General features: G+C 36.9%; 10 protein-coding genes, 7 long non-coding RNA genes and 1 other non-coding gene across 25 annotated transcripts in view; 12 read left to right on the plus strand and 6 right to left on the minus strand.

Annotated features, from left to right (window-relative positions):
- LOC124433557 (histone acetyltransferase KAT8-like) overlaps positions 1 to 10,454 on the plus strand; it is a 10,509-nt gene extending 55 nt beyond the window's left edge. Inside the window, exons 1-10 of the mRNA XM_046983348.1 lie at positions 1 to 183; positions 379 to 453; positions 4,772 to 4,935; positions 5,757 to 5,810; positions 6,264 to 6,428; positions 6,986 to 7,075; positions 7,154 to 7,294; positions 7,384 to 7,477; positions 8,462 to 8,612; positions 9,709 to 10,454. The exon at positions 1 to 183 is cut by the window's left edge and continues 55 nt beyond it. Of these exons, the coding sequence (XP_046839304.1) occupies positions 15 to 183; positions 379 to 453; positions 4,772 to 4,935; positions 5,757 to 5,810; positions 6,264 to 6,428; positions 6,986 to 7,075; positions 7,154 to 7,294; positions 7,384 to 7,477; positions 8,462 to 8,612; positions 9,709 to 9,922 (1,317 nt within the window). The 5' untranslated portion in view covers positions 1 to 14 and the 3' untranslated portion in view covers positions 9,923 to 10,454. The remainder of the gene's footprint in view (positions 184 to 378; positions 454 to 4,771; positions 4,936 to 5,756; positions 5,811 to 6,263; positions 6,429 to 6,985; positions 7,076 to 7,153; positions 7,295 to 7,383; positions 7,478 to 8,461; positions 8,613 to 9,708) is intronic.
- On the plus strand, positions 3,600 to 4,376 carry LOC124433641. The gene is made up of 2 exons (XR_006944548.1): positions 3,600 to 4,209; positions 4,341 to 4,376. It is a non-coding gene; the product is annotated as an uncharacterized LOC124433641 (long non-coding RNA).
- Positions 10,455 to 14,468: 4,014 nt separating the features above from the next.
- LOC124439579 (eukaryotic translation initiation factor 2 subunit 1-like) lies at positions 14,469 to 17,803 on the plus strand. 2 transcript variants are annotated; one of them, XM_046989853.1, is made up of 6 exons: positions 14,469 to 14,803; positions 14,928 to 15,007; positions 15,082 to 15,230; positions 15,874 to 16,078; positions 16,557 to 16,677; positions 17,287 to 17,803. In XM_046989853.1, exons 1-6 carry the CDS (start codon positions 14,566 to 14,568, stop codon positions 17,310 to 17,312), a joined length of 819 nt encoding a protein of 272 aa, XP_046845809.1. In that variant the 5' UTR covers positions 14,469 to 14,565; the 3' UTR covers positions 17,313 to 17,803. The 2 variants fall into 2 exon arrangements, with proteins under 2 accessions (XP_046845809.1, XP_046845800.1); XM_046989844.1 differs by having other exon boundaries at positions 14,478 to 14,803; positions 16,557 to 16,700.
- A 3,714-nt stretch (positions 17,804 to 21,517) lies between these two features.
- Positions 21,518 to 23,649, plus strand: LOC124439593. Its single transcript, XR_006946368.1, has 2 exons — positions 21,518 to 21,760; positions 23,270 to 23,649. It is a non-coding gene; the product is annotated as an uncharacterized LOC124439593 (long non-coding RNA).
- A 7,723-nt stretch (positions 23,650 to 31,372) lies between these two features.
- On the plus strand, positions 31,373 to 35,141 carry LOC124442864 (eukaryotic translation initiation factor 2 subunit 1-like). Its single transcript, XM_046993375.1, has 3 exons — positions 31,373 to 31,398; positions 31,713 to 31,856; positions 34,644 to 35,141. The coding sequence occupies exons 1-3, from the start codon at positions 31,387 to 31,389 to the stop codon at positions 34,770 to 34,772; spliced, it is 285 nt and encodes a 94-aa protein (XP_046849331.1). The 5' UTR covers positions 31,373 to 31,386; the 3' UTR covers positions 34,773 to 35,141.
- Positions 35,142 to 36,580: 1,439 nt separating this feature from the next.
- LOC124442852 lies at positions 36,581 to 37,561 on the plus strand. Its single transcript, XR_006947377.1, has 2 exons — positions 36,581 to 36,975; positions 37,130 to 37,561. It is a non-coding gene; the product is annotated as an uncharacterized LOC124442852 (long non-coding RNA).
- A 1,291-nt stretch (positions 37,562 to 38,852) lies between these two features.
- LOC124440206 lies at positions 38,853 to 40,171 on the minus strand. Its single transcript, XR_006946609.1, has 3 exons — positions 39,620 to 40,171; positions 38,992 to 39,375; positions 38,853 to 38,912 (listed from the first exon to the last, which is right to left on the minus strand). It is a non-coding gene; the product is annotated as an uncharacterized LOC124440206 (long non-coding RNA).
- A 2,704-nt stretch (positions 40,172 to 42,875) lies between these two features.
- LOC124443077 lies at positions 42,876 to 44,360 on the plus strand. Its single transcript, XM_046993605.1, has 2 exons — positions 42,876 to 43,503; positions 44,241 to 44,360. Exons 1-2 carry the CDS (start codon positions 43,033 to 43,035, stop codon positions 44,283 to 44,285), a joined length of 516 nt encoding a protein of 171 aa, XP_046849561.1. The 5' UTR covers positions 42,876 to 43,032; the 3' UTR covers positions 44,286 to 44,360.
- LOC124435823 lies at positions 43,828 to 45,958 on the minus strand. Of its 4 annotated transcripts, none has more exons than XM_046985791.1 (3): positions 45,702 to 45,958; positions 45,443 to 45,611; positions 43,828 to 44,562 (listed from the first exon to the last, which is right to left on the minus strand). In XM_046985791.1, the coding sequence occupies exons 1-3, from the start codon at positions 45,809 to 45,811 to the stop codon at positions 44,161 to 44,163; spliced, it is 681 nt and encodes a 226-aa protein (XP_046841747.1). In that variant the 5' UTR covers positions 45,812 to 45,958; the 3' UTR covers positions 43,828 to 44,160. The 4 variants fall into 4 exon arrangements, with proteins under 4 accessions (XP_046841747.1, XP_046841742.1, XP_046841748.1 ...); XM_046985786.1 differs by having other exon boundaries at positions 45,443 to 45,594; positions 45,658 to 45,958; XM_046985792.1 differs by having other exon boundaries at positions 43,828 to 45,156; positions 45,443 to 45,594; positions 45,658 to 45,958.
- Positions 45,959 to 46,697: 739 nt separating this feature from the next.
- Positions 46,698 to 48,943, plus strand: LOC124443689. Its single transcript, XM_046994221.1, has 3 exons — positions 46,698 to 46,967; positions 47,488 to 47,940; positions 48,174 to 48,943. The coding sequence occupies exons 1-3, from the start codon at positions 46,698 to 46,700 to the stop codon at positions 48,555 to 48,557; spliced, it is 1,107 nt and encodes a 368-aa protein (XP_046850177.1). The 3' UTR covers positions 48,558 to 48,943.
- An 8,027-nt stretch (positions 48,944 to 56,970) lies between these two features.
- LOC124443776 (uncharacterized protein K02A2.6-like) lies at positions 56,971 to 57,699 on the minus strand. The gene has a single exon (XM_046994333.1). The coding sequence runs from the start codon at positions 57,697 to 57,699 to the stop codon at positions 56,971 to 56,973; it is 729 nt and encodes a 242-aa protein (XP_046850289.1).
- A 102-nt stretch (positions 57,700 to 57,801) lies between these two features.
- On the minus strand, positions 57,802 to 58,610 carry LOC124443862 (the record flags this gene model as incomplete). The annotated part of the gene is made up of 1 exon (XM_046994442.1): positions 57,802 to 58,610. A coding segment is annotated over one exon (798 nt), but the record flags the coding sequence as incomplete, so codon positions are not given.
- Positions 58,611 to 60,495: 1,885 nt separating this feature from the next.
- Positions 60,496 to 66,442, minus strand: LOC124456507. 2 transcript variants are annotated; one of them, XR_006952538.1, is made up of 3 exons: positions 66,222 to 66,442; positions 65,852 to 65,992; positions 60,496 to 60,697 (listed from the first exon to the last, which is right to left on the minus strand). It is a non-coding gene; the product is annotated as an uncharacterized LOC124456507 (long non-coding RNA). The 2 variants fall into 2 exon arrangements; XR_006952504.1 differs by having other exon boundaries at positions 65,665 to 65,992.
- Positions 66,443 to 67,941: 1,499 nt separating this feature from the next.
- Positions 67,942 to 83,403, plus strand: LOC124453832. 2 transcript variants are annotated; one of them, XR_006951609.1, is made up of 7 exons: positions 67,954 to 68,137; positions 68,813 to 68,956; positions 70,483 to 70,600; positions 71,180 to 71,226; positions 71,347 to 71,463; positions 75,529 to 76,569; positions 80,900 to 81,457. XR_006951609.1 is itself a non-coding variant. In XM_047004958.1 (4 exons), the coding sequence occupies exons 2-4, from the start codon at positions 68,846 to 68,848 to the stop codon at positions 83,165 to 83,167; spliced, it is 561 nt and encodes a 186-aa protein (XP_046860914.1). In that variant the 5' UTR covers positions 67,942 to 68,137; positions 68,813 to 68,845; the 3' UTR covers positions 83,168 to 83,403. The 2 variants fall into 2 exon arrangements, 1 of the variants encoding a protein (XP_046860914.1); XM_047004958.1 differs by lacking the exons at positions 70,483 to 70,600; positions 71,180 to 71,226; positions 71,347 to 71,463; positions 75,529 to 76,569 and adding an exon at positions 82,862 to 83,403 and having other exon boundaries at positions 67,942 to 68,137; positions 80,900 to 81,043.
- Positions 83,404 to 101,595: 18,192 nt separating this feature from the next.
- On the plus strand, positions 101,596 to 104,228 carry LOC124457499. The gene is made up of 3 exons (XR_006952818.1): positions 101,596 to 101,700; positions 102,185 to 102,369; positions 104,145 to 104,228. It is a non-coding gene; the product is annotated as an uncharacterized LOC124457499 (long non-coding RNA).
- Positions 104,229 to 107,788: 3,560 nt separating this feature from the next.
- Trnat-ggu lies at positions 107,789 to 107,863 on the minus strand. Its single transcript has one exon. It is a non-coding gene; the product is annotated as a tRNA-Thr (tRNA).
- Positions 107,864 to 111,481: 3,618 nt separating this feature from the next.
- LOC124455140 (eukaryotic translation initiation factor 2 subunit 1-like) lies at positions 111,482 to 121,475 on the plus strand. 2 transcript variants are annotated; one of them, XR_006952141.1, is made up of 5 exons: positions 111,482 to 111,620; positions 114,714 to 114,831; positions 115,410 to 115,687; positions 120,912 to 121,004; positions 121,210 to 121,475. XR_006952141.1 is itself a non-coding variant. In XM_047006125.1 (2 exons), the coding sequence occupies exons 1-2, from the start codon at positions 111,510 to 111,512 to the stop codon at positions 114,825 to 114,827; spliced, it is 225 nt and encodes a 74-aa protein (XP_046862081.1). In that variant the 5' UTR covers positions 111,482 to 111,509; the 3' UTR covers positions 114,828 to 114,857. The 2 variants fall into 2 exon arrangements, 1 of the variants encoding a protein (XP_046862081.1); XM_047006125.1 differs by lacking the exons at positions 115,410 to 115,687; positions 120,912 to 121,004; positions 121,210 to 121,475 and having other exon boundaries at positions 114,714 to 114,857.
- Positions 121,476 to 125,852: 4,377 nt separating this feature from the next.
- Positions 125,853 to 126,673, plus strand: LOC124441815. The gene is made up of 3 exons (XR_006947001.1): positions 125,853 to 125,914; positions 125,981 to 126,509; positions 126,637 to 126,673. It is a non-coding gene; the product is annotated as an uncharacterized LOC124441815 (long non-coding RNA).
- The last annotated feature ends 4,524 nt before the right edge of the window (positions 126,674 to 131,197 follow it).

The raw sequence follows: 131,197 nt of genomic DNA on the forward strand, positions 1-131,197 counted from the left end.
TCGGCGATTTTAACATGAAAATTCAAACAGACTCCGTGGATAAATCCACGGAAAAGATTGAAGATGAAGTTAAAAAAGAAGATAAGTTGATAAAAAGCGAGGACGTGTCTCAAAAATCGTCAGAAATCTCATTCGAAGTTGGCGACTTTTGTTTAGTCAAGCGACCCGCTGACAATAATTGGCGTACGTATTGAATTATGTTCCTTTTTTATATAGATTTTGAGCAAACAGAGCTCCTAATGTATTCCTCTGAATATGTGTACATGCAAACTTCTGTCAATTTGTTCAATTTCTTTTAAATAGCTTAATATCTTGAAAAGACTTGTTATTTTTCATAAATCATGTGAAATTAATCATGCAGTATGCATAAATTATCAGATCCTGCCGAAATTATTCAGAAGAGAAACAGCGTCGAGGAAGGATCTAAGGAGTATTACGTGCATTACAAGGGATGTAAGTTGAACTCACATAATATCATAGGGTATCCCTATGTGTCCCTTGTGGAAAAGAGATATTTTGTGTTTGAGAAAGAGCTGACGTGCCAGACAGTGTTTTAACCTGCCAAATTTTGTTGTGCTATGTAAATTTTTAATAATTAGCATTGATTATTTCTTCAGCACTTGCTTTTACTGTGAGTTAACATCCGAATATTTTCACAGCGTGAACAAACTTGCGGACTGGCTGTGTTGCTGAGAGCAGCCATATTTCTTTGCCATGTTTAATTACTTAGACCAAAACACTTGAAGATGCGGCGTTTCTCAATTGCAGAGGCAAAGAAAAAATATATCAGAATTACAAGCTTAGTGGCTTATTATTGTTTCAAGCAATAAATTTAAAAAAGGATAACGTGGAAATTTTTATATTAACATATGAAAGTTCATGTGGCACTCTGGCTGTAAAGTTTGGAGATGATTAGACAGTAGATTTCTAAAGAAAAACTAATGTTTGCCATCTGAACTTTACATAGGTATGATAAAACTTTCACAATGTATGAGTATTCAAATTATCTGGTTTAGAATTTTAGTTTGAATTATGTCAATAAGCAGGGCTTACTTCATCACTTGTAAATTATAGTGTAGTAGAGGTTTTATCTTGGGTACATTATTGTAGTTTTGTTGGATTTGGGTACATTATAGTGTAGGGTAGAGAGTTTTGTTGAATCACATTATAGTGTAGGGTAGATTTGTTGAATCAGGGGTAGAGAGGTTTTGTTGAATCACTTGGGTACATTATAGTGTAGGGTGAGAGGTTTTGTTGAATCACTTGTACATTATAGTGTAGGGTAGAGAGTTTTGTTGAATCACTTGGGTACATTATAGTGTAGGGAAGAGGTTTGTTGAATCACTTGGGTACATTATAGTGTAGGGTAGAGAGGTTTTGTTGAATCACTTGGGTACATTATAGTGTAGGGTAGAGAGGTTTTGTTGAATCACTTGGGTACATTATAGTGTAGGGTAGAGAGGTTTTGTTAGATCACTTGGGTACATTATATTGTAGGGAAGAGTTTTGTTGAATCACTTGGGTACATTATAGTGTAGGGAAGAGAGGTTTGTTGAATCACTTGTGTACATTATAGTGTAGGGAAGAGAGGTTTGTTGAATCACTTGGGTACATTATAGTGTAGTAGAGGTTTTGTTGGATCACTTGACATTATAGTGTAGGAAGTTTTGTTGAATTACATTATAGTGTAGGGTGAGTTTTGTTGGATCACTTGGGTACATTATAGTGTAGGGTAGTTTGTTGGATCACTTGGGTACATTATAGTGTAGGGAAGAGTTTTGTTGAATCACTTGGGTACATTATAGTGTAGGGTAGTTTTGTTGGATCACTTGGGTACATTATAGTGTAGGGTAGATTTTGTTGTTGTACATTATAGTGTAGTAGAGTTTTGTTGAATCACTTGTGTACATTATAGTGTAGGGTAGAGATTTTGTTGAATCACTTGGGTACATTATAGTGTAGGGTTTTTGTTGAATCACTTGTGTACATTATATGTAGGGTGAGAGGTTTGTTGAATCACTTGGGTACATTATAGTGTAGGGTAGAGTTTTGTTGAATCACTTGTGTACATTATAGTGTAGGGTAAGAGGTTTTGTTGAATCACTTGGGTACATTATAGTGTAGGGTAGAGGTTTTGTTGAATCACTTGTGTACATTATAGTGTAGGGTAGAGTTTTGTTGAATCACTTGGGTACATTATAGTGTAGGGTGAGAGGTTTTGTTGGATCATGGGATTATAGTGTAGGGTAGAGAGGTTTGTTGGATCACTTGGGTACATTATAGTGTAGGGTAGAGAGGTTTGTTGGATCACTTGGGTACATTATAGTGTAGGGAAGAGAGTTTTGTTGAATCACTTGGGTACATTATAGTGTAGGGTAGAGAGTTTTGTTGGATCACTTGGGTACATTATAGTGTAGGGTAGAGTTTTGTTGAATCACTTGGGTACATTATAGTGTAGGGTAGAGAGGTTTTGTTGAATCACTTTTACATTATAGTGTAGAGAGGTTTTGTTGAATCACTTGGGTACATTATAGTGTAGGGAAGAGTTTTGTTGAATCACTTGGGTACATTATAGTGTAGGGTAGAGAGGTTTGTTGAATCACTTGGGTACATTATAGTGTAGGGTAGAGAGGTTTTGTTGAATCACTTGGGTACATTATAGTGTAGGGTAGAGATCACTTGGGTACATTATATTGTAGTTTGTTGAATCACTTGGGTACATTATAGTGTAGGGAAGATTTTGTTGAATCACTTGTGTACATTATAGTGTAGGGAAGATTTTGTTGAATCACTTGGGTACATTATAGTGTAGGGTAGAGAGGTTTTGTTGGATCACTTGGGTACATTATAGTGTAGGGAAGTTTTGTTGAATCACTTTACATTATAGTGTAGGGTAGAGTTTTGTTGGATCACTTGGGTACATTATAGTGTTAGTTTTGTTGATCACTTGGGTACATTATAGTGTTTTTGTTGAATCACTTGGGTACATTATAGTGTAGGGTAGAGAGGTTTTGTTGGATCACTTGGGTACATTATAGTGTAGGGTAGATTTTGTTGAATCTTGGTACATTATAGTGTAGGGTAGAGAGGTTTTGTTGAATCACTTGTGTACATTATAGTGTAGGGTATTTGTTGAATCACTTTACATTATAGTGTAGGGTAAGAGGTTTTGTTGAATCACTTGTGTACATTAGTGTAGGGTAGATTTTTGAATCACTTGGGTACATTATAGTGTAGGGTAGATTTTGTTGAATCACTTGTGTACATTATAGTGTAGAGAGGTTTTGTTGAATCACTTGCATTATAGTGTAGGGTTTTGTTGAATCACTTGTGTACATTATAGTGTAGGGTAGTTTGTTGAATCACTTGGGTACATTATAGTGTAGGGTAGAGAGGTTTTGTTGGATCACTTTACATTATAGTGTAGGGTAGAGAGGTTTTGTTGGATCACTTGGGTACATTATAGTGTAGGGTAGAGTTTGTTGGATCACTTTACATTATAGTGTAGTTTGTTGAATCACTTGGGTACATTATAGTGTAGGGTAGAGAGGTTTTGTTGGATCACTTGGGTACATTATAGTGTAGGGTAGAGAGTTTTGTTGAATCACTTGGGTACATTATAGTGTAGGGTAGAGAGGTTTTGTTGAATCACTTGGGTACATTATAGTGTAGGGTAGAGAGGTTTTGTTGAATCACTTGGGTACATTATAGTGTAGGGTAGAGAGGTTTTGTTGAATCACTTGGGTACATTATAGTGTAGGGTAGAGAGGTTTTGTTGGATCACTTGGGTACATTATAGTGTAGGGTAGAGAGGTTTTGTTGAATCACTTGGGTACATTATAGTGTAGGGTAGAGAGGTTTTGTTGAATCACTTGGGTACATTATAGTGTAGGGTAGAGAGGTTTTGTTGAATCACTTGGGTACATTATAGTGTAGGGTAGAGAGGTTTTGTTGAATCACTTGGGTACATTATAGTGTAGGGTAGAGAGGTTTTGTTGAATCACTTGTGTACATTATAGTGTAGGGTAGAGAGGTTTTGTTGAATCACTTGGGTACATTATAGTGTAGGGTAGAGAGGTTTTGTTGAATCACTTGGGTACATTATAGTGTAGGGTAGAGAGGTTTTGTTGAATCACTTGTGTACATTATAGTGTAGGGTAGAGAGGTTTTGTTGGATCGCTTGGGTACATTATAGTGTAGGGTAGAGAGGTTTTGTTGGATCACTTGGTACATTATAGTGTAGGGAAGAGAGGTTTTGTTGAATCACTTGGGTACATTATAGTGTAGGGTAGAGAGGTTTTGTTGAATCACTTGGGTACATTATAGTGTAGGGTAGAGAGGTTTTGTTGGATCGCTTGGGTACATTATAGTGTAGGGTAGAGAGGTTTTGTTGGATCACTTGGGTACATTATAGTGTAGGGTAGAGAGGTTTTGTTGGATCACTTGGGTACATTATAGTGTAGGGTAGAGAGGTTTTGTTTGATCGTTTGGGTACATTATAGTGTAGGGTAGAGAGGTTTTGTTGGATCGCTTGGGTACATTATAGTGTAGGGTTGAGAGGTTTTGTTGGATCACTTGGGTACATTATAGTGTAGGGTAGAGAGGTTTTGTTGGATCACTTGGGTACATTATAGTGTAATTTTCAATTGAATTGATGCACCACCCATGACTATTATAAAATGTACACCCCCCTGAACACTGTAGTCAAGGGGGGAGAATGTTTTTAATAATGGTTTGTTTTTGGTCAAAATTCTTATCCCTTGTGTTTCAGTCAATCGTCGCCTGGACGAGTGGGTCTCAGATGTTAGGGTTGACCTGTTTAAAGCAAGCATTCCTGAAGAGAAATCTGAAGAAAAATCAGATAATGAAGGACCAGAGCGAAAATTGACGAGAAACCAGAAACGGAAACATGATGAAATCAATCATGTTCAGAAGGTGATTTTTTCATTCTTTGATTTGCCTTTAGTTTGATTTATGACAAATAAAATCTTTTTTAAAATGAATTGAACCTTTCTGTCTGCATATGAATTATCATTTCCACCGTGTTTGTATACGGAAACTCACTTATGAAAAGTTCTGGTGTCGTGTATTTTTGTCCGTGAATTGATCTGCAACTCTCTTTCGCTTTTTCATATTTATACTGTTAAAAAAATGTTTGTATGTAGATTAAGCAGTCTGTAAAATTTGAAACACATTGCCATTTGGCTTTTGTTGGTGTACTTTTAATGGCGAGCTTTTCAGTAGCGAAAATGACAATGCTCTTTTATGACGTTAATTCTGTTGATCACAATGTTAAATAGTTAGAATGTTATTAAACAAAAGGAATGACGGCATGATGCTTTATCAAACAACTACAAACAATAGCGGCCTTATCTAAGAACATTTGAGAAAATAACCTTCCACTCCTCTTCCTTGTAAACGAGACAAGTCGATTCAAAAGCAGAGAGCCTTATACGCTACAAGTCCCGGGCTTGTGACCTGTATAGAAGAGTTAAAAAGGTGAAAGGTTTATCATAGATTAATCAACTGAATTTTATTTATTGAATTCTGCTGACTCATTACGTCAAGTTAATGATTTCTATTGTTTCTATAATAAACTTACAACTTTGACTTTCGTTAACTTTGTCTGAACATTTACAACTACGCACTAAGTACGTTTTGCGCTTTGATCTTTGAGCAGACTAGTTTTCTGTGCTAGACGAAAGACTATCGCTTTCGTTCAACGCACTTTTCTAAATCTATCATCTAAATTTTAGACGTACGCTGAAATGGATCCAACAACTGCCGCTCTTGAGAAAGAACACGAGGCTGTATGTTCACTAACGTTTTTTGAAATTTTTATTGAGAGTTGAAGTTCTTGTTGGTTTGGCTACTGTCATTAGCGCTTAGTCAACGCGCAAGTTTGAGTCTTACTATGCAAATTTCAAAGTATAATCGTTATTCATGCAGAGGCATTTGACTTTGAAGATGACTACCGCTAAGGTTGTCGAAACGTCAGTCAACAACAACAAAAACAGTCCTTCTCAGGACTATATACCAACCTAGACGATCTACATTTACAAACATGTAACCATACTCCCGGGTTCAAACCATTTACTTTATACAAGCCTCAATAATCATTTTTGACGTCAATGAAGATCGTCAAAAAAAAAGTTTGCACAGCGCGCGTGTCTTTGGGAACGACATTTATGACCGAGTTTAGTTCCACGTTTCATGTCGTAATGAGAATTTTTAATTCATGTTGTTGTTTTTGATGTTTGTAGATAACGAAAGTGAAATATGTCGACAAGATACAAATAGGAAAGTACGAAATCGACGCGTGGTACTTCTCACCGTTTCCCGACGAATACGGTAAACAAACGAAGTTGTGGATCTGTGAATATTGCCTAAAATATATGAAGTATAAACACACCTTCTGTGATCACTTGGTAAGTTTACGTCAGCGTTTTGAGACATTCATTTCCGTAGTGTGCGCATCTTTTCTGCGCATATCAAAACTTGAAAATTACAAACTTAATGTTTCAAATTCAAAATAAACGACACAGCGTTCCTTCATTTCTATAAAATTTGTGGGGGAGGGGGTCAGGGCAACCACTTCTCAACTACTGCTCAAAATAATGCGCAATCGACAATGACTGACTAAAAATACTTGTTGACCCGTCAATTTTTTGTCTTGTCAGCCATTTCGACCGATCAATTTTTGTTGTATTTTCTATTGTCTGATTTTGGTGGCGGAGGGGCACCTCATACTTGAAGGACCACGGGCTCAAACTTACGCGACAGTCTGGACGGCTTAGAATGTCAAACACTAGAATCTGTTGTCTCAAGAAATATTTTTTCTAGGTTATTGGTGCAAACTATGTGTTCTAATTACCGGTGAACAACCGACTTTGCTAAAATAAAGTCGGCTGGTCGTCTTGAGCTAACAAATTTTCGGCTGATATTTTCAGCTTTTGTCTGAAGTCAATAATTGTGAATTTTTTAGACAAAATGTACGTTTCGTCAGCCACCGGGAAGGGAAATTTATCGAAAGGGATCGATATCTGTGTACGAAGTGGACGGTAAAGATCACAAGGTTTAGTATGAACTATTGATAGAAAATATGGCTGACAGCAAAGCGTAGTTCGTTTCAAATGCTTTTATATATTTCTAGATTTATTGTCAAAATTTGTGTCTCACTGCGAAACTTTTCCTGGATCATAAAACGTTATATTTCGACGTGGAACCGTTCGTTTTCAACATCTTGACTGAAGTCGATAGAGACGGAGCACATTTAGTCGGTTATTTCTCAAAGGTTGAACTTTATTTTGTGTATTTTAGCGACGTCTTTCAATGGTTTTTCTCTACTCTCTTTTCTAGAATTTTTTTGTTTTTTATCATTAGGAGAAAGAATCTCCAGATGGAAATAACCTCGCCTGTATTTTAACCTTACCACCGTATCAGCGAAAAGGATATGGAAAATTCCTCATCGCTTTTAGTAAGTTTGCTTTTGTTTTATAAAACTCTCTTTTTTCCTGAGTACAACACCGAGGTTCTGCTTCCACGGAGTAGTGCTTCCACTTTGTATAGTGTTTTTCCTAATGGTGGAAATTGTATAAATGTAACCGTACCGGAATCAATAAACATTTTACTTAAATCAGGGGGGTAAATTGACTTAGTTCATTCATTTACCTGGAGGCGCAGCTTAGCCTAATAAATCAAATGCTCTCAAAATTACCTGTGCCTGTCCACGATGTTCATGACAATTGACGATAGTGCTGTGCACCGAGTAGCACCGGAGTGTGTTCATCACCGGCAACAAAATTACCTGTGTCTGTCCACGATGTTCATGACAATTGACGATAGTGCTGTGCACCGAGTACCGGAGCTCCGGCTATTTTTGCCTGCCGGAGTTTGTTCATCACCGGCAAAACTTCGGCAGCAGTCGTTTGTGCTGCAAAATATTGTCAAACTTTGGTCAACGTGTCTGATCAAAACATTTTTTTATCAACAAACGATAACTATCGGCGAAAATTGAAAAACTTGCATGAAAATAAAGCATTTTATGCATGAAACAACATGACGCTAGATTGCGTTCACACATGCTAATTTGTGATTCAAAGTCAGAGTGCGGAAATTTAACTTTACATATATAAATTCTACTAATAATACACCTTAACATGTTTATAAACATTTCTAACATGTTTGTAACATTTTACTAATAATACACCTTAACATACAAACCTGGACGATCGACATTTACAAACATGTAACGATACTCTCGGGTTCAAACCATTTACTTTAATACACCTTAAACTGTTGAACAGTGAATTGCAAAATTAACCAGCCACAACCAGTGATTCGAGTTATAAAATAGCCGAAGCCGGAGATGAAAAACCGGAGTTTGCACAGTCCTACTTTTAATTGTGTTTGTTGGATTGTGTTTTATGTTTTTGAAGTATTGTTTTGTGTCTTATCCTAGGTTATGAGCTGTCCAAACTTGAGTCTACTGTGGGCTCACCTGAAAAGCCTTTATCAGACCTTGGAAAGTTGAGTTACCGCAGCTACTGGTCCTGGGTTCTACTTGATATATTACGTAATCTTAGAGGAACCCTGTCCATAAAAGATCTGAGGTAGTTTTGTAAACCTATTTCTTAAATTCTTGCAATAACACTGGATCAGTAAGAGATGATCTTTACTGTATCTTTAGGAAGAACAGTTTAGAACTGATAGAGATATCTAGTATAAATAAAGTTAGTTTAGTTTAGGTTTCCTTCTGTAGTAACACTGGATCAATAAGAGACGATCTTTACTGGATCTTTAGAAAGAACAGTTTAGAACTGATAGAGATATCTAGTATAAATAAAGTTAGTTTAGTTTAGGTTTCCTTCTGTAGTAACACTGGATCAATAAGAGACGATCTTTACTGGATCTTTAGAAAGAACAGTTTAGAACTGATAGACATATCTAGTATAAATAAAGTTAGTTTAGTTTAGGTTTCTTTCTGTAGTAACACTGGATCAATAAGAGATGATCTTTACTGTATCTTTAGAAAGAACAGTTTAGAACTGATAGAGATATCTAGTATAAATAGAGTTAGTTTAGTTTAGGTTTCTTTCTGTAGTAACACTGGATCAATAAGAGATGATCTTTACTGTATCTTTAGAAAGAACAGTTTAGAACGGATAGAGATATCTAGTATAAATAAAGTTAGTTTAGCTTAGGTTTCTTTCTGTAGTAACACTGGATCAATAAGAGATGATCTTTACTAAATCTTTAGAAAGAACAGTTTAGAACTGATAGACATATCTAGTATAAATAAAGTTAGTTTAGTTTAGGTTTCTTTCTGTAGTAACATTGGATCAATAAGAGATGATCTTTACTAAATCTTTAGAAAGAACAATTTAGAACTGATAGAGATATCTAGTATAAATAAAGTTAGTTTAGTTTAGGTTTCTTTCTGTAGTAACACTGGATCAATAAGAGATGATCTTTACTGTATCTTTAGAAAGGACAGTTTAGAACTGATAGAGATATCTAGTATAAATAGAGTTAGCTTAGTTTAGGTTTCTTTCTGTAGTAACAGTGGATCAATAAGAGATGATCTTTACTCAATCTTTAAGAACAGTATTGAAGTTGACGGATCTAGCTAATATTTGAAATACTCGCGGTCTATTTGTCATGTTAGTTACCTCTCATTCAATCGCTTTAAATATCTTTTCATTTCAGTACAATGACGAGTATCACTCAGGAAGACATTATAAGCACCTTGCAGTCATTAAATATGATCAAATATTGGAAGGGCCAACACGTCATATGTGTGACGCCAAAGCTTGTCGAGGAGCATGTCAAGAGCTCGCAATACCGCAGACCAGTACTTATTGTAGACACTTCTTGTTTAAGATGGACACCTACGAAAAAAGTGAAGAAAGTAAAGCATTGATGTCTCTGAAGGAGTCGTTGAACTGAAATAGATGGAACGCTACCGGAAGCAAATAATTGAAGCGAAATCTTACACCCAAACACGCGAGATAACACCCAGACACGCTTTGTGCTAAAAATTTACTATGCTTTTCTATGACAGGTAGCTTTCCATGTATTATAGTTGAATGAAAGGAGTATTTTAGAAACAAAACAATGGCTTCTTGTGTTCAAGGGGGGTGGAGTGGGGAGGATGATTTGTGCGAAAGTTGACTATCGCTTCTGTTCAATGATCGACGCTTCTAAAACCTTCACCAATCACTCGACGTTTACAGACGTAGACGTTGTAAGTTTGTGTTAATAAATCTATGGATGTTTTCGGAAAAGTTTTATACAACGATTAGTTTCACTTGCATATTCACATCCGTTGTTATTTGAAGCATTAAAAACTGTAAATTTCAACATATAAAAGTAGTGTAATGGACCTGATTCTATTTATGTTTGGATTACATATCAAAGTTGTATATGAATACATTCTTTTGCTTTTCGTTTCATCATTTTTCATAAAGAACTATAGTCTGTGAAAACATTCGCTATGGCATGTTTTTCTTGTCCGTAAGATTTTGCATTTGCCTATCTTTTACGTATCTTCTGTGTGTGTTTATTTCCAGTAGCGAATTCAGCATTTATCCTAAGAAAAATTTGTCCTGCTTAATTTTAAAATATCTTCGTGTAATAAGTGATGAATTTCCAACGATTAAATTCAAATGCCTTCGACGTATTTTCTCTTGTAAATACATCTAAAAAAAGCTGGTGTAAATTTTTTGGCTTTACCCTAAACTGACCGCCAGTTTTGTTCAGTTGAAATATACACAACATAACGAAAAGTCTCCACCTTAAAACGGGATTATTTTATGAATCTTTACTCTTAAATATTTTCTACAGGATTTCTTAATTTTGAATTATCAGTAATTTAGATATTCCTTTGACTTAGAGGAAATTTTTTTGTACAAAAAGTATAAGAGTGTAAGAGTATAAAATTTCAACAAATAACCAAAAATCTTGTATAATAATTGAGTATTGTGCTTTCTTTTGATTGCTATAGTTACTTAAGTAATTACGATATTCAAATACTTGTTGTAATTGGCTGCTTTTTTATCAAAGTTCAATATATCTGATGATAAATTGCGAAATGTTCACTAATTCTTGAGCATTTGAAAGCGAAACCCAGAAAAGTGCGTGCAGTCTTAGAAAATGGAGCTTCTTATATACATTGGAATGTTTGTTTGTTTCGTTGCTGTGAACTCAGGTATGTTGGTGGAGTTTCTGTTCAAACATTTGGAAAGTAACTTATTTTTCTGTGATTTTTAGCTTCGATGAAAACTTCTACAAATGTGTCGGCGGAACAAAATCATACTGTTGAAAAACGATCCTTAAGTAAGAACTATTGTTTATACGAAGTTATGTCAAAAATATCTCAAATTTCTGGGCTTCTTGTTCCCTCGGGGGTGAAAAAAAGATTGTGACTTTTCCTTTGTGTAGAAGCCGACTGCAAAGGATGTGTGGATTTATGTTTTTGGAGGTTACATTGTGAAATGTGTTGGAATGCAAATTGTGATCAGTTTGGATGTAGCTGCAAACCTGTCAGTGGAGGCGTGAGTACATTTAGGATCATTCCTGGATCACATTTGACAATGTTTTACGCTAAACCTATCTTCGTTTGTATAGTGTCATATGGTAAACGGATGTCGGAAAGCTGTGATTCGTCAAAATGTCACCATGTCATCTTGAAAGATACTCCACTTTTTAACTTTTCATTTCATTTTCATGTTGTAAACAGAAGGAAAATTGACTATATTTGAAAAGAAATGTGTATCTTGTTACTTTAGACTTTAGAGTATAAAAATAAGACAATATGACAATAAAAGATCATTCTTATTCAAACCTACATTTCACAGGATTGGATTTGTGATTTTGAGATAAATCCCCGCTTTCCTTGATTTCTTGCTTTCTTGCTTTCTTTCTTGCGGAGTGAAAATTGATTGATTGGCTTTAAAAAATTACTATGCGTTTCTATGACAGGTAGTGTTCCAAGGTATTATAGTTGAATGAAAGGAGTATTTTAGAAACAAAAAAATGGCTTCTTGTGTTCAATGGGGGTGGGGTGGGGAGGATGATTTGTGCCAAAGTTGACTATCGCTGCTGTTCAATGATCGACGCTTCTAAAACCTTCACCAATCACTCGACGTTTACAGACGTAGACGTTGTAAGTTTGTGTTAATAAATCTATAGATGGTTTCGGAAAAGTTTTATACAACGATTAGTTTCACTTGCATATTCACATCCGTTGTTATTTGAAGCATTAAAAACTGTTAATTTCAATATATAAAAGTAGTGTAATGGATCTGATTCTATTTATGTTTGGATTACACATCAAAGTTATATATGAATACATTCTTTTGCTTTTTTTTTCATCATTTTTCATAAAGAACTATAGCCTGTGAAAACATTTGCTATGGCATGTTTTTCGTGTCCATAGGATTTTTTTTTGCCTATCTTTTACGTATCTTCTGTGTGTGTTTATTTCCAGTGGCGAATTCAGCGTTTGTCTTAAGAAATGTTTGTCCTGCTCAATTTTAGAATATCTTAGTGTAATAAGTGATGAATTTCCAACGATTAACTTCAAATGCTTTCGACGTATTTTCTCTTCTAAATTCATCTTAAATAAGCTAGTGTAAATTTTTTGGCTTTACCCTAAACTGACCGCTTGTTTTTTACAGTTGAAATATACACAACATAACGAAAAGTCTCCACCTAAAACGGGATTATTTTTTGAATCTTTACTCTTAAATATTTTCTACAGGAATACTTAATTTTGAATTATCAGTAATTTAGATATTCCTTTGACTTAGAGGAAATTTTTTTGTACAAAAAGTTGGAGTATAAAATTTCAACAAAGAACCAAAAATCTTGTATAATACTTGAGTATTGTGCTTTCTTTTGATTGCTATAGTTACTTAAGTAATTACGATATTCAAATACTTGTTGTAATTGGCTGCTTTTTGATCAAAGTTCAATATATCTGATGATAAATTGCGAAATGTTCACTAATTCTTGAGCATTTGAAAGCGAAACCCAGAAAAGTGCGTGCAATCTCTTAGAAAATGGAGCTTCTTATATACATTGGAATGTTGGTTTGTTTCATTGCTGTGAACTCAGGTATGTTGGTGGAGTTTCTGTTCAAACATTTGGAAAGTAAATTATTTTTCTGTGATTTTTAGCTTCGATGAAAACTTCTACAAATGTGTCGGCGGAACAAAATCATACTGTTGAAAAACGATCCTTAAGTAAGAACTATTTTTTATACGAAGTTGTGTCAAAAATATCTCAAATTTCTGGGCTTCTTGTTCCCTCGGGGGTGAAAAAAAAATTGTGACTTTTCCTTTGTGTAGAAGCCGACTGCAAAGGATGTGTGGATTTATGTTTTTGGAGGTTACATTGTGAAATGTGTTGGAATGCAAATTGTGATCAGTTTGGATGTCGCTGCAAACCTGTCAGTGGAGGCGTGAGTACATTTAGGATCATTCCTGGATCACATTTGACAATGTTTTACGCCAAACCTATCTTCGTTTGTATAGTGTCATTTCGTAAACGGATGTCGTAAAACTGGGATTCATCAAAACGTCACCATGTCATCTTGAAAGATACTCCACTTTTTAAACGTGTTGTAAACAGAAGGAAAATTGACTATATTTGAAAAGAAATGTGTATCTTGTTACTTAAAACTTTAGAGTATAGAAATAAGACAATATGACAATATAAGTCTTTCAAACCTACATTTCACAGGATTGAATTCGTGATTTTGAGATAAATCCCCGCCTTCCTTGATTTCTTGCTCCTCAAACATTCATACTTTTGTCCGTTTATCGTCTGTGAAGATCATATAGCAAAGCCAATATATAAAGCCTTATGAGTTATTAGAGAAGATGAAAAATAGAAACATACTATCGCTACCATCGTTACAATTATTCAAATATGGAACAATGAGTAGAATTTCGTATCTTCAACTGCTATGACTAAGGTAAACACAAAGGTAGACATAAAGGTAGACAAAAAGATGGACATAAAGGTAGACATAAAGGTAGACAAAAAGATAGACATAAAGGTAGACATAAAGGTAGACATAAAGGCAGACATAAAGGTAGACATAAAGGTGGACATAAAGGTGGACATAAAGGTAGACACAAAAGTAGACATAAATGTGGACATAAAAATAGACATAAAGGTAGACATAAAGGTAAACATAAAGGTAGACACAAAAGTAGACATAAAGGTAGACGCAAAAGTAGACATAAAGGCATACATAAAGTAGACATAAAGGTAGACATAAAGGTAGACATAAATGTAGACATAAAGGTTGACATAAAGGTAGACATAAAGGTAGACATGAAGGTAGACATAAAGATAGACATAAAGGTAATCAAAATTTCAAGTTTAATCAAGATTAAAGATTTCAGATTAAGGCTAGGTTACAAATGTAGTTACTTCTGTTTTTGGCCAGGTCATATAGCTATCCTCAGTCTTCCCAGGTGCATCCTCGGCTCCGACTGTTGCATCATCTTTGTAAATTTCTTCATGGCACATGTTTGAAAAAATGCAGTAAAAATGCCTTTGTCTTGTCGTTTTTATCATCACAAGTATCCTGAGGTAGACGATGTTGTCATGGTCAACGTCAGAACCATCGCTGAGATGGGAGCCTACGTTAATTTATTGGAATACAATAATATCGAAGGGATGATCTTGCTTAGCGAGTTATCAAGAAGGAGAATTAGGTCTATTAATAAACTGATCAGAGTTGGAAAAAACGAATGTGTTGTTGTAATACGTGTGGACAAGGAAAAAGGTTTGTTTTGTTATTGAACTCTGCCTTTTTGCTTTAGTTTTGCTTCAGACAAGAGACGTGTATAGAATGGGGCAAATTTTATGAATAATCGTTCATCTTTGGGGGTCAATATGTTTCATTTAAGGCTACATCGATCTGTCCAAGAGACGTGTGTCGCCAGAAGAGGTCAAAAAATGCGAATCAAAATACTCCAATGCAAAAACTGTAGGTTGGCCAAGAATTTCAAAACATTTCCAGTCCAATATGTTTGTATTTTGAATTATGTAACTTGTTTTCAGGTACATAGTATTCTCAGACACACGGCAGAATTACTAAAATTCTCAACAGATGAACAACTGGAGGACTTATACACAAAAACTGCATGGACATTAGATACAAATCTCAAAGGAGTGGGGAAAGCTTTTGATGCATTCAAGAAAGCTGTGACGTATGTTTGATTATTGATTCTTTCCGTTGGCTATTTTTAACAATTTCTGTCTTTGAATAACACATGAAAATATCGTATATTTACCTTCATAATTTTAATGGCTTCTATTGAATTCACTCTCTATGTCACATTTCAAAACATACCATAATCTCATAAACAGATTTTGATGGTCAGAGTAATGGGTCATTTTCACCTTACTCTTAAACAGATTGCTTGCCCCTGCAAAAATCCCCCCCTCCCTCTCACAAATATCTTACCTCACCCCACAAATTTTTTACTTTGATGGTGCGATGTGTTGTGTCATTTTCTTACTTGTTAAACCACACTTTCGAATAGTACAAAATAAAACAAATTCCGAAGAGGGACATCTCGTTTTCTTGATATTCAAGATATTACAAGAGTTTGAAACAAAATATTACACGTTATTTTGTTTCAAACTCAATAATATCTTGAATTTGTTTTATTTTAAACCACGCTTTAAAAATAAGAAATCTCCTTCCCTTCCCTCGCTGTACTAAACATAAAAGCTCATCTTTACATGCTCTACACTTCATTTTGTCCTATTTACTCAACACAATCATGCATGTTTCTTGTCATCCTCTTCTCCACCTGATGTATCTAAATAAGTCCTTTCATTTCGCAGTGATCCCAATGTGTTAGATGAGCTTAATCTTGATGACGAGACCAAGAAGGTTTTGTTACAAAATATCACACAAAGATTGATGCCACAAGCAGTCAAATGTCGAGCAGATATACAAGTATCTTGTTTCACACAAGAAGGCATTGATGCTGTAAAAGAAGCATTGCTTAAAGGTTTGGATAATCAAACTGAAGATATGCCGATTAAGGTGAATAGCATATTGGTTATGATTATATTTTATGAAATAAACACATTGAAGCAAGTGCGCTGATTGGTCTAGAGCTGTGTTTGCATTAGCCTGTGCAAAACACATCTGAGCTCAACCAATCAAATCGATCATAACATTAACAATCAATCAGTCAAAGAGAATTTGCAAATCAATCATGAATACATTTTAGAGGAAAAGTTAGGGTGTTTGTTTGTTTCGCATTATTGTTATTTTATAAAGGAAATAAAAGATGCTTTTTGTGTTTGCACTGGCTTATGTAAACTGAGGAGATCTTTGGGAAAACTTGAGAGCAGATAAGTGCAAGCCCTAGACCGGTGGGGCTTGCACTGATCTGCTCTTGAATTCTCCCAAAGGTCTCCTCAGTTTGCATAAGCCTGTGCAAGCATAGTAAACATCTTATTTCTTGAATAATCTTTGTTTACACTCTTTGTAACTGTAAACTGTCTTGTTCTTTAAGATCAATCTTATTTCACCACCTACCTATGTTGTCACGACAACAACAATGAATCGAGAAGAAGGTTTAAAAGCTTTGGAAACATCTATCAAAGCCATTGAAGAAGTCATTATGAACAAGAAAGGAACATTTGTTTTACAACAAGCTGTAAGTGTCTACTGTCGCATGAGAGATATATTGTATCAATGAAAAGTGATGACCCCTACCAACCCATTACCAATCCTTTCAAACCCTGTATCAACCCCATGCTATATCTTTACCATCCCCATTCTATTTCTTTAATTCTTTACCATCCCTGTACCATCCCCAAGCTATATCTTTACCATCCCTACACCATCCCCAGGCTATATCTTTACCATCCCTGTACCATCCCCAAGCTATATCTTTACCATCCCTACACCATCCCCAAGCTATATCTTTACCATCTCTATAACATCCCCAAGCTGTATCTTTACAATCCCTATACCATTCCCAAGCTATATCTTTACAATCTCTATACCATCCCCAAGCTATATCTTTACAATCCCTATACCATCCCCAGCTATATCTTTACCATCCCTATACCATCTCCATATTATCTTAAAAATCATTATGTAATTTGCATATTACAAGTTGTTACTTTAAATTTTCCTCACGTTACCACACATTTGTGCCCTTGTATTTTCTTCCTGATCTCAAATGATCAATTTGAAATACAAATTTCCACCATTGATTGTCATTTTTGTCTATTCAGCCAAAGGTTGTCACAGATATGGATGAAGCAGACTTTGCAAAGGAACTGGAAAAACTTGAACGTCAAAATGCAGAAGTTGATGGTGATGATGATAATCCTGATGATGAAGAAGAACAAGATGAAGCATAAATGATTGTGGTTTGTGTTAAAACATTTTCAGAGAGAATGATAGATTGGATGACAAGTGCTAATTTAATAGCAAAGAAGTTAAACTTTAACATCTATTGAAACACCATTATGACATCAATTTTTTCTTGTGACTATTCAAAATAATATTTCACGCCCATGTTCAATGTGTTGTGTGAAAATTTTCATAGGTTTGCTTAGGTTAAAATGAAGTCTATAAGAGAAATTAAAATGGACAGTAGTTTGAACCTCTATGATTGAGTATATCTTACTTGTGTATCCAATATTTAACTAAGTATAGTTAGTAGTGTACTGTGTTACACAGTGGAGTGTCTAGCCTCTAAAATTGGAAGAGTAATATTTATATTATGAATACTATGATTATATGAAAGAATGTTGTATGCAGTGCGGTGTTTGAAATTAAATGAAGATATGATCTTTGCACTTTTGCTGGACAATTTAAGCAATTGTCTCATGAACCTGAAAAATTCAGGTGACTCAACGGCATTCGAACCCATGAACTCTGCGATGCCGGTGCAGTGCTCTGACCAACTGAGCTATGAAGTCACACAGTGGTGAGCAGGTCAATTTTGTTGGGCTCATGTTTTCCCGTGAAAAGAATGTCATATGAAAGAATGTTACTGTACCGGAATGTTACTGTAAGAGCACTGTACCGGCATCGCAGAGGTCATGGGTTCGAATCCCGTTGAGTCACCTGAATTTTTTAGGTTCATGAGACAATTGCTTAAATTGTCCAGCAAAGTGCGAAGATCATATCTTCATTTAATTCTATGATTCATAGAAAACAATTGATTGCAAAGGAACTTAAAATATAACTGAGCACAAGAACATGAACATTTCATACTCCCCTACATTGAACTATCTATGTTACTGACGGAGACAATTAGTGAGAATGTTATAGTGCTGAACTAGTTGAAGCTCTGAACACAAACATTACTTGATGTGGGATTTGAATAACACGAGTTTTATTCTTTCCATCTCCACGATGTTCGTACTGTGGAACAGTGAAACAGTGAAGTAAAAAAATCCGCACAATGATACCTCTCGAGCAATTTCAAAGCCTCTTTTTTTGTATACTCAAAAGTTTTTTATTATATTCCTACCAAATTACATTCAATCCACGTTAGCACATTTGTGGTATATCTTAACTTAGACAGTCGTTTACAGTGAAGTTTGTTCAAAAGTATAGTCGTTTCTAATTTTGCTATCTTATAAAAACGAGATGATTGAACATTGATGGTAGGATAGCATGAATTTTGGCTTTCGACATTTTAGCATGAACATTTTAGTCGCAGGGCGAAAGGTCCTACGATTACAGTTGTCAAATTTTTGTCGTTGTCACCTATTGCGCTAATTTTGGTTCAGGTTCTCGTTGTTGCAGGAATATATATCGTTTAATCTTCTCCCCAATGCTAACATTCATGACTTTAATTCAATTACAATTCAATTCAGCCATATTTATTGTTCGTACCAGCGGGGTCTACGAGCCAATATTGTTTCGTAAATGTCAAGAGTTTTAACATTATGAATGTTTTATGCAGTGCGGTGTTTGAAATTAAATGAAGATATGATCTTCGCACTTTGCTGGACAATTTAAGCAATCGTCTCAGGAACCTGAAAAAATCAGGTGACTCAACGGGATTCGAACCCATGACCTCTGCGTTGCCGGTGCAGTGCTCTGACCAACTGAGCTATGATGAAGTCACACAGGGTTGAGCAGGTCAATATTGTTGGGCTCATGTTTTCTCGTGAAAGGAAACGACATACGACATTCATATGACATTCCTTTCACGAGAAAACATGAGCCCAACAAAATTGACCTGCTCACCACTGTGACTTCATAGCTCAGTTGGTCAGAGCACTTCAATCTGATTTCAGGTTCCTGAGACGATTGCTTAAATTGTCCAGCAAAGTGCGAAGATCATATCTTCATTTAATTTTAGTTTTAACATTGTCAAAAAATAGCGCGACACGCCACGCTACGCATCTATTCTGTGTTGTAAGTTTCAAGAGCGCATTCTGTTTATCAACGTTCGCAGTGCCATTTCTTAGCAGCGCATTTTGATTGGTTAAACCGGATGACGTAATAATCGGACAGACCGAACTCATATAATAGAGATGATTTCTGATCTCAGTGCGCGGGATTTAAATTGTGACTAAAAGGTGGTAATTGCTTGACTTCGCTCGATATACTCAACAAATTAAAACAATTTTCAATTCCTATTTTTTCCTATTTTCGGTTAACTGGATTTCCCGATAGCAGGTAAGTCTGACTTTTTTATTACATTTAGAACATTATGCTTTGACAACACATTATGTTATACGTTCACGTTTTACTCGAGCTGAATTTTTTGTCCTCATTTAGCTAAAGCTGTGATATAAGTTTTGATTTATTGTTATTATACTTAGTGAATTTGTACAAAATTGCTGGGATTTGATTTCCATTGCGTAGTACTAGCTAGTTTTCGCTAATTTTAGTACGAGGGAAATTACATTCTTTACATTCACAAAAAAAAGTTTATGCACTGGTGGCCCTGCCGCATAATGCTAATGCACCCTACCGTCTGCCCTAGTGGATAAAACAAGGAGTTCACTCCGTTAGTATTCCGAAAATTGACCTCCGTCCCAATGTATTCGGAACACGAAGAATAATCACAATCACAACTTGGTTTCATAAACAATTTTTATTATTACTTCTTAAAGTATCCCTTCTCGCTTCTCTCGCTTGTCTCTTTTCGTCTCGCTTGTATCGCATGTCTCATCTCTCACTTCCGTTCTCTGTTCTCTCTACTTCCGTTCCACTCATGTTTTCTATATTGTTCTTTATCGTCCCCAACGTACCCGAATGTACAATTAAACCTAACACAACTTTAACATAATTTGCAACATTAGAACAATGTTTGATTATGTAGTGCAAATACCAAGGAATTTGCAACAATGCAACGAATTTAAAGCATAGTAATATTCAATTGTCTATTTAAATCCATTCTCACTTCTGTTGGGGGCTATTTTCATACTTGCATGCAATTTTCTACGCTGCTTTATTTATTTTGCGATTCTTGGGAATGTTGCAAAAATACTTATTTCATATAACAAGGCGCTCACTCGGCCAGAAAAATGTTTGATTATATTTTCGTCTCAGAATTCCTCTTTCCTATACTTGTTACACGATCGTGTATGAAATACTTTGGTTGTCTGTAAGATTAAAATCAAATTTTAAACATTATCAATTAACTTTTAAACTCTTGCATGGAAAAGTTCCGTGAATAAAGACTTCTTATCTTCATTTTATACAAACACAGCCATGGATAAGAAGCCTGATGAAACTTTGAACAACACGAGACGTTCAGAAAATGAGCAAAATAACCAAAGCAATGGTGAGGAAAATATTCAAGATCGTCTTGGAGAAGTGACAGCGGAAATGGGAAATGGTACTAGAGGTTGTGCCTTACAAGAGAGAGTTGTTGAAGAATTTAATTTTTCGCCTTACATACCAGAGGAACTTTAAATGGACTTTAGATCAACCTTAATATTTAGAAATAACCACTCATCTTATATGCTTTATTTATTTGTACGTTAAACGTAAACATTTCATTATACATTCTGTTTCAAAAACAAAAACTTTCAAGGACATGTATGCTAACACCTTGACCGCCTTGTGTAATTAATTGACAAACAATTTATGTAGCTATTTTAAAAACTTTGTACGTAAACTTTTGTACCTATATATTCATTGTTGATTTGCGCCATTGTTGTCTTTGAATGGAATGATCATTTTCGATGTAATCAGTTTTAACAGTCGTTTTAATAACGAACTCAATTACCAAGAAGGTATTTCTTGGTAATTGATTTTAAGACAAGCCAAATGATTATGGTAAATGTTTTTAGAGGAAAAAGACATTTTTGGGTATAACAAGACAGTAACTTTAAACACCATAATTTTGATTAATTGTGGTTAATTTTTGATTGATTATCATATTGAATTTCATAAATAATTTGTAATGATAATTATTCATTGCGCTCGGCCAGGGGACTGTGAAAATTGTGAATTGGTTTTGTATTTATGAAAACTGACTTGGTAACATTGAAAATGAACTGAAATTTTTTTTTCTTTGCTTTTCTCTCATTATGGTAAAACAAACGTTATCCTCTCTGTGGCATTTCGTTATTTGTGTCTTAATTTACGACCACAATGGCTGACAATGTTTGCTGGCGTTTTGGGGAGTAGTTTAGTTATTTGCATTTAACCTGGAAATGTTAACGTGAAAGAACCAGAACCGAACAAAGAAAAAGTTGAACCAATACATTCTGTGCTTGACCTTACAAGGTTTGTGTCAAATATCGATAAGTATATAAATGTTTACTTTATGTATGTATTTGTTTGTCTGTTAAGTTGACTTTGTAAAATCAAAGTTTAGATTGTAATGCAATCATTTACAAATAAATTGTCTTAATTTCTCTTACTCTTGCATGAAGAATTTCGTGTTAAGAAAAAGTACCGATCCTCAACCTTTTTGTAATAAATCTGTGTATCACTTTAATTCATGTGCATACACTACGCCCCTAACACCTTGTTATCATCCTTATACCATATCAAATCATCTACATACATGTTTGTAAATGTAGATCGTCCTGGTTGGTATAGTCCTGAGAAGGACTGTTTTTGTTGTTGTTGACTGACATTTCGACAACCTTAGCGGTAGTCATCTTCAGAGTCATCTTCTTTGACAAACGATTGAATTTTAAAACTGCTTTATATTTATGGCAAAAGTTTGCTGAGATTTTGTTTACGATTGTAACATGTGACAGCCTGGGTTATGTGTTTATTAACATAATTATCAGTCAGCCAAGCTTTTTTGAAACCATTATGAATCAAAATTAACATCATCTGACCTCGTACATGAACTGTTCTTAACCAATAGAGCTATACCTCATATTCATCATGTCATTTTAACTTTTAAATATGTTTATGTCAAGATTTCAATTGTAGAATGATTATTATATATACTACTGAACATTGTGTACAACAAGACAACTGTCAATAAATGAGTTGTCAAGGAAAACAAACCTTAAGAACCAAGAAAAGCACGAAGCTTTGGTTCACACCACTGTATATGACAGATCATTCTCATTGAAATGCATCAAATTGCAATATTGCTACATAAACACAATGAGGATGAACATTTTGATGTTCACGAAAACAAGATTTAATTATTTATAGATGTCCCAAATGTGCACAGCAATGTAAATATATCTTACAATAGCTACAAGGTCCGAGGTAGTCATCTTCTTTGACTCTGAAGATGACTACCGCTAAGGTTGTCGAAACGTCAGTCAACAACAACAAAAACAGTCCTTCTCAGGACTATACCAACCTGGAAGATTTACATCTACAAACATGTAGCGATACTCCCGGGTTCAAACCATTTACTTTATCTACATACCATCACCAAATAATCTTACCATCACCTAATATCCTTATTCAAACCCCCTATCAAGCTCATACCTTCCCTAATTCATTTTTATACCATCTTTATACCATCTTCATACCATCATTGTTTATTTTACATATTACAAGTAAATTGCTCATTCAAACCTTCACAACACCACATATTTTTAACCTTGATCATTCATCAACAAGAGCTTAGCAAACTACCTTGTGTTTATTTTGTCAGTTCTTCTCATTATGCTGGCAAGCCAACAAAGGTCAGAGGGTTGAAATGTACTTGTAAATCCTATTGCCATGCCTTTGCATTCATACAAGAAATTTGTTGATTTCAAATGATAAATTTAAGCTATAAATTTTTATCATTGATTATCATTGTTATCTGTTTAGCCAAAGGTTGTCACAGATATGGATGAAGCAGACTTTGCAAAGGAACTGGAAAAACTTGAACGTCAAAATGGAGAAGTTGATGGTGATGATGATAATTCTGATGACGAAGAAGAACAAGATGAAGCATAAATAATTGTGGTTTGTTTTAAAACATTTTCAGAGAGAATGATAGATTGGCTGACAAGTGCTAATTTAATAACAAAGAAGTTAAACTTTAACCTCTATTCAAACACCATTCGGACACCAATTTTTTCTTGTGACTATTCAAAATAATATTTCACGCCCATGTTCAATGTGTTGTGTGAAAATTTTCGTAGGTTTGCTTAGGTTAAAATGAAGTCTATAAGAGAAATTAAAATTGACAGTAGTTTGAACCTCTATGATTGAGAATATCTTACTTGTGTATCAAATATTTAACTAAGTATAGTTAGTAGTGTACTGTGTTACATAGTGGAGTGTCTAGCCTCTAAAATTGGAAGAGTAATATTTATATTATGAATACTATGATTATATGAAAGAATGTTGTATGCAGTGCGGTGTTTGAAATTAAATGAAGATATGATCTTTGCACTTTGCTGGACAATTTAAGCAATTGTCTCATGAACCTGAAAAGTTCAGGTGACTCAACGGGATTCGATCCCATGACCTCTGCGATGCCAGTACAGTTCTCTAACCAACTGAGCTATGAAGTCACACAGTGGAGAGCAGGTCAATTTGTTGGGCTAATGTTTTCCCGTGAAAGGAATGTCATATGAAAGAATGTTACTGTACCGGAATGTTACTGTACCGGAATGTTACTGTAAGAGCACTGTACCGGCATCGCAGAGGTCATGGGTTCGAATCCCGTTGAGTCACCTGAATTTTTCAGGTTCATGAGACAATTGCTTAAATTGTCCAGCAAAGTGCGAAGATCATATCTTCATTTAATTCTATGATTCATAGAAAACAATTGATTGCGAAGGAACTTAAAATATAACTGAGCACAAGAACATGAACATTTCATACTCCCCTACATTGAACTATCTATGTCACTGATGGAGACAATTAGTGAGAATGATATAGTGCTGAACTAGTTGAAGCTCTGAACACAAACATTACTTGATGTGGGATTTGAATAACACAAGTTTGTTGTTTTTATTCTTTCCATCTCCATGATGTTCGTACTGTGGAACAGTGAAGTAAAAAAATCTGCACAATGATATCTCTCAAGCAATTTCCAAAGCCTCTTTTTTTGTATACTCAAAGATTTATTATTACATTCCTACCAAATTACATTCAAGCCACGTTAGCACATTTGTGGTATATCTTAACTTAGACAGTCGTTTACAGTGAGGTTTGTTCAAAATTATAGTCGTTTCTAATTTTGCTATCTTATAAAAACGAGATGATTGAACATTGATTGTAGGATAGCATGAATTTTGGCTTTCGACATTTTAACATAAACATTTTAGTCGCAGGGCGAAAGGTCCTACGACTACAGTTGTCAGATTTTTGTCGATGTCACCTACTGCGCTAATTTTGGTTCAGGTTCTCGCTGTTGCAGGAAGATCTGACAATGAATACGAGCTAAAATTACGAAAGCAGTGTATTATTAATATAAGTATAATTATTAGTATTTTTTTAAATTGTCGGCTGATCATGGTTTTTAGTAGCGAGAGACTTGCCGAGCGGCAAGTGTAATATAATTTCAAATGAATTATATGATAAGGAAGTTAGGAAGTAAAATAAATTGAAATTAAAAGAGGTTAAGTGGAATGGAACTTCCTTGCACTTTAAGTGAAGGCTTGTATTTATTGATTAGAAGGCACAAAGGCTATTGATTTGTGTGCGAATTTGAAGGGAGTGTATGCCGGTGAAAGGAAGACAGAAATAGATGGGCATTTTGTGAGCAGTCAAGACAGGTGGTTTGGGGGCAACGGTGTTGTTAAGGAAAAAAGGTGTTAAGATGTTCCAGTGAAATAGTTCAATGATTTCTCGCCTTCTCCCCAATGCTAACATTCATGACTTCAATTCAATTACAATTCAATTCAGCCATATTGGTGGTTTCATACAAAAGAATATTACATCACCGTTGTTGTTGGCACTGGCGGGGTGTGCGAGCCATTGTTTCGTATACGTCAACATTATTGGCTCGTAAAAAGTAGCGTGTCGCATTCTGAATGGTTAACCGGATGACGTGTGAGAATAAACCTCACTCACGAGAGCTCATTGCGCGAGATTTAAATCGTTTAATTCACTTATACATAGACCTCGCTTAAGTGAATTATAATACTCGACGAATTATAGCAATTTTCAATTCGTTTTTTTTCCTATTTTCGGTTAACTTGGTTTCCCGACAGCAGGTAAGTCTGACTTTTTTATTACAGTTAGAACATGTTCCACAACATTATGTTATATGTAAACATTTTACTTGAGCTGAATTTTTTGTCCTCATTTAGCTAAAGCTATTATATAAGTTTTGATTTATCATTATTAAACATTATTTTATAATTAGTGAATTTGTACAAAATTGCGGGGATTTGATTTCCATTGCGTAGTACTAACTAGTTTTGGCTTTTCTGACGCCTTGATGCGGTTTATCAATTTCGGCAGCGCGAAATCGTTATAGTCGCTTCCCCGCGGCTTTGATAAAAGTTTTGATATATTATTATTAACTTAGTGAATTTGTACAAAATTGTTTTTACGGTGAGTGAACACAAAACAATTAAACGTCCTTTTGCGAGATTGTGTATTAAATTACACTGGTCAACAGCAAATTTGGTGTCTCAGTTTTGTAAACTGATTTTGGACAATTTTGATGTGCTGAGTCCAAAAATAACTCTATTTTTGCTGGGTCAGGTCGAGATTTTAAGCTATCGTTAATTTTGTATTTTTTAACTTTTAAATACCCGAGAAAGGTACAACAGAAGTATTAACCATTTACCTTTTAATGTTCTATTATCTGAACAAATTTAAATTTTTTAGCACTAGCAATACAAAGAAGAAAGCATTTGAATAAGCAATTATTGATTGAATTTCAATTAGGGAGTTAAGGTTTTGCGATTATTATGGAATATTTAAAGATAAAATAAGGCTTTATTTAGCCCATACTGGAATTCAATGGTAAAACTTGTTAAAACACACCAACATATTAATGTAAGTAAAAACTAATAAAAAGTAGAAATAATAAAAATAAGCCAGATGTTTTTTGCTATGTTTGTGGTGAATACACACTTGCACCAAATCGCAATACTGTCACCACCTTTATCAAGCGCGTTTACTATGCATATTTTGGCATGAAGCTCGGCGATCAAGACAAACGTTGGGCACTTCACATGGCTTGCAAAAGATGCACAGAGCATCTCCGTCAATGGAGCAAAGGCACGCAAAAGTCCATGAACTTTGGCATCCCCATGATTTGGCGAGAGCCTTAAATCATGCAACCGATTGCTACTTTTGTGCTATCAATGTCATGTGAATTAACAGAAAAAATCGCACAACACTGGAGTATCCCAATCTACCGTCAGCTATGCGCCCTACTCCTTATAGTGAAGAAATTCCCGTACTTGTATTTGAAGATACAAGTATTGAAGAAAGCAGTAGTAGCCAGGATGAAACTCAAAGCATTGCCACTACCGATGATGCATCCTTTCCCGATGACAATGATGAGCAGCCAAAATTGTTTTCCAAAAACGAACTAAACGATCTTGTTCGCGATTTAAATTTGCCAAAAGACTCTGCCGAACTTCTTGCATCTCGTTTAAAGGACAAGAACATGCTAAATGGTAAAGTTAAGGTAAGTTTCTTCCGTACCAGGCACCAGGATTTTTAAGATATTTTGCTCAAGAAAAGAACTAGTCTATCGCAATGACATAGTAGAGCTACTGAAACATCTCGGAGTACCTGAATACAAATCAGAGGACTGGCGACTTTTTATTGACAGCAGCAAAAGGTCCTTGAAATGTGTGTTGTTACACAATGGAAATCAATTTGCATCTGTGCCATTGGCACATTCCACAACATTAAAAGAACAGCATGAAGCAATTAAGTACGTCCTAGAAAAATTTCTTATGACCAACATAAATGGCTGATTTGCGTTGACTTAAAATGGTCAACTTCTTGCTTGGTCAACAGTCTGGATTTACCAAATACCCATACTTTTATGCCTCTGGGATAGTAGGGATCGTACTCATCATTACGTGAAAAAGAATGGCCAGTACGTGAAGAGCTTGCTAGTTGTAGAGCAAAAATGTGATAAACAAGCCTCTAGTTGACAGGGACGTATTTTATTTCCTCCACTGCACATAAAGTTCGGTTTGATAAGGCAATTCACTAAAACTTTGGATAAAGATGGACGGTGTTTTCAGTTTCGTTGTAAAACCTTCCCAATTTGTCAACTGAAAAATTAAAAGCTGGTATTGATCCCGAAAATCTTGGCTCTTTAAGCGACGAGCAAGGAGAGCGCTTTCACCATGACTTAAGAGAAAGGTGGGACATGGTGATGATGGCGGACTACTGTTGGAATTTAAAAAGAGATGTGCCAGCAACAAAACATTCGCGACAATCAAAAAAAAACGAAAATTTAGACCGTAATAATGCAAACATTAAGTTTTCATTTTTAGTTACATGTACTGTACATGAAGTGTACATGATTCTTTCTTGGAATACTGCAATTTTATCATAAAAACTGACATTTTGTTTTGAAACATCTTGAAAACATGTAAATCTTGAAAACATGTAAATCTTGAAAACATTGTTTTAAAAAAATATAACTAAAGTCGCATAATTTTAAATTCAAATTTGCAAAAAAATTTGACCTCCGAGAGCAAAATGAATGTTATTTCTAGATTTAGCATAGCAAAAATATAGTAAATCAGTCAAAAAATATCAGACACCTTTTAAAAAGTTTCTTTTTGTTGACCAGTGTTATCATTCTTCAAGCGTGAAAAACAATGTCCTACGCGAGGCCCAACGCCATTATGGAACAATCTGCCTGAAGCATTGCGACACGAAACTAAACTGGAACCTTTTAAAAAGAATCTAAAGACTTATTTGTTTTAAATTTATTCAATTATTTATTTTCTTATTTTCGTTGGTTCTGTACATATTTTTAATTAGTATATTTTTTATTATTATACTGCGGATTAAATGTGAAGCGCCACTGAACTTTTGGATTTTGGCCGCTATATAAATTATTTATTACTATTATTTCATCATCATCACCACTGATCTGATAAAAGTCTGGATATAGTTTCTATAGTTAGCAAACAAGTGGGTTAGCACTATTTTCCACCCAGCAAACCGCCCTTTACTTTGAAATATAATATTTTACACAATATAATATTTTACACAATCTAATATTTTACACAATATAATATTTTATATAATATTTTACACAATCGTCGAAAAACGACATTTTCCAGCCTGGATTATAAGTTTATAACTTAAGGTGGTTGCATGAAAATTTATACTGCAACATTTATCTCTAAATATTTTCATATGTTGATATTAAAAACTGTATTATAAAAATATAAAATTACTCGCCATCTCAAAACGACCTAGCACCAGTGCATGCATGGTTTCCTTTTAGCTTTTGGTTCTTTCCCATTAACCGCCATCTTTAATTTATTTCCGATTGTGTAAAGTAAAGGGCGGTTTGCTGGGTGGAAAATAGTGCTAACCAAACAAGTGAAGCCTAATTATATATGCAAACTTCATTTCCGGTTACCACAGGAGATAGAAACAAATGTTGCAAATCATTGTTGCCAAGGCAAGATAATTCACAGCTCACTTTCCAAGTTCAGAGACAGTTATGATCTAGAATAAGTTTCAATGCCAGCAAAATGCGGTAAGTCCCTTTATTTTATCATTCTTTATGCTCTAGAGATTGCTGTATGTTTTTTTTGCTGTGACTTTATGAGCCAGTGAGCTAGGTACTGTTGATGTAGGAATAAGACAAATTCACAAAGTATTTTTCCTTACTTTTTTATTAGTTTTATTTTATAAAGATAATTTAATCACCACGCTTTGCTATGGCATTTGGATATGGCCTTCATCAATGAGTAAGAATGCTGTATAGTTGTTATTGACAAAAGTATCCAGCATATGTATGAATTGCAGTCTATGCAACTAACACTGCAGTACTGCAATATGATTGCAACTCCATAAATGGCTCATTATATTGCCGAATGCTACAAAACAAAATATTACTTGTTAAGAAGTTGTTTGTTCAAAAAATTACAAAAGTGAATTTGCTTTCCTGTCTTTAAAAGACAGGAGTATTTTCTTTCAAACCAACAGCTATTGTTTTATCAGTATGCAAGAAAACAGAAAGGTGTTTATAACTTCTAATGGCAGTTTACTACAAGGGAATACAATTCCTGATGCTATGGCTTTGCATAGACTGCAATTCATACATATGCTGGATACTTTTGTCAATAACAACCATTCTTACTCATTGATGAAGGCCATATCCAAATGCCATAGCAAAGCGTGGTGATTAAATTATCTTTATAAAATAAAACTAATAAAAAAGTAAGGAAAAATACTTTGTGAATTTGTCTTATTCCTACATCAACAGTACCTAGCTCACTGGCTCATTAAGTCACAGCAAACAAAAACATACAGCAATCTCTAGAGCATAAAGAATGATAAAATAAAGGTACTTACCGCATTTTGCTGGCATTGAAACTTATTCTAGATCATAACTGCCTCTGAACTTGGAAAGCGAGCTGTGAATTATCTTGCCTTGGCAACAATGGGGCCTATTCTTAGTATTCTTGCACAGAAAATTTTCAAATTAGCACGAACGCCGATATTATACAGCTATTGAGACCATTCTGATGTCAAATTGTTTTACAAAACTCGTTTTATCAAATTACGGATATTTGAGATTAGTAAAAGGTCGTAAAATGCCTTAAATATTCAAAAACCAAGTTTGTCATTTGTTTCTATCTCCTGTGGTACCCGGAAATGAAGTTTGCATATATAATTAGGCTTCACTTATTTGCTAACTATAGAAACTATATCCAGACTTTTATCAGATCAGTGGTGATAGCGCTGAGCCACGCCTAGGAAAGTGCTTTTTAAATTTCATTTACGCTTGAAGAATGAAAATAAATGAAATACGTAATTAAATAATAAAATTAATTTTAAATTTACATTGTAAAGTAAAGTTTCATGTGAAATTTGTTTTTGAAATGAAAATTCAGCTGAAAATAATATTGACACACGAAAATAGTGATGGTAGCGATGGGCCACTATAGTTGTCTTTTATAATTGTTATAATGATTGTTACATTAAAATCAAATTTTAAATTATATTCATTAACTTTTAAATTCTCGCATGGAAAAGCTCCGTGAATAAAGACTTTTTATCTTCATTTTATAGCAGCATAGACATGGGTTGCAAGCTTTGCAAAAAATTCTACAACAACAGAAGGTTGAAACATGGGGAGCGTGACGTAAGCAATGGTGAACAAAATGGTAAAGATCGTCTTGGTGAAGTGGCAGAAATACATCCCATACATCCCATACATCCCATACATCCCATACAAGAGACTCTTTTTGAGGAATATGAGGCGCCAAATTGGACTTTATTCTAAACTTACAACACAACATACTAAAACTATTCATGGCAAACTTTATATACTTAGAGATAAATCTAAAAAATATATGCCAAACTTGATGTAGGACATTGTAAACTTTTCATATACGTTCGAAACTTCTTGTATCGTATCGTCAAAATTTATAGCCTATTCCGAAGTTTCATGCAGCGTTCCAATCCTTTTTATAACATGACAATCGTCGTATTTTTTATATAGTCTGTGAGAAATTTTCATATACGGTATGGCGAACTTTTTACATCGTGTTGCATAATGCTTGCGATCCCACTCTGGATTTTATATGGATTTAATTTTATGACTAGCAGCCATTGAGTTCTATAACAACTGGAGCGGCTATCTCAAGCGCGGCCTTAGATATCTGATGACGCCAAAAAAATGGCGGATTTCGTCCATTGCCGCTGAGATTTACCGAAATTGACCGCTTTTCCGAAAATTTCACAATTGCCCACTCCCTCCTGAGGAAAGAGTGAGGAAAATGTATGTGTGTATTTGGGATTCGGCAAGCAATTTTTTGATGAAAATCAAGGTAAAAACCTTAAATTCATAACTGCGAGTCAACTGTGGTTGTCAGTTATCTGCTCCTACGAGGATGCATTTATAACTATCGACGAAAGACCTATATGTCGGCTACACATGTATGAATGCAGATGTGCGTCGTTTTCTTACCAGCGTCAAACTTGTTTGATCGATTAAACTCTTTAGTCTATACAAAAAAGTATATCACAGTTCATCTCCACGGTTCACGAGAGAGAAGTCAGCTTATTTGTTATCATTGCTATTTTGCTTCTTTTCATGCAATGGGCAATGGCTGTGTAACTGTAAACTTTCTTGCTCTTTTAGATAAATCTTATTTCACCACCAACTTATGTTGTCACGACAACAACAATGAATCGAGAAGAAGGTTTAAAAGCTTTGGAAACATCTATTAAAGCCATTGAAGAAGTCATTATGAACAAGAAAGGAACATTTGTTTTACAACAAGCTGTAAGTGTATACTGTCGCATGAGAGATATATTGTATCAATAAAAAGTGATGACCCCGACCAACCCATTAACAATCCTTTCAAACCCGGTATCAACCCCATGCTATATCTTTACCATCCCCATTCTATATCTTTAATTCTTTACCATCCCTATACCATTCCCAAGGTATATCTTTACCATCCCCAAGCTATATCTTTACATTCCCTATCCCATCCCAAAGCTATATCTTTACAATCCCTATACCATCCCCAAGCTATATCTTTACCATCCCTATACCATCCCCAAGCTATATCTTTACATTCCCTATACCATCCCCAAGCTATATCTTTACATTCCTATACCATCCCCAAGCTATATCTTTACACTCCCTATACCATCACCAAGCTATATCTTTACACTCCTATACCATCCTATCCATCCATCCCTATACCATCCATCTCAAAGCTATATCTTTACCATCCCATTCCCTATACCATCCATTATATCTTTTACATTCCCTATACCATCCATTATATCTTTACACTCTATCCATCCCCAAGCTATATCTTTACCTCCCTATACCATCACCAGGCTAATATCTTTGCTCCCTCTTCTTTCATCCCACAGGCTAATATCTTTTGCCATCCTATGCCATCCCCAGGCTGTCTTTGCATCCCTATGCCATCCCAGCTATATCTTTGTTCTAATCCCCGTCCCAGAGGCTATATCTTCACTCCCTGTCCCTCCTTCTCTTTTCCATCCCTTTCATCCATTTCTCCACCATCCGACTATATCTTCCTCCCTTTCTTTTCATCCATAATCTATATCTTTACCTCCTATACCATCCTAGGCTATATTTTACCTCCATACTGCCATCTAGGCTATATCTTTACCATCCTCTTCACCATCCCAAAGCTATCTTTTACCTCCTATGCATCATAGGCTATAATCTTTGCATTCCTATGCCGCATCATAGGCTTATGTCTTTGCCGATTTCCTGCCATTGCCCAGGCTATATCTTTTATCCTATTAATCCCTAGGCTATCTCTTTCCACTTTAATATAATCATGGCTAATATCTTTTACGTTCACTATGCAAATCCCAGGCTATGTCTTTTACATTTCTATGCCATCCTCCAGGCTATATCTTTTACATTCCTATGCCATCATGAGCTATGCTGATCCACTGTATTCAATTATATCTTTGCCATCCTATACTGCATCCCCCATTTCCATTCCCCTACCATCCCATTTCTTTCCATTTATCTTTTCATCCTTTATATCTTACCATCCATTATATCTTTCACCATCCCTATACCATCCCTCATATCTTTGTCCCTATACCATCCCAGGCTATCTTTTCATCCCTATACCATCCCCTGACAATATCTTTCACTCCTATTCCATCCCATTTATCTTTTACACTCCTATACCAATCACCAGGCCATCTTTACTCCTATGCCGTCCTTGTGTATCTTTACCTCCTATGTCTGGCTATCTTTGTCCCTATACCGTCCCATTGTCTTTGCTCACTGTCATCCCAAGGCTATGTCTTTTACGTTCCATCTAGGCTGTAATCTTTGCATCCTATTTCCCGTCCCCATACCACCATGTCTCCACTGTCCATAGCTATATCTTTGCATCCCTATACCATCCCCTATATCTTTCCATCCCTATACATCCATTATCTTTTCCATGCCATCCTCCATCCTTACATCCATTCCATCCCTCCTTTCATCCCTTATATCTTTCCTGTCCATTCCATCTTTCACTCCATCCCCATTTATATCTTTCCATTCCCATCCATTTATCTTTGTTCCATGCTGTAATATTTCATTTCCTATGCCGTCCCAAATTTCTCATTTGTTCCTAATCCATCCATTCTTCTTTCCCACTCCTATACCATCTGAGTATCTTTCCATCCTATTCCATCCTTAGGCCTATATCTTTTAGTTCCTATGCGTCTGGCTATATTTACCATTCCTATACCATTTGCCCATTTATCCACTCCAATACCATCCGGCTATATCTTTACATCCTATACCATCCCACTATATCTTCACTCCCTGTCTGTTATATCTTTACACTCCCTATACCATCCCCATTATATCTTCCTCCTATTCCATCTAGGCTATATCTTTACCTCCTACCATCCTTAGGCTGTAATGTTTTGTCCATATGCCATCCCCATTATGTCTTTTTGCCGTCCTATGCCGTCCCAGGCTGTCTTTACGTTCCATGCCGTCCCAAGGCTATATCTTTTACGTTCCTTTAAATCCCAAGCTATCTTTTACCATTCCTATACCATCCCTAAGCTATATCTTTTACATTCCCTATACCATCCCAAGCTATATCTTTATACATCCTATACCATCCCCAAGCTATATCTTTACCATCCCTATACCATCACCAAGCTATATCTTTCCATATACCATCCAAGCTATATCTTTACCATTCCTATACCATTACCCAAGCTATATCTTTACACTCCCTATACCATCCCCAAGCTATATCTTTACACTCCCTATACAATCACCAAGCTATATCTTTACATTCCCTATACCATCACCAAGCTATATCTTTACCATCCCTATACCATTACCCAAGCTATACCTTTACATTCCCTATACCATCCCTGTACCATCTCCATATCATCTTAAAAATCATTATGTAATTTGCGAGTTACAAGTTGATACTTTAAATTTTCCTCATGTTGCCACACCTTTGTGCCCTTGTATTTTCTTCCCAATCTCAAATGATCAATTTGAAATACAAATTTCCTCCATTGATTGTCATTTTTGTCTATTCAGCCAAAGGTTGTCACAGATATGGATGAAGCAGACTTTGCAAAGGAACTGGAAAAACTTGAACGTGAAAATGCAGAAGTTGATGGTGATGATGATAATCCTGATGACGAAGAAGAACAAGATGAAGCATAAATGATTGTGGTTTGTGTTAAAACATTTTCAGAGAGAATGATAGATTGGCTGACAAGTGCTAATTTAATAGGAAAGAAGTTAAACTTTAACCTCTATTGAAACACCATTCGGACATCAATTTTTTCTTGTGACTATTCAAAATAATATTTCACGCCCATGTTCAACGTGTTGTGTGAAAATTTTCATAGGTTTGCTTAGGTTAAAATGAAGTCTATAAGAGAAATTCAAATTGACAGTAGTTTGAACCTCTATGATTGAGTATATCTTACTTGTGTATCCAATATTTATCCAAGTATAGTTAGTAGTGTACTGTGTTACACAGTGGAGTGTCTAGCCTCTAAAATTGGAAGAGTAATATTTATACATGAATACTATGATTGTAATAAAGTAAATGTTTTTGTTGTTGTTGACTGACGTTTCAAGAACCTTAGCGGTAGTTATCTTCAGAGTCAAAATGACGTCAGTCAACAACAACAAAAACAGTCCATCTCAGGACTATACCAACCTGGACGATCTACATTTACAAACATATAATTCTATGATTCATAGAAAACAGTTGATTGCAAAGGAACTTAAAATATAACTGAGCATAAGAACATGAACATTTCATACTCCCCTACATTGAACTATCTATGTCACTGATGGAGGGAATTAGTGAGGATGATATAGTGCTGAACTAGTTGAAGCTCTGAACACAAACATTACTTGATGTGGGATTTGAATAACATGGGTTTCTTGTTTTTATTCTTTCCATCTCCTTGATGTTCGTACTGTGGAACAGTGAAGTAAAAAATCCGCACAATGATACCTCTCGAGCAATTTCCTAAGCTTCTTTTTTGTATACCCAAAGGTTTATCATTATATTCCTACCAAATTACATTCAAGCAACGTTAGCACGTTTGCAAAATTTTACTTATCAACATGCACTTCATCATTCTTGTATTAACAACATCAGATGTTGAATATTCACATGACAACTGGTATTTAATTTGGTTATAAGATTTATTATTTAGATGAAAGCTGTGCACTTATATTGAAAATTGTGCACTTATATTGCCAATTGAAAAGACATAAAACAGAGAAAAAGAAAAGAAGAAATATTAAAAACACAATTTTGTATTCACTGACTTCAAATATAATTTTTAATTCCATTGTAGTACAAGTCACAAGTTTTTTTATGATTATTTGCTTTTTGCCCATTTCATATATGAAAACAACAAAATCAAAATGTTCAACAATTTTACAAGTTTTTGAGGCATTTCCAGTTCAGAAGACCATAAAAGGTTACTAGGCGATTTGTACACAATGTTTATTTATTTTCATATGCCCATAGTCTCTTATGCTAACTTGAGTTTTTTTGAAATTTAAATGAAATTTGAATGACTCAGAATACATGATCTAGACTTTTCACGACAACCGTATAGATAAACCATGATAAATTTTTTCTTTGTATAAACCGTAAAGTTTAACCGGGCAAACAAGTCTGAATGTTTACTTCGCTGTGTCGCGCGTCTGCATTGATTTGTAGCCAACAAAAAGGTCCTTCGTCGTTAGTTATAAACATATCCTCGTAGAAGCCGACAACTAGCAACCACAGTTGACTCGCTGTCATGAATTTCAGTTTTTTACCTTGATTTTCATCATAAATTTGCTGTTCAAATGCGAAAATACATTTTTCTCACTCTTTCTTCGGGGGGGAATGTAAAATTGCAAAATTTTCTGCAAAGCAGTCAATCTCGGTAAATCTCAGCGGAAATAGATCAATTATGTAAAACTCGTACTGTCTTTCGTTTTTACAATCTGTCAAATCGTAGGTATTCCGTGCCCTATCCAAATGCACTTTAGCACATAGACGGTAATCATAAATTAATTTCATGGAGAATGGTAATTCATGCATGTATAGATGGCTACAGTCGCTTAATTGTTTACTTGCATTGTTCAAACAACAACTTAGCTGCCACAGTGAAAGAACAATTTCTAGTAGGAGTGCAGAAATGGGGGCTTCTATCTCGGGTGAGGTGTGATCATGGTCTAGAGAATGTGGAGGTTGCACGCTTTATGTTGCATAACAGAGGATTGAATAGAGGAAGTATTCTTACTGGGAAATCAGTCCATAATGTTCGTGTGGAGCGATTACATCGTGATGTCTATGAAGGGGTGTTGTCATACTATGTAAAACTTTTCACGGAAGTGGAGAATGAAGGTATATTAGATGCTATAAATGATTTTCATTTGTTTTGCCTTCATTGTGTCTACATACCTAAAATTCAAAGAGCACTTGATGAGTTTATTGCCCAATGGAACTCACATCCTGTGAGCACAGAGTCAAACCTAAGTCTTGACCAACTTTTGTTCAGGGAACTTTTTCAAGTGGAGCATACATTGCAGATACCAGCATGGTTGGGAAGAATGATGAAAATCTGGGGAGTGGGATTGACATGGATTTAGATGCTCCATTGCAAATTAAGGACAGTGATTATCAGGTAGCTGTTCCAGAAATTTTATTTACTTCTTCAGCTGAAGTTTGGGCTGTGTTAAAACAACATATCAATGAATCAGCAAATGATGAAAGTGATGGAACATTTCTTTATTTGTCATGCATTCAACTTTTAGAGAATATTTAATCAAAACTTTGTCAAACTGCATTTAAAGGAAAAAAACTATGTTGATTATATTTGTAATGAGAACACCTTCCTATTTTTTTTGAATACTTGTTCGTTTTAGAGTTTCATTAGTAAGTGGATGACATACTGATGATTTTTACAAAAAATATTTTGTTTCCTTCAAAACTATTTTGACTTTGTTGCTGTCAAAAATATTTGTAAAAATGCTCTTTGATGTTCATTTCATGTAACAAAACAGTAACAGTTTAATTTCTTCAAACAAAACATGAACATAACAGAAAATAAAGTATTACAAAGTATTCAAAAGCACAATATATACATAACAAAGTAGCTATCAAGTAGCTTTGACAGAGTTAAACAATATGAAAGGACCACGATTCTTTCTCCTTCCTGATATTGGTGAACTCTTCTGAGAGTTCATTGAATGATTGGTAGGTAGATGGTAGTTCCAACATAGGTCCGCATGTATGAGCAATTGGTACTCGAAGTGCATTATCTACAGCTGTAAAAGCCACTTCAGTTGATGGTACAATTAGCATATTACTTCCTGTTGTGAATTGCAAGAACAATTCTAAAGAACTTTCTGAAAGTGTTTTGATAAACTTCTTTAAATATTCAAATGCTTGGACTTCAGAGTCTGATGATGGGGATGCAATTAGTATTTTTACAACATCTTTAGGTGAGGGTTTTTTCTTATCATACAATTGTTTTATAATCTCAATGTTACTGAACTGACTTGTATTTTTCAATGGCTGTAATATGGGACCCCAACAATTGGAAATGTAACGTGGCTTCTGTATTAACTCCTGATGAGCAAGTTGACTGACAATCATTGAAATATTTTCTTTAGTGGGGTTCTTGTAACACTTGTAGCTGGATAAAATGTCTAATAGATCTTCATCTTGGGGATCAAAATCATTACTTGTACTTTTCTTCAATGTTTCAGCTTCATCAATTGGTATAAATTTGTAAAATGATTCAAGAAGCAAATCATGTGTGATTGCCTCTTCCCCAAACAAACATGACACAAGGAAAATGCATGACAGTGAAACAGGGAAATACTTAATGGTATAATAACCAAATACCATAAATCTACCCACTGCTTCCCATTCTTGACGTTGGTAATCATGCCTGATTGACGGAATTTTTTCCGTGGCACCCATTGTTAATGCAGGGAAAAACTGTTGCCAAAACAGGCTAACAACCTCACATGTAACCCCAGAACCTCTACCATCTTCAATATTACCCCTTTCATCTACAATGGCAATACTTAATGTTCAGCCAACAATAGTAGGATCCTTGAATTCATTTATGATATCCTTAAGAACATGGCTTCTGTGAATTAGAACTTCTCTGACTGGTAGTTTACTTGGTAGGTCTACCAAAATACACAATAACTTAAGTCTAAACATAAAAAATATAAGGAAAATGTTGATTTAAAAACATTGCAATTTACCTTGAATTTCTAAAGGTCCCTGAATATCAGAATATTCAACATTCTGGAATGGTTCTCGATCTAAAAAATAGAATGCTCCTGTTCAATTTAAAAAAAAATAAAAGTATGCTGATTGAATTTAATTTCAACATTTCCTGACCTTGTGTTTCAAGAGGTAAGGAATCGTTGCCATACTCGGGATTTACAATGGCATCCATTTCATCAGAGATAGTAATGTTGTAAGCAACATCAACAGATAAATTGGTTGACAGATTTGACTGACCGCCAACCTCAGAAATCTGCTGGTGAGCATCATCGTCAACTATGTTTGTTGCTCAATGATGTCTAAAGTCTCACCATGAGTAGGACTAGACTTATCAGCCTTCTGTGAATCCACCAGAGCACTCTCATAATCACTATCTTCATCCAGGCACTCATAGGAACGAATGTAGACTGATCCTTGACCAGAAAGTTTAAGCAAAAGGTTACCAGTCATTTCCACTCCTGGTGCAAGGTTTGGTTTGATGAGTTTGCCATAAGATGCCTAATGTAAATTTACAATACTGTCAGTAAAGATTCAGTCAAACAAATGGAGAAGTTCATGATCCATTCCGAATTTGCTTTCACACAAATGCTACTCAACTGAAATGTCCGTAGAGATATTGATCCAAAAAATTTTTTAGTTCTATAGTTATAATTAAAAGAAACAGGCATTTTTCTGATAATTTGATGTACAGATAACCATTTCATTGCAGTCATATGGTAGATTCAAAGCATTTTCAACTTACTTTAATGTACTCAAAGCATAACAGCATACTTTGGAAATGCCTCCGCAAGTTTACGTGTTAGTAATTGTGTATCCCACTCACGTTGAAAAGGAAAGCTGTGCACCACAAAGCCTTTACTATCCAACATAACTCTTGTGGAACGCGTGGGCACAGCTTCTTCTGGATTGGGGATAAGAACCAAGTCTCTCAGTACAGGCTTTGAATATTTATTGTTTCTACGAGCACTGGTGCTTGACTTTTTTCTACCAGTGGCGGCCTGTTAAAAATGCTGTTCTCTTCGTCCTGTGCGGGACACTGATGTTTCAGGGGATGCTTGAGGCCTACGTAGGCTTGGAAACCGTCGAGAAATTTCCTCTGGGACGCTCGTTCTTGTAGTTGCATTAGCCGTTGAACTACTATTTGTTGACATTGCAACGCTTTCCCTTCCAAATTGAGATATACTAGGAGTCCTAGCTATACTTTCTAGGTCAGAAATTCTTTGTAACGCCTTATTTAACGCATCTTCCATGACTTTCTCCACACAGCACACGTGAAAACAACACAGATATCAGTATCAAGTTATCAACTACATCGCGTAAATTATCATGCATACATTTGCATTAATTAGAACCAATTTTTTAAGTTTAGCATATATTTTTTAAGTTTAGCATAAGTTTTTCAAGTTTAGCATATATTTTTTAAGTTTAGCATATATTTTTTAAGTTTAGCATAAGTTTTTCAAGTTTAGCATATAAATAAAACGAGTTCGAATATTGTCCCGTTTCGCGCATTGAGTTCTATAATAACTGGAGCGGCTATCTTTACTGGGGCGAGGTCGCCAAAAAAATGGCGGCCAACGGACGTATTTCCGCTGAAATGATCGCTTTGCAGAAAAATAATATTCTCGACCTCCCCCTGGTGTCTATAGTAAATTATAAAGAATTTTTCAAAAACAAACACGATATCGTTAGTTCCATATTCTGTGACGATTCTTTTTTGGCATTTCTTTTATAATGCCAACACTTCAATCGTTCAATTGTTGGATGTCGTAGTTTCCACAAAAAGGTACATATCGCTTCCCACAGGTGAGGTAGTTGTTTGTTTTGTTAGTCCGTCAACGATTGAAAAGCAATTATACATGCACTTGAAAAGCCATAAAATACATATTAAAGATCGTATTTTTAAGACTGACTTGAACGCCAAATATACTGATGTTTTCCTGTTTTGTCTATAAATTTCTGCATACTTTTCTGTCATTTGTTAATGCATGAAATCGTAAATTTACCTATCTATTTGCAAAATAGTTTCCCTAAAGCAAAAAGACCCTGCACACATTTTGCTCTGTGAAAAGTATCAAGAAGAAATGATCAGCCCCAACAGTACCCATGATTTGGAGCAGAGCTTGTTATGTTGTATTTGCTGACAACATGCAGGGAAGACCAAGAAGTAAAGATGACTGGAAGATGTTATTGATCAGGCAGAGTCTTAAAAATGATAATGCTGTAAAGATAATTGATTTATTGTCTGCCTTATCCAGAGTTATTTAATTTGATCATGGTCAAATTCTATGGATGGAGACAATGGATTCACTAATGATGCCTTGAATGCTTTGAAGTTGAAGTTCATGAACCAAAAAGATGGCAAGAAGGTTGTGTGTTTTGATGCTTAATTAAATGTCAATTCACAACATATAAAATGGAAGGCCATAAAGTTTGTGTCTATGTAAACATTTGTACTGAGATTGATGATGACTTGATGCAGATGTGAAGCATTAAACTGAATAAGCCATTGGGTTTTATATAACATAATGTTTAAATCATGGCATATCTTTATCAAAATATTTTAGTTGAGTGTTGTTTAAATGTTACTAATATCTAATGCACTATACTGAAGCATTAAAGATTCAGTGATGAAACCTTTAAATTTACTGTACTGTATATTTCTTATATATTTCTTATATTTCTTTAAGAAACAGTTTGAGCTTATTTACCTATTAGAGTACAGAATGGGGATTTATCATATGCATCATTGCTGCTTTTTAAATAAATGTTTTCACTTTTCAAAGCTTTTCTACAAATATTTTGCTTCTTATTTCTTTTCATGAGATTGATGATATAGAGGTAATATAATCCAATAACTTTATAATTTCTAGAAAGCTGTTAAGCTTCTAGCATAAAAGTACACTATAGGTATTTAATTCATTTGGTTTTATTGCCTTGTTATGACATATCCATATGCATTTCATCATTCATGTATGAAGAAAACACCAAATGTGGATACTCAGAGAACAAAATGCACTACCAACTGCTTATGAAATTTATTATTGAAGTGAAAACTGTTTTAATCATTCAAATTGTGCACTTATATTGAAAATATAGGAAAAACAAAACAAAGTGAAAAAGAAAGGTAGGAGTATTAAAACTAAAAATGAATTATAAACACCATTGGAAGCATAAGTGTTTTGATGATTATTTGCATTTTGCCCAATTTATATATCAATACAACAAAATCAAAATGTGCTACAACTTTACAAGTATTTGATGCAGTTGCACTTCAGAACATCACAAAAGGTTACTTAAAGTAATTTCTATACAATATTGTTTGTTTTCATTTACCAAACCTATGCAGACTTGAGTCTTTTGAAATTTAATATGAAACTCAATTACAGAAAATACGTAAATATCCAGAGATTTAATATTTACTTTTTAAAGAAACAAGTAAAAGAAGCAAAATAGCAATGATAAAAATAAGCTAACTTCTCTCTCGTGAACCACTGTGGAGATGAACTATGATATACTTTTTGTATAGACTAAAGAGTTTAATCGATCAAACAAGTTTGACGCTGGTAAGAAAACGACGCATATCTGCATTCATAGATGTGTAGCCGACATATAGCTCTTTCATCGATAGTTATAAATACATCCTCGTAGGAGCCGATAACTGGAAAGCTATGTTGACTCGCTGTTACGAATTGTAGGTTTTTATCGTGATTTTCATTGCTTGCCGAATCCCAAATACACACATACATTTTCTTCACTCTTTCCTCAGGAGGGAGTGGGAAATTGTGAAATTTTCGGAAAAGCGGTCAATTTCGGTAAATCTCAGCGGCAACGGACGAAATCCGCCATTTTTTTGGCGTCACCAGATATCTAAGGCCGCGCTTGAGATAGCCGCTCCAGTTATTATAGAACTCAATGGTTTCGCGCCTCATAATTTTTCATTTGTAAGTCATTGTGTCCAGCGGTTTTTGCACAAAATACTTGATTAAAATAATTAATTAATGAAGATGGCGGCTGTTTCTAATGTGCGATTTTCAGCAGAAGAAAAATTACATCAAGAAGACATATACAACAGCGCCGTTCAACAGCCACCTTCCTCCTTAACAAAAGTTGAAGAGGCAATTTTCGCAGTAGCAAGTGACATGCAATGCGAAAATGTGGAAATTGTCTCAAAGCGGTGTGTTGGGCAAGTGCAAGCTATGCGTCAACTTGCAGAGGTCAACTTCGACACACAACAATAGTTCGCTGAGATTGATGGGACTTTCTATCAATCCAGCTAAGCTCTTAAAGGAGGAGTCACGAATTTGGCTAATGGGGATTCGTCCACGACTTGGTGGCAAAAAAAGAATCAGAAACCCATATTATGGGGAAATTACGAGGGTTACTCCGCATGCTTTTTTTGCTACCATGATGCGTACTGTTCGCACTTTGGATAGTTTTGTGGCTCCTTTCTGTTACCAGGTTAAAAACAAGAAGGCTGAGGTGATATCCTTCACCTCCATGCGCCTTTTGAATGAGTTGCTTGTTTTGTTGTCTGGCTTGTCCAAGGAAGATGTTGCTGCTTACCTAAGGCGAAGTTTTAGCGGACGTCGCAAGGGTCAAACAGCAGCAGTTATTGTAAACGAGGTGAAAGACTTTGTTTATTCAATGATGAGCCTTCCAGTTTCTTATTTTGTACATAAAGACAAACAAACATAAAATTTTCCAAACAGCAAAAGAAGCAACTCATTCAAAAATTAAGAAAAAATATGAAAAAATTCAACCTAATTCATGCCATCACTCTAAAAACAAAGAGATCTACAAATACCTTTTAAATTTATTTCAAATAAAAAAGTTGAAACCTGACTAACAACTGAGCCATTTATTCGCTCTTGGTAATTGTTGCATTGCCTGCTTTAAAATCAAAAATAGGGCAAACTAGCACATTGCCTGCAAATACTAGACAGTAAATTTTTCAATGAGGACACCACCCTCTGGCTTCTTCGAGTTTTTATTAAAGTTGACAAAGGTTTAAAAAATTAGTTAAACTACACAAATATCAGTCAATGTAAAATTCAGATAAGTATAATATATGCAAATTTGATTGTATGCACATGTAAAGATTGCATGCTCTAACATGTACATATTCTGGTAAGATTAAATTTCACAGATTATACTTGTCCTAATGTGATAAAAGACTAAATAGTTTTGTTACATTGTATATATACAATTACAATATTACAACTTAACCAAACAAAAAACTAATTTTAAAAATCTTTGTCTTCATTCAGCTTGTACATAAAATTACTTTGCTTTGTAACAAATCACAAAAAAAAGCAAATGCCAAATCAAAAAGCAATTGTTAAATAATTGTTTTTTTGTAGAATGATTGCTATAAGCAATTACAGGGAGACAGTTCTCTGTACTGAGCAGGAAATTTTCATTGCGGCTCGACACGCCATGTCCAATGTATAGAAAACTTACCAGCCAAGAGCATGCTGAATCATCTCTTCCAAAAGGGGCCTCATCTCCACCAATAGCAACATGAAATGAGTTTGGCTGATTAAAGTTGAAAAGTTTATACTTACCAATGTTCAAATAAAATTCTGCAAGCTTAACAAGAATATCTTCTATATCTCTGTAAAAACCATTGACTTTCTCACACTCATCCAACCCATTGCACAGATGTTCACGAACACTAAATAACTTACCAATATCAATAGATTTAATGTATTGCATTAATCTATCATAGGGAACCAGCCGAGGGGTGGGACATTTAGCAACACTAACACGTTTAGCCCTCTTACTACCACATATCTGCTCATATGAGCTAGCCTTATAAACTCTTCTATACTTTTCTTTGCCCATAACTCCTTTGCTATAATACACAGCAATCGATCTTAACATATTCTCATCTGATCTTTCGAACTCCTTCAAATCTTCTTTGTAAATTTTTGGAAAAACCTTGCTCTTAAACTTACTGCACTTTTCTAATCCTTTTACTATATCACCCACTTTGCACTTTTTTTCTAATATCTCCAACATTCCAATGGTACCAGGCTTTGTATCATCTTTATTACCTCCGTGAATGGCATTAGCCGCCAACATTGTCTCCATCCTGCGTGTTCGACCAGTTTACTCCACACAACTTTGCCCAGTTGGTTTGTTTCTTCACCTAACAACTGCCTTCCTGCCTATGCTAAAACCTTTCTCCTCTTGTTCCTCCTGCCTACTTCCACCTTCAATGAACTCTGTCCTGATGCTATCTAACTCTTCTACTTCATTCACCAATTTCTTTACCTGTAAAATTTATGAATACAGTTCCAGCACAAAAATGGCATACATATTCTGATATAAAATACAAGCACAAACAGTTCAAACTAAAAATACAATTAAACTGAAATAGTACGCCTTGGCGCTAAATATGTCGATTCTGTATAAAACAATCTTTCATTAAAAAATAAGCCTATCATTACAAAATTCGACACATCATGTCAAAATATTGCATATGTTATTGACTTATTGACATAAGACAAGATCGAGTAAGCAAAGATCATTTCAAATCAAACTACTAAACATTTTTTACCTTATCATCAAGACGTTTAAGCTTCTTAGACACACATTTTGCTTTCTTTTGCTTGCTCATATCTCCTTCCCTTGCCAATCTTTTGTTGAGCATGTATTCCCAAACATTGAATCGTTTGTAATTCGTTGCCTTGCGGAACGGCATGATTGACGCTAAATTATCCCATTTTCTTCAAAACAAAAAACATACGATTGTAGGAAGATTATTTATCTTACCAAATATCCAAAATTTAAGGAAAAGAATGATCGGATAAAGAAACCTATACAAGGCGAAGTTAGAGTAAATTATCAAATTTCGCCAACCGACGCCATTTCGCCAAAAACCCTCGAGCAAGAAGCTCGTCTGTTGAAAAACTATATGTGTAACCATAGCAATTGAGATATCAAAATGATCCTCTAGTTATCCTCTATAACACTCTTGTGTTCCCAAGTAGCTCAAGGAAAACGTTTGCTGGAAAATCATCGACAAAAATAAGGAATTTGCTGTTCGATAAATTCGTTACCAAGCTTCGAAAAATGTCGCGCGCCGGCAATAAAATTTGGCACATTCTAATTCTCTAATTTTGCGCACAAAAATGCCAAGCGTGTATTGAATTTTTCATCAATTTTTTCTGGAGGTGTGCCGAGGGAGTGAAAAAGCTTAATGCTGTTAGCAACGCATTCTGATTGGTTAACAGGAAACGTAAGTACAGACGGATATATAACTATAAAATCCACGATAACTTTAACATTTATGACAGCGACAAAGTACGGACGGACTGAAGTTTGTATGGTAAACTCAACAAATTAAAAAAATTTTCAATTTTTATTTTTTTTCCTATTTTCGGTTAACTTGATTTCCCGACAGCAGGTAAGTCTGACTTTTTTATTACATTTAAAACATTATGTTCCACCACATTATGTTATAACGTACGTACGGTAATAGCTGAGATTTGATTGACATTGCGTGAAATAGCTTGTTTTAGCGTTTGCAAGGTTTTTTGTTGATTTATGTTGTGAATGGTGATAATAACAATGTAATAGTTCTTAAAAGAACTGTTTTAACCAGAACACTAACCCAACAATTCAAAGGAATCGCTGTTTATAGCTAGAAAGGAGCCGGTTGACGGGACGAGTGACAAATTTACATTGTGTTTGAAATACTTTGTTGCCTTTAAGAATAAAATCAAATTTTAAATTTTATTAACTTTTAAAGTCTTGCAGGGAAAAGTTTCGTGAATAAAGACTTTTTATCTTCATTTTATACCAGCACAGACATGGGTTGCAAGCTTTGCAAAATATTCTCCAACAAGAGAAGGTTGGAACATGGGGAACGTGACGTAACCAATGGTGAACAAATTGTTCGAGGTCGTCTCGGTGAAGTGACGTCAGGAATAGAAAATTGTGGGAGGCGTCGTCCCATACAAGAGACTCTTATTGAAGAATTCGATTTTTTACCTCATGTCTTGGATTTGATAAGAGAACATGGATATTCGATGGAAGCGCTGGATGATTTTGTGTTGAATGTTCAGTCAACACAAGAAGAAGTTTAAATCAGAATGTATTAGTTGCCAACTTTCAGGTCCGTTTTTCAAACGTCGCATTTTACATGAGCCGAATGCATTTAAAACAAAAGATAGCAAAGAATTTATCTAATTTTTTTGTCTTGAATGCATTAGACGCATGTAAAATGTGCCGTTTGAAACGGTCCTTAGTATAGAAATAAATATCTACTTTATTATCGTAAACACAACCAATTACTACTGATAAATTAGTGTGAAATGCAAACCATTTGAAAACGCATTCTGTTTCAAAAACGGAAGCTTTCAAGGACCTGTAATGATGTTTGCTTACATCTTATGTAACTAATTGACAATTAATTGATGTAGCCATTATTAGTAACCTTCTGTATGTAAAGATATACTTATTCATTTATTTACGACATTAACTTTGAATGGAATGATAATTTTAGATGTAACAGTTTCAACAGTGGTTTTAACATCAAACTGTTCATCGTTTTCTCTCGAAGTGTTCCTAGTAGACTAAAGCAGTTGATTTCAAAACAAGCCAAATAATAATAGTAAATTCCGGTTATTGTTAAAACAACGAACCGCCACGGCGAAGGAGCAGAACTGTAAACAGAAGCAAGATTCAAGGGAGAGACAACCGACCTTTCTTACGGGACTGATATTATTGAGTGGGCCAAATAAAGATGTGGTACCACGGCAAGAATCACGGCCACGTGAAAATGGCCACAACTTAACTGGTTGTAGTTTCACTAAAGGCCTATCAGCTGCAGCAGTTGAGATCAGAATAATAGAAGCATTTGATGGGAAAATACCCTCAAATGTGGAGATTGAGATTTTGACCTCAATCCACAACAGTTTAGTGGCCCCATCGTTAGCACCTGGGCAACCTCTTGATGGGGTGATGCTTCACAGAATTTTCAAACAGAAACCTGTCTATGTACGTCCAAGCTGCATGTTGCTGAATACAAAATCCTCAAAGCAATCCAGACAGGTATTTTCAAGGGCTCTAGGAGGGAATGAAAGGAAGTTATATTTTATGTTTAAGGTTCTGTTCGCTGAATGATTTTAAATATTTAATTGTATTTGCTGAGCCAAATCAATCAGTTAAGCCTCATCCCATCTTAACCTAGATACATGTTATGGACAAAACATGCTTCCATATTGTCAATCAAACAATATTTGCAATTGGTAAAAAAAGAAATGCACTTTTTTATTTTTTTAAAGGATGATGCAAATATCCCTGATAATGCATTTAATAGTGATGATGTTGAGGATCAGTCTGGTTCCAATGCTGGTAGTCTAGTACAAAATGATCTTACCAATGCCACTGTTTACCATGGACAAATGCCTCCATGTGATTCCTCAAATGTGTTGCCATCAAGAGATGATATTACTGCCCCAGAACAGCAAGCAAGGCTTCCTGTTAATTCTGCTGATGATTTACCACAATTTTCTTCCACTTGTACGACAAATACAGTTAGTACAAGTACCTCTGTTGATGTCAAAAATGCTACAAGTTTTGATTTAGGAAACACCATGCTCACAGCTGTACAGAGACCAAGTGAAGAAATCCCTCTGTTTTGGATGCAAAATCCCACTAATACCTAAGTGTGAAAGGAGCTTCATAAGTTTACCAAGATTGCTTTGCCAAATCATACAATATAGTTAAATCTAATTTTTTTAGGTGATGATTGCCACCTTTCATGTGGTTTAGAAAATCCTGTAAAACATGTGGTTATACACAGAAGTAGCATTTGCAAGGATATCATCTCACGTTTTGGCAACCCAGCTATAGTGGATTGTTAACTTGAAGTTCAGGTACTGGATGAGCAAGAGAACCTGAGAAAGGTGAAGGTAAAGGAGTGATGTTGGATATGCTAACTTTTGGCAAGATTGTTTTAACTCGTTAATGGTTGGCTTTAGCGAAAAAATTCCATTTATAAGACACGATCTTCAGAAAAAAGAATGGGAAGCAGTAGCAAGTCTTGTTTTTTGGCTACAAGAATTGTAGTTTCTTTCCACTGAAGTTGTCTCAGTTATTTGTGGTTACGTGCTTGTTTGGAGAAGAAGACATTACTATAGAATTTCTGTTCGAGTCTTTCCAAAAATATATTGCATCCGATGATAGAGAAGTATGCATAGAAAGTTTTTCTTATATTTTTCAATCTTTCAGGCTCTTCAGGTTTTTTATAGGGTTACATATAAAAAATTTATTGTCACTTTTTTTGAAATGGCAATGCAACATGGTAAAACGTAATGTGCAGATTTGATTGTTTTTTAGGTGATGGATTCCTGTCTTGGTGGTGAATTTAGCATGGATGACGAAGTCATCTTAGAGTTTCTTTCCACCTTCAAATGCTTCAAAGTGCCAAGTGTGGTCAACATCAAAGCCATTATTAATGAATTGGCACACCAGGAGCTAATTCAAAAGCCCAAGTATGTTCTTAATTGGCCAAGTATGCACTCCCATCCTCAGCCAATTAAAATATGATCAGTGTTTCCAAAGTATTGAAAGTGTCAGTGAATTTTACAAGATGAAAGAGCTATCATCTAAAAAATTATTAAATTATTTAAAGTTGAGGCAAACACTGAGGCTGAACGACAGTGCCTTGAACACCTGAAGAGATTTGTGAAGTCCTTAGAAGGAGAACAGCTATCACGGCGTTTGCAGTTCTGCACTGGAAGTGATGTAATATCATGCACATTTATATCTATCACCTTCACAAGCCTAGATTGATTTCAACAAAGACCTGTTGCTCGTACATGCATCCCAAGGATTGAACTGCCAACCACATATGAATCTTATCCAGCACTTGTGGAAGAGTTCACAAACATCTTAAAGGATGAAAAATCTTGGGCATTTAATATTGTTTAGATTGAGAACAACATTTTCAAATTTACATTCTTAAAAAAATTTGTGTTAGAGCTTTTTTAAAAACTATGAACATGGCCATGCAAGATCGATAATTGTGGGGGCAGGGCAATGTTTATATACATAGGGATTTTTGTATAGTAGGAGCATCTTTTCCAAAAAGTTCTGCTATAGTTTACATTGAAAAAACTGGTTGTTATTGATTAAAATAGATCAAAACATACAAATGAATAAATATGCACCTCCCCCCAACTATCGATTTTACACGGCCCCTGATGAACAAATGTCTAGTATGAACTTCTGAGAAACTAATTATATCTTTCAATTTAACACGATTTGCAAACATGTTGAGTTAGCCCTGTGTAAAGTTTGTAAGTATTTCAACTGCTTTCAAATAGTGATTGATGCCATAATTGCCATCATTAGCAAGGGGATTAATACTATTGGAAAGCAACTGTTCCTGTTCTTCTGACAAATTTATTAAAGTGTCTGGTATAACAACTTCATTATCACTGCGTACTTGAGGTGTTGGTCCTTCATTGTGCACTCCATATTCTTCAAAATTAAGAAGAGAATCAGTAGTGTCAATTATATTTGTTTGCCATAATGCCAGAGGTGTTTGATGGCCAGTTGTCCTCATGCCATGATGGTTCCATTGTTGCTTAAACTCTAACAATGCTTCATTTATTCTTGGGAGATAAACAAAGTGCAATGCAAATAAATGTTCCTCATTCAATGCATCAAGAAGGAGCATCTTTTCCAGAAAAGTAAAAATCCCTATATAAAGAGCTGATAGCACCCTGTTTACCTCTGCCCATAATCTTTCAATACGTTGATTGTGAATACTTCGTCTAGCAATAAAACTCCCCCTGTTTATTCCACGGCGTGCTACCATAAGCCTTGCCACATCAACATTTTCCATCCCACGATCACCTCGTACCCTTGATGGTAGTCCAAATTCTGCAACCCCATATTTAAATAGCTCAACAACTGTGCTAGCTTTGTTGTTGGTTGTACATTTCAAATATATTATCAGTCGACTAAAACCATCCACACATCCATGGATGACAAAGCCCCAAGAGATGAGCTTGTGGTTGGAATCTATGTGCCACAAGAGGTTGGGCCCTGGGACATCATAAACTCTTCTGCAGATGGCATACCGTCTTCTCATATTTCTTCCAATTGAGTCAAGCCTGTGTAGACTTTCTCTCACTCTTTCTCTTTGGACATTTATGTTTCTTGCTTTCATACTGCCACGTACGTAACATTCACCACTATATGGTGTTAAGCGGAGGATATCTCGTATTTCTGCATATAAGCTGTTATCTGTTATTACAGTAAAATTTCCTTCAATACCATAGTCTACTCTTCTTCGAGCGAGTGTTCGTTCAGAGACATCAAGAAAATTTGCAATACTTTTCCAATTCAATCCTGTCTCTCGCAACTGCTCTATTTGAATTTTTGTGATATTGTATGAAGGCCTTCCGCCATTGCTTGGTAAAAATGAAATAACATCTCTAACGTTTTCATCATAAGATGTTTCCAAAGCAGCTGTAACCTTCTCAAATTCGACTTCCATGTCACAAATTAATCTTTCCACCAGCGATCGAACCGTTGGCGTTTGTATTTGTGCATTTTGCGTTGCTGTAAGGCAGGGATCATTTCGAGGATGAGGATCATTTAGTGAAAGTAAAATCACTTTCGGTGAAGCAATTGGTATACAACGCTCAATTTTACTTTTACAGTGCTCTAATCCAAGATGGTCGTTTGATAATAACGATTGTTGTGTTTGCCTGAACAGATTTTGAAGCGTATGTAGAAATTCTGTGAGTTCTTCATGAGATTCATAGCCAAAGGATGCCGCCGTCACTTGTCACCGGCTCGGCTTTCATTATTATCCATGGGCATTTCGAGCATGAAGCATGAATCCATGCACTGCCTCACATGCATGAACCATGAGTCAAGCACGTGAAATAGCAAACCGCTGACCACAATTACAGGCAAACATCCGATTTATATTCGTCCAGTCTTATGTATGCATTTGGATGATAAACGTATTCGTTTTGCATAATGTTATATTTGTCTCGTGTGTTGTATTATTTTTCTTAATCACTGGTATATATGTTTGGATTGCCAGTATAACTTTCTCGACCGCATGTATACGCGTTTAAAGTAATCGTATATACAACTGGATACACAATATATTCTTCTCGATGGACTTTTGTCATGTACGGCTTGCCATAGACCACGATCTAAAACGCGTAATTGTAAAGTCAAATATAAACAAACTTCGCAATGCAAACAGCAAAACGCAAGGAAAACGAAACAAAAAACCATTTAAGAATGTGAGTCGAAGGAAAAACACTTGGAAAACAGTTTAACTTTCCAGACGATACAATTTGAAACGATTCGATTTAAACGGAATGAGGAGGTTTTAAATTTTGTAAAAACTGTTCAATCACGTTAGTTCGATTCCGATTTTAAGTAAATAAAATAATAATGAATTTAAATTAAATTACATAAACTCTTTTCAGAATCATTCAACTTTTTAACTTTCAAACATCGAATTTTTCATGCGCAATTGTTTGCATCATTCAGAAATCAGGGACTTCCCCTATATTTGCAACGTTTTATAAACGATATTTAGATGAAAAGCAATAAGTATTCACACTGAGACGGATTCCACAGATCTAATAATAGATCTGTGGATGAATGTGATTGGTGCAATTTATAGCGAGGAGCGTGCTCGTTGCAAGGCACTGATATATAAAGGCTCCCGTTTTTGATTGGGAAACAAATCAGTGGTAGCTGGCTTGTGACGGAGCATCTCGTCGAAAGCAACATTTGTTGGTAAAGTTTGCGAGCCACGTTAGCATATGTAAAATAAAGATATGAATGAGAATAGAAATAAAGACGAAGATCACGAAGGACTGGAGCATGAGCAACATGACGAAAACAATTCCCGTGAAGAAAACGTTCTGCAGGAGAATCTTGTAGAAGATCAAGTAGTGATGAAATCAGACGTTGACAGTTATGCTGAACTTTTTAATATCTTGCTTGAGGTTTTATATTTGGACTTTAGTGCTGCAATATATGATTTAAATCTACCATCAGTTCCTGATGAACTGTAAGTTTGACTATATATGTAGAAATATTTTATTTGTAGAAATGTAGAAATGCAAACTATGGTGTCAAAATTTGTTAAAATAACTATTTAGATAGAATGGACTCTATCACGTCTGTAAAACGTATAAATTTGTGTATGTGCTAATTTTATAAATAATCTTTTTCACTATTTGCCGAAAACTTACTTTTGCGAGGAAACGACGGGTCTCCAACTCACGTGATCTAAAGTTAAGCTTATCATTGGCTGAAATTGAAATGTAGAATATTTATGCCGTACAATTGTAGAAAGGGCTTTGTTATTGAATTCACTTCACTCTAGTTGAGCGGTAGTGATTAAAAGTTTATTTAATGCTTCAAAATGTTATCAGAGCTACAAAATTTCGATAATGACTTCACGAGAACGTTGCTACAATGGATTAAAACATGCAAAACAACATATGATATTATTTTTCATTTTATTCGGCGTACTTTGTGGATTTTTACTAGGTTCTTTATTACATGGCAATGTTCAGTCGTCCATAGATCCAACACCAAAGGAATATGCAATGTACGTGTCGTTTCTTAGTGAGATTTGGGTGAGAGCATTAAGACTTTTGGTTCTTTCTTTGATTGTATCCAGCTTGCTTTTGGCAGTCGCTGAATTGGAGTCAAAACAGAGCGGAAAATTGGGAAGAAGAACATTGCTGTATTGTCTTATAACTACAATGTTTGGGAAGTAATTTGTTTATTTGCATTTAACCTGGAAATGTTAACGTGAAAGAACCAGAACCGAACGAAGAAAAAGTTGAAGCAATACATTCTGTGCTTGATCTTACAAGGTTTGTGCAAAATATTCATAAATTTACTGAGTTTGCGCCCTACTTTTGCGTTTACTGCAAAAATTTTCTTATACGTATGACTTTTATTTCTATTATTTAACGACAATGCTTTTTACTTTTTCAATATGAACACAATAGCCCAACATAAGACATTTAAAAAAAGCCATCACAATAATAAAATAAAGAAAGATTAAAGGTTTTTTAATAATTACGTTTCGTCTTTAACTTAAGACATCTTCAGATTAATTGAGATATATTATATACATGAGATTTTAAATACAAGCATATATTACAGGGTGTTAAATTACATGTGAGGGGAGTAGGAAGTTTAGATGAAGGATTGAAATGAGAATGGCGGTATATTAAAGAAGGTGAAGGGGGATTGAGTTGCCTTGGGTGTTAAGAGAGTGTTTAAGTTTGGATATAAGAAGGCTTTCATGAATCATAAGGTCATAATTGTCGGCTTTTTACTTTTCTAAAGGAAGCCTTTTTTTATTAGAACGTAAATGTTTCGTTCGCAAAACTGTGCAAGTGTGGAGATTTCCAAGTGTGTAGATAACCCATTCACCTTCACTATTGTGAAACAATAATAAATACATTTACGATATTAGTTGTAAATACATTTTATTATGACATATGAACCATACTAAAGAGAGCAAAGGTAATGCTACAAGATCATAATAAGAACATCTAGATTTTAAATGGATAAGTTAATCTGAAACACAGCCTTTACAACAATGACATTGAAATATAAAAATTGCAATAAACCTTCCACACTCTACTCATCACACACTCAATTTCTCATCTTTTTGAGACAGTGAGTGGAAGGTTTATTGAAATTTTTGAGTTTCAAAGTCATTGTTCTATAGGCTATGTTTCAGATTAACTTATCCATTTCAAATCATTTTATTTTATAGATTTTAACCTTTTAATAACGAGATCATTGTCAAGTGTTGATTGCTACCATTAGATCGTTTCATTCCTAATTATATAATAACCAGAAGAATTTGAGCAATTTCATTTGTTGAGAGCTGTGATCTATAAGAGGACATATGCAGGGAATTGTCGTCACTTTCACTGATATAGTAAAAGTTGAATAAAAATAACCTTGTCCCAGGCCTGAATAACATAAAATGATGAATTGTCTTTTGACAATTTCAGGGTGTGTTTGCAAACTGTTTTGTTCTTCTATGTTGTCAGGAACAACTACAATGAATCAAGAAGAAGATTTAAAAGCTTTGGAAACATCTATCAAAGCCATTGAAGAAGTTATGAACAAGAAAGGAACATTTGTTTTACAACAAGCTGTAAGTGTTTGGTTTATATTTATAAAAAAAGTATATTGTATCACTAAAATGACATCTCCATGGTGCCTCTACTGTCCTCATATCATCCTGTTACCACTTCCCTAAGTACCATGCTGTATTAAAAATGGGACATTATCAAAGTTCAAGTATGACTTCATCATCAGTTGTTTATTTGTAAATTACAATGACACCATCCCTGTCCTTTAAAATCAAAAATATAACGAACCTGTTAACATTGACAAAATTTATCTGTGAGAATTGAAACAAGAAAATGACATGAAGTAATGGGTGTAAAAATTCAAAAGCCAAACAAAGTTAAAAAATTTTGTATTCATAATTTTATAGAAGCACTATTGCTAATGCGCAATTAATATACACAACGAGTTTTTTTAAAATAGACATGTTTCAACATCTCATGATGCCATCTTCAGTATAAGTGAAATAATAAACAATACAAGGTTTATATAAAAGTAATATGATACATAAATTACAACTGTAGTAAAGTAATACAAAAAGCACGAGTGCTGTCGTGTAAACTTGTTTATTGAACTTACAACTAACGACTGCCAGCTTCGGGGTGTCCCATAAGGGGCAACTATCATTACAACTGAGTTTTTTTTTAGGATCCTCTTGACAGTCTGCACAGCTTTTTTACTAAGCCCATTGGATTGTGGGTATGTGGGACTAGATGTGGTGACTTTGAATCCCCAGTTTTCTGCAAACCCTCTAAATTCTCTGCTGTTGAATGGCATGTTGTCTGATATGAGTTCTTGTGGGTATACCATGACGTGCAAAAATTGACTTTGTGTGTGTGATGACAGTTTTTGCAGTTTTATTTGGTAACAGACTGAATTCGATGTACTTTGAGAAATAATCTACAATCACAAGGTAGGTTTTACCTTGGTATCCGCATAGATCAGATGCTACTTTCTGCCAGGGGAGCTCAGGTATCTCATGTGGTATCATGGGTTCCTTTTGGTTCTGGCTTCTAAAGGTGGCACAAACGGTACAGTTAGATACAACAGTAATAATGTCATTATTCCTACCTGGCCAGTATATCACTGATCTAGCTCTATTCTTGCACTTTCCTATGCCTTGATGGCTTTCATGGATTAATTGTAGCATGTCTTTCCTCATGGATAATGGGATGATGAGTCTGTTGTCTTTAAATAGGAGTCCTTCGGCTTCACTCAGTTCATATCTTACATTCCAGTAGGGTGTGATGCATGTTGGTACTGATTGTCAGTGTTTTGGCCAACCTTGCTTGATTGTCTCTTTTAGAGTTTGAAGGGTTTCATCTTCTTTGGTAGCAGCTTTGAGTTCAGCTATCTTCTCTGATGTTGCCAGGATATTGGTGACTAAACTGTGAACCATGACTTCGATGTCATCATTGAGGTCTAGTTGTTCACGGTCGGTCTTGAGATAGGCTCTAGAGGGTGTGTCAGCTATGAACATGTATTTTCCAGGAACATATTTGACTGTTACTTGATATTTCTGTAGTCTTATTAAGAGGCGTTGAATCCGGGGTGGAGCTTGGCATAGTGGCTTCGCCATTATTGCTTCCAGTGGTTTGTGGTCGCTTTTTACTATGATCTCTCATCCATAAACATATTGGTTGAAGCGTTCGCATGCAAATACTATGGCGAGAAGTTCTTTCTCAATTTGTGCATACTGTGTTTCTGCATCATTAAGAGATCTAGATGCATAGATGACAGGGTGTTCGTTTTGAATCAGACAAGCTCCAAGGCCCCCTTATGATGCATCGACTTGCAGAGTTATTGGCTGGTCGTTGTAAAAGAACTTAAGGACAGGGCTGCTGGTTAGTGCTTCCTTTATCTTAGTAACAGCTTCATCATGTTCTGCGAGCCAGATCCATGCAATATCTTCTTAAGCAATGATCATAATGGGGCTGTAATTTCAGACATATTGGATATGTATTGTGACAGGAAATTGACCATACCTAGTAAACGTTGTAGATCTTGCTTGTTCTGTGGTTTGAGCATCTCTAGGATTGCATTAATTTTTTCTGGATCTGGGTGGAACCCTTTGGCGTTTATAATGTTGCCCAGATATTTTACTTCTTTGACGCGTAGTTGAATTTTCTCTTTGTTGAACTTGATGTTTCGATCTCTGGCACGATCGAGGACTTTGATGAGGATTTTGTCATGTTCTTCTTTGTCTTTAGCAGCGATGATGATGTCGTCATAGACTGCAAGTACACCAGGGATATCTGAAAAATTATCGTCAACCATTTTCTGCGCGACGTCAGATGCTGAACAGAATCCAAATGGCATCCGGTTAAATTTATATCTCCCAAATGGAGTGTTGAATGTACAAAGGTAAGGAGATTCTTCGTCAAGTTTCTTGTGCCAGTAGCAGCTTGTCATGTCAATTACAGTGAACAACTCAGTGCCATTGAGTTTATTTGAGATTTCTTCGGCTGACGGTGGGTTGTAGTACTCTCTTTTAATGGCTTGATTTAGATGTTTGGGATCTAGGCACAGTCGTAGCATTCCATTTCTTTTTTCTACTATGACCAGGCTGTTTACCCAGTCTGTAGCTCGGTCAACTTTGCTGATAATTCCTATCTCCGTGAGATTTTCTAGTGTTGATTTCAAGCGTGGCATTAAACTCCGTGGGACTTTTCTTGGTGGATGAATTGTAGGTTTAGCATCACTTTTAATTTCGATGTGGTATTCACCATTGACGAGGCCAATACCTTTGAAAACATCATGATACTCTACGAAAATGTTTTGTTCGGTTTGGTGAATTTCACAGACATCATTTCTGCTAATGAGGTCGAGGTCGCGGCTGTTTGTAGACCAATCAGTGGCTTCGAGTTGTCGATTTCAACGACGTAGAATTCGCTATGAATTTTCTTGTTGTTGTGTTCGATGTTCATGTAGTATTTACCACGAATAGGTACTTGGGTTCCTCCGTAGGCCTTTATTTTTGTGTTTGTCTGGTAAAGAGTTGGTTTGTCGTTTAGTGAAGTGAACACGCTGAGTGGCATTATATTACACTGAGCGCCAGTGTCGATTTTGAAGCTGATGACTTTGTTGTTTACTTTAATGCTAGTGAGTATTTCGTTTCCGTTAGGCTTGTTTATTTCACCGAGGAAAATTTCGTGGTAGTTTTTAACACCGTCTTGAGTTTCTTGAGGGGTTTCTTGAGTGATTTTGTGGAGTTTATGTCTGGAAGAGTTAGCGAAGCACATTTTGGCGTAGTGGTTTTTGCTTTGACACTTTGAGCACTTTTGGCCGTAAGCTGGACATTGGTTAATCAGGTGATGTGTACCACAACGTCTACAAGGTTTTCCTTTTTGTTGAGGGCTTCGTTTTTGGTAGCTAGCTCTCGTAGTTTGGATGGCAGCTGCTTCGAGTGGTTGTGTTGCTAGGTTTTTGACTTGTGCGTGGCTTATCTCAGCTGCTCGGACGGTGTTGATGGCTTTGTCCAGGGTTAGAGTGTTATCGAGTGTCGATTTTACCTTCTTCTGCTTCTGTGAATGTATCGTAAATCTCGAGGGCGTCTTCGCCAATCATGTGGAGAAAGATTGCACACTGCGTGTATTGATCTTTTGAAGTGGCTCCGCTTGCTTTCGAGTAAAGGTCCCATCTTTGTCGCCATTTCCGCCGTCTTTCTGCGGCGTTTTCATCTAAGATGAGAGGCTCTAGAGGTTTTAAGTGGTCAATGATAAATTATTTTCTGACACCATGTAGTAAAGTAATACAAAAAGCACGAGTGCTGTCGTGTAAACTTGTTTATTGAACTATCAACTAACGACTGCCAGCTTCGGGGTGTCCCATAAGGGGCAACTATCCTTACAACAACAATAATAAGGAAATAAGATAAATTAATGGGGAGCGTCCGAGCGTATTATAAACTAAATATTGTATTGAATTTAAAAACTTGAACATTGAGGTCAGGGTTTGTTTTGTTAATGTGGAGTGTTTCTTTGATTTTAAGAGCGAATGAGGTGTCGGCAGTGTGGATGATTTTGAAGCAAGAGGGTGAATAGTTGGTTTTACATGAGTGAGATTTAAGAAGGGGTCGGTAGATATGAGAATTTTTGTCTGTTCTGGTATGTTCTCTGATTCTGGTTGATAAATGGTGCGAAGTTTCGCCAATGTATCGGGAATTACATCCCGCGCAATTAAATTCATATACCACCATTGATTTAATTGAATCAGGGATTGGGTCTTTAAATGAGAAAAGGTTTTTGATTTTGAATGATGTGAAAACTAGTCGAATGTCAATATCTGTACAGAAGCGTTTCATAATGTTTGTAAGTCTGCGTTGTGTGTGTCGTGAGTAATGTCTGATGTATGGTAGTTTGAAGTATAGAGTTGTTATTTTGGAATTTTCATTTGTGTTGGTTGTGATCGTCGTGTCAGGAGTTTCGGTGTCTAGTTTGAGGTTGTTGCTTTGTTTGATGTCGAGATATCGTTTTACGGTTCTGTTAATAAAGTGTAGTGGGAAAGAGTTTCGTAAAAAAGTGGATGTGATATTTTTTTATGTCCCCTTAAAAGCCATTGTTTGTATTGTTAAGTTTGTATGCTCTGTCGATTAGTGTGCGATAAATTGGCACATTACAAGTCGATTGTTGATTCAAACCTTCACTTTACCCACAGATTTTTAACTTTGATCATTACTGACCAAGAGCTTCGCAATCTACTTTTGTGTTTATTTTGTCAGTTCTTCTCATTATGTCAGATACATGCCAATCAAGGTTAGAGGTTGAAATGTACTTGTAAATCCTATTGCCATGCCTTTGAATTTATGCAAGAAATTTGTTGATTTCAAATGATAAATTTAAGCTATAAATTTCTACCATTGATTATCATTGTTATCTGTTCAGCCAAAGGTTCTCTCAGATATGGATGAAGCAGACTTTGCAAAGGAATTGGAAAAACTTGAACATCAAAATGCAGAAGTTGATGGTGATGATGATAATCCTGATGATGAAGAAAAACAAGATGAAGCATTAATGATTGTGGTTTGTTTTAAAACTTGCTGTGTTTTATTTTTATCATACACTACCTGCAGTTGTCTTGAACAGCAATTTGTTTAACTTCAAACTCCATTCTGATTATGTCGACATTGCGAATGAAGAAAGCAATAACATAAAGGAAAATATGGCTAGTTTTATGAAACAATGATGTATCGTATCGTATCGTATATGTATTTCGTTTCGTACATTTGAGTCTCACTTGAGAGATGTTTTCTTCACAAAAGTCAAGATGTTAATGAAAGTTTTATGACATCATGCGTTCGACTCCTTTTTAGGATTTTGATTGGTTGATAATTCCTCGAGATTTTGATTGGTTGGTTGGGGGAAACTGTTGTACACTTCCGACACATCTATGCCAAGGACAGAATCAGCGTACCCTGCAAACGAATGAAGACGTCGAACGACCAACACAGAGGTGATTCTTATTATCTCAAACCAATTTCAATTTTCAAAGCGTGCAAACGAGACTTTCAACTTGATTTGTAAATTTTTACCTTCGCGGCTAACTTGGATTCAGTAAAAGAGGTTGGTGTGAGAGTTACGATTTACGTTTTACTAATTTCAGTGTCGTTTATAACTTTCACGTTTTGCTCCACCATCGTTAAATCATCTCACTAATAATTTAAGTTTATTATTATTATACATGGTGTATCATACAGAATGTTTGAAATTTCTTGTTTATTTGCCATTGAGCTTAAGTTGGGTTATAATTTCTGATAAATTTAAATTGCTCAAAAAAAATTATGAATAAATGTCAGATTTTCAAACTATCTAACGCGTAATAACTGCTTAACTGCTTCAAATAATGATATAGTTGTACTAGAAACGAAAGCAAACTCTGACTTAAAAAATCTTGAAAAGTGGTTGATAGCAAAGTGACTTAGTTTGTGTTAAACCAAGACAGAATATTTGATCGTACGTCGTACATTGTCAAATAAGGCACACCGCGCCGCTGGATACCGATTGCCAGCATCTTCAATATCAAGCAATTTCTATTTGAATTTTCGCATCCAGTTCAATTTTGCATGTAATTATTAAAATTTTGCAATTTCGTCACAGAATACGGAATGTTAAGAATTTCTTTACTTGTAAACATTCCAATTCAGGTGTTAAGTATTAAATTTATCAAAACCCGTGGAGTTTCGCCGCTATAAAAACGCCGAGTTGGAAATCCATGCAGTAACGGGTTTAGATGTTTTAAATCTTTCATGATCTTTCCTATTACAATCATTTTAAGAAAACTTTTAAAGACTTTTTCAATTTCTTTTACTAGTTAGTACGTGCTCGCGTGCAATGTAACTTAATTGGGGGCATAGACTGGGTTAGTCTCGCGTGCATTCGCAGAATAATATCAAAATATCACGTGACCGTATAGCAAACTGTATCTACAATTCAGTCACTAAGGGCCTGTTTATATGGAGCCGAGTTTCATAATGTTTGTAAGTCTGCGTTTTGTGTGTCGTGAGTAATGTCTGATGTATGGTAGTTTGAAGTATAGAGTTGTTATTTTGGAATTTTCATTTGTGTTGGTTGTGATCTTCGTGTCAGTAGTTTCGGTGTCTAGTTTGAGGTTGTTGCTATGTTTGTTGTCGAGATATCGTTTTACGGTTCTTTTAATAAAGTGTAGTGGGAAAGAGTTTCGTAAAAAAGTGGATGTGATGTTTTTTTATGTCTCGTTAAAAGCCATTGTTAGTATTGTTAAGTTTGTATGCTCTGTCGATTAGTGTGCGATAAATTGGCACATTACAAGTCGATTGTTGACTCAAACCTTCACTTTACCCACAGATTTTTAACCTTGATCATTACTGACCAAGAGCTTAGCAATCTACTTTTGTGTTTATTTTGTCAGTTCTTCTCATTATGTCAGATACATGGCAATCAAGATTAGGGGTTGAAATGTACTTGTAAATCCTATTGCCATGCCTTTGCATTCATGCAAGAAATTTGTTAATTTTAAATGATAAATTTAAGCTATAAATTTCTATCATTGATTATCATTTTTATCTGTTAAGCCAAAGGTTGTCACAGATATGGACGAAGCAGACTTTGCAAAGGAACTGGAAAAACTTGAACTTCAAAATGCAGAATTTGATGGTGATGATGATAATCCTGATGATGAAGAATAACAAGGTGAAGCATAAATGATTGTGGTTTGTTTTAAAACTTGCTGTGTTTTATTTTTATCATTCACGACCTGCGGTTGCATTGAACAACAATTAGTTTAACTTCAAACTCCGTTCAAACCCTATACATTACAAACATCAATTATTTTCTATAAATGCCAAGTCGTTGAAATGAAAGCATATTTAGAAAGGAGATCATTAAATTTCATATTGCTAACAAATTCCTACGGCGAAAATTTTCATTGAACTTTTTAAGTTAAAAGTCACTTGAATCATAATTGATCCAAGATTCAAAATATCTTTTTAAAATTGGTTATGAATTATGACTGTCCATGCTATAGTCTGTCTGTCGCTTTCCATTGTCTGAGCCTGAGTTTAAATTTCATGTTAACTTAAAAGCACTTTGCTGAGGTATTCGGCAAAGTGCTTTTAGTATTCAGTACTCTTGTATTGAATGGCTCTTTTAAAAGCACTTTGCTGGGCTTTAATATTTGTAATAAGAATCCTTAAAGGATTTTAGGGGAATCCCTTAGAAATGCCCATGATGCACCAGAGGTCTTGCAATGACAAGCTCTCACTTTTACGGAATTATCTTTAAAAATAGGATTTTCTAAAGGTTTTAAAGATATTTTTAAGGATGTTTTTATACTTTAATTAATATACGCCTAATAATATTTAATGTTTCTTTACAAATACAACATTGAAAAACTTGAAAACAGCCAAAAAGGAGGAAGAAACATGAAAAATCATTTACTGGAATTGTAGCAGTATCAGATTGTATTGCTTGAGATGAAACCATATTCACAACACGGTTGTCCATCCATGTTACCGCAGTAATGGGTCTTTTGAATCGAAAGACAGATTGCCCTTCCGAAGGCAATCCTTCTGGAAGAATAGTAGCAGGGCCAACATCTTGTGTAAAAGCACCACGTCGTATTTCTCCCTCGTATTCATCGTTCGACCATTTAGTGTTTGAAAAGTTGTATGCCACTATTTTGCCAGACTAAGCGACCGTTTCCTCTTCCTCATCAGTTTCAATTAGGTCGAGATCATGTACGTTAATGAGGATTTCTACTTGTTCATCTTGCACAGAAGAAGACAGACCTTCAACATCAGGTTTCGAAAAGGCAGAAAGCTCGCAATCAATATCCGAGCGCACTCCATCATAAGAAATACCATAATCTTGCTCTAGGACGTCTACAACTTCGTTCAATGTCATGCTGTTGGGTTTATCCGCCATTGTTTATGTCTTGCCAAAACAAAATTTAAAGGGCAAGATTAAAAACTTCACAAAAAATCGCTCAAAACTAGTTTCGTAGACAAACTATACATCAAAATGCTCGCAAACACCTCCTTAATCGAATGGTGTACTTTAAAGCGCATGTCCGGCTTTTGTTTATGAGTTAGCTCGGCAAAAGAAGCGCTAGCACGTGGTGTCCGATATATCTGACACTGGGACTTAAAGGGAAAGAAAGGATTCTAGGGGAATCCCTTAGAAATACCCATGATGCACCAGAGGTCTTCCACTGACAAGCTCTCATTTTTATGGAATTATCCTTAAAAATAGGATTTTCTAAAGGTTTTTAAAGATATTTTTAAGGATGTTTTTATACTTTAATTAATATACGCCTAATAATATTTAATGTTTCTTTACAAATACAACATTGAAAAACTTGAAAACAGCCAAAAAGGAGGAAGAAACATGAAAAATCACTTTTTGAGCCCATGTGATCACGCCTTGTAGTTATATTTACAAATTTAAGGAATTTAATGGAAATTTGAGGAAGTTTTAAGCATTTTCTAAGGAACTTGGTAATTTGATTGTGATATAATACTGTTGATTTTCCGTTGGTTCACCAACAGATATTTCATGTCTGGCTCTCTTACTTTGTTCAAGCAATCTTTACTGTTTTGGACGAATCTTTTGTATATAGTTAAAGAAAACAGCTTATGTTTCAGAATTTCAAGTATTCTATATTTTATGTGAGAAAAGGTTGGTGATGATCAATTAAACTTTATCACGTCGAATATTGTAAGTTTTCCAGTATTTTGCATGAGCAAAGACGTTGTTTCAGTTTATGATGCACGAAATTCCGTAAAACCAATTGTATATTGTTCATTTATATAATTTAATTTCATTATTTTAAGTAAAAAATAGGTTGTAGCTCGTCAAAGCAACCCTTAGAATTTTCATTTGTTCCTTGACTCTCTGTAGTTGTAGTATTGCTTTATTCCAATAATCTTATGCTTCCTATACTGTCCACGTTAGTGTCATTTTTTTAACATCATGTATTTTCTATTATTAAGAAACAATATTTTATCGTATTTAGCTTTACTATTGTCTAAAGCAGCATTTTTGTCAAGGACGTTCAAAAAGTCCAAGTAGGCCGCAAATTGGCGGGTAGGCCACAAATTGGCGCAAAAGTCCATGTAGGCCACAAATGTAGGCCACAAACGATATAAGAACGATTCTTGTTTATGTCACCTAATGCGTGAGAAAAGGTTGGTGATGATCAATTAAACTTTATCACGTTGAATATTGTAAGTTTTCCAATATTTTGCATGAGCAAAGACGTTGTTTCAGTTTATGATGCGCAAAATTCCTTAAAACCAATTGTATATTGTTGATTTATATAATTTAATTTCATTATTTCAAGTAAAAAGTAGGTTGTAGTTCGTCAAAGCAACTGGCGAGTAACTCGCTCAGCCGGGTAACTCAGCTCCATATAAACAGGCCCTAAATCTGAAAATAAAGTTCTTTATGTGCATTTGAAACAAGCAAATGCCGATGTTAAATGTGCAAACAATTATGTAATTTTGTGTTAAGATGGCTTTTGCTAACACGCAGTCGTCCTATTACATAGCATCATGACTTTCCTTCATAAACCTTACTTATGCTCAGTACAACTAAAGTGTAATGTGCCAAATGGTAGTTCCAAAACCATGGCAAAAGTTATCAAAGTTTGAAACATCCTTTTTAGAAGGCTGCTGTAAATACAAATCAATAGCAATTAGACAATATAAGAAAAATCACTATTTGCCCTGATTATAACTGAAGGTAGATTACTGTCATACAAAATGAAATTGTTTTATTCCACGAGACTTTGAAATTGAACTATTACAAACATCGAGTTATTCCATGAAACATTAAGTCGAATTCAGTGAAACATGCATGTTCCCATGTATTAGATGATTCAGACAAATATTTATGAAAAAATTTTAATAGAAAAGTATCCAGTATTTTGACACAGCAAAAAGTTGCAGTGAGAAGCAACTACAACTTATGCTTGACCGCAGTCTATGCAAGCATCTTTGCCTACTTTAACAAAGCCTATCGCACATTGAACGTCAGCATTTGCTTCATTCTAATGCAACTAAATAACTTTATTTTCAGATTACATGGACGTAGATACGTAACCATAAACAAAAAGCAACAAAATTTTAGCTTGAAAGCTTACTTTGTCCTGATGTTGTTGACAAAACCTTCCGCATACGGCATAAGTAACCGGTAATTCTTTCTCAATGTATCGATCGACGTTGGGAGAAATTTGTGAGACACAGTGAAGTTATTTTCAATGAGCTTGCTTGTCAGCTTTTCGTTAGTGACTGATGACAGATTTTGCAATAATACTAAGTTTTACTAACCATCTCGTAAAATCCAAATCGATACAATCTTTCAGTTTATACTTCGACTTGAAGCCGTTGGATGTTGAACATCAGCATTTGCTTCATTCAAATGCAACTAAACAACTTTATTTTCAGATTACATGGACGTAGATACGCTACCTTTAACAAAAAGCAACAAAATTTTAGCTTGAAAGTCTTCTTTGTCGTGATGTTGTTGACAAAACCTTCCGCATAAGTAACCGGTATCCTTCATCTTGTTTGGGTCGACGATGGGAGAAATTTGTGAGACATAGTGCAGTTATTTTCAAGGGGCTTGTCTGTCAGCTTTTCGCTTATAACCGATGATAGATTTTTGCAATGATACTAAATTTTATTAACCATATCGTACCATTTAAGTCGATACAATCTTTCAGTTTGTTCTTTGACTTGACGCCGCTGGATGATATCACCTTCATTGCGATTTAATAAAGCAATTTTTCCTAAAATTTCATAGGCAGAATGCTACTGAATGCCCGTATTTAATTCCTCAAACAAAATGTCGTCTTTAGTTGTCTAAACTGACTTTGAAAGGCGGCAAGAAACAGCACAATATAGATTTTGCATTGTTGTCCATGCATAAACACATGCAAAATATAATACGATGGAATATTATATTCGATACCACCTGGCATAAACCTTATGCATAATGTATCATCGAATGTTCATTAATTTTTATCATCAAAAATTAAATTAGGAATAATTGGACGAGCAGTTTTCCAAAGTTCATTTTACAAAAATTTGCATGCTAAAGGCAAGCGGTAGCAAAGCAATTGCTTCGTTTAAATTATTCATCTTTACATGTATATGTTGCAGTTGACATGAAAGTTAGAACTCAGCCAATAACCAATTAAGTCATGTTAACTGGAGCTTAAAGAATGTTTTTTGTATTCTGTTCGATTTGTTGCCAACCTGCACAACATCAACACATCCATTAACACCAACAATTATATGGTGTCATATGCCACCACGTCTTAAAGTATTTGTGATTTAGCAAACCTTTTGTAGAACTTGCTCAAATAAAGTAAATGGTTTGAACCCGGGAGTATCGTTACATGTTTGTAAATGTAGATCGTTCAGGTCGTGAAAGTATGATAGTATGAAACATAGACATAGAAAAATAAACAGAAGGACATTTTCATGAACGGTATCCTGAGTTTGATGTACAAACTCTACGAGATGTACATCATCAAAATATGCGAATTAAAGTACCTCTGTTGTCATTAAGCGAAGCCAAGTTTTCAACCAGCTCCTGTGTGAACAACTTCAATATCGATGAATATGTTGAAGATATGAATACCTTTGTTCTTATGTTGTTGTAAATTTGTAATTTAAGTATTCATCTTCTAAAAATGCCTCGCACGGCTGAAAATGTCCTCTTCACCTTCAACTTTCAAATTTCAATACAACTTGCCATCTTATTTTTCAGTCGTTACAAAGCCAAAAAAACAGAGCTTCAGGGTTAAAACTCTCTACCGGTTTTCCTCTACATGTCATAAAAATTCTGCCTTAATCAGAAGTTTATAAAAGGAATAAAAACGCGTAATACAAAAATAAGGAAAGGAGCGAAAACGGTGAAAAAATCCAGAGCTAACTTTAATCAAATACGGGCAAGAGGTAAATCGCCAGCGTTGCAGAGGATCAAGGGATGGAACCTGGAGCAGAATATTTAATGTTTTTACTCGTACTTTTATATTTGGAACTTCTTATTGAATTGTATGATTTAAATTTTCCTTCAATTCCTGATGAACTATAAATATCTGTAATTTGTACAAGTCCGCTGTGAACATAATAATAATTGAAATATTAACTAATTAGAACAAATGTACTTTTCGATGTTGTATTTTCTTTTTGTGAAAAATTAAATTCTTATTATCATATCTTGTTGCGCTCTTATGCCCTCATTTACATAAAAAGATGAAATCCCTAATTTCCCACATCTAAAGGCCGGAAAACTGATTACGTCACTGAATACGTCACGACCATTTTTACGTTAGACATCGAATAATAATCGGCGAATACCGATAGTTCCACCGGATGTTTCCGAGAATCGGTAAAGTCAGTCATGAAAACTCAAGCTGTAAACTTGTTTGTCTGTATTTAAAGTATTATCGTTTGAGGTTCTTGAAAAGTTTTCAATGAAAAATGCTACTGATTAAAAAATCTGCGTTATATCTTTGTACATATTTTGTGCCATCATCAACATAACGAATTGTTTGTATTTCTATTTCAAAATCGAGCGACGTTTAATATTATGACTTCATTTAGGTAAGTTCTATTGTACTGTAATCATTGAGCATCTTTAGACTTTATAAAAAGATCTTTACTCCTTTTGAATTTTAAAACTGCTTTATATTTCTGACAAAAGTTTGCTGAGATTTTGTTTACGATTGTAACATGTGACAGCCTGGGTTATGTGTTTATTAGCATAATTATCAGTCAGCCAAGCTTTTTTGAAACCATTATGAATCAACATTAACATCATCTGACGTCGTACATAAACTGTTCTTAACCAATAGAACTATACCTCATATTCATCATGTCATTTTAACTTTTAAGTATGTTTATGTCAAGATTTCAATTGTAGAATGATTATTATATATACTACTGAACATTGTGTACAACAAGACAACTGTCAATAAATGAGTTGTCAAGGAAAATGAACCTTAAGAACCAAGAATAGCATGAAGCTTTGTTTTACACCACTGTAAATGACATCATTCTCATTGAAATGCATCAAATTGTAATATTGCTACATAAACACAATGAGGATGAACATTTTGACGTTCACGAAAACAAAATTTAATTATTTATAAATGTTCCAAATGTGCACAGCAATGTAATTATATCTTACAATAGCTGTGCCAGGCCTAAATACCATACAATGATAAATAATCTTTTGAAAATTTCACTGTTTGATTGTAAACTGTTTTCTTCTTTAAGATAAATCCCATTTCACCACCTACCTATGTTGTCATGACAACAACAATGAATCGAGAAGAAGGTTTGAAAGCTTTGGAAACATCTATCAAAGCCATTGAAGAAGTCATTATGAACAAGAAAGGAACATTTGTTTTACAACAAGCTGTAAGTGTTTGGTTTATATTTCTATGAAAAGTATATTGTATCACTAAAATGACATCCCCCTGGTGCCTCTACTGTCCTCATATCATCCTGTTACAATTTCCCTAAGTACCCCATGCTGTATTAAAAATGGGACATTATCAAAGTTCAAGTATGACGTCATCATCAGTTGTTTATTTGTAAATTACAATGACACCATCCCTGTCCTTTAAAATCAAAAATATAATGACCCTGTTAACATTAACAATATTTATCTGCGAGAATTGAAACATGAAAATGACATGAAGTAATGAGTGTAAAAATTCAAAAATCAAACAAAGTTAAAAAATTTGTATTGATAATTTCGTAGAAGCACTATTTCTAATGCGCATTTAATATACATGACGAGTTTTTTAAAATAGACATGTTTCAACATCTCATGATGCCATCTTCAGTATAAGTGAAATAATAAATAATACAAGGTTTATATAAATGTAATATGATACATAAATTACAACAACAATAAGGAAATAAGATAAATTAACGAGGAGCGTCCGAGCGTATTATAAAATAAATATTGTATTGAATTTAAAACTTGAACATTGAGGTCAGGGTTAGTTTTGTTAATGTGGAGTGCTTCTTTGATTTTAAGGGAGAATGAGGTGTCGGCAATGTGGATGATTTTGAAGCAAGAGGGTGAATAATTGGTTTTACATGAGTGAGATTTAAGAAGGTGTCGGTAGATATGAGAGTTTTTGTCTGTTGTGGTATGTTCCCTGATTCTGGTGGATAAATGGCGCGAAGTTTCGCCAATGTATCGGGAATTACATCCCGCGCAATTGAATTCATATACCACCATAAATTTAATTGAATCACAGGGATGGGGTCTTTGAATGAGAAAAGGTTTTTGATTTTGAATGATGTGAAAATTAGTCGAATGTTAATATCTGTACAGAAGCGTTTCATAATGTTTGTAAGTCTGCGTTGTGTGTGTCGTGAGTAATGTCCGATGTATGGTAGTTTGAAGTATAGAGTTGTTATTTTGGAATTTTCATTTGTGTTGGTTGTGATCGTCGTGTCAGGAGTTTCGGTGTCTAGTTTGAGGTTGTTGCTTTGTTTGTTGTCGAGATATCGTTTTACGGTTCTGTTAATAAAGTGTAGTGGGAAAGAGTTTCGTAAAAGAGTGGATGTGATGTTTTTTTATGTCTCGTTAAAAGCCATTGTTTGTTCGTATTGTTAAGTTTGTATGCTCTGTCGATTAGTGTGCGATAAATTGGCACATTACAAGTCGATTGTTGATTCAAACCTTCACTTTACCCACAGATTTTTAACCTTGATCATTACTGACCAAGAGCTTAGCAATCTACTTTTGTGTTTATTTTGTCAGTTCTTCTCATTATGTCAGATACATGGCAATCAAGATTAGGGGTTGAAATGTACTTGTAAATCCTATTGCCATGCCTTTGCATTCATACAAGAAATTTGTTGATTTCAAATGATAAATTTAAGCTATGAATTTCTATCATTGATAATCATTGTTATCTGTTTAGCCAAAGGTTGTCACAAATATGGATGAAGCAGACTTTGCAAAGGAACTGGAAAAACTTGAACGTCAAAATGCAGAAGTTGATGGTGATGATGATAATCCTGATGATGAAGAATAACAAGGTGAAGCATAAATGATTGTGGTTTGTTTTAAAAGTTACTGTGTTTTATTTTTTATTATACATGACCCTGCGGTTAAAACCCAACACAGATATCGATCTTTCATGTGACTATTAGAAATAAATGTTTCATGGTCAGTATTTCGAGAGAAAATTTATTTAAGGTCCAGTATGGTTAAAATACAGCCTCAAATATTTAACTTGAGATGAATTGGACCTTCGCGAAATTGTTGTAAATGTGTAGTCGTTGAAATGGAAGTTAAATTTCATCTTGACTTAATCTCGACGTTCGCCTTTTTTGTGTATCAGAACTTATACAGTCTGTGAAGTTCGTTGAAAATTTCTATAGCTACTTTCTAACTTTATATATCATCAAATGAAACTGAGAATATTTGAAATTTCAAACACGGAAGTGTATTAAGATGTTCGCTGTAAAATTACAAAAGTTCACAAAACGATAGAACCTTTATGATTTTATCGACATTGCAAATGGACAAAGCAACAATAAAAATAAACATTACTAGTTTTATGAAATAGTGTTGTTTCGTTTTCATCTGATGTATTTCATGCCGCTTCTGTTCAGAGCTTGTTTTGACTCTTGGGAGATGTTTCCATCACGAAAGTCAAAGTGTAAGTGATATCTGACGATGTCATGAGCTCGACGCAGTTTATAAACATTTACAAGAACCAATCAAAACCTTGTGATTTCACCACCCAAAGAAAATTCTGATTCTGATCATAATTATGTAGCTACACATTGACGCCCACCATTCTGTGACGTAAATCGATGAAACTCTCACCTTCGCATCTTCATGTTGTCAGGTTGAGATTTCTACTTCAGAAGAGAGGTTGCTGTGACTGTAAGAGGTAAGAAAGCTTGTCTATTTTATTTGACTCAGGTTGAAAGTAAATTTCAATCGAATGTAGCTGTCGTGCCTGAGATGTATTTCTTATACGATGTACCCATATCCCTAGCAGAAACTTTGTATGCAATAATTGACATTGAGGTATTTTTCATCTGCTAAAAAATATTGAAACATTTAATGAATTTTCACAAACTATCTTGTAAATAACCCGTACGAAAAGCGTCGTGCGACCCTAAATTTACAGTAAGTTTAATGATGTCAAAAGGGTGCTGTTGATGCGAATGGAGCTATGAAGTTTCCAAGTTCACTTTTATATGCATATTACAAACAACATCATGAACAGTATCAGTTTATACGTACCTAAGGGTCGTGCGACCCCTAAATTTATAGTAAATTAAATTGTGTGAAAAGTGCTGCCTCCGAAATGAAGAAAAACCTCCCTCTATGACACACGAGATGACATCTTGTTCCTTGTGAAGAAATGCTAATGATGCGGGCCTGCCCCCGCATACTTTGATCGTGCAATGTAATTTTTTCAATAACTGTAAAAACAATAGATTTCTAAAGAAATGAATAATGATAATGGTCTTAAATTTACATAGCACGACCAAATTAGCGCACTGGTGCCTCTGCTGATCATGCGCACACTAACTCAATAAGTTATCAGTCACGGAAGTAAATAAGAAAGTTCGGTCCGATTCAAACGTCGAACTTATCATGTGCCGAACTTAATACATTTTGCCCGAGAAAACTAGGGCGAGTTTTACACATCACGTGTTTAGTGATAATTGGCGCCATTTAGCGTTCATTTCAGTCAAACACATCTGCGGCAAAGGACAGTCTATGTTGACTCTACCATTTTCCTCCGACTCTTTGCTCGCTCAAACATGCTACGAATCAAAAAAATTCTTCAGCTAGTTTCCGTTCTGATTTGGTGTTCTGTTTTCGTCATTTTTGAACATATGATAAAATAAAAACACTGAATAAACTTCCAAAAACTTAACAAAAAGTCATATGATGTGTGTAAATCACTATGAATGTATTACATGTATTCAATAATTATCACTTCAGGACCTAAAGCAACCGAAGGCTTACTATAAACAATTAAGTTCGACAAATTAAGTTCGTTCGACGTTGAAATCGACGTCGAGCCACGTCGTTCTTTGTCGTACCAAATATGAATTAGGTTCGGCACATGAAAAGCACAACGTTTGAACCGTGCCTAAGCGAAAGTCGGTGATCTTTTCTTGTTGCTTTTTCAAGTCAATCAAGACGATTTAAGACGACAGTTCTTTTGAATACAAAGGTTCAGGAGTCACCTACATCTGAAAATTTCGAAAAACTGACGTTGTTCAACAACTTGTGGCAAAGAACAAACTAAGAGATTGTGATAATTTGAATTGTACCAGTAATAATTATAACATTGCAAAAGCTATAATTGGCTGTAGCACTGTGTCTTATAAAATTGGACGAAATTACGCTTGTCGTTGTGGAAGGTTTCTTGTTAAAAATTATTTGCTTTTCGTTTTGGACTGTGTTTCTACGTTCATTAAATATGAAAATAAAGTTCTTTATGTGCATTTGAAACAAGCACATACTGATGTTAAATGTGCAAATAATTATGTAATTTTGTGTTAAGATGGCTTTTGCTAACACGCAGTCGTCCTATTACATAGCATCATGACTTTCCTTCATAAACCTTACATATGCTCAGTACAACTAAAGTGTAATGTGCCAAATGGTAGTTCCAAAACCATGGCAAAATTTATCAAAGTTTGAAACATCCTGTTTAGAAGGCTGCTGTAGATACAAATCAATAGCAATCAGACAATACAAGAAAAATCACTATTTGCCCTGATTATAACTGAAGATTGATTACTGTCATACAAAATGAAATTGCTTTATTTCACGAGTCTTTGAAATTGAACTATTACAAACATCGAGTTATTTCATGAAACATTAAGTCGAATTCAGTGAAGCATGCATATTCCCATGTATTAAATGATTCAGACAAATATTGTTGATAAAATTAAATAGAAAAGTATCCAGTAATTTGACACGACAAAAAGCTGCAGTGAGAAGCAACTACAACATATGCTTGACCGAAGTCTATGTAAGCATCTTTGCCAACTTTACCAAAGCCTATCGCACATTGAACATCAGCATTTGCTTCATTCTAATGAAACTAAATAACTTTATTTTCAGATTACATAGATATAGATACGCTACCTTTAACAAAAAGCAACAAAATTTTAGCTTGAAAGTCTACTTTGTCGTGATGTTGTTGACAAAACCTTCCGCATACGTAACAGGTATCCTTCATCTTGTTTGGGTCGACGATGGGAGAAATTTATGAGACATTGTGCAGTTATTTTCAATGGGCTTGCTTGTCAGCTTTTCGCTAATAACCGATGATAGATTTTTGCAATGATACTAAATTTTATTAACCATCTCGTACCATTCAAATCGATACAATCTTTCAGTTTGTTCTTTGACTTGACGCCGCTGGATGTTGAACAATATCACCTTCATCGTGATTTAGTAAAGCAATTTTTCCTAAAATTTCAGAGGCAGAATGCTCCTCGATGCCCGTATTTAATTCCTCAAACAAAATGTTGTCTTTAGTTGTCTCAACTGACTTTGAAAGGCGAAAAGAAACAACACAATATAGATTTTGCATTGTTGTCCATGCATAAACACATGCAAAATATAATACGATGGAATATTTTATTCGATACCACCTGGCCGTGACCACTTACACCACTAGACAATAGATCATGCGCGCTTTTGGCTGTTTTCTACTGAATTGTGTCTTCCATCATATACTTCTTGACTCCCACATATACTTCACATACTTGATACCTTGTTAGTTTGCACAAGACTACAAGTGTATGAGTCACTCAAGGAATAACCTTGTTAGTGTGATTTTCAGGAATAACCTTGTTAGTTTGCACAACGTGTATGATTACTCAAGGAATAACCTTGTTAGTTTGCACAACACCACAAGTGTATGAGTTACTCAAGGAATAACCTTGTTAGTTTGCACAAGACCATAAGTGTATGAGTTACTCAAGGAATAACCTTGTTAGTTTGCACAAGACCACAAGTGTATGAGTTACTCAAGGAATAACCTTGTTAGTTTGCACAAGACCACAAGTGTATGAGTTACTCAAGGAATAACCTTGTTAGTTTGCACAAGACCACAAGTGTATGAGTTACTCAAGGAATAAAAGCAATTTTTCATTCCTATTTTTCTTATTTGTGGTTTCTCAAGAACAGGTACTTTGTTTACAAGAGAACACATACTTTTACTCGAGCTAAATTTTGTTAGTCTTTATTTAGCTAAAGCTACGAGATATGTTTTGGTTTACTATTAGTATACTTACTGAATTTGTACAAAATTGCGGGGTTTGGATTTCTAATGGACAGTACAAGCTAGTTTAGGCTTTTCTGACGTTATGTTCAATACAGTTTAACATCATGTAAATTTTTAAATTACTGAATTTTGACCTTATGCATAATGTATCGAATGTTTATTAATTTTAGCTGCCATGCTTTGATCTTGTTTCATACCTTTTTTGTACAGTTGAAAATTATCCCAAATTTAACTCCAAAATTTTGCGCCCAAACCCTCACGACATAAGAGGATAGGAATATTCAATTGTCTATTTGAATCTATTCTCACTTCTGTTGGGGGCTATGTTCATATATGCATGACATTTTCTACGCTGCTTTATTTATTTTACGATTCTTGGAAATGTTGCAAAAATACTTATTTCATATAACAAGGCGCTCATTCGGCCAGAAAAATGTTTGATTATATTTGCGTCTTGTAATAGTTGTCAAATAGCACAAGGAAATTTGCAGCAATGCAACAAATTAAAGGCACCACTTGTCTCAGAATCCTTCTTTCCTATACTTGCTACGCGGTCGTGTATGAAATACTTTGGTTGTCTGTAAAATTGAAATCAAATTTTAAGCATTATCACTTAACTTTTAAAGTAGTGTATTGTATGGAAAAGTTCCGTGAATAATGACTTCTTATCTTGATTTTATACAAACATAGCCATGGATAAGAAGCCTGGTGAAACTTCGAAGAACTCGAGAAGCTCAGAAAATGAACAAAACGACCAAAGCAATGATTAGGAAAACTTTCAAGATCGTCATGGAGAAGTGAGAGCGGAAATGGGAAATGGTACTGGAGGTTATCCCATACCAGAGAGCCGTATTGAAGAATTCAATTTTTCGCCTTACATACCAGGAGAACTTTAAATCAACTTTAGCTCAATGTATTAGAACCTTCATATTTAGAAACAACCACTCACCTTATATCTTTTATTTATTTGTACGTTAAACGTAAACACTTCATTATACATTCTGTTTCAAAAACAAAAACTTTCAAGGACATGTATGCTAACACCTTGACCGCCTTGTGTAATTAATTGACAAACAATTTATGTAGCTTTTTTAAAAACTTTGTACGTAAACTTTTGTAACTATATTCATTTTTTTATTTGCGCCATTGTTGTCTTTGATTGGAATGATCATTTTTGATGTAATCAGTTTTAACAGTGGTTTTAATAACGAACTATTCACCGTTTTCTCTTTAGGTATTTCTTGGTAATTGATTTTAAGACAAGCCAAATGATTATGGTAAATGTTTTTTGAGGAAAAAGACATTTTTGAGTATAACGAGACAATAACTTCAAAAACACCATAATTTTCATTAATTGTGGTTAATTTTTGATTGATTATCATATTGAATTTCATAAATAATTTGTAATGATAATTATTCATTGCGCTCGGCCAGGGGACTGTGAAAATTGTGAATTGGTTTTGTATTTATGAAAGCTGACTTGATAACATTGAAAATGAACTGAAATTTTTTTTCTTTGCTTTTCTCTCATTATGGTAAAACAAAGGTTATCCTCTCTGTGGCATTTCGTTATTTGTGTCTTAATTTACGACCACAATGGCTGACTATGTTTGCTGGCGTTTTGGGGAGTAATTTGTTTATTTGCATTTAACCTGGAAATGTTAACGTGAAAGAACCAGAACCGAACGAAGAAAAAGTTGAACCAATACATTCTGTGCTTGACGTAATAAGGTTTGTGCAAAATATCGATAAGTATATAAATGTTTACTTTATGTATGTATTTGTTTGTCTGTTAAGTTGACTTTGTTTGTAAAATCAAAGATTAGATTGTAATGCAATTATTTACAAATAAATTGTCTTATTTTCTCTTACTCTTGCATGAAGAATTTCGTGTCAAGAAAAAGTACCGATCCTCAACCTTTTTGTAATAAATCTGTGTATCACTTTAATTCATGTGCATACACTACGCCCTTAACACCTTGTTATCATTTGCATACCATCATCAAATCATCTACATACATGTTAGTAAATGTAGGTCGTCCTGGTTGGTATAGTCCTGAGAAGGACTGTTTTTGTTGTTGTTGACTGACGTTTTGACAACCTTAGCGGTAGTCATCTTCAGAGTCATCTTCTTTGACAAACGATTGAATTTTAAAACTGCTTTATATTTATGGCAAAAGTTTGCTGAGATTTTGTTTACGATTGTAACATGTGACAGCCTGGGTTATGTGTTTATTAACATAATTATCAGTCAGCCAAGCTTTTTTGAAACCATTATGAATCAAAATTAACATCATCTGACCTCGTACATGAACTGTTCTTAACCAATAGAGCTATACCTCATATTCATCATGTCATTTTAACTTTTAAATATGTTTATGTCAAGATTTCAATTGTAGAATGATTATTATATATACTACTGAACATTGTGTACAACAAGACAACTGTCAATAAATGAGTTGTCAAGGAAAACAAACCTTAAGAACCAAGAAAAGCACGAAGCTTTGGTTCACACCACTGTATATGACAGATCATTCTCATTGAAATGCATCAAATTGCAATATTGCTACATAAACACAATGAGGATGAACATTTTGATGTTCACGAAAACAAGATTTAATTATTTATAGATGTCCCAAATGTGCACAGCAATGTAAATATATCTTACAATAGCTACAAGGTCCGAATTAGCGTTTCGCAAATCGCAAATTGCGAAGTGATTTCGATTTTGGCGAAATATTGCGAAGCAAATTTCGTAAAATTGCGAAGCTCATTTCGCATTTCTTGTTATTTAATGTAAATTAGCTTACTGAAAGCACTCTTTTTATATTGCTGTGATGGATGTGTTTTTATTATGCTTTGCGACCACTCCCTAAGTTTTAAAATACGTCAAAAGAAATATCAAATGATCAAATTTCTTGCACTATTTGCATAATTTCAAAGCGTTGCTATTACATCATGCCTCAGGAATGTGACTAACAGGAATTTATCCTAAAATGGTCGCAACTTTTTAAAAAACTTCGCTATCTATTGTAATATGAAACGTAACATTTTCAATATTATCTGAAAACGCGAAGTGACAAAGTCACAAACTAATACACACTGCATACGTTAACGATGGCGAAGCAAAAGACTGTAGAAAATTGGGAGCGAGATTTAAACGTTAAATTGATCAAAAGTCTTAGTACAGATAAGAAAAAAGTAGAAGCGTTAAAATGTTCTGTCTGTGTGGAATTCTCCTCAACAATTTCTTCAATAGCTGGTTTTTCGCAAGCATGGATAGATGGGACAACATCTGTCAAATTAGATAGCTTGAAAAAACATGTCCAAGGTAAAGCACATCAACATGCAAAACGTCTTTTTGATCAGAAGTCCTTGGGCGAAACTTTTGGCGCACAAGTTGTTGAACGATCTCCAATTGGAAGAGGTTTGATCAAAATGGCAGAGATTGACAGGAAAGTAATGATTACTCGTTTCAACACTGCCTACTATTTAGCCACTTCAGAAAGACCCTATAGCGATAGTGAGGGCATCATTACGTTAAACGAAATGAACGGAATGATTTGCAGTTCCAAATTCCGAAACGAGCGTGCTATGGCAAACATCACTGATTCAATTGCTGACAAACTCAAGCAGAAGCTGATGTCTGAATTGAAGAAAACACGCTATTTTTCTTTGTTGACCGACGGCAGCACTGACAAAGGCGTTTCTGAACAGGAAGTTTTGTATCTCCTTTTTTATAAGCAGTGAAGGTAAATGCAATACACTGAACTGAATTATTTCGATTCTTGTCTTTAGATGCGTTATTTCTATTTTTTCAATGGACAGGTATCCCTCAAATAAGTTTTTTAGCAATTGAATCACCTACATCAACAAGTGCAGATGGCCTTAAGAAGATGATACAGGATTGCTTTTCCCGGTTTCACATGAACAATTTCCCAAGACAACTGGCAGCGCTAAACGTGGATGGAGCTTCGGTAAATTTGAGTAGCATAAACGGACTTTCAGCCAAACTTCGCAAAGGCTCACCATGGCTGCTTACTATTCATTGCTTCAACCATCGCCTTGAACTGGCTGTTAAAGACGCATTTAAAGGAACAGGTATGGTGTCACAACAGTTAGACACTTCTTTTGTTTAAGATGTTGAATTTCAGAACAATGTGTTCGTAATATATACATTACTCATTTAATCAGAATTTGACGAAGTGGATGAGCTCCTGACTAAATTGTATTACTTGTACCAAAAGTCGGCAAAGCGCTATCGCGAATTGAAGGGATTCAGCGAGATTTTCGAAAAGAGCATAGCAAAGCCAGCCAAAGCCTTTGGAACGAGATGGATTACCCACAAGTTGAAAGCCATGGAGACCTTTGTTGCCAATTATGGCGCATACATGCTACACATTGAGTCATTGTCCCAAACAGATTCGGTGCCAGCAAAAGAGAATTGAAGGGTTTTGTCAAAATGGACGTATGCAAAGTATCCTATGCTGATGACAGTATACATTGACATTTTGAGGCCTTTGAAGGTAATTAGTATAACGCTTCAATGTTCAGATTTGCTGTCTCATCACAACATATATAATCTGGTGCAAAATTAAGAGTTGTGACTTTTATTTTTAGGTTCTTAGCCTGGGATCCCAAAAGGAAGTTCACGACCCTGTTAAAGCGGTGAAGCGCATTAATGAATTTGAGTGGACTATGGTCAAACTAAAAGAATTGATCAATAAATGCGTTCAGGACGACTCCGAAAAACTTATTAATTTTACACGGTTTTTGAAGGAGTGCGAAGCCACAACGTCCGACGACTGTAAGTAATTGATGAATGAGTCCCTGACTTTACGTACGCTTGAAATGTTTTTTCACACAGTAGAACCTCACCAACCTTTGACAAAACGGCAAAAAATTACCAGGCATCAAGTGGAAGAACTTGAAGACGATGAAGATGAAGCAGGTACTTTTAAATGTTATAATTAGTGTTTTGTTAATGTAATACTTTATGTCATAACATTGCCTTTTCTGTTTCTGAAGATGTTTCTTACCAAAGAATAAAGCTAAAAGGGTTTAATGCGTCCCGGAGGAAAGTAACGAAAACTTATGAAAAAAGGATTAATGCAGTGTCTAGAAGTGTGCAAGGAAGATTTGAAGAGTTCCGAGAAAGTGTGGTGTTTAAAAATCTGCCAGTCATATTGGACTTTGCAATGTGGCCCAAGGACGACGAAGCACTTAAGCGGTATGGCGACAAGGCAATTTTAGAACTGAAAGAGTTTTACCAGGCTTTACTTGTTCAGAATGGATGCAACATTGACAAAGTCGTCTCAGAATGGAATCGTTTGAAGGTTTGAATAGTAAATGCATTGTTTTCCTTTCGTATTATACAGTTGGATAACTGAATATTTCTTCTGCTAGTGTCACGTCAAAAGCTACATAGTTGGAGCAGAAAAAAAGGGAAAATATGTAAATGTATGGCAAAGCATCTGGGAAAATGTTATAATGCAAAAAGAGTGCAAAAATGTACTGCATATAATTGAATTGTTGCTCATAACACCATTCACGAATGCCAAGGTGGAGCGTTTATTTAGCCGAATGAACAGAATTAAGACAACTCTGCGAAATCGTTTGAGTAAACAACGACTCAACGCTCAGCTAAGAATTGGTGAAGAAGAATGCCCGCTAGCTGAATTCAATGCGGAGGAAGCTCTCCAATATTGGCTAGAGCAAAAGATTAGACGCCCAAATGGTGCAAAACCACGAAAGTATCCAGCAGAAAGGCAATCAAAGTCAGCGTCATCTACAAACATTGTTGATATTGCAGTTTAGTTTATAGTTTTTAAAATTAATAAAAAGTATTGGCGTAATCATGTGCATTGTAAAAATTGCGAGAAGAAATTAAATCGGGGGTCGATCGGAACGGGGGTCGGTAGGAACTTATTCCAAAAAAGTTGCGAAGCAATTTTTTTGCGATAATTCGGACCTTGAGCTATGTCAGGCCTAAATACAATACAAGGACAAATAATCTTTTGAAAATTTCACTGTTTGATTGTAAACTGTTTTCTTCTTTAAGATAAATCCCATTTCACCACCAACTTATGTTGTCATGACAACAACAATGAATCGAGAAGAAGGTTTGAAAGCTTTGGAAACATCTATCAAAGTCATTGAAGAAGTCATTATGAACAAGAAAGGAACATTTGTTTTACAACAAGCTGTAAGTGTTTGGTTTATATTTCTATGAAAAGTATATTGTATCACTAAAATGACATCCCCCTGGTGCCTCTACTATCCTCATATCATCCTGTTACCATTTCCCTAAGTACCCCATGCTGTATTAAGACGGACATATTCAATCATTAGTCGTTTATTTGAAAATTACAATGACACCATCCCAATGCATTGAAATCAATAATATTAGGACCCTGTGACATTGGCAATAATTTATGTAAACTGACCACAAAAATTAGTTTTTCCTAAAGCTAATTATGCATTGTGATATCATAACAATGTCTTTTGCATATTGAAGAAAAGTTATGTGTCTCATCTGATTATGGCTCATCTGATTATGACCTTCATGGGAGGTATCGGTCCCACTTTACCATACTTTTATATTACAAAATCACAGTTTTTGCGTTTTTATTTGTTCTACAAACTTTTGATTCGAGCAAAATTTTTGTGAAAGGGACAGAACAACCGTCAAAGATATTTAATCCTAAAACGTTTGTCTTCTTTGCTTTATAATGGCAGAAAATTGAGATGGTACAAGGTCGACCCGCATTGTTTTGACACAAACTGGAGATTATATGATGTTGCTGCTTCTCAAAAAATGTAGAAACATTACAGAATCCTACTACTGCTACCAAAATTTCATCTGCAATGTTTATGGAAGATTGTTACAAATTTACTTATTTAACAACACTTTGTTATTCACATCGCTAATATCATAATAATTTCAAATTACGTCTTTATTATATCAGTGATGAAACAAAACAAATCGACCTAGAAAAGTAATCAGAAAGACATTTTAATGAACAATAGTTTGTTGAAAACGGTATCATCAAACTCTACGAGATGTACATCATCAAAATATGCGAATTAAAGTACCTCTGTTGTCATTAAGCGAAGCAAAGTTTTCAACCAGTTCCTATGTGAACAATTTCAATATTGATGAATATGTTGAAGATATGAATACCTTTGTTCTTACTTTGTTATAAATTTGTAATTTAAGTATTGATCTTCTAAAAATGCCTCGCTTGACTGAAATTGTCCGCGTCACCTTCAACTTTCAATTTTCAATACAACTTGCCATCTTATTTTTCAGTCTTTACAAAGCCAAAAAAACAGAGCTTCAGGGTTAAAACTCTCTACCGGTTTTCCTCTGCATGTCATAAAATTTGCCTTAATCAGAAGTTTGTAAAAGGAATAAAAACGCGAAAACTGTGATTTTGTACTACAAAAGTGTAGTAAAGTGGGATCAATACCCCCCATGAAGCCAATAGCAAATGATCGATCTTCCGGCTTCAATTTTCGCAAGAGATGCGTTATCCAGTCTAATACACATATCAGTGGACTGCCGTCGCAGATTGAACCGTAAGTAAAAGGGCATGCCACGCCATTTTCACGGCGTCTTAGACGACAACGTCGTGTTTGCAAAATCACTGTAAGGTAGCAAGAAAGCGTGATGATTTTAGTTTATTATTATTATACTGGGTGAAATAAAATAATTGTTTATGATCTTAAATTTTATCTACATTTCTATGTAGTCAGTGTGGGTCATGTACGTCATACAACCATACAACCCCGCAAACTTGGTAGCTGTCGTCATGTAGAAAGAATTGTCAAGTGATTTAAAAATAAAATACTTATGAATCCAGAATATACTTTGCAAATTTCAGAACATTACCATTGATAATTTTTCTAGAAATCTATAGTTTCACCGTCTGAGAGTGGTGAAGTTTAAAATTCGTAATAAGTTGGCTATTTTGTGGAATAGTCCAGATTATGCATCTTTTCCTATTCTAATTATCTTTAGATCGTCATTTACAAAAAGATGACCGACAAAGGTGAAAAATCCTGTGTTGAAAAAGAGGATAACGTTAAAGAAGATGGTTGTGATGGGCTAGAAGATGGCAACGAAAGATACGACAATACATTAGAAAATGAAAGTATGGAAGATAGTGGAAATACTCAACCAATTCTAAATTCACCCATTCAAGAAACGCTTCCTGAAGAATTTTTGTTTGACCTGCAAGACTTGACAGGAGAAGATGGATGTGTGATGGAAATGCTGAACGAAGATTTTGTGTTAAATGTTCCATTAACGTTAGAAAAACTTTAAAGATTCGTCAACTTCAACGTAAAATGATTTATACTAAGAGAAATAAATCATGCACATTTTATATTATAAATAGGTTTGTGTAAAACGCAAGAACTCAAGAAAATATTTTGTTTTAACCATTCAATAATGAATGGAAGAAAGGCATACTTTAATCTTATCTACTAATGAACAATTTAAAATAATTTGTACGTTTTTGTAAAGCTCTTTCTTAATAATAATTATTTTCATTAATGTAATTATTGATCTTTATCAAGTGATAATTTTTAGAGCTGTCATTCCATGCGTTATAATGTATAAACCACTGAGCCACTGGCAAAACACCGAACATTTGCATGTTTGAAATACAAGAGGTCAACAAGAGGTCAACAAGTTCCGATTCTTCAGTCAAACAGCTAAACACAGCTTGACGTTGGACAAAGACATGCTATACAGTGTTACCACTGATAAATAGGAAAAACGCACACGAAAAAACAAAGCTAATTAAAAAATAGGGTATTCCTTTCGGTTTGAGTTATAGAATTATAGTAATTTTCAAGGTTGAAAGAGAAATAGAGTTGTAGATTCATCAATATTGTTGCCAGGCGGGATTTTCAATATAAATATTACACTACAACATATAAGTTATAAGTTGGACTGTAATATTTATATTGAGTGATCGATTTATAATTGGTGTTGGTATTGACTGATTTTCGAAACTTCAAATTCACGTAATCTTAACGGCTCTTCACAGGATTTGCACTAACCTAAAAATCAACATATACAAACGAGTAATTCAAAACTTCACATCATTCAGTTTATTACCGACTTGAGATTGTTGCTTTCGATGGTGAGCATCAATTTAATCAAGTTAAAACTTTGGATATATTATGTATGTTATTTCTTTTATGAAACTAGACGGAGTAGGGCTGTCATTTCATTTGTAATAAAATGTAATTTTTTCATGGATCGCATAGCATATCTTTATTGAGTGGCTATATCAACCACCAAATTTGGATGCAAGTAAGGGAACTGAGCATTATTTAGATAACTTTGCCAAAAATGCTGAATTTAGCTCCAAACAAGACGCTGTTTCCTAAGAGAGACAGGCTGTGAACAGGAAGTGCGTCTGCAATAGCATAAACTGTTCGCCAGCAAAACGGTCAATTTATCGTGTTTTGTTTACGTACGCTTATCAATAAAACCTGAAAAATATTTAGAGTTCATCAAGAGCATTTACTCTACTGTATTCAGGGGTAAATACGTTGCTGTCTCCGCGTAATTCGTTTTAAAATATTGCTTTCACTCAAGGGGTATAAAATTGATAATTGTTCTCTGAATTATATGAGAACGCATTATATCGTGTATTTCATCACTTCGATTTAACTCGAACATCTTCGTTGACATACACCAAAACCAGCATGTAATCCAATTAAAATATACATTGCAAGTTATCTCTAGGGGAAATGAGGTGCGGGCATTTTCTTAGTATTGTACGAAAAGATTTTAAATTTTTCTTTCCATGGCACCACTTACGACAATATTGTTTGTATTATGTAAAGAAGTGTGTAGATAACCATGCTGCCTTTTGCGTCCGCGACAAACGTTGTTGAATGTCGGTTCATCGTGTTGTTGTATTGCACTGGTGTGTCATGTAGCTGTGGCAGAATGAATGATCTACGTTGTTAAAGTTGGTCAACTGTATTTACATTCAATTTTATACAAAGTAAGGAAAGGAGCGGAAACGGTGAAAAAATCCAGAGCTAACTTGAATCAAATACGGACGAGAAGAAAATCTCTAGAGCTTGAAGAAAGTACATCAAGACAAAAAAAATAATTCCCGTTCACAAAACGTTGCAGAGAGTGTTGCAGAGGATCAAAAGATGGAACCTGGAGCAGAAAGTCAGACTGAATATTTAATATTTTTACTCGTACTTTTATATTGGAACTTCTTATTGAATTGTATGATTTAAATTTTTCTTCAATTCCTGATGAACTATAAATATCTATAATTTGTACAAGTTCGCCGTGAACATAATAATAATTGAAATATTTACTAATTAGAACAAATGTACTTTTCGATGTCGTATTTTCTATTTGTGAAAAATTAAATTTTTATTGCCTTTTATTGCGCTCTTATGCCTTATTTTGCGCTCTTTAGCTTGGCGTTTTGTCGTGCCTCTATAACGCGGCGCGTTACCCACATCGTCCTACGTCATGTTGTCAACAAAACTAGCTCGGCGTAGGTGTTTGAACGCCCACAAAATTGAGCTTGGGGTCATTCAAAAGATCCATCTAAGATCGATCTTCTCGGATCGATCTTAAAGTGAGCTAAGTGTGAACAGGCCCCGAGTATGATTGTGTGATGTTGTGTGATGTATCACAAGATTGATAGCCAAAGTAGCAAAAAATATATTGCGCGTCAGAAATCAGATATCATTCAGAAATCAGGGACTTCCCCAAACGCTGTTTTCATGGAATGCAATTAGCATCGACTGAATGAATGTGATTGGTGCAATTAGTGATCTTACTGACTTCTTGTCATTCCAAGGCACTGCCTTATATAAAGACCTCCGTTGGATTGGAACATAATTCAGTGGTAGCTGGCTTGTGACAGAGCATCTCCTCGTCGAAAGCCACATTTGTTTGTAAAGTTTGTGAATCACATTAGCATATGCAAAATAAAGATATGAACAAAGACGATAAAGATTCAAATTCTGAATCAAATGCGGACGAGAACAGAAATAAAGACGAACATCACGAAGGACTGGAGCATGAGCAACGTGACGAAAACAATTCCCTCGAAGAAAACGTTCTGCAGGAGAATCTTGTAGAAGATCAAGTAGGGATGAAATCAAACGTTGACAGTTATGCTGAACTTTTTAATATCTTGCTTGAGGTTTTATATTTGGACTTTAGTGTTGAAATATATGATTTAAATCTACCATCAATTCCTGATGAACTGTAAGTTTGACTATATGTGTAGAAATATTTTATTTATAGAAACGTACAAATGTAGAAATGTAGAAATATTTTATTTATAGAAATGCAGAAATGTAGAAATGTACAAACCATGGAATTCAAATTTGTTAAAATAACTAATTAGATAGAATGAACTCTCTCGCGTCTGTAAAATAAGTAAATTTGTGTAGCTGACTTTGACGGCGTAGCTCACTTTGACGGCGTAGCTCACTTTGACGGCGTAGCTGACTTTGAAGGCGTAGCTCACTTTGACGGCGTAGCTGACTTTGACGGCGTAGCTCACTTTGACGGCGTAGCTGACTTTGAAGGCGTAGCTCACTGACGGCGTAGCTCGCGACGGCGTAGCTCACTTTGACGGCGTAGCTCACTTTCACGGCGTAGCTCATTTTGACGGCGTAGCTCACTTTGACGGCGTAGCTCACTTTCACGGCGTAGCTCACTTTGACGGCGCAGCTGACTTTCACGGCGTAGCTCACTTGCAACGGCGTAGCTGACTTTGACAGTATCGCCGCAACAGCGTAGCTCACTGACAGCGTAGCTGACTTTGAAGGCGTAGCTGACTTTGACGGCGTAGCTCACTTTGACGGCGTAGCTGACTGACGGCGTAGCTCCGCTGACAGCGTAGCTGACTTTGACAATGTGACTTTCGAAGGCGTAGCTCACTTTGACGGCGTAGCTGACTTTGAAGGCGTAGCTGACTTTGACAGCGTAGCTCGCTGACGGCGTAGCTGACTTTGACAGCGTAGCTGACTTTGAAGGCATGTGGCTTTGACGGCGTAGCTCACTTTGACAGCGTAGCTCCGCGCAACGGCGTAGCTGACTTTGACGGCGTAGCTCACTTGCAACGGCGTAGCTGACTTTGACGAGCTCCGCTGACGGCGTAAGCTCACTGAAGGTAGCTCCGCTGACGGCGTACTCCGCTGACAGCGTAGCTCCGCTGACGGCGTAGCTCGCTGACGGCGTAAGCTCCGCTGACAGCGTAGCTCACTGACAGCGTAGCTCCGCTGACGGCGTAGTATGACTGACAGCGTAGCGCTTACAACGGCTGACTTTGACGGCGTAGCTCACTTTGAAGGCGTAGCTCACTGACAGCGTAGCTGACTTTGACGGCGTAGCTCGCTGACGGCAGTTGACTTTGACGGCGTGGCTCACTGAAGAGCGTAGCTCCGCTGACAGCGTAGCTGACTTTACGGCGTAGTAACTCCGCTGACAACGGATTGACTTTGACGGCGTAGCTCGCTGAGCGTAGCTCACTTCACGGCGTAGCTGACTTTGACGGCGTAGCTGACTTTGACAGCGTAATCACTTGCAACAGCGTAGCTGACTTTGACGGCGTAGCTCCGCTTTGACGGCGTAGCTCACTTTCACGGTAGCTGACTTTCACGGCGTAGCTCCGCGACGGCGTAGCTCGCTTTGACAGCGTAGCTCACTTTGACGGCGTAGCTCACTGACGGCGTAGCTGACTTTCACGGCGTAGCTGACTTTGACGGCGTAGCTCACTTTGACGGCGTAGCTGACTTTCGGCGGCCTCACTTTCACGGCGTAGCTCACTTTCACGGCGTAGCTGACTTTGACGGCGTAGCTCACTTTGACGGCGTAGCTGACTTTGACGGCGTAGCTCACTTTGACGGCGTAGCTGACTTTCACGGCGTAGCTCACTTTCACGGCGTAGCTCACTTTCACGGCGTAGCTGACTTTGACGGCGCAGCTCACTTTGACGGCGTAGCTCACTTTGACGGCGTAGCTCACTTGCAACGGCGTAGCTCACTTTGACGGCGTAGCTCACTTTGACAGCGTGGCTGACTTCAACGGCGTAGCTCACTTTGACAGCGTAGCTCCGCTGACAGCGCGTAGCTGACTTTGACGGCGTAGCTCCTTTGACAGGCGTAGCTCACTTTGACGGCGTAGCTCGCTTTGACGGCGTAGCTCGCTGACGGCGGCGTAGCTCGCTGACGGCGTAGCTCACTTTGACGGCGTAGCTCACGCAACAGCGTAGCTGACTTTGACGGCGTAGCTCACTGACGGCGTAGCTCTGCTGACGACGTAGCTCACTTTGACAGCGTAGCTCGCTGACGGCGTAGCTGACTTTGACAGCGTAATGACTTTGACGGCGTAGCTCGCTTTGACAGCGTAGCTCCTTTGACAGCGTAGCTCACTTTGACGGCGGCTCCGCTGACAGTAGCTGACTTTGAAGGCGTAGCTCACTTTGAAGCGTAGCTCACTTTGACAGCGTAGCTGACTTTGAAGGCGTAGCTCCGCTGACGGCGTATCGCTGACAGCGTAGCTCACTGACGAGCGTAGCTCACTGACGGCGTAGCTCACTTTGACGGCGTAGCTCCGCTGACGGCGTAGCTCCGCTGACAGCGTAGGCTCACTGAAGGCGTAGCTCACTTTGAAGGCGTAGCTCCGCTGACAGCGTAGCTGCTGAAGGCGTAGCTCACTTTCACGGCGTAGCTGACTTTGACGGCGTAGCTGACTTTGACGGCGTAGCTCAGCTTGACAGTTGACTTTGACGGCGTAGCTCGCTGAAGGCGTAGCTCACTTTCACGGCGTAGCTGACTTTGACGGCGCAATGACTTTGACAGCGTAGCTCCGCTGACAGCGTAGCTCACGCTGACGGCGTAGCTCCGCTGACAGCGTAGCTCCGCTGACGGCGTAGCTCCGCTGACGGCGTAGCTTTTGACGGCGTAGCTCACTTCCTGGCGTGTAACTTTGACGGCGTAGCTCACTGACGGCGTAGCTCCGCTGACAGCGTAGCTCACTTCTCACAGCGTAGCTGACTTTGACATAGCTGACTTTGACAGCGTAGCTCACTTTGACGGCGTAGCTCGCTGACGGCGTAGCTCACTTTCACGGCGTAGCTCAGCTGACGGCGTAGCGACTTTGACGGCGTAGCTCACTTTGACGGCGTAGCTCACTTTGACGGCGCAGCTCACTTTGACGGCGTAGCTCACTTTGACGGCGTAGCTCACTTGCAACGGCGTAGCTGACTTTGACGGCGTAGCTCGCCGCAACGGCGGCTGACTTTCAGGGGTAGCTGACTTTGACGGCGTAGCTCACTGACGGCGTATCCTTTGACGAGCGTAGCTCAGCTTTGGCGTAGCTCGCTGACGGCGTAGCTCACTGACAGCGTAGCTCCTTTGACGGCGTAGCTCACTTTCTGACGTAGCTCACTTTCCAGCGTAATCACTTTGACAGCGTAGCTCACTTTGACGGCGTAGCTCGCTGACAGGCAGTTGACTTTGACGGCGTAGCTCACTTTGAAGGCGTAGCTCACTTTCACGGCGTAGCTGACTTTGACGGCGTAGCTCACTTTGACGGCGTAGCTGACTTTCACGGCGTAGCTCACTTTCACGGCGTAGCTCACTTTGACGGCGCAGCTGACTTTGACGGCGTAGCTCACTTTGACGGCGAAGCTGACTTTGACGGCGTAGCTCACTTTCACGGCGTAGCTCACTTTGGCGTAGCTCGCTGACAGCGTAGCTCACTTTGACGGCGTAGCTCACTTTCGGCGTAGCTCACTTTCCGGCGTGGCTGACTCACGGCGTAGCTGACTTTCACAGCGTAGCTGACTTTCACGGGTAGCTGACTTTTGACAGCGTAGCTGACTTTCACGGTGTAGCTGACTTTCACGGCGTAGCTGACTTTCACGGCGTAGCTGACTTTCACGGCGTAGCTGACTTTCACGGCGTAGCTGACTTTCACGGCGTAGCTCACTTTGACGGCGTAGCTCACTTTGACGGCGTAGTTGACTTTGACGGCGTAGCTCACTTTGAAGGCGTAGCTCACTTTGACGGCGTAGCTTACTTTGAAGGCGTAGCTCACTTTGACGGCGTAGCTGACTTTTGACGGCGTAGCTCACTTTGACGGCGTAGCTCACTTTGACGGCGTAGCTGACTTTGACGGCGTAGCTCACTTTGACGGCGTAGCTCACTTTGACGGCGCAGCTGACTTTGACGGCGTAGCTGACTTTGACGGCGTAGCTGACTTTCACGGCGTAGCTCACTTGCGACAATAGCTCACTTCCAGCGTAGCTGACTTTCTGGCATAGCTCACTTACACAGCGTAGCTCACTGACAGCGTAGCTGACTTTCTGACGTAGCTCGCTGACGGCGTAGCTCACTTTGACAGCGTAGCTCCGCTGACAGCGTATTGACTTTGACGGCGTAGCTCGCTTGACGGCGTAGCTCACGCTGACAGCGTAGCTCACTTTGAAGGCGTAGCTCACGCTGACAGCGTAGCTCACTTTCTGGCGTAGCTCACTTGCAACGGCGTAGCTCCGCTGACAGCGTAGCTCACTTTGACGGCGTAGCTCGCGTGACGGCTCACTTTGACGGCTTAGTTGACTTTGACGGCGTAGCTGACTTGCAACGGCGCAGCTGACTTGCAACGGCGTAGCTGACTTTGACGGCGTAACCGCTTTGACAGCGTAGCTCACTTTGACAGCGTAGCTCACTTTCGGCGTAGCTCACTTTCCGGCGTAGCTCACTTTGACGCGTAGCTCCGCTGACAGCTTAGTTGACTTTGACAGCGTAGCTCGCTGACAGCGTAGCTCGACAGCGCAGCTCGCTGACAGCGTAGCTCACTTTGACGTAGCTCAGCGACGGCGTAGCTCACTTTGACGGCTTAGTTGACTTTGACGGCGTAGCTCACTTTGAAGGCGTAGCTCACTTTCACGGCGTAGCTGACTTTGACGGCGCAGCTGACTTTGACGGCGTAGCTGACTTTGAAGGCGTAGCTCACTTTCACGGCGTAGCTCACTTTGACGGCGTAGCTCACTGACGGCGTAGCTGACTTTGAAGGCGCAGCTCGCTGACAGCGTAGCTCACTTTGAAGGCGTAGCTCGCTTTCGCAGCGTAGCTCGCTGACGGCGTAGCTCACTTTGACGGCGTAGCTGACTTTGAAGGCGTAGCTCCGCTGACGGCGTAGCTCACTGACGAGCGTAGCTCACTTTGACAGGCGTCGCTTTCACGGCGTAGCTCACTTTCACGGCGTAGCTCACTGACGGCGTAGCTCACTGACGGCGTAGCTCACTTTGACGGCGTAGCTCACTTTGACGGCGTAGCTCACTTTGACGGCGTAGCTCACTTTGACGGCGTAGCTCACTTTGACAGCGTAGCTGACTTTCACGGCGTAGCTGACTTTGACAGCGTAGCTCCGCTGACGGCGTAGCTCACTTTCACGGCGTAGCTGACTTTCTGGCGTAGCTGACTTTGACGGCGTAGCTCCGCTGACGGCGTAGCTGACTTTCCTGGCGTAGCTGACTTTCCGCAGCCATGTGACTTTGACAGCGTGGCTTTCACAGCGTAATGACTTTCTGGCGTAGCTGACTTTCTGGCGGCAGCTGACTTTCTGGCGTAGCTCACTTTGACAGCGTAGCTCACTGACGGCTGAGCTCCGCTGACAGCGTAGCTCGCTGACAGCGTAGCTCCGCTGAAGGCGTAGCGCTCCGCTGACGGCGTAGCTCACTTTGACAGCGTAGCTCCGCGACGGCGTAGCTCACTTTGACAGCGTAGCTCGCTGACGGCGTAGTTGACTTTGACGGCGTAGCTGACTTTGGCGGCGTAGCTCACTGACAGCGTAGCTGACTTTCCGGCGTAGCTCACTTTGACAGTAGCTCACTTTGATGGCGCTGACTTTGAAGGCGTAGCTCACTTTGACGGCGGTTGACTGACGGCGTAGTTGACTTTGACGGCGTAGCTCCGCTGACGGCGTAGCTGACTTTCAGCGTAGCTCGCTGACGGCGTAGCTCACTTTGATGGCGCAATGACTTTGAAGGCGTAGCTCGCTGACAGCGTAGCTGACTTTCTGGCGTAGCTCACTTTGACAGCGTAGCTCCGCTGACGGCGTTTCCGCTGACAGCGTATTGACTTTGACGGCGTAGCTCCGCTGGTAGCTCACTTTCCGGCGTAGCTGACTTTGACAGCGCAGCTGACTTTGACAGCGTAGCTGACTTTGAGCGTAGCTCACTTTGACGGCGTAGCTCACTTTGACAGCGTAGCTCACTTTGACGGCGTAGCTCAGCTTTGACAGCGTAGCTCACTTTGACAGCGTAATGCTCGCTGACAGCGTAGCTCGCTGACGGCGTAGCTCGCTTTGAAGGCGTAGCTCACTTTCACGGCGTAGCTCCGCTTTGACAGCGTAGCTCGCTTTGACGGCGTAGCTCCGCTGACGGCGTAGCTCGCTGACGGCGTAGCTCCGCTGACGGCGTAGCTCCGCTGACGGCGTAGCTCCGCTGAAGGCGTAGCTCACTTTCTGCGGCGTAGCTCGCTGACAGCGTAGCTCGCTGACAGCGTAGCTGACTTTGAAGGCGTAGCTCACTTTGACGGCGTAGCTCGCTGACAGCGCAGCTGACTTTGACAATAGCTGACTTTGACAGCGTAGCTGACTTTGACAGCGTAGCGACTTTCAATAGCTCGCTGACGGCGTAGCTCGCTGACAGCGTAAGCTCACTTTGACGGCGTAGCTCACTTTGACGGCGTAGCTCACTTTGAAGGCGTAGCTCACTTTGACGGCGAAGCTGACTTTGACGGCGTAGCTCACTTTCCTGGCGTAGCTCACTTTCTGGCGTAGCTCACTTTGACGGCGTAGCTCACTTTGACAGCGTAGCTCACTTTCTGGGCGTAGCTCACTTTCACGGCGTAGCTCACTTTCTGGCGTAGCTGACTTTCACGGCGTGTGACTTTCACGGCGTAGCTGACTTTCTGGGTAGCTGACTTTTGACAGCGTAGCCTTTCACGGTGTGACTTTAACGGCGTAGCTGACTTTCTGGCGTAGCTGACTTTCCGGCGTAGCTGACTTTCCTGCGTAGCTGACTTTCCACGGCGTAGCTCGCTGACAGCGTAGCTCACTTTGACGGCGTAGTTGACTTTGACGGCGTAGCTCACTTTGAAGGCGTAGCTCACTTTGACGGCGTAGCTGACTTTGAAGGCGTAGCTCACTTTGACGGCGTAGCTGACTTTGACGGCGTAGCTCCGCTGACGGCGTAGCTCACTTTGACGGCGTAGCTGACACGCGTAGCTCACTTTGACGGCGTAGCTCACTTTGACGGCGCAGCTGACTTTGACGGCGTAGCTGACTTTCACGGCGTAGCTGACTTTCACGGCGTATCACGCACAACAGCGTAGCTGACTGACAGCGTAGCTGACTTTGACGGCGTAGCTGACTTTTGACGGCGTAGCTGACTTTGACGGCGTAGCTGACTTTGACGGCGTAGCTGACTTTCACGGCGTAGCTCGCGCTGACAGCGTAGCTGACTTACAACAGCGTAGCTCGCTGACGGCGTAGCTGACTTTCTGGCGTAGCTCGCTGACGGCGTAGCTGACTTTGACGGCGTAGCTCACTTTCGGCGTAGCTCGCGCAACAGCGTAGCTCACTGACGGCGTAGCTCACTTGCAACGGCGTAGCTGACTTTGACGGCGTAGCTGACTTTCCGGCGTAGCTCCGCTGACAGCGTAGCTGACTTTCACGGCGTAGCTCACTTTGACGGCGTAGCTCGCTGACGGCGTAGCTGACTTTCCCGTAGCTCACTTTGACGGCGTAGCTGACTTTTGACAGCGTAACCGCTGACAGCGTAGCTCACTGACAGCGTAGCTCACTTTCACGGCGTAGCTCACTTGCAACGGCGTAGCTGACTTGCAACGGCGTAGCTGACTTTGACGGCGTAGCTCACTTTGACGGCGTAGCTCCGCTGACGGCGGCTCCTTTGACGGCGTAAGCTCACTTGCAACGGCGTAGCTCACTTTGACGGCGTATGCTGACGGCGTAGCTCGCACGACAGCGTAGCTCACTTTCAACGGCGTAGCTCGCTTTGACAGCGTAGCTCACTTTGACAGCGGCTCATTGCAACAGCGTAGCTGACTTTGACAGCGTAGCTGACTTTCACGGCGTAGCTCCGCTGACAGTAGCTCACTTTCTGGCGTAGCTCATGCAACAGCGTAGCTCACTGACGGCGTAGCTCACTGAAGGCGTATCTCTTTGACAGCGTAGCTCCGCTGACAGCGTAGCTGACTTTCCGCAGCGTAGCTCTTTGACAGCGTAGCTCGCTGACGGCGTAGCTCACTTTGAAGGCGTAGCTCACTTTGACGGCGTAGCTCGCGACGGCGTAGCTCACTTTGACGGCGTAGCTCGCTGACGGCGTAGCTCACTTTGAAGCTCACTTTGAAGCGTAGCTCACTTTCACGTGGCTCACTTTGAAGGCGTAGCTCACTTTGACGGCGCAGCTGACTTTCGGCAATCACTGACAGCGTAGCTGACTTTCTGGCGGCGTAGCTCACTTTGACAGCGTAGCTCACTTGCAACGGCGTAGCTCACTTGCAACGGCGCAGCTCACTGACAGCGCAGCTGACTTTGGCGCAATCCGCTGACGGCGTAGCTGACTTTCTGACGTAGCTCGCTGACAGCGTAGCTCGCTTGCAACAGCGTAGCGCTTTGACGGCGTAGCTCCGCTGACGGCGTAGCTGACTTTGACGGCGTAGCTGACTTTGACGGCGTAAGCTCGCTTTGACGGCGTAGCTCACTTTCCTGCGTAGCTGACTTTCCGGCGTAGCTGACTTTGACGGCGTAGCTCGCTGACGAGCGTAGCTGACTTTCACGGCGTAGCTGACTTTCTGGCGTAGCTGACTTTGACAGCGTAGCTGACTTTCCTGGCGTAGCTGACTTTCACGGCGTGCTGACTTTCTGGCGTAGCTGACTTTCACGGCGTAGCTCCGCTGACGGCGTAGCTCACGCTGACGGCGTAGCTCGCTGACGGCGTAGCTCACTTTGACGGCGTAGCTCGCTGAAGGCGTAGCTCGCTTTGACAGCGTAGCTCACTTTGACGGCGTAGCTCACTTTGACGGCGGCTCACGCTGACGGCGTAGCTCGCTGACGGCGTAGCTCCTTTGACGGCGTAGCTCTTTTTGACAGCGTAGCTCGCTGACAGCGTAGCTCCGCTGACAGCGCAGCTGACTTTGACAGCGTAGCTGACTTTGACAGCGCAATGACTTTGACGGCGTAGCTCCGCTGACAGCGTAGCTCGCTGACAGCGCAGCTGACTTTGAAGGCGTAGCTCACTGACGGCGTAGCTGACTTTCCTGCGGCAGCTCCGCTGACGGCGTAGCTCGCTGACGGCGCAGCTGACTTTGAAGGCGTAGCTCGCGACGGCGTAGGCTTTCCACGGCGTAGCTCCGTGACAATAGCTCGCCTGACGGCGTAAGCTCACTTTGACAACCAGTTGACTTTGACGGCGTAGCTCGCCTGAAGGCGTAGCTCACTTTCACGGCGTGCTGACTTTGACAGCGCAGCTGACTTTGGCAATGTAGCTGACGAAGGCGTAGCTCACTGGCGTAAGCTCCGCTGACGGCGTAGCTCACTCGACAGCGTAGTGACTTTGAAGGCGCAGCTCACGCTGACAGCGTAGCTCGCTGAAGGCAATAGCTCACTTTCACGGCGTAGCTCGCTGACAGCGTAGCTCACTGACGGCGTAGCTGACTTTGAAGGCGTAGCTCGCGCTGACAGCGTAGCTCACTTTGACGGCGTAGCTCACTTTGACGGCGTAGCTCACTTCCTGGCGTAGCTCACTGACAGCGTAGCTCGCTTTGACAGTAGCTCACTTTGACAGCGTAGCTCACTTTGACGGCGTAGCTCACTTTGACGGCGTAGCTCCTTTGACGGCGTAGCTCGCTGACAGCGTAGCTCACTGACAGCGTGTGACTTTCACACGTAGCTGACTTTGACGGCGTAGCTCCGCTGACGGCGTAGCTCACTTTCACAGCGTAGCTGACTTTCCTGGCGTAGCTGACTTTGACGGCGTAGCTCGCTTTGACAGCGTAGCTGACTTTCTGGCGTAGCTGACTTTCACAGCGTAGCTGACGACAGCGTAGCTGACTTTCAACGTAGCTGACTTTCACGGCGTAGCTGACTTTCACAGCGTAGCTGACTTTCGGCGTAGCTCGCTGACGGCGTAGCTCGCTGACAGCGTAGCACTTTGACGGCGTAGCTCACTTTGAAGGCGTAGCTCACTTTGACAGCGTAGCTCCGCTGACAGTAGCTCACTGACGGCGTAGCTCGCTTTGACAGCGTAGCTCCGCTGACGGCGTAGCTCACTTTGACGGCGTAGCTCACTTTTGACGGCGTAGCTCACTTTGACAGCGTAGCTCACTGACGGCGCAGCTGACTTTGACGGCGTAGCTGACTTTGACGGCGCAGCTGACTTTGACGGCGTAGCTCACTTTGACGGCGTAGCTCACTTTGACGGCGTAGCTCACTTTGACGGCGTAGCTCACTTTGAAGGCGTAGCTCCGCTGACGGCGTAGCTCACGCTGAAGGCGTAGCTCCGCTGACAGCGTAGCTCACTTTGAAGGCGTAGCGCTCACGCTGACGTAGCTCGCTGACGGCGTAGCTCACTTTGAAGGCGTAGCTCACGCTGACGGCGTAGCTCCGCTGAGGCGTAGCTCCGCTGACGGCGTAGCTCACTTTCCTGTAGCTCACTTTCCTGGCGTAGCTGAGCTGATGACGTAGCTCACTTTGGCAATAGCTCACTCGTGACGAGCGTAGCTGACTTTGACGGCGTAGCTCACTTTGACGGCGTAAACTCGCTGACGGCGTTTCGCTTTGACGGCGTAGCTCCGCTGACAGCGCAGCTGACTTTGACAGCGTATCGCGACGGCGTATCGCTGACGACAGCAGCTGACTTTGACGGCGTAGCTGACTTTGACCAGCGTAGCTCACTGACGGCGTAGCTCGCTGACGGCGTAGCTGACTTTGACGGCGTAGCTCACTTTGAAGGCGTAGCTCACTTTGACGGCGTAGCTCACTTTGACGGCGTAGCTCACTTTGACGGCGAAGCTGACTTTGACGTTAGCTCACTGACGGCGTAGCGCTCACTTTGACAGCGTAGCTCGCTGACAGGCGAAGCTGACTTTGACGGCGTAGCACTTTCCACGGCGTAGCTCACTTTCGGCGTAGCTCGCTGACGGCGTAGCTCAGCTGACGGCGTAGCTCACTTTCAGGCGTAGCTCACTTTCCTGGCGTAGCTCACTTTCTGGCGTAGCTGACTTTCACGGCGTAGCTGACTTTCTGACGTAGCTGACTTTCCTGGGTAGCTGACTTTTGACAGCGTAGCTGACTCACGGTGTAGCTGACTTTCACGGCGTAGCTGACTTTCCGGCGTAGCTGACTTTCCTGGCGATGGCTGGCTCACGGCGTGTGACTTTCCGGCGTAGCTCACTTTGACGGCGTAGCTCCGCTGACAGCGTAGTTGACTGACGGCGTAGCTCACTTTGAAGCGTAGCTCCGCGGCAATAGCTCACTGAAGGCGTAGCTCCGCTGACGGCATGTGACTTTTGACAGCGTAGCTCACTGACAGCGTAGCTCCTTTGACAGCGTGTGACTTTGACGGCGTAGCTCACTTGACGGCGTGCTCCGCGGCAGCTGACTGACGGTAGCTGACTTTGACAGCGTGCTGACTTTAACGCTGCTGGCTTTGACAACGTAACTGACTTTAGCCGTGTAACTTTGACAGCAAGCTGACTTTGCACAGCGTGATCACTGACAGCGTGAACTTTGACGGCGTAGCTGACTTGACGCATGACTTTGACAGCGTAGCGACTGACAACGCAAAGCTGCAACAACATGCTGACTTTGACAGCGTAGTTGACTTTGACGGCAGTAGCTCCTTTGACGGCGTAGTCCGCACTGACGGCGTAGCTCACTTTTGACGGCGTAGCTCACTTTGACGGCGTAGCTCACTTTCACGGCGTAGCTCACTTTCACGGCGTAGCTCACTTTCACGGCGTAGCTGACTTTCACGGCGTAGCTGACTTTCACGGGGTAGCTGACTTTTGACAGCGTAGCTGACTTTCACGGTGTAGCTGACTTTCACGGCGTGACTTTCCGGCGTAGCTGACTTTCACGGCGTAGCTGACTTTCTGGCGTAGCTGACTTTCACGGCGTAGCTCACTTTGACGGCGTAGCTCACTTTGACGGCGTAGTTGACTTTGACGGCGTAGCTCACTTTGAAGGCGTAGCTCCGCTTTGACGGCGTAAGCTTGCTGAAGGCGTAGCTCGCTTTGACGTAGCTGACTTTGACGGCGTAGCTCCGCTGACGGCGTAGCTCGCTGACAGCGTAATCTCGCTGACGGCGTAGCTCCTTTGCTGACAGCGTAGCTGACGACAGCAGCTGACTTTGACGGCGTAGCTGACTTTGACGGCGTAGCTGACTTTGACGGCGCAGCTGACTTTGACGGCGTAGCTGACTTTGACGGCGTAGCTGACTTTGACGGCGCAGCTGACTTTGACGGCGTAAGATCCGCTGACGGCGTAGCTGACTTTGACAGCGTAGCTGACTTTGACGGCGCAATGACTTTGACAGCGTAGCTGACTGACAGCGCAACTGACTTTGACGGCGTAGCTGACTGACAGCGTAGTTGACTTTGACGGCGTAGCTCTGACGGCGTAATCGCTGACAGCGTAAAGCTCCGCTGACAGCGTAGCTCACTGACAGCGTCCTGACAGCGTAGCTCCACTGACGGCGTAGCTCACTTGACGGCGCAGTGACTTTGACAAGCGTGGCTGACTTTGACGGCGTAGCTCACTTTCACAGCGTAGCTGACTTTCCGGCGTAGCTGACTTTCACAGCGTAGCTGACTTTCACGGCGTAGCTGACTTTTTGACAGCGTAGCTGACTTTCCTGGCGTAGCGACTTTCAGGCGTAGCTGACTTTCCTGGCGTAGCTGACTTTCACGGCGTAGCTGACTTTAACAGCGTAGCTCGCTGACGGCGTAGCTCGCTGACGGCGTAGCTCACTTTGACAGCGTAGCTCAGCTGACGGCGCAGCTCCGCTTTGACGGCGCAGCTGACTTTGACAGCGTAATGACTTTGACGGCGCTGACTGACAGCGCAACTGACTTTGACGGCGTAGCTGACTTTGAAGGCGTAGCTCCGCTGACGGCGTAGTTGACTTTGACGGCGTAGCTGACTGAAGGCAGCTGACTTTGACGGCGTAGTTGACTTTGACGTAGCTCACTTTGAAGGCGTAGCTCACTGACAGCGTAGCTCACTTTGACAGCGTAGCTCACTTTGACAGCGTAGCTCACTTTGAAGTAACTCACTGACGGCGTAGCTGACTTTGACGGCGTAGTTGACTTTGACGGCGTAGCTGACTTTCACGGCGTAGCTGACTTTCACGGCGTAGCTGACTTTGACGGCGTAGCTCACTTTGACGGCGTAGCTCACTTTGAAGGCGTAGCTGACTTTCACGGCGTAGCTGACTTTGAAGGCGTAGCTCACTTTGACGGCGTAGCTCACTTTGACGGCGCAGCTGACTTTGACGGCGTAGCTGACTTTGACGGCGTAGCTGACTTTGACGGCGTAGCTGACTTTGAATTCACTTCACTTTTGAATTCAAGCCCGTACAGGGCTTTGCTATTGAATTCACTTCACTCTTGTTGAGCGTTTGTGATTAAAAGTTTATTTATTGCTTCAAATTGTTATCAGAGCTACAAAATTTCGATAATGATTTCACGATAACGTTGCTACAATGGATTAAAACATGCAAAACAACATATGATATTATTTTTCATTTTATTCGGCGTACTTTGTGGTTTTACTCGGTTCTTTATTACATGGCAATGTTCAGTCGTCCATAGATCCAACACAAAGGAATATGCAATGTACGTGTCGTTTCTTAGTGAGATTTGGGTGAGAGCATTAAGACTTTTGGTTCTTTCTTTGATTGTATTCCATTGCTTTTGGTCGCTGAATTGGAGTCAAACAGAGCGGAAAATTGGGAGAAGAACATTGCTGTATTGTCTTATAACTACAATGTTTGGGGAGTAATTTGTTTATTTGCATTTAACCTGGAAATGTTAACGTGAAAGAACCAGAACCGAACGAAGAAAAAGTTGAAGCAATACATTCTGTGCTTGATCTTACAAGGTTTGTGCAAAATATTCATAAATTTACTGAGTTTGCGCCCTACTTTTGCGTTTACTGCAAAAATTTTCTTATACGTATGACTTTTATTTCCATTATTTAACGACAATGTTTTTTACTTTTTCAATATGAACACAATAGCCCAACATAAGACATTTAAAAAGCCATCACAATAATAAAATAAAGAAAGATTAAAGGTTTTTTAATAATACGTTTCGTCTTTAACTTAGACATCTTCAGATTAATTGAGATATAATATATACATGAGATTTTAAATACAAGCAATATTACAAGGTGTTAAATTACATGAGGGGTAGGAAGTTTAGATGAAGGAATGAAATGAGAATGGCGGTATATTAAAAAAGGTGAAGAGGATTAGTTGCCTTGGGTGTTAAGAGAGGTTTAAGTTTGGATATAAGAATGCTTTCATGAATCATAAGGTCATAATTGTCGGCTTTTTATTTTACTAAAGGAAGCCTTTTTTTATTAGAATGTAAATGCTTCGTTTGCAAAACTGTGCAAGTGTGGAGATTTCCAAGTGCGTAGATAACCCATTCACCTTCACTATTGTGAAACAATAATAAATACATTTGCGATATTAGTTGTAAATACATTTTATTATGTCATATGAACCATACCAAAGAGAGCAAAGGTAATGCTACAAGATCATAATAAGAACATCTAGATTTTAAATGGATAAGTTAATATGAAACACAGCCTTTACAACAATGACATTGAAATATAAAAATTGCAATAAACCTTCCACACTCTACTCATCACACACTCAATTTCTCATCTCTTTGAGACAGTTAGTGGAACGTTTATTGAAATTTTTGAATTTCAAAGTCAAAAAGATCTTTACTCCTTTTGAAGTATAAAAATCATTTAATATAAACAAGTTTTTTGAAAAAAGACATGTTTCGACATCTCATGATGCCATCTTCAGTATAAGTGAAATAATAGATAATACAAGGTTTTTATAAAAGTAATATGATACATAAGTTACAACAATAAAAAGGAAATAGGATAAATTAATGGGAAGAGTTCAAGCGTATTATAAACTAAATATTGTGTTGAATTTAAAAACTTGAACATTGAGGTCAGATTTAGTTTTGTTAATGTGGAGTGCTTCTTTGATTTTAAGGGAGAATGAGGTTTTGGCAGTGTCGATGATTTTGAAGCAACAGGGGGAATAGTTGGTTTTACATGAGTGAGATTTAAGATGGTGTCGGTAGATATGAGATTTAAAAACTTGATGTTCAAGTTTTTAAATTCAATACAATATGACAGATCATTGTCATTGAAATGCATCAAATTGCAATATTGCTACATAAACACAATGAGGATGAACATTTTGATGTTCACGAAAACAAGATTTAATTATTTATAGATGTTCCAAATGTGCACATCAATGTGATTATATCTTACAATAGCTGCACCAGGCCTAAATACCATACAATGATAAATAATCTTTTGAAAATTTCACTGTTTGATTGTAAACTGTTTTCTTCTTTAAGATAAATCCCATTTCACCACCAACCTATGTTGTCACGACAACTACAATGAATCGAGAAGAAGGTTTAAAAGCTTTGGAAACATCTATCAAAGTCATTGAAGAAGTCATTATGAACAAGAAAGGAACATTTGTTTTACAACAAGCTGTAAGTGTTTGGTTTATATTTCTATGAAAAGTATATTGTATCACTAAAATGACATCCCCTGGTACCTCTCATACTCATATCCTTTCGTTACCACTTCCCTAAGTACCCATGCTGTATTACAATTTACCGCTCGCGTATTTGTTAACATACGCTTTACGTGTATGTCGAGAACGATACGCGTATCATACGAGAATGAATAGTACTTTATGTTTATCTTAGGAGCTAAACATGTTTCATACAAAATGTTTTATGGTTTTTGATTGGTTATATGAAATGATCTTTAATATGTATTACATATAATTGGACAACTGTTTTTCTATTGTGTCTGTTGACATAAAATTATCAGTTTTAACAAAAATAAGCCTTCATAGAGATCAGAAATGTAAAAATCTTAAAATGATTTAAACTTATTCAGGAAAGAGGTCATTATTATATTTTATTATCCTAACTAACATTTTTATTTGACTTGATGGGGTACTCTAAGGATCACCGGAAATCTTCGGCTCGTGGTCGATGGTAATTATCGGAATTACCGGAAAAACTACGTCAGAGGTCTGGTACCGACGCGATTCTTGTCATTTCATTCTGGATAGTACGCCGTCCATCAAAGCTCCTCAGTTCGTAGATATATAAAAATTGCCAAATACCAGCTGTTATCCTTCTGTAAAAGTAAGTAAACATTCTTAGTTAATGTTAGAATGGAGTTTTGTAAATTTTGATGAATTCAGACAACAATATTCGTCGTCGTTTCCATAATGAAAGCGAAACCAATGAAAAATGTATTTGTAATTGCAACTATGTTCAACGCATTTGGGTATAATTGTGACAGTTTTCATCATACAAAGAAAATTGTGCTGGGCTGTCGTCAATAGCTTCAAATATCTATTTTTTTGACCGGTTTTATGCGCCGTATCCTGGTATCAAAACGTTGACGACCTAACATCTATGTACTTATTAGGAACGTGAAAATATTTAAACCAGTTATAACAAGGGGGCGTCAATTTCCTGAACACTTTAAACATTTCATTTATCTCAACTTTTTCGCGTAATACTTTGAAGTTTGTTCAAAAGTGCTTATGTTTCTCGAAAGTTCCCGATCAAATTTGCAAATCTGTTCGATGATTGCCAACGTTGCTCAAAATAAAAACATGAAAATCAACTGTACTAGCTTCGCATTGAAAAGTGTCGTGTTTACTAACATTAATATACAAACCACTAAAATATAGATTTGTCTGCTAGATTCAATGTCGTTCAGTTCGTATTTATATAAAATTTGTAAAATACCAGCTGTTATCCTTCTGTAAAAGTAAGTAAACATTCTTAGTTAACGTTAGAATGGAGTTTTGTAAATTTTGATGAATACGACGTCATTCACGTTGTCGTTCCAATAATAAAGCAGAAACCAAAATATTTATATGTAAATGCAACTATGTTCAATGCATTTGGGTATAATTGTGACATAATCTATTCTTTGAACGGCTCATGCATGGTGTCAAAACATAAACAACAAACATGTATACTTATAGGAAGCATGAAAGTATTTAAACCAGTTATAATAGGAGGCGTCAATTTCAAGAACACTTAACACTTTAAACATCGAAACATGTTTTATAATATTTAGTCACGCTTAGTGACAATTGTGTGATAAATTTTGAAGTATGTATTGACTCTTGCTTTGATTTTAAACAAATCTATTGCGAGGCATATAAAGTTCTCCTGAGTGCAAATAATTTAGTGTAAAAATTATCGTGTTGAAACTTTCAAAGTCATTATTATGGATCAAAAGATTACTTGTAGCTTGTTTTTAATACACTCTGAATTTTGAAAATAATTAATTCATTCTTTGGTATTTGGTTATAAATGATGTAGCCACATAGCACAAATTATCACTTCCTCTTAGCTGTGGTGCATTGGAGCATGTTACATTTGATTTAAATTTTCCGTTTGATATTTCGAAGTTTTTGCAATAGTTGAAATGTTTATCGTAAGTCCACGATCAAATTTACTTATTCGTTTGATGAAAAAATATCTCAACAAAAATTTCAATTACATGAGGCAAAATTACGCAAAATAACGTTTCCCACAACGGAAGTTTCACGTTTGTACTAAAATATACACAACACTAAAAATATATACTTTTCACAATATGCACAACACTAAAAATATATACTTTTCTGCTAGATTCAATGTCGTGAAACCTTCGTATTGCGATTCCTTCATAAGCTTTGAAGGAATTTTGATGCAAATAAATAAACGTTTACAACTGCAGCCATTGTGAATGTGAACGTATCGACTCCTCGCTTTAAATATTTGAAAGGTTTCTAATTAATGTTATTCATTTTTTCTGTGTATTTTTGTAAGAGTATCTATGATAAAATAAAGATATGATCTTATAAACATAAGTTAGAAAACATTCTTTCATAAGTATCTATGATGTTCTTTAGAATGTCTCCTTGTTTATCAAAATCAATAATGAGAGACGTCTACTCCATTTATCCACAAAAGAATAATGCTGTACCACATTACAACCAATGAATGTCTCCGTGTTTATCAAAATCAGTAATGAGAGACATCTACACCATTCATCCACAAAAGAGTAATGTTGTACCACAATACAACCAATGAATTCCTCCTTGTTTGTCAAAATCAATAATGAGAGACGTCTACACCATTTATCCACAAAAGAATAATGTTGTACCACAATACAACCAATGAATGTCTCCGTGTTTATCAAAATCAATAATGAGAGACGTCTACACCATTTATCCACAAAAGAATGTTGTACCACAATACAACCAAACGATCACTGCTATGTTCCAAAAGACCTGGCAAGTCCTTTCTAGACCTGATGTACGATATTGTGAGCTTGCTTTACATGTCGAATGAGTTGGTTGAAAAAGAGATCATGAAAAGTGAAGGAGAAAATACACTCTCTCTTATTCTGTCTCATCTTGATGATCAATCAATGACAGTTTTACTTGGAACCTACATTAAGAAATTTTTCAAATGTACTATATTTACGAATGACCCCTTTCCTCTTTTTCCGTACAATGGAAACTACCTAAACGGTTGGTTTGCAAGAATTTTCACATTTTAATGATGCAGAGAACAGAATTAATCAAGAAGTAAAGATTTTTAATGCAAGTAACAAAGATGAAGCAATTGGATGCATTAAGGAGGTTGAAAAATTAAAGAAAAACGAAGACAAAGATAATGAGTTCTATTTCCATGGCACTAATCATTCGTCTGCTCAGAATATTCTTGAGAATGGCATTAAATTAGGTAAAGGTGGTGAAAAGTGTGACTTGTCACATAGAGATGGTTTCTACATGGCAAATGATTATGAATACTCATTAACACAATATTCTAATACAACAGAAGCAGCCCTTCTCATTTTTTGTTTACGCCCAAATAATTTGAAAGGTTTCCAAGAATTGTATTTATGTGGCAAGAGCAATAGACAAGACTTTGTTGCAGTTACTCAATACTTCAGGGCTGGAAGGATAGGCTGTAAAGGCTCCATGAGCAGGGAACTATTTTCGGAATGAGAGAAGTGCGATTACATCAAATGTCCAATTACAGGTGATGGTCGTTCAGCAAATGACCAAAGGAAGATATTCTGCAGGTTTGTGTAAAGAAACACAAAATGGCTGAGACAATGAGCGGTTCTCCATCATTGGTGGGTGCAGTCTTTATAAAACCTGATTCTTAAGAGAACAATTCGTTGTTGGGTTTTGATTCATTTGCATATTGAAAACAACATTTTGAATCTGATGCTTAGCAATGGCCTGTTCATGTGTATTTAACTTCTTCAACTGGGAGGCAACAAGCATTCCAAATAAATCGTTTTCATCTTTTTCCACGTTTTTGCTTTCGTTTTGATGCCTAATTGCTTTTTCCATTGTACGAAGAAACTGTATTTCTTCTTGCTCAACATCAACTTTTGTCTTTCACTACTTTTTATGTCCAGTTGTATCAAATATATCAGTAATGTTATCATCAAATACTTCATCTGGCTTTATTCGTTGACAGTCATTGTCTTCATTTAGTAAGCTGACGTGCTCAATTTTATCATTGGTTAACAAACTACAATTACTTGTCGAGCGGCTGCTGGTAGTTCATACTGACAAATTAGTTTTTGTTGCTCCAGACTTTATGTATGGTACTAACCATTGTAGAAAATTATAGTCCTCCAATTTTGTTTTAGAGGAAACAACAGCTGACAGAGATGTTCCAGATTTATTTACTTTTTTAAAGTCATTTCTTCGCTTGCTGAATCTCTTTTTTAAATTTTCAAACAATTTTTGGCTAGCTCACCAATTATTAAAAGTAAATGGTTTGAACCGGGAGTATCGTTACATGTTTGTAAATGTAGATCGTCAGGTTGGTATAGTCCTGAGAAGGACTGTTTTTGTTGTTGTTGACTGACGTTTCGACAACCTTAGCGGTAGTCGTCTTCACAGTCAAATGAAAATTGTTTTACCTTCCAATAGATTCAGATTTTCTGCCACTCTTGCCCAAGCATTTGCCCGCCAAACTTGTCTTTATAATCCTTAAATGTTTTATTATACAAGCAGGGAAACTTACGCACTTTCTCGGCCAACTTTCTGGGGTTAAGTGATTGAACACATGTTGAATCCGCCATTTTATACTACAAAATTTTCATTCAAGATGACGTCATTTTGGCGATTAACGCGAATAAATATCAAAAATTATATCGCGTTTGTTAGTCTTCGTTTTACTGCGATTATTGCCACGTTCCCATATGGGATTATCGCGTTTAAAGTTAATCGCTAACATGTTCATGTTCACATGATAACATGTTCATTCACATTTATAGTCCACAACACGTTGACAGATGTCTTGCTGTGAAACAAGAAAAAATGAGGGTCCCCCATTGGCCATGTCAAGAAACAGAAGCTGCTGCAGAAGTCAATTATAAATCAATTAGGAACTGGATAAATGAACAATTGTAATTTATAGAGTCAATCACTTTTATCTATTTTATTTGTTGTACCAAGTACATGTTGTATATATTTATGTATTGAATGAAAAGAGAATGCCCAACATTTTACTTCTCAACCTTTTAAAAAGTTTTTATGGTTCAAAGACATGTTTGTTCCTACATTGCTCTATTGGTCACAGTGTCTAAGAGTTTTCATTGAAATGCAGAATTTAGACATTCGTATAATTGAGTGGCACACAGCTGAAGGTTGATTGAGTTGTGTAGAGAAGGGATACAATGTGCTACTGGGAATCACCAGCATCCTTAGTTAGACCACAAGACTATCAGCGTCACTGAGTTGTCGAGAGAAAGGATAACAATGTGCTACTGAGGATCACCAGCATCCTAAGTTAGACCACAAGACTATCAGCGTCACTGAGTTGTGGAGAGAAAGGATAACAATGTGCTACTGAGGATCACCAGCATCCTAAGTTAGACCACAAGACTATCAGCGTCACTGAGTTGTCGAGAGAAAGGATAACAATGTGCTACTGAGGATCACCAGCATCCTAAGTTAGACCACAAGACTATCAGCATCACTGAGTTGTCGAGAGAGGGATAACAATGTGCTACTGAGGATCACCAGCATCCTAAGTTAGACCACAAGACTATCAGCGTCACTGAGTTGTCAAGAGAAAGGATAACAATGTGCTACTGAGGATCACCAGCATCCTTAGTCAGACCACAAGACTATCAGCGTCACTGAGTTGTCAAGAGAAGGGATAACAATGTGCTACTGAGAATCACCGGCATTCTAAGTTATACCACAAGACTATCAGCGTCACTGAGTTATCAAGAGAAAGGATAACAATGTGCTACTGAGAATCACCGGCATTCTAAGTTAGTCAAGCAGGTGAAATTGTCGAGTGTGGTATGGTTGTTAAGGGGAGGGGAAGAGAAATTGCTCTCGTAAGGTGACATTGCTTATCCAACGTACGTGAAACAACGTTGATAATATTTTACCACTTTTGGTTCTACGAAAGAATGTTTTATACAGTGCGGTGTTTGATATTAAATGAAAACATGATCTTCGCACTTTGCTGGACAATTTAAGCAATTGTCTCATGAACCTGAAAAAATCAGGTGACTCAACGGGATTTGAACCCATGACCTCTGCGGTACCGGTGCAGTGCTCTGACCAACTGAGCTATGAAGTCACACAGTGGAGAGTAGGTCAATTTGTTCGGCTCATTTTTTCCCATGAAAGGAATGTGATATGAAAGAATTCAATTTTGTTGGGCTCACGTTTTCTCGTGAAAGGAGTGTCATATGAAAGAATTCAATTTTGTTGGGCTCACGTTTTCTCGTGAAAGGAGTGTCATATGAAAGAATTCAATTTTGTTGGGCTCACGTTTTCTCGTGAAAGGAGTGTCATATGAAAGAATTCTTTCATATGACATTCCTTTCAAATATGTCCAATAGACTAGGTGATGTCCTTCAGATAATAGTTACCCAGTCAGACAAAGCAAACATTCCTTTCATGTCATATGAAAGAATTCTTTCATATGACATTCGTTTCACGAATTCTTTCATGTGACACTTGCTTAAATTGTCCAGCAAAGTGCAAAGATCATATCTTCATTTCACGTTTGGTTCTACAACAGAATACTGGCATAGACAAGTTTATCTGAAGGGTTTTTTATTTAATGAATTATAGAACGTCGTGTATTTCGGTGACGTCGACATAAAAACTTGTGTTTTGTTACTTTTGGCGAAAAGAACGGAATCGTCGGAATCAGGAAGTTGTAAATTTTATTATAACGTGTTTCATTCAGCCTTCAGACACGCGACTAAAGCGATTGCCTAGTGTGTTTCAGCCTTAACTGTTCAATCACGTTAGTTTGATTTCGATTTAAGTAAATAAAATAATAATGAACAAAAATTAAATTACATAAACTCTTTTCAGAATCATTCAACTTTTTAAATTTTCAAACATCGAATTTTTCATGCGCAATTTTTTGCATCATGGATCAGGGGCTTCTCCTATATTTACAATTATATGAATATTTCCATAATTTTGCAATGGCATGATTGAAATGAAGAATAAAGTAAAGTTATTTAAAATGCTAAATTTATCATAGGATGCTTGATACGCGTTAATCAGTAAAAGGAGAAGGTTTGATAAAATATTAGTGATATTTACACGGCAAATATCATAAGTGTGATGGAGACAAAGTTGAATATTACACTCAATTTTCTCTAAAACTCAAAGCCTTAGACACACGCAAACAAAAACCAGATCTTAACAAACAAATTCCACATTTTAACATAATTTTCTAATTTCCCTAATTTCGTAATGGCACGATTGAAATGACGCATTTAACATAAATGACAACTTTTTTTAAGTTTTTTATTGCAGACATTTTTCGGCAAACTTATGCCATCTTTAGTGCGGTATAATGAAAAATCTGACAAGTTTGAAATTGTGAATGCATTGATAGAAACACATTTATAGAAATAAATTTCAAGTAAGATAAATCCAAATACATTCGAGTGATTCGGTTAGCGAAGTTGAAGAATTGGCGACTTTCGTCGTCATAGATTGATGTACACCTAAATATTGCCGAGTTCACAAACCATTTACTGGTTAAAGTAAATGGTTTGAACCCGGAGTATCGTTACATGTTTGTAGATGTAGATCGTCCAGGTTGGTATAGTCCTGAGAAGGACTGTTTTGTTGTACACGCACACAACATCACACCTACATCACACACATCTACTAAAATGCTTCTCGGGGCTTCGCTTTCCCAATAATGGCGTTTTGCCATGTCCGACTTTCTGGTCTTTTCTGCAATTGGCATTCGACTGGATGAACGTGATTGGTAACGTGAACAGTTTTGCTGAGTCTCTGAGTTTCTGCAAGGCAGTGATGTATAAGGACGTCCTTTGGATTACACCAAAGTAAGTGGTAGCTGGCTTGTGACGGAGCACCTCCTCATCGAAAGCAACATTTGTTGGTAAAGTTTGCGAGTCACATTAGCATATGTAAAATAAAGATATGAACAAAAACGATAAAAATTCCAATTTTGACTCAAATGAGGATGAGAATAGAAATGAAGACGAACTTCACGAAGGACTGGGGCATGAGCAACAAGACGAAAACAATTCCCGCGAAGAAAACGTTCTGCAGGAGAATCTTGTTGGAGATCAAGTAGGGATGGAATCAGACGTTGACAGTTATGCTGAACTTTTTAATATCTTGCTTGAGGTTTTATATTTGGACTTTAGTGTTGAAATATATAATTTAAATCTACCATCAATTCCTGATGAACTGTAAGTTTGACTTTATATGTAGAATTATTTTATTTCTAGAAATGTAGAAATGTAGAAATGCACAAACTATGGAGTTAAAATTTGTTAAAATAACTATTTAGATAGAATGGACTCTATTACGTCTGTAAAACGTATAATATGCTAATTTTAATAAAGAATCTTTTTCACTATTTGCCGAAAACTTACATTCGCAGGATAACGACAATTCCCCAACTTGATCTCACGTGATGCATGAGGTTTTAAATACAAGGATATATTACAGGGTGTTAAATTACATGTGAGGTGAGTAGGAAGTTTAGATGACGGAATGAAATGAGAAGGGCGGTATATTAAAGAGGGTGAAGGGAGATTGAGTTGCCTTGGGTGTTAAGAGAGGGTTTAAGTTTCGATATAAGAAGGCTCTTATGAATCATAAGGTCATAATTGTCGGCTTTTTACTTTACTAAAGGAAACCTTTTTTATTAGAATGTAAATGCTTCTTTTGCAAAACTGTGCAAGTGTGGAGATTTCCAAGTGTGTAGATAACCCATTCACCTTCACTATTGTGAAACAATAAGAAATACATTTACGATATTAGTTGTAAATACATTTTATTATGTCATATGAACCATACCAAAGAGAGCAAAGGTAATGCTACAAGATCATAATAAGAACATCAAGATTTTAAATGGATACATAGCCTTTATGAAACACAGCCTATACAACAATGACCTTGAAATATAAAAATTGCAATAAACCTTTCAAACTCTACTCATCACACACTCAATTTCACATCTTTTTGAGACAGTGAGTGGAAGGTTTATTGAAATTTTTGAATTTCAAAGTCAATAAGATCTTTACTCCTTTTGAATTTTAAAACTCATTTAATATAAACGACAAGTTTTTTAAAAATAGACATGTTTCGACATCACATGATGCCATCTTCAGTATAAGTGAAATAATAAACAATACAAGGTTTATATAAAAGTAATATGATACATAAATTACATCAATAAAAAGGAAATAAGATAAATTAATGGGGTGCATCCGAGCGTATTATAAACTAAATATTGTATTGAGTTTAAAAACTTGAACATTGAGGTCAGAGTTAATTTTTGTTAATGTGGAGTGCTTCTTTGATTTTAAGGGAGAATGAGGTGTCGGCAGTGTCGATGATTTTGAAGCAAGAGGGTGAATAGTTGGTTTTACATGAGTGAGATTCAACAAGGTGTTGGTAGATATGAGATTTAAAAACTTGATGTTCAAGTTTTTAAATTCAATACAATATGACAGATCATTCTCATTGAAATGCATCAAATTGCAATATTGCTACATAAACACAATGAGGATGAACATTTTGATGTTCACGAAAACAAGATTTAATTATTTATAAATGTTCCAATCTGCACAGCAATGTACTTATATCTTACAATAGCTGTGCCAGGCCTAAGTAACATACAATGATAAAAGATCTTTTGAAAATATCACTGTTTGATTGTAAACTGTTTTCTTCTTTAAGATAAATCCCATTTCACCACCAACCTATGTTGTCATGACAACAAAAATGAATCGAGAAGAAGGTTTGAAAGCTTTGGAAACATCTATCAAAGCCATTGAAGAAGTCATTATGAACAAGAAAGGAACATTTGTTCTACAACAAGCTGTAAGTGTTTGGTTTATATTTCTATGAAAAGTATATTGTATCAATAAAATGACATCCCCCTGGTACCTCTAGTATCCTCATATCATCCTGTTACCATTTCCCTAAGTACCCCATGATGTATTAAGACGGACATGTTCAATCATGAGTCGTTTATTTAAAAATTACAATGGCACCATCCCAATGCATTGAAATCAATAATATTAGGACCATGTGACATTGGCAATAATTTATGTTAACTGTAAGCAAAAATTAGTTTTTCTTAAAGCTAATATTGCATTGTGATATCCAGTAGTGCAATTTTTTTTTGACAAAAGTGTTTCTTTAGAGGCATAATCAAATCGATATTACGTTAATTATTATATAGCGCTATTTGCTAAATTAGTATTTTTAAACATGAACAAATTCATATGATTTTCAACAGTCTTTTTCATTACAACCGCTGATCCAGTTACAAATGTACGAGAGAAATTTTTTGCACATGTTACTCTCTCCTCTTTTGTGCAATCTTTACAGCTCAATAAATTCACAACTCGGCCATCATCCTAGCACTCAAACTAGTCAGCATTTGATGTTTCCGTCCATTTTTTTACTGTATTAACTTTGCTGGTAGCTACAACCTTTCGACGAAGATGGCAAGAAAGACAAAAGTGAAAAGAGAAACACCAAATATACTTTTGCTTTCTGATTATTAACAGTAACATCCTTGATGTTTACTTACGATAAAAAACATCATATTTATGTCATATTACAAACAATATATAAAAGCAAAAAGTATGGCTAATCAAGGTTGCCAGTTTGGCTTAATGTTTTGAGCCAAATTTGGCTTCTTTTTCTCTTGTTAGGCTTATTTAAAATCAATGATATCACCAGTGTGCGAATTAAAGGTGTGCAATGTGCAATTTGCACATTGTTTTAGCTAAAATGAAAACAATTGCACTTCACTTTTTCAAACGATATGCAAAAACTTCATTATTGATTACTACTACATAAATTGAAAAAGTTTTCAAGCTTAATCTTTACTGATCTTTACTTTATAAACGAGTGCGCTGCGACATTAAAATTCATTTTACACAATGTCATCAAGTTCAAAGACGTTGTCACTTTGAGATTAGTAAGTCTATCAACAGTCAACATACATGGTGCTTATATGCTTATGAGAATAGGGGTGTAATACATTATTGTCAATTTTTGCATTTGCGTTGTTTTGTAAACCGTTACGTACTGTTTTTGGCATCATAGCTTTTTTGAGTATTTTCAGTAAAATCAGGAAATATTTTTATTTTGATTCTTGAAAGAAGACAAAAAAGAAACTTAAATAAGCCAAATTTAAAAAATAAACCAAAAGGAATTTTGATTTTAAATAAGCCTAGCGTGAGAAAAACATTAATGGCTCAAAATTTTAAGCCAAACTGGCAACCTTGATCAGTCATACTTTTTGCTTTTACACTTTTCACTTTTGTCTTTCTTGTCATCTTCGTCGAAAGGTTGTAGCTACCAGCAAAGTTAATACAGTAAAAAAATGGACGGAAACATCAAATGCTGACTAGTTTGAGTGCTAGGATGATGGCCAAGTTGTGAATTTATTGCGTTGTAAAGTTTGCACAAAAAAGAGGAGAGAATAACATGCGAAAAAAATTTCTCTCATACATTTGTAACTCGATCAGCGGTTGTAACGAAAAACACTGTCGTAAATCATATGAATTTGTTCACGTTTAAAAATATTAATTTAGCAATTAGCGCTATATAATAATTAACGTAATATGCATCTAAAGAAACACTTTTGTCAAAAAAAATTGCACATCGTTTTTTCTGAACTAATTCGAACACTGCTGTATCACTAAACTGACATCCTCTACTATCGTCATATCATCCTGTTACCGCTTCCCTAAGTACCATGCTGTATTAAAAATGGGACATTATCAAAGTTCAAGTATGACTTCATTAACAGTCGTTTATTTGTGAATTACAATAGACATGTTTCGACATCTCATGATGCCATCTTCAGTATGAGTGAAATAATAAACAATACAAGGTTTATATAAAAGTAATATGATACATAAATTACAACAATAAAAAGGAAATAAGATAAATTAATGGGGAGCGTCCGAGCGTATTATAAACTAAATATTGTATTGAATTTAAAAACTTGAACATTGAGGTCAGGGTTATTTTTGTTAATGTGGAGTGCTTCTTTGATTTTAAGGGAGAATGAGGTTTCGGCAGTGTCGATGATTTTGAAGCAAGAGGGTGAATAGTTGGTTTTACATGAGTGAGATTTAAGAAGGTGTCGGTAGATATGAGAGTTTTTGTCTGTTGTGGTATGTTCCTTGATTCTGGTTGATAAATGGCCCAAAGTTTCGCCAATGTATCGGGAATTACATCCCGCGCAACTGAATTCATATACCACCATAGATTTAATTGAATCAGGGATTGGGTCTTTGAATGAGAAAAGGTTTTTGATTTTGAATGATGTGAAAATTAGTCGAATGTCAATATCTGTACAGAAGCGTTTCATAATGTTTGTAAGTCTACGCTGTGTGTGTCGTGAGTAATATTCGATGTAGGTAGTTTGAAGTATAGAGTTGTTATTTTGAATTTTCATTTGTGTTGGTTGTGATCGTCGTGTCAGGAGTTTCGGTGTCTAGTTTGAGGTTGTTGCTTTGTTTGTTGTCGAGATATCGTTTTACGGTTCTGTTAATAAAGTGTAGTGGGAAAGAGTTTTGTAAAAGAGTGGATGTGATGTTTTTTTATGTCTCGTTAAAAGCCATTGTTTGTATTGTTAAGTTTGTATGCTCTGTCGATTAGTGTGCGATAAATTGGCACATTACAAGTTGATTGTTTATTCAAACCTTCACTTTACCCACAGATTTTTAACTTTGATCATTACTGACCAAGAGCTTAGCAATCTACTTTTGTGTTTATTTTGTCAGTTCTTCTCATTATGTCAGATACATGGCAATCAAGACTAGGGGTTGAAATGTACTTGTAAATCCTATTGCCATGCCTTTGCATTCATGCAAGAAATTTGTTGATATCAAATGATAAATTTAAGCTATAAATTTCTATCATGGCTTATCATTGTTATCTGTTCAGCCAAAGGCTGTCACAGATATAGATGAAGCAGATTTTGCAAAGGAACTGGAAAAACTTGAATGTCAAAATGCAGAAGTTGATGGTGATGATGATAATCCTGATGATGAAGAATAACAAGGTGAAGCATAAATAATTGTGGTTTGTTTTAAAAGTTACTGTGTTTTATTTTTATTATACATGACCCTGCGGTTAAAACCCAACACAGATATCGATCTTTCATGTGACTATTAGAAATAAATGTTTCATGGTCAGTATTTCGAGAGAAAATTTATTTAAGGTCCATTATGGTTAAAATACAGCCTCAAATATTTAACTTGAGATGAATTGGACCTTCGCGAAACTGTTGTAAATGTGTAGTCGTTGAAATGGAAGTTAAATTTCATCTTGACTTAATCTCGACGTTCGCCTTTTTTGTGTATCAGAACTTATACAGTCAGTGAAGTTTGTTGAAAATTTCTATAGCTACTTTCTAACTTTATATATCATTAAATGAAATCAAGAATATTTGAAATTTCAAACGCGGAAGTGTATTAAGATGTTCGCTGTAAAATTACAAAAGTTCACAAAACGATAGAACCTTTATGATTTTATCGACATTGCAAATGGACAAAGCAACAATAAAAATAAACATTACTAGTTTTATGAAATAGTGTTGTTTCGTTTTCATCTGATGTATTTCATACCGCTTCTGTTCAGAGCTTGTTTTGACTCTTGGGAGATGTTTCCATCACGAAAGTCAAAGTGTAAGTGATATCTGACGATGTCATGAGCTCGACGCAGTTTATAAACATTTACAAGAACCAATCAAAACCTTGTGATTTCACCACCCAAAGAAAATTCTGATTCTGATCATAATTATGTACATTGACGCCCACCATTCTGTGACGTAAATCGATGAAGGTAAAGCGAACATCTTCACATCTTCATGTTGTCAGGTTGAGATTTCTACTTCAGAAGAGAGGTTGCTGTAAGAGGTAGGAAAGCTTATCTATTTTATTTTACTCATGTTGAAAATAAATTTCAATCGAATTTAGCTGTCGTGCCTTAAATGCCGAGGCTCGATGCTCTATTTGCTGTTGTGCAAAAGTTTTAAATTAATTTTCATACGATGTACCCATACACCTCGAGATTTTTTTCATCTGCTAAAAAGTATTGAAACATTTAATGAATTTTCACAAACTGTCAGGTAAATAACGCGTACGAAAAGCGTCGTGCGACTCCTAAATTTATAGTAAGTTTAATGATGTGAAAAGGGTGCTTTTGATGCGAATGGAGGTATGAAGATTCCAAGTTCACTTTAATATGCATATTACAAACGACATGAACAGTATCAGTTTATACGTACCTAAGGGTCGTGCGACCCCTAAATTTATAGTAAATTAAATTGTGTGAAAGTGCTGCCTCAAAATGAAGAAAAACCTCCCAGTGCCTTAATTTACCTATTTGTTTATCACAAACCAGATGACCACAATATGTTCGTTGTGAATAGTTGCTGATCATCAGGAGCGTAGCCTGCCCGCATGCTTATTTGGTCGTGCTATGTAAATTTTTCTGTGTTCACTCACTGTAAAAACAATGGATTTCTAAAGAAATGAATTTAATGTTAGTGATCTAAAATTTATAGCACGACTAAATTAGCGGGTTGGTGCCGCTGCTGATCATGCGCACTAACTCAATAAGTGATCAGTCACGGAAGTAAATAAGTAAGAAAGTTCTGTCCGGTTCAAACGTCGAACTTATCATGTGCCGAACTTAATATATTTTGGCCGAGAAAACTAGGGCGAGTTTTAAACATCGCGTGTTTGGTGATAACTGGCGCCATTTAGCGTTCATTTCAGTCAAACACATCTGCGGCAAAGGACAGTCTGTGTCGACTCTGCCATTTTCCTTCGACTCTGTGCTCGCTCAAACATGCTACGAATCAAAAAAATTCTTCAGCTAGTTTCCGTTCTGATTTGGTGTTTTGTTTTCGTCATTTTTGAACATATGATAAAATAAAAACACTGAATAAACTTCTAACAACTTAACAAGAAGTCATATGATGTGTGTAAATCACTATGAATGTATTACATGTATTGCATAATTAACACTTCAAGACCTAAAGCAACCGAAGGCTTACTATAAACAATTAAATTCGACAAATTAAGTTCGACTTTTAAATCGATGTCGAGCCACGTCGTTCTTTGCCGTAACAAATATGAATTAGGTTCGGCACATGAAAAGCACAACGTTTGAACCGTGCCTAAGCGAAAGTCGGTGATCTTTACTTGTTGCCTTTTCAAGTCAATAAAGACGATTTAAGACGACAGTTCTTTTGAAAACAAAGGTTCAGGAGTCTTCTGCATCGGAAAATTTCGAAAAACTGACGTTGTTCAACAACTTGTGGCAAAGAACAAACTAAGAGATTGTGATAATTTGAATTGTACGAGTAATAATTATAACATTGCAAAAGCTATCATTGGCTAAAATATTGTTGCTTTTCGTTGTGGACTGTGTTTCTACATTCATTAAATATGAAAATAAAGTTCTTTATGCGCATTTGAAACAAGCACATACTGATGTTAAATGTGCAAACCATTATGTAATCTTGTGTTAAGATGGCTTTGGCTAACACGCAGTCGTCCTATAACATAGCACCATGACTTTCCTTCATAAACCTTACATATGCTCAGTACAACTAAAATGTAATGTGTTAAATGGTACTTCCAAAACCATTGCAAAAGTTATCAAAGTTTGAAACATCCTGTTTAGAAGGCTGCTGTAAATACAAATCAACAGCAATCCGACAATTCAAGAAAAATTACTATTTCCCTGATTATAACTGAAGGTTGATTACTGTCATACAAAATGAAATAGTTTTATTCCACGAGACTTTGAAATTGAACTATTACAAACATCGAGTTATTTCATGAAACATTAAGTCGAATTCAGTGAAGCATGCATGTTCCCAAGTATTTAATGATTCAGACAAATATTGTTGATAAAATTAAATAGAAAAGTATCCAGTATTTTGACACGACAAAGCTGCAGTGAGAAGCAACTACAACTTATGCTTGACCGCAGTCTATGTAAGCATCTTTGCCAACTTTAACAAAGCCTATCGCACATTGAACATCAGCATTTGCTTCATTCAAATGCAACCAAACAACTTTATTTTCAGATTACATGGACGTAGATACGCTACCATAAACATAAAGCAACAAAATTTTAGCTTGAAAGTCTTCTTTGTCATGATGTTGTTGACAAAACCTTCCGACGATATTACTGCTAAAGTAAAGCAGTCTTTTTTAAAATTTTAGAGGCAGAATACTCCTGAACGTCCGTACTAGATTTCTGAAAGAAATAGCGTCTTTAGTCTGACTTTGAAGGCGAAAAGAAACAGCACAATATAGATTTTGCATTGTCGTCCACAAATACAAAATTACGCTTACATGTCGTGCCACTTAAGACCACAAAACAATACGCGCTTCGAGTTACTTGAGCTGGTTGTCTATTAGTTTATTGTTATGCATGAATTTGATTGGTTGTCACAGGCCAATAAGCTTCTTTTTTCGGTTTTCACGCCAGGTTTTTTTTGGAGGGATATACTCATTGAGCTCTATAAGACCTGGAGGGGCAAAGGGGCCTGGGCCTCGTGGTCAAAAACATGGCGGTAATGGCGGATTTTGGTGGTCAAAACTTCCACTTTAAAAATTTTTTTCAATATTCACTCCCTCCTGATTTCTAATACTGTTTTGTATGAACGAAAACAAGTGAGAAAAAAAACAATTACGATACCGACAGCATATCATGTGAAAATAATGCTTTAGCATTGCGTGAAAAACACAGTACAGACACACATCAAAATAAAGAAGATCGACGGTAGAGAAACGCATATTTTGGCTGTAACATTTAAGTTATTTTATGACATTTTAGCCTTTTAAAAGTGAAAATCAAACGGCCATTCTTTACTAGACCTGTCAATCTCGTCAAACTTGTACATTATTTCATGCTTTTGTGTGTTTGACTGTTTGTAAACAGTTTGGTGCACATATTTTTCTTGCTTCAAATGGATAAATCTGTGTAAAAATGCTCCTAAGGAAGCGAGAAAATGTTTGCTTCAGTCCTACGACATAAGTCAACTGAAAATTTACCATGGATAAGTATAAGTGTATTGTCATTACCTGATAAATCTACTGAAAACGCATAAAAGTATGTTGAACTAGAAGAGCTACAAAAAGAAAAATTCAAAACACCATGACACTGTTGCTTGGTAATTTGTATTTTGTAAACAGCTTGGCAGAATCTTGGATCTATTACTGAACAGAACTACATTAATTTTCCATTGATTACAAACTTGGAAACTAAAAGTGCATTGGTTTCTCTGACAAAAACACTGTCTATTGCTGCATGAAGGCAAAATAGTTATTTGACAGTGTAGGTGAAGAAATTTATCAAGTTCTATAGATATTAAGTAAATGGTTTGAACCTGGGAGTATCGTTATATGTTTGTAAATGATGATCCAGTCCAGGCAGAATCCTGAGAAGGACTGTTTTGATATTGTTGACTGACGTTTCGACAACCTTGCGGTAGTCATCTTCAGAGTCAAAGACTCTGAAGATGACTACTGCTAAGGTTGTCGAAACGTCATCAACAATATCAAAAATCCTTCTCAGGACTTTATAACCTGGACGATCATCATTACAAACATATAAGTTCTATAGATATTATTGTGCATTACTTACAATTTTTTGAATTGTGTAATATATGTCATGAACAAGATATAATTTTTCAAAAATGCTAACCCCCTTGAGCACTACTACTCTTCTGTTTTGCTTAAACAACTTACAGCTACCAATACTAATTATTTATATGTACAAACTAACATTTGGGAATTAAATGATAAACAACTTGTTAAATCTTTGTATTTTATATCAAGCCTTTGAATTAGTTCCTTTTATCTCTTGGTAAAAAAAATATTAATTAAAGACTTACAAATCAAGTTTCTCGAAAATAGTATTTTGTACAAAGAAACTAAATAATTGGAAAGGTCACATGTTGAAGACAGACTTTGCTTCTTTGACTAGGTTGCTTGACCATGAGCAAATTTAAATTTGTTTACAATGTGTTCAAAGAATTCTTTTATTGATTTCTACTAATTCTTCATAAGACATGAAGAATTTCTTTGCCATCTATTTTGCTTCTTCTACATTCAACTTCATTGTAACCAATGCATCCGATGTGAATTTGTGGATCACCTGGAATCATACCAAGTATGGATTTAATGAGATGAGACAATAATATGTTTAATTTTCATGCATATTAATGATATAATCATAAGCTACTGTTGAACAAAATTTCAAGGTAGAAACAAATCTTAGCACATTGTTCAACACACTACTTTTATCTTGGTTTTGAAGTAGTAACCTGTTTACTATAACAATAAATACTTCATTTACAGAAACGCTAAGTAGTACTTTAAAATTGTTTGCATAAATCCAACTTTCCAATCCCATTATAATTGTCTACACAATACAGTCAGTCAAATTGAGCAGGCAAACAGTTTAGTTATTTTAATATACAACATATACCATAGTTCTCATTAATTTTGAATGGCACTGCATTCAATTTCAACACAACTCTGTTGTAAACTTTCCCTTCATCTTTAAAAAACATGAACAAATTATGCCCCATTTTTGGGAGGTAAACTCAATTCAAATCAGGAGAGTTAAGCTTGATGCCTTGATCATGATACAAGATGGATGCAAAACTTGATAAAAATTGACAGCTTCGCCACGTCTGGCGAGCGATTAAGTGAAGAACAAACAAGACTGGACCAAAATAACTTTAAATTAAAACTTAGTAGTAGAAACACTCTTCAAGTATCGTGTTAAAAACAAAATAGTAAAACTAATACTGTGCTACTTACCGGAGTCAAGAAATGTTCCCTTTTCTGTCACTATTTCAGCATCCGCAAACCACAAAAGTTGGCAGTTTAATAAATAAAGTTTTAAAAAAGTGTTTATGTTAGGAAAATAAATAGTTTTGATATTTTCTATACTCGCAATCGTGGTGGTCAAATCAGGGTGGGCGACAAAAATTTTATTTCATGAGCCCGCGTCTCTCCGCTGACTTTGACCACCAAAATCCGCCATGTTTTTGACCACGCGGCCGCGCGCTAATAATTCATACTAATTTTGTTGACGTTTCCCCTCCAGTTATTATAGAACTCAATGGATATACTACACAACAAAACTGGTGTGAAGAATTAAATCCGATCATTCCGAAGTAAAGTGTTGCTGGAAGATGAGGTAAGTCATTTATAATTTTTTTTTTGAAAGAAAAAAAAATCGTCATCAGCTTTGGTCGTGACGTAGGAGAATTTCTATGTGTTGTTACTATTTTATTATATATACTTTTCTATTTTATTACATATTTATTTTACAACTTTTACTTTTTCATTTTTAATTTTTCTTACTTTTATTTTTTATTTTAAATTACTTTCATTGGTGTTAGTAATTTCCTTAGATTTATTCTCTTTTACACGCATATTGCTTGTGGTGAGCCCTGCAGTTTTCAACACCAATGACTAACGCATGCGCATTAGAGTAAAAGCGATTTTTTCTTGCTGTGAAACAAGAAAAAATGAGAGTCCCCCATTGGCCATGTCAAGAAACAGTGGCTGCTGCAGAAGTTAATGATAAATCAATTAGGAACTGGATAAATGAACAATTGTAATTTATATAGTCAATCAATTTTATCTATTTTATTTGTTGTACCAAGTACTTATTGTATATATTTATGTATTGAATGAAAAGAAAATATCCAACATTTTACTTCTCAACCTTTTAAAAAGTTTTTATGGTTCAAAGACAAGTTTGTTCCTACATTGCTCTATTGGTAACAGTGTCTAAGAGTTTTCTGTGAAATGCAGAATTTAGACATTCCTACATTCCTATAATTGAATGGCACACAGCTGAAGGTTGATTGAGTTGTCAAGAGAAAGGATAACAATGTGCTACTGAGGATCACAAGCATCCTAAGTTAGACCACAAGACTATCAGCGTCACTGAGTTGTCAAGAGAAAGAATAACAATGTGCTACTGAGTATTACCAGCATCCTAAGTTAGACCACAAGACTATCAGCGTCACTGAGTTGTCGAGAGAAAGGATAACAATGTGCTACTGAGGATCACCAGCATCCTAAGTTAGACCACAAGACTATCAGCCTCACTGAGTTGTCAAGAGAAGGATAACAATGTGGTACTGAGGATCACCAGCATCCTAAGTTAGACCACAAGACTATCAGCGTCACTGAGTTGTCAAGAGAAAGGATAACAATGTGCTACTGAGAATCACCAGCATCCTTAGTTAGACCACAAGACTATCAGCGTCACTGAGTTGTCAAGAGAAAGGATAACAATGTGCTACTGAGGATCACCAGCATCCTAAGTTATACCACAAGACTATCAGCGTCACTGAGTTGTCAAGAGAAAGGATAACAATGTGCTACTGAGAATCACCGGCATTCTAAGTTAGTCAAGTAGGTGAAATTGTCGAGTGTGGTATGGTTGGTAAGGGGGAGGGGGGGAGAGAAATTGCTCTCGTAAGGTGACATTGCTTATCCAACGTACGTGAAACAACTATGATAATATTTTACCACTTTTGGTTCTATGAAAGAATGTTTTATACAGTGCGGTGTTTGATATTAAATGAAAACATGATCTTCGCACTTTGCTGGACAATTTAAGCAATTGTCTCATGAACCTGAAAAAATCAGGTGACTCAACGGGATTTGAACCCAAGACCTCTGCGGTACCGGTGCAGTGCTCTGACCAACTGAGCTATGAAGTCACACAGAAGAGAGCAGGTCAATTTCTTGGGCTCATGTTTTCTCGTGAAAGGAGTGTCATATGAAAGAATTCTTTCATATGACATTCCTTTCAAATATGTCCAATAGACTCAAGTGATGTCCTTCAGATAATAGTTACCCAGTCAGACAAAGCAATTATTCCTTTCATGTCATATGAAAGAATTATTTCATATGACATTTCTTTCACATGAAAGAATTCTTTCATATGACATTCCTTTCATGTCATATGAAATAATTATTTCATATGACTTTCGTTTCACGAATTCTTTCATATGACACTTGCTTAAATTGTCCAGCAAAGTGCAAAGATCATATCTTCATTTCACTTTTGGTTCTACAACAGAATACTGGCATATACAAGTTTATCTGAAGGATTTTTTATATAATGAATTATAGAACGTCGTGTATTTCGGTGACGTCGACATAAAAACTTGTGTTTTGTTACTGTTGGCGAAAAGAACGGAATCGTCGGAATCAGGAAGTTGTAAATTTTATTATAGTGTGTTTCATTCAGCCTTCAGACGCGCGACTAAAGCGATTGCCTAGTGTGTTTCAGCCTTAACTGTTCAATCACGTTAGTTTGATTTCGATTTATGTAAATAAAATAATAATGAACAAAAATTAAATTACATAAACTCTTTTCAGAATCATTCAACTTTTTAAATTTTCAAACATCGAATTTTTCATGCGCAATTTTTGCATCATGGATCAGGGCTTCTCCTATATTTACAACTATATGAATATTTCCATAATTTCGTAATGGCACGATTGAAATGAAGAATAAAGTAAAGTTATTTAAAATGCTGAATTTATCATAGGATGCTTGATACGTGTTAATCAGTAAAAGGAAAAGGTTTGATGAAATATTAGTGATATTTACACGGCAAATATCATGAGTGTGATAGAGACAAAGTTGAACATTACACTCAATTTTCTCTAAAACACAAAGAAGCCTTAGACACACGCAAACAAAAACCAGATCTTAACAAACAAATTCAACATTTTAACATAATTTTCTAATTTCCCTAATTTCGTAATTGCGTATAATGAAAAATCTGACAAGTTTGAAATTGTGAATGCATTGATAGAAACACATTTATAGAAATAAATTTTAAGTAAGATAAATCCAAATACATTCGAGTGATTCGACACAAAGGTTAGCAAATGTTGGAAGAATTGGCGACTTTCGTCGTCATAGATTGATGTACACCTAAATATTGCCAAGTTCACAAACCATTTACTGGTTAAAGTAAATGGTTTGAACCCGGAGTATCGTTACATGTTTGTAGATGTAGATCGTCCAGGTTGGTATAGTCCTGAGAAGGACTGTTTTGTTGTACACGCACATCACAACATCACACCTACATCACACATCACTACTAATAAATGTTTCGCTCGGGGTTTCGCTTTCCCAATTTCGGCATTTTGCCATGTCCGGCTTTCTGGTCTTTTCTGCAATTGACATTCGACTGGATGAATGTGATTGGTTACGTGAACAGTTTTGCTGAGTCTCTGAGTTTCTGCAAGGCAGTGATGTATAAGGACGTCCTTTGGATTACACCAAAGTAAGTGGTAGCTGGCTTGTGACGGAGCACCTCCTCATCGAAAGCAACATTTGTTGGTAAAGTTTGCGAGTCACATTAGCATATGTAAAATAAAGATATGAACAAAACGATAAAAATTCAATTTTGAATCAAATGAGGACGAGAATAGAAATGAAGACGAACATCACGAAGGACTGGAGCATGAGCAACGAGACGAAAACAATTCCCGCGGAGAAAACGTTCTGCAAGAGAATCTTGTAGAAGATCAAGGGATGGAATCAGACGTTGACAGTTATGCTGAACTTTTTAATAACTTGCTTGAGGTTTTATATTTGGACTTTAGTGTTGAAATATATGATTTAAATCTACCATGAATTCCTGATGAACTGTAAGTGTGACTGTATATGTAGAAATATTTTATTTGTAGAAATGTAGAAATGCACAAACTATGGAGTTAAAATTTGTTATAATAACTATTTAGATAGAATGTACTCTATTACGTATGTAAAATGTAAAATTTGTAAAAATTTTAGAGAGGTCCTCTAAAAGTAACTAAATATAATATAACTACTAAAAGAAAAGAAAAAGAATACAAATCGAAAATATGAAGATAAAATACATCATATTACAATGCTAAAACGAAACTAATTAAAATAGTGCTATTTTGATACCACGCTTAAATTGGCTTGAGGTGGGCACATCATTACGTCTGTAAAATGTAAAGATTTGTGTATGTGCTAATTTTAATAAAGAATCTTTTTCACTATTTGCCGAAAACTTACATTCGCGAGATGACGACAATTCCCCAACTTGATCTCACGTGATCTAGAGTTAAGCTTATCATTGGCTGAAATTGAAGTGCATTTTTCATTTTATTCGGCGTACTATCTGGATTTTTAGTTCGTGCGTTATTGCATGGATTTGTTCAGTCGTCCATAGATTCAACACCTAAGGAATATGCAATGTACGTGCCGTTGCCTGGTGAGATTTGGGTGAGAGCATTAAGACTTTTTGTTCTTCCTTTGATTGTATCCAGCCTGCTTTTGGCAGTCGCTGAATTGGAGTCATAACAGAGCGGAAATTTGGGAAGAAGAACATTGCTGTATTATCTTATGACTACAATGTTTGGGGAGTAATTTGTTTATTTGTATTTAACCTGGAAATGTTAACGTGAAAGAACCAGAACCGAACGAAGAAAAGTTGAACCAATACCTTCTGTGCTTGATCTTACAAGGTTTGTGCAAAATATTGATAAATTTACTGAGTTTGCGCCCTGCTTTTGCTTTTACTGCAAAAATTTTCTTATACGTATAACTTTTATTTCTATTAATAAAGGACACATGCCAGCTAGAAGACACCTTTATTTTATTGTAATGTCTATAGCGTGAAAATAAGACGTACCAAGTTTCGAAGTCGTCCGCAAGATTTTTCAAAAGATATTTAGGGTTATAATCGGTAAAAACACGATATTCGATGACCATTGCTAAAACGCCGTGAGATTGTTTAAGTCTGGGAACTGTGAAAGAGTGACGTATTAGTTGACATAAACAAGCATCGTTCTTATATCGTTCTACGACTGGCATGCAGTGCTTGCACGGCTTTCGGTAGTTTGCTATTACTGTTTTTATTTATCAAAATTAATGGATTCTTCTGAAGGAGAAGCCGATTATGATATTGTCATCAATAACAATGAGGTACAACCTTACATGTTTGAGCCTTTGGCTAACGCGCAAGGTGGTCATTACTATTCTCCGTCATCGGAAAGCGAAGATAAATACATTCACAGAATTGGAAATGTTGAATGGTTAGTTGCATTTTATTGATGCTTCATTGTATTTCCCAAAGTAAAAACAATGTTTTTATCTTTTAGGTGTGAGTGTGGCTTTTGTGTGGTCATGAGTACAGGACGGGAAAGTATATGTTGCCAAGAGGTAAACAATACTGATCCTCTGATACATGGCGATCATATTTGCATCACACAAGAGGAAGAGTTTACCACAGTGTGTACAAACGAAGCTGTCGTAAAAACAGCTATGGTCGTGTACACACATGGCATTGGACCTATGCCTGAGAGTGAAGAAAACGAGTGAGAATCTGATCCATTGTAGCTATTGCTCATCGTCGACGCGCTTTCTGTATCAGACCATACAGCGCTATCCTCAAAATGTTCAATTTCACATGACGTCGTCTGTGTGCTATGATTTTTTGTTGAAATTAACTCAACCTTTAGATAAAATTATCGTATTGCTGGATTTTTCTCAAAAATCAAAACGGCCGAAATGGAAAGTTTATACCTCTACTTATCATATTTGGCACTTTTGTTTGAGTGGTTCTTAACCTTACGTGTTTTTGCGGAAGGATTGTTATGTCTGCTTGGCATTTCACATTGCGCTTCTAAGGTACGTTAAGGAATTTTCTATGAGTTAAAATAACAAAGAAAAGATCAAACGACATTAGTCTGAATTAGTTACCACTGTATATGTTTGTGTTTCGCTGTCTACATATATTTTGACATCTTTATCTTAGACAAACTTCCTTTGAGGTAAAACGCACAAACATTTCGAGACGATGTCGACACATCGTGGTCGTCGTCTACAAGAAAGTCGTCATGTTCTGCAAGAACGTCGTCAATAATCTAAAATTATAAAATTGTCCTCAATTTGGTAATGCTATATAGCTTAGTTTTTTATAAATGTAAACAAATATTGCTAACTATAACTATAATAATCACCTCTTGCCTTCGTCTCTTCTCAAATGCAGTTCTAACATTTGTTGGCTGCTTCCTTTTAGATGCTACACTTGTGGGTTCCACAGAGTATTCAAAATCGTGGGTACAGCATCCTTCTTAAGGCGAAGCCGTCCTGCTGTCCATCCTACTGATTGCATCGCTTCAAAATTTTGCACGAAGCACGAACTCTCGAAATGTTGTGAGCACAGTTTTGAGCTCTTTGTTGGCTTCAAATTTTTGCGTCGGATTTTTTCTATCCAAATATCTCGCATGCGCTTGTTTTCGGAAACGAAAAAGAAACCTTTGCTGCGTTTCGTGGTTCTTAGAAGAACCGTTTTTACAATTAAATGCGGCACAATAAACCATATTTTCAATGCTAAATTGTCGTGTTGTTAATGCAGGCAAGGAAGTTGCCAATATATTTTGAACGAAGCGCGTAATTGACCGCGTTTAGCTAATGTCAACTATTAAGTCACAACGACCTTTTTCCAATCGGTAGCCGTCGTTAGCTCGTCGGGCATTTTCAATACGTTATCAGTAAAGCATCAACTTTAAACCTCCATATCTTCAAAAATATTTATCCTTTGAGTCTCAAACTTTGGTGAACTATTAGTTGGAGCTATACCTTTATGTAAAGTACAAAAATAACAATCCGAATTTTATGTTGCATGTGTCCTTTAAGAAAGGTATGAAATTGATAAACCGCGTCAAGGCGTCAGAAAAGCCATAACTAGCTTGTACTACGCAATGGAAATCCCGCAATTTTTTACAAATTCACTAAGTATAATAATAATAAATCAAAATTTCTAAAATAGCTTTAGCTAAATGAGGACAAAAAATTCAGCTAGAGTAAAAGCAATTTTGTACAAATTCACTAAGTTTAATAATAATAAATCAAAACTTACATCAAAGAATTCTTTCATATGACATGAAAGGAATGTAATATGAAATAATTATTTCATATGACATGAAAGGAATGTCATATGAAATAATTCTTTCATATGACATGAAAGGAATTTCATATGAAATAATTATTTCATATGACATGAAAGGAATGTAAAATGAAAGAATTCTTTCATATGACATGAAAGGAATGTAAAATGAAAGAATTCTTTCATATGACACTCCTTTACGAGAAAACGTGAGCCCAACAAAATTGAATTCTTTCATATGAGTCTTGCTTAAATTGTCCAGCAAAGTGCAAAGATCATATCTTCATTTCACTTTTGGTTCTACAACAGAATACTGGCATAGACAAGTTTATCTGAAGGGTTTTTTATTTAATGAATTCTAGAACGTCGTGTATTTCGGTGACGTCGACATAAAAAGTTGTGTCTTGTTACTGTTGGCGAAAAAAACGGAATCGTCGGAATGAGGAAGTTGTAAATTTTATTATAGTGTGTTTCATTCAGCCTTCAGACGCGCGACTAAAGCGATTGCCTAGTGTGTTTCAGCCTTAACTGTTCAATCACGTTAGTTTGATTTCGATTTAAGTAAATAAAATAATAATGAACAAAAATTAAATTACATAAACTGTTTTCAGAATCATTCAACTTTTTAAATTTTCAAACAAACATCGAATTTTTCATGCGCAATTTTTTTGCATCATTTAGAAATTTAGACTTCCCCTATATTTACAACTATATGAATATTTCCATAATTTTGCAATGGCACGATTGAAATGAATAAAGCAAAGTTATTTAAAATGCTAAATTTATCATAGGATGCTTGATACGTGTTAATTAGTAAAAGGAAAAGGTTTGATAAAATATTAGTGATATTTACACGGCAAATACATAAGTGTGATGGAGACAAAGTTGAACATTACACTCAATTTTCTCTAAAACTCAAAGAAGCCTTACACACACAAACAAACACCCGATCTTAACAAACAAATTCCACATTTTAACATAATTTTCTAATTTCCCTTATTTCGTAATGGCACGATTGAAATGATGCATTTAACGGAAACGACAACTTTTTTTAAATTTTTTATTGCAGACATGTTTCGGCAAACTTATGCCATCTTCAGTGCGGTATAATGAAAAATCTGACAAGTTTGAAATTGTGAATGCATTGATAGAAACAGATTTATAGAAATAAATTTCAAGTAAGATAAATCCAAATACATTCGAGTAATTCGACACAAAGGTTAGCGAATGTTGGAAGAATTGGCGACTTTCGTCGTCATAGATTGATGTACACCTAAATATTGCCAAGTTCACAAACCATTTACTGGTTAAAGTAAATGGTTTGAACCCGAGAGTATCATTACATGTTTGTAAATGTAGATCGTCCAGGTTAATAAAGTCCTGAGAAGGACTGTTTTTGTTGTTGTTGACTGATGTTCAACCACCGCTATGTAAGAACCAGATAACAAATACGGCTAACTTGACGTTTACTCCTCATTTGATTCTGAAGATGACTAACGCTAAGGTTGTCGAAACGTCAGTCAACAACAACAAAAACAGTCCTTCTCAGGACTATACAAACCTGGACGATCTACATCTACAAACATGTAACGATCCCGGTTCAAACCATTCACTTTATAACATTTAATAGTATTAATATGAAGTCAACAACTTACTAGTGTGAGGTCTCTCTCCTGATTACTAGACAATGAACAAATTATTTCGTTGAAATTCATAGATGGTTGTTGTTGACATCATAACGTAGGATGATAATTTTATATGAAATGGTTGTTATTAACATCCATTAAACGTATGTAGTCAAAAGCAAGTTGTTCGCTCTGTCGTCCAAATGATCGTAATAAAGTAAATGGTTTGAACACCGGAGTATCGTTACATTTTTGTAAATGTAGATCGTCCAGGTTGGTATAGTCCTGAGAAGGACTGTTTTTGTTGTACACGCACATCACAACATCACACCTACATCACACATCACTACTAAAAATGTTTCGCTCGGGGTTTCGCTTTCCCATTTTTGGCATTTTGCCATGTCCGGCTTTCTGTTCTTTTCTCCAATTAGCATTGGTGCAAATTATGAGTTGAAGCAATTAGAATTCGACTGGATGAACGTGATTGGTAACGTGAACAGTTTTGCTGAGTCTCTGAGTTTCTGCAAGGCAGTGATGTATAAGGACGTCCTTTGAATTACACCAAAGTGAGTGGTAGCTGGCTTGTGACGGAGCACCTCCTCATCGAAAGCAACATTTGTTGGTAAAGTTTGCGAGTCACATTAGCATATAAAAAATAAAGATATGAACAAAAACGATAAAAATTCCAATTTTGAATCAAATGAGGACGAGAATAGAAATGAAGACGAAGATCACGAAGGACTGGAGCATGAGCAACAAGACGAAAACAATTCCCGCGAAGAAAACGTTCTGCAGGAGAATCTTGTTGAAGATCAAGTAGGGATGGAATCAGACGTTGACAGTTATGCTGAACTTTTTAATATCTTGCTTGAGGTTTTATATTTGGACTTTAGTGTTGAAATATATGATTTAAATCTACCATCAATTCCTGATGAACTGTAAGTGTGACTATATATGTAGAAATATTTTATTTGTAGAAATGTAGAATTGTAGAAATGTAGAAATGCACAAACTATGGAGTTAAAAATTGTTAAAATAACTATTTAGATAGAATGTACTCTAATTCGTCTGTAAAATGTAAAAATTTGTGTATGTGCTAATTTTAATAAAGAATCTTTTTCACTATTTGCCGAAAACTTACATTCGCGAGATAACGACAATTTCCCAACTTGATCTCACGTGATCTAGAGTTAAGCTTATCATTGGCTGAAATTGAAATGCATTTTTCATTTTATTCGGCGTACTTTCTGGATTTTTACTTCGTGCGTTATTGCATGGATTTGTTCAGTCGTCCATAGATTTAACACCTAAGGAATATGCAATGTACGTGCCGTTGCCTGGTGAGATTTGGGTGAGAGCATTAAGACTTTTTGTTCTTCCTTTGATTGTATCCAGCCTGCTTTTGGCATTCGCTGAATTGGAGTCAAAACAGAGGGGGAAACTGGGAAGAAGAACATTGCTGTATTATCTTATTACTACAATGTTTGCTGCCATTTTGGGGAGTATTTTAGTTATTTGTATCAAACCTGGAAATGTCAACGTGAAAGAACCAGAACCGAACGAAGAAAAAGTTGAACCAATACATTCTGTGCTTGACGTAATAAGGTTTGTGCAAAATATTGATAAATTTACCGAGTTTGCGCTCAGCTTTCGCGTTCACCGCAAAGATCTTCTTTTACGTATAAGTTATATTTCTATCAGTTAACGACAATGCTTTTCATTTTTTTTAAAGGCAACTGTATTCATTCCGCAATACGGAATGTCATTGTATAATGTCACATTTACTATACACGCACTGTGTA

This window comes from Xenia sp. Carnegie-2017, unplaced genomic scaffold (genome assembly GCF_021976095.1).
Source record: "Xenia sp. Carnegie-2017 unplaced genomic scaffold, XeniaSp_v1 HiC_scaffold_1, whole genome shotgun sequence".
Taxonomy (NCBI): Eukaryota; Metazoa; Cnidaria; class Anthozoa; order Malacalcyonacea; family Xeniidae; genus Xenia; species Xenia sp. Carnegie-2017.

Bases quoted from the DNA above. Each gene is read 5' to 3' on its own strand.
- LOC124443077 (XM_046993605.1), top strand. From the start codon at position 43,033: ATGTGGAAATTGTCTCAAAGCGGTGTGTTGGGCAAGTGCAAGCTATGC. The intron at 43,504-44,240 runs GTGAAAGACTTT...GTTTTTTTGTAG, and splicing joins CAGCAGTTATTGTAAACGAG to AATGATTGCTATAAGCAATT.
- LOC124435823 (XM_046985779.1), bottom strand. From the start codon at position 44,973: ATGGAGACAATGTTGGCGGCTAATGCCATTCACGGAGGTAATAAAGAT.
- LOC124443776 (XM_046994333.1), bottom strand. From the start codon at position 57,699: ATGCCACGCTTGAAATCAACACTAGAAAATCTCACGGAGATAGGAATT.
- LOC124453832 (XM_047004958.1), top strand. From the start codon at position 68,846: ATGACAACAACAATGAATCGAGAAGAAGGTTTGAAAGCTTTGGAAACA. The intron at 68,957-80,899 runs GTAAGTGTTTGG...TTCTTCTTTAAG, and splicing joins CATTTGTTTTACAACAAGCT to ATAAATCCCATTTCACCACC. The intron at 81,044-82,861 runs GTAAGTGTTTGG...AATTATCTTTAG, and splicing joins CATTTGTTTTACAACAAGCT to ATCGTCATTTACAAAAAGAT.
- LOC124439579 (XM_046989844.1), top strand. From the start codon at position 14,566: ATGCCTTTGTCTTGTCGTTTTTATCATCACAAGTATCCTGAGGTAGAC. The intron at 14,804-14,927 runs GTTTGTTTTGTT...GTTTCATTTAAG, and splicing joins ACGTGTGGACAAGGAAAAAG to GCTACATCGATCTGTCCAAG. The intron at 16,701-17,286 runs GTAAGTGTCTAC...TTGTCTATTCAG, and splicing joins CATTTGTTTTACAACAAGCT to CCAAAGGTTGTCACAGATAT.
- LOC124442864 (XM_046993375.1), top strand. The intron at 31,857-34,643 runs GTAAGTGTATAC...TTGTCTATTCAG, and splicing joins CATTTGTTTTACAACAAGCT to CCAAAGGTTGTCACAGATAT.
- LOC124455140 (XM_047006125.1), top strand. From the start codon at position 111,510: ATGACAACAAAAATGAATCGAGAAGAAGGTTTGAAAGCTTTGGAAACA. The intron at 111,621-114,713 runs GTAAGTGTTTGG...TTATCTGTTCAG, and splicing joins CATTTGTTCTACAACAAGCT to CCAAAGGCTGTCACAGATAT.
- LOC124443689 (XM_046994221.1), top strand. From the start codon at position 46,698: ATGGGTTGCAAGCTTTGCAAAATATTCTCCAACAAGAGAAGGTTGGAA. The intron at 46,968-47,487 runs GTTTAAATCAGA...TTTCAAAACAAG, and splicing joins TTCAGTCAACACAAGAAGAA to CCAAATAATAATAGTAAATT. The intron at 47,941-48,173 runs GTATTTTCAAGG...ATTTTTTTAAAG, and splicing joins CCTCAAAGCAATCCAGACAG to GATGATGCAAATATCCCTGA.